Genomic DNA, 144179 nt, shown 5'->3' with positions numbered 1-144179 from the left:
CTTAAGTCAATTACCAAAATACCCTCATTTCTATTATCTTCTTCACATTATTTTGCTTCCTTTCATTCCCCACTTTTTCTTCTAGTTATGAGTGAAAAGACCATTTTACCCTTAATGAAGTTTTAAGGAGTTTTCTTCACATTTGTCAAAGGTAACTTCAAAGAAATCCAACTAAGGGTATCAGGACATAAATAACATTACGTACCTTGATGTGTGTGTTACACCAATCTTGGCTTAAAATAGCCTCTACCTCATCCTCTTCCTTTGTTGAAGAAGGGAACACTCCCAAGAACAAACTGTGAGGTAGGATTATAAGGGACTATATTTTGTTCAACAATAAAAGCTCCTGACATCTGATTTCCTGCAATATACTGAGGAAGTACTAGAGGTTCACCAATATTATTTTGGATTTGCTGAGGCATTACATGTTGAGGCACAACACCAAGATAAGCTGAAACAGTTGATTGAACACCACCTGTGGGATAGTGTAAAGGCATTCCAGATGAACTCAAAGTTAAACTTGGAGCTATTTCAGGTGGTTTTTGTCTTGAAGCTATTAAAGCAGAGGATAAATGCTCATGAAAATTCATCATTGCACCATGTTGTCTTTCTAAACACATTTCATGTTTACATAAAAGGAACTGGGCTTCTTGGAGTGTAGCATGGCTGCTGTTTGATTGAAGATTTGCGACAACGACATCATATTCTAGTCCAAGACCATCCAATATGTGTAGGAGTAATTCTTTATCATCAATATTCACTCCACTTGGAATTAGTTCATCCCCTAATTCCTTCATCCTCAAAACATATTCATTTATAGTTTGTGACTCTTTCTTAGTTGTCTATGACAAATTTCTTAGATACAAAGTTCTTGCCTTTGAAAATGATTGAAAATGTAATTCCAAAGTGTTCCAAATTTCATACGCATTGTGGCATTTTTCGACATGTCTAAACATCGACTCAGAGATAGAAGAGATCAACCAACTCACCAAGAATTGGTCAGTTCGTTTCCACATGTGATACTTAGGGTTTGACTTCTCAATCAATTCTTCACTTCCTTCTAATTTCTCAAATTTAAAGATTGAAGGACAAGGATTCTCACCAGTTACAAAGCCATCCAATTTGTGAGATATCAGTGTTGGTAGGACTTGTGAACGCCAGTAATTGTAGTTTCTATCTGTTAATTTCACAGTCAACAAGGAAAGTGAAGGTTGAGCTGCTTGGGTTTGTGTGTTTGCATTCCCAAACTACTCCATGTCTGCTTTAGGGGTTTATTGGAAAAATTAGGATTCAAATTTTCCATTGACGTGTGTCTGAGGCTCTGATACCATGAAGATTTTCAAGAAAAATTGCAAAGACGAGTTGGGAGAGAAAACTGTTGTAACAAACTTTTCTTCTTTAGTAAAGTGTTCATTGAGTGAATTGAAAGTGCACGCGACACAATTATATGATTGTTAGTCGCCAAAACGCACCATTTACATAACTCTTTAGAGTTTGCAAAATAACCCAAGCCATCTTTCCATTCTTACAATTACACCCCAGATTTCTACAGAACTAAGCAAAATAGAAATTGAAAAATAGAGTCAAGCTAAGACTTTACACAACATCTCCTCTTCAACAATACATCTCTGAACTCTAAGCTTTAATAAAGGCTGTGATCAATATCTCCTCTTAAACAAAACATCTCTAACTTCTGACACCTAAACTTTATATCACAATATTTGTTCATAAGTTTGACAAAGGGGGAGAATGTAGAATATTTATGTCAAAATTATGCTTTGTGTGTGCACAACAGGTTCGTGTCTACACCTTTGCTTTAGATATATGCAACCTTGCACGAGTTGCGTTTTGGTATAAAGTAACAAAGATATTTTTATCTTTTAAGTTTTCTTTTGGGACCACAAATGTCAAAATATCCATTTGTGGTCCAAGGGAATAAACTTACACGAGTTGCGATTTGGTTGCTACTCATTTTGAACATAGATTTTCGAGATGCTCAAGCACGCTATTTACCTAACCTCAATGGACATTATAGTCTTGCATGGTTCAAAAACTTGATGATTCTCCCATAATCGAGATCTATTACAGGCTGAAAGTAGAGAAAACAAGGATATCAAGGTTGCTGTTGTAATGCCCCACTTGAGGTATGTAGCTAATTTATTGTTTTGCTCTTAACTGAGTTGGTATATTGTTCATATTGTGAGTTGGTTGAGTGATTGCCTTGAAATTTGTAAAGACTTGGTGAATTTCTGTTTTTTAGACTTCGCCAGGGCGAAGAAGAAGCTTCGCCGCGGCGATGAAGCCTTGCAACCTACGGTGTAGGTTCTGGAATTTTTCACCGGGGCGAAGAAAGATTCTTTGCCGTGGCGAAGGGCATAACAAAATGTTTATTAAGTTTCTAGAGAATTCTTCCTTTGGAGCACAATAACCATTCTACCCCTAATTAGCAGGAAAAGTGGGGAGTGAAATGCAAGGAAATTTCATGAAGAATAGTTTAAATGGGGGTGCATTTGCAAAGAATTCAAAGGGCAAAAGTGGAATTCCAAAGAAAGAGTAAGGGTAAAATGGGAATGAATGAATATATTCTGAGCTAAAAAGGGTTGAAGCTTAGTAAACCCTTCATTCATTCTTCTTCCACCACCATTCTCTCTCACCATTTCCTCTCAATTATTCCTTCAATCTTTCAAGGATTTTTGAGAGTTTTTAGTTGGATCTTGGTAGAGAATTAATCTAAGGCATTCTAAGAGAAGGGATAAGTTACTAAGGAAAGAGAAGTGTTAGTGGAATCACACCATCACAAGGTAAGTAAATCCCCATCCAAGTTGAGATTTGAGAAATCCATTGTGTAGAGATTTATTTATGCATGATATATGTTATGTTAGTGATGAGATAAGTAGTTATTTTGTGGTTGTTAAATACACTTCAATTGAGAAGTGTGATGTATGATGAGAATGTAGTTTATGATGAAATTGGAGGAGATTGAGGAATCTTTTTGGAAGTGTTATGTTATGGTAGGGATTATAGCTTGGTGAGGGAGTTTTCTCCCATTTTGGATGGTTCAAGAGAGGGATAGAACTATAGATAAAGTAGAGTATATGTATGCACACTAATTGTTTGATGAAATGCCTAAGAGAAGTATGAGCATGAGTTGTGAACCTTAATTCTTGCAACATTGCATACTGGCATTTCCTAAGTGCATTAATGAGCATGAACCATCCATATACATTAATTGTGCATTTGAGAAGTAGCTTGAGAAAGAGTAGAGAACTTTGTGACTAACCTACTCTAAGCATTAAGCTACACTATAAATCTAGTTTGAGAAAGAGTAGAGAACTGTGTGAATGCACTACTCTAAGAGTAGAGAGAATGAGAAGAGCACTAAGAACGGGTTAGTGCTTTGTGATCTCCACCGGATAGGTATCAGAATGGGTTGGTGCTTTGTGATCTCCACCCGATAAGTATGAGAATGGGTTGGTGCTTTGTGATCTCCACCTAAAAGTTGTGAAAAGCGGGTTGGTGCTTTGTGATCTCCACCCAAAAGTCATGAAGAGTGGGATGGTGCTGTGTAAACTCTACCCAGCCGTGCCTCCGGTAAGATGAGGCCGTGACATACAGCTGCTCATTTTGAACACAAATTTTCGAGATGCTCAAGTACGCTATTTACCTAACCTCAATGGAGATTAGATAGTCAAGAAAATGCTACAAAAAAAACTCCACCATGTTAGATTAAGTGCCCTAGAGTCAATCAAATATGGTAAAATTGATTCTTTGTAATAATGTTCATTAATCAATAGAAGACATTTTATTTTATATCGTGTAAATCATAATGGTATCTATTGATATATATCCTTAGGATGGTAGAGCCGTGACGAGGGTATCAAGTGTTTCAAATCTTTATAGTGAGAACCCTATGATCACATTGCTGGAGTAGGTGCTCTAAAGCCAATCAATTATTGTGGAATTGACTCTTTGTAGTAATGTTTATTAATCAATAAAAGGCATTATCCACTATATCACGTAAATCATATTATATGTATTGATATATGTCATTGGGATCGTAGAACCGTGACGAAGGTATCAAGTGTTTCAAATCTTGATAGTGAGAACCCTATGATCACATAGGGTGGCCATTCTAGAAACGTCCGTAGCCCCAGTATTATTCTGACCAAGGACACAGATAATACGGTAAGGCAATCATAGTGTTGAACGACCCTCTCAAAACGCAATGACTAATCTCACTTGTCAATATTGTTTGTCAACAACCTGGTGCAACACATGAGTGTTTTCTGTAGGCAAGTTCATTGAATTGACCCACCAAAGGATTCCATATAGATGGTAACCCCAATGTCTATGGAATAAATCCTCTAACGAATGTGATCCTTAGACTTGAGATCACTAGAGCGCCTTATGCACCGATTGGTGTAGTTTGAAACTAGCCCAACATAGTTCTATTTAGAGCTATCAATATGATAGTGATTGGCTACATCAAGGAGTGTATCAAGACTATGGTGGATCGACAAAGGATTCATCACTCTTGGGTATGGGAGAAGTTATCTCACGACACAATTGTAACGCCCCACTTGAGGTATGTAACTAATTTACGTTGCATTGCTTGAATCTTTATTGTTTTGCTCTTAATTGAGTTGTTATATTGTTAATATTGTTTGGTTGGTCCTTGGTTGAATGGATGTTGTGAGTTGGTTGAGTGGTTGCCCTAAAATTTGTAAAGACTTGGCGAATTTTTGTGTTACAAACTTCGTCGAGGCGAAGAAGAAGCTTAGGTTCTGTCAGTTTTCACCGGGGCGAAGAAAGATTCTTTGCCGCGGCGAAGGGCTTGGAAAAAAATGTGTATTGAGATTCTAGAGAATTCTTCCATAGAGGCAAAATGACCTTTCTACCCTTAATTAACAGGAAAAGTGGGGAGTAAAATGTAAGAGAATTTTATGAAGAATATGCTAGAATGGGGGTGTGATTGTAATGAGTTAAAGGACGAGGATGTAATTCCCAAGGAAGAGCAAGGGTAAAATGGGAATGAATGAAAATAAATTGAGCTAAAAAGGGGTTAAGTTTAGTAAACCCTTCATTCACTCTTCTTCCACCGCCTCTTCCATTCTCCATTTCCTCTCAATTCTTCCTTCAATCTTTCAAGGATTTTAAGAGTTTTTAGTTGGATCTTGGTAGAGAATTAATCTAAGGCATCCTAAGAGAAGGGACAAGCTACTAAGGAAAAGAGAAGTGTTAGTGGAATCACACCATCACAAGGTAAGTAAATCCCAATCCAAGTTGATATTTGAGAAATCCATTGTGTAGAGATTTATTTATGCATGATATATGTTATGTTAGTGAGAACTTGGGTTGAGATAAGTATTTTTTTTTGTGGTTGTTAAATACACTTCACTTGAGAAGTGTGATGTGTGATGAGAATGTAGTTTCTGATGAAATTGGAGGAGATTGAGGAATCTTTTTGGAAGTGTTATGTTATGGCAGGGATTATAGCTTGGTGAGGGAGTTTTCTCCCATTTTGGATGGTTCAAGAGAGGGATAGAACTATAGATAAAGTAAAGTATATGTATGCACACTAATTGTTTGATGAAATGCCTAAGAGAAGTATGAGCATGAGTGATGAACCTTCATTTTTGCTACATTGCATAATGGCATTTCCTAAGTGCATTAATGAGCATGAACCATCCATATGCATTAATTGTGCATTAAGTAGTTTGAGAAAGAGTAGAGAACTTTGTGACTAACCTACTCTAAGCATTAAGCTACACTATGAATCTAGTTTGAGAAAGAGTAGAGAACTGTGTGAATGAACTACTCTAAGAGTAGAGAGAATGAGAAGAGCACTAAGAACGGGTTGGTGCTTTGTGATCTCCATCCGATAGGTATGAAAACGGGTTGGTGCTTTGTGATCTCCACCCGATAAGTATGAGAATGGGTTGGTGCTTTGTGATCTCCACCCGATAAGTATGAGAATGGGTTGGTGCTTTGTGATCTCCACCCGAAAGTCACGAAGACTAGGATGGTGATGTGTGAACTCCACCCAGCCGTGCCTCCGGTAAGATGAGATCGTGACATACAGCAGCAGTTAAGTAAAGAGAGCTGTGTGAAAGATGAGTAATGTAAGGAAAGAATTAGAGAGAGAGTTACGGGGATAGTCGACTAGAGGATTTACTTACTGAAAATTATTTCGTGCTCACCCCGTTGTTTTTCTTTGTGGTTGCAAGATCTAGGTGAGAACGCGGTTGGATGGGCGTCGGCAAGCGAAGAGTGATAGCTACACTGTCCACTGTTTTAATACCATTTTGTAAATGATACTTTGTTTTGTATAAATATGTTTATATGTAATAAAAGAAAACTTTGGGCCCATTTACTTTTGCTACTATACATATATTCTACTTGATATATTTCTACAAGTATCCTTGTGTAAAACAGTCATTACAGCAATTCAATGAATGACAATGACACTAAAGCTGTGGCCACAGTGGAATTAAGTTGTTGATCAATCCAATTTATTATTCCGGCCATTGGTCTAGTAACTAAATACAAAGATATCGAGGATAACTGAGGTGGACATTATTTTTTTACCTCAACCTCGATGAGATAATAGATGATGAAAGGATTTGATTGCATGGTAACCATATCGTTGATAAGTAGCTATTTTGCTGAATCTAAATCTATCAGGTGGCCATGAGCGGCCAATCTTAGTCTGTGTGTAGTAAGACGATTGATTGGTGTCAATCGTGATACTACTCACTACTAATATGATAAAGAGCCTATGGGTCACACACTTGGAAGACAATTTATGGATGGTAAATTTTGGAAGGGTATATTCGTCTTCTAGATGAATAGGCATATTGGTAATTATGCCGTGTAGTTAAATTTACTGAGGTTGTAGCCTACATCCAATTTTATTATTGTAATAATTTAGCAAAATTATATATTTTATTATTAGAGTTAATATTAATATTTAACTAAATAATTAAATAATCGAGAGCCATTAAGGGCTGAAAAAAAAAAAAAAAAAAAAAAAAACGGGCGAATTAAAGGTATGTGACGTTTTATGCTTGTTTTGGTTACAAATTTTTGAGATGCTCGAGCATGCTATTTACCTAACCTCAATGGAGATTAGATAGAGAAAAAAATGCTCCAAAAAAACTCCACGATTCTCCCTTAATCGGGATCCATTAGCTACTAAAAATTTGAAAAAACAGGGAAATCAAGGCTATGTGGCTTTTTTGCTTGGTTTAGCCACCGATTTCAAGACGCTTGAGTACACTATTTACCTAACCTCATTGCAGATTAGACGGTGAAGAAAATGCTCCAAAAAAACTTGATGATTCTCCCGTAATCGAGATCCATTATAGGCCGAAAAGTAGAGAAAACGGGGGTATCAGGGCTATGTGGCTTTGCTGCTCATTTTGGGCACAAATTTTTGAGATGCTCAAGCACACTATTTACCTACCATTAGTGGAGATTAAACGGTGAATAAAACGCTGCAAAAAAAACTTTACCATTCACTCATAATCGAGAGCCATTACGGGCTAAAAAATTGAAAAAAAAAAANTAAGATTTTTCGCCCATTACTAAAATATTTTCTGTAAACAACCCACACAAAATGATAAGTATTAAGCTTATATATAATTAAAATGGGCCATATAGAAATGACAGTAAAGAGATGAAGAAGAGTCAAACCTGGGAACTTGACCCTAAGTAGCAGGAACAAGCATGGAAAATTCCAGTGAGCTTCTGGTCATACAAAGTCTTTAATTAGATCAGAATCCACTAACTTAATCACAGTCTCTTATAATATATAATGTTTTAGTTTTAGATATGGCTTCAATTAGCTTTGGACTGTTGCATATGGAAGTTTCAAGTGCCGCCGGTACTGTGGGGTCTTCAGAATGTTGTGGGGGACAATTCTTCTTTTATTTATAATATATTTCACACACACCAATTACGGTAGGGTTCAATCTGTGATCTAAATTGATGTTGAGACTCCCCAGTTGTCTCTAATTAGTAATTAATTAATTAAATTATAATAAAGTAATGGGAGTGAGCCTTAGTAGTGAGAAGGGTGGGTGGTCGTCATACCTTAACAAGCTGTCAACATTTGATAATTTAGATTAGTTTAATACAACTAGTATTGATTAATTATAAAATATCATGTCTTCATCATTATGTTAAGAATTAACGACTTTTTTCATCCAAATAATGACTTAATGATACTTTCTGACCTATAAACTTTTAAAATACTATTTTATTATCTAAATTTATATTTTGACGACAAAAAAAGAGCAAACTTTGTCCAGATTATTGAGGATTTTGAAGAGCAGAGGACGATGAATCTTTTGATGGTGGAAGGTTAGATTTTGGTCATTGGAATTGATCAGAATTTGACTTTGGAGAGGCAACTGCGCAAACCTTAATCGTTCGATTGCCGATGATTGACAAAGTCGACGGAAATAGAGTTTGAGGAGTTTTAATGAGTGATGATCAGAGAAGAAAATGATAGTAGTGTGGGGTCGTAACGATGCTAAAATTGAAAATGGAATACAAATTTGGATAATAAAATAATGTTTTAAAATTCTATAAGTAGAAAAGTATTATTAAATTATTATTTGGATGAGAAAAAGTCGTTTATTGTTATGTTAATCTTGTATGTCCATTTTCTCCACGGTGATTAAATTGCATGATCACCTAAAAGTATCATCTTCAGTGGACTTTAATCAATTATTCTTATAATCTATGCTTTAAATTTACTGGTCCACACACCTCTTAATCTCTATGCTTTTGTTTTAACTAGTTCAAGAATCGGGCACAATTATAATTATTTTGGGCTTCTAAAATTTAACTTCTATATATAATTATATATGAAGGGCATGCATGAAATTAAAGTGACAAGTGGAATTTGAGTAGGCGTAGATGGGACACTTTGGGTTGGGTCATTGGTAAAATTGCTCAAATGTTCTGTCTTTATAGCACCGTCCATAATGGGAAGTGACTTTTAGGTTTTAACCACCATCAAATATATATTTTTTTTTTTTTGACAATTTTAACATTAAAAAATATTAAAAATGAAAAAACAAAATTTTGAATACAGTCATATTCTATTTTTATATTTTTCTTTAATTCTTAATTATAAACCTCTCTAAATCTTCTAAATCAATGAAACATTTTTTTTTTAATTTCAAATATTTCTTTGTTTAATGGAAATATATCACTAAAATTATGGAGAAAATAATCACACAATGGGATGAAACTGAATATGAAGAAAACGAAATAATATTCAAATTTGAAATTGGAAAAAAGGGATATAAATAAAAAAAATTAATTAAGAAATTGAGGAAAAATAGTGTAAATAAAAGCCCTAATTAAATTGAAATTGGAAAAAAGATATGTAAATAAAAACCCTAATTAATTAAGGTTATTTTTAGTGTTAAATAAAATTTAAAGTGACTTTTTTAAAATACAGAAAAGATGTATTCAGCGATTGAGCCTGTTGATCAATTTGACGGACCGTAAAAATTCACTTCCCTTCATACTTGATTGGCCGGCCCAAAAACCCAATAGTTTCGTCCACTTGATGACAAGTCTTTGCATCATTAAGTAGACGCTCTTCTTCTCGCTACAATAATAACACAAGTAGGTAGCCGGGTACCTTAGATTTTTTAGTTACAACTATCACAAACCTTCCTAAATTAAAAAGAGACAACGTCTTTACCGTGTTTAGTTTATTATTTTGAGTAGTATTTTTAAAAAAGTTTAGTTGAATTGTTATTACGAGATAAGATTTAAAAATTAATAAAATATCTAATAAATTTGTTAATTTAGCTAAACACTCCATATAATAAAATATTAAAAATTAACAAAAATACCCTTACCTATCCATTAAATGTCGGCAATTGGCCACGATCGCTAGAGGGTGGTCAAAAGTCGTCGGATGCTGATCTGATCGAAAAATGCTAGATCGGAGTACAACCAGTCAGATCTAGCCGGTCGTGCACCATTACGGTGACTTTCGATCACCCTCTTACGGTGGTGGCCGACTGCTGGCATTTAATGGGTGGGTAGGAATGTTTTTGTTACTTTTCAATGTTTTATTGTAAGGGGTGTTTAGCTAAATTAATAAATCTAAGAGGTTTAAAATAGTTGAATATAATATGATTGAATTTTGATAATAGGGAAATAAATATATATTTTGGATAGAATATGAATCAGATAAGAAAAAATAAAAAAACAAACGCAGAACGTTTTAGAGCCCTAAACCATTGACGTAGAATGCCTCTATTTTTATTATTTATAATTATCATTATTAAGGAAATGATATTTAGTCCTCGTTTTCTATTTTATGTATGGTTATAATCATAATAGAACATTTATTTCTTTCTTCTATATTTTAATTTCAAAACTTTAAGTTCTCATATCCTTCTAAATCTAAAGCAGTTGTTTAGTTTTTTTCTTCTTTTCTTTTATAAGTTTTGTATTTTGTACAACTATTACGAAAAACATTTTTAAATTGAAAACTAATCATATGACCAGAAAATTATTAAAGCTTGAATCAAATAAGTTATTATGTTAGTTATAAGTTGGAGTGTTTTTAGAGTGAATAGGTACACAGTCTCAGATGCGATTCCTTATCTGCGTATCTATAATTTAAGTGAGAGGCCATGACGGTGGATTACTGCTTTAGTCTCCCTTGATAATTATTTGAGGTGTGCATAAACTGGTTTAACACTTTGGTTATTACAAAAAAAAAAAAAAAGTGTTTTTAGAGTTGGCAACTTAATAGAAACACAAGCAGAGGCGGAGGTAGGGGATGGCTCCCCTGACTGCAACCTGAGTCAAGTTTGGGAAAATAACTTTTATATTTCTTTTTTTAAGTTTGAAAATATACTATTGTATGAGCTGATTTTAAAGTCTTTTAAAATAATATCTCTTACTTCTGATTCTCAATACTTTTCTTTTCTATTATTTCACACATCTCTTCTTTTATTTTCTAAATTCTTTGTTGTGCGAGAATGTTTGGATAACTCAAAGCAAGCAATAGCTTAGAGTGAGCTTTAGCTCATAGTAATTTGTAAGACAATGATCAAATGGAAGCAGGCTACAGTCGGACGTTAAGCGAGCTACCTAGTAGTTATCCTCCAAACAGTGAATGAGCTTTTATCTCCTTAGACAAATATTATCTCCTAAAATCAAGGAGAACATCATGGGATTGACTCCCTACAATTTCGGCATGATAACTACATCAAAGATCATGAGATTAACTTCCCAAAATCAAGTCTTTATCCTGAATATCACTCTTATAACCGCTATCAACTCAAGAGTACATAAACCCCATCAAAATCATTGTAAAAAGGGTTAGCAATTTGAGAGAGAGAGAGAGAGAGAGCTTATTCTTGTAATCAAACACTTTAATAAGATAACAATTGACGTAGGCTTGAAGTTTAGCTCGTCAAACCACTTTAAAAGTTTTATTTGCATTCAGTAGCTTTATCTCCTTAGACAGGCGTTATCCCCTAACACTACAACAAACTTTTTATTTAGGGACATAATATTTAGGAACGAATTCAGTTTTGTCCCATAATGGTCACTAGGGGACAAGATTGTAATTTCGTCAAAAAATGCTTAGCACTCGATTTCCAACCCATGCCAACAATTGATTTCGTTGGCCAAATGGAGGGAATGGTGAAATAATATGGAAAAAAAATCATTTTGGGACGAAAATGTTTGTAGCTAAGAACCTTTTTTTTTGTTTGGGGGACGAAATTTTGTCTTTAATTATACAAAATTTGGAAAACTTATTCGGGACAAAATATGATTTTGTCCTCGATCATGAAAAATAAAATTTTAGGGACGAACTTTGTAAAACTAATTAGGGAGGAAATATTATTAGTTCTAGGTAAATATTAAAACACCCAATTTATTTTCTATTTCATTTGAAATAAAACTCTGATTTGCTTGCTGGTGAATCTCGTTCTCCTGCCCTAAAATTGATTGACACCCAAGATTAAAAATTGAAAATTAAGTAGAGGTGGCGAATAAGGATCGACTGAAAATGGCAGGAAGGCGTGGTGGGTGCCTTTGAGGATCTCGACATGCTCTAAACGAGCCATCGTTTTCCTCTTTCTCTTCATTTCGCTTTTTGCTTCACCTTTATAACTGAATCAGGTTTCTTATTTAGTTGCTTGTTTTCTGGGGTTCTTATTTTGGCCAAACTTATTTCGCAAGATTTGCTTCCTTCTTTAATTGATTGTTTACGAAAACATTGAACTAGTTCAATTTTCAACTTCTTACTTTCTCTTCACCATTAATTTTCCTAGGGGATTTTGAGTTTTTTTTGTCTTGGTTCTTGGGTTTTTCTTTGTTTATTAAGTTCTTGTTTAACGGAGTGGTTTTATTTTAATTGTTTAAAACTTAGGTAATTCATTTATACATGTTATTTTCTACAGGATTTTAAAAAATCTGCAGCTGCTAGGTAATGTATAGTTTTTACTATCGAATTTATAAATCTAAATTTGTAAATTATACATTCTCATTTTTGTTAAAAAATATTGTTAGAACTCTGAAGCAAGTGGAAGAGGATGTTCATGACATACATTGTTCAAGAGAAAGGAGTTGGGCGGCATGGAAAATTATTGAGCAGATTAGCACAATGTGTACAATTTATTAGATATAAGATACGAATTTCTTGGTTTTATTGTTCATACCAAAGAGCATGATTTGACATGACCCATCCCGGCCCTCCCTATCCCATAGACTCCAGGCGCACTCATGAGACTCTGGTGATCGAGACGTGCTATGTGGGAAAACTATGAAACATGTTTATGAATTAAAACATCATAAAACTTTTCTATCTAAAAAAATTTATAGGCATTCCTTTTTATTTCTCACAAATAAATATAATATCATTTGTAAATGAACAAATGCAACTGAATTTTTACAAAATGAAACGTATAGTTTTAGATTTTTTCATATATTTTATAATCTAAAACATAAAATAAATATATGATGAAGAAACATAAACTTTGCAATGGAAAATAAAACACAACTATAACACATATGATGAAATGAAGTCGTATGGCTTAACCTTGAGTGAGATTCACTCCTTTGCACGATCTCCTTCTTGACTTGATGGGGGGAAAAGAAAAACATTTAAAAACGAGAGGTGAGCTATAATGGTTAGTGAGTGGAGAATAAGTTAGTATACAATATAACATTTCAATATACAATAAAACATTCATGCTTATAAAATTTCATTTCTATAAGTATATTTTATAATATAAGCCATCTTTCATAACCAATGCTGAAATCTCTCATTGTAAAACTTTTTTCTAAAAGCTTTTATGGTAAACAAATCAATACTCATGTTAAAAAAAAAAAAAAAAAAAAAAAAAACATTTCTTATACAGATAACATTTACATCTATAAATTTCCATTTCAAATACATGATATACATATATATATCCAAACCATCTCTCAATCATATGTGAAAACTCTCGTTCACCTAGTACCCAAGGGTAAATCTGTCTAACCCAGAAAGATCTAACATCGCGTGGGTTGAACCATTAAATCCTTCTTGCTAGGCGAAATCAGTCACCGCTTAAGCCTTCGACCCAACAAGACCATGCATCGCGTGGGTCGGCACAATCAAATCCTGTTTAGCAATATCTGTCTCACTCAGGCCTTCGACCCACTTGGGCTAGCAAAATCAAATCATTTGTACTGAAATCTGCCTCACTCAAGCCTTCGACCCATGGACCAACAAAATCATGTCTAGTGATATCTCCCTCGCTCAGGTCTTCGACCCACTTGGGTCGACAAAATCATGTCTAGTGATATCTCCCTCGCTCGGGCCTTCGACCCACTTGGGCCGACAAATGACCAACCATACACATGCGTAGAATCAAATCAATATCATGAGGGGGATGGTACTATATATGATAGTTTGAAAACTACTATCATCAATATACATACCTTTAACTCACCACTTTTCATAAATCTCATGCCTTCATTCATAAGGAAAACATATAACATAACATTAAATTCTCATGTCCAATATAAGGCTAAAATGTAAGTTTTCAACATGATTTCATAATAACACTTTAGCCCAATTTTTTGTATTATCAACAACAATTTTCCAAAAAAAAACTTCAATTTCTCAAGTAAACCAATAACATTAACAATGAATCATATTTATATAAAGAAAATCACTAAATTATGGCAAATAGTAAACCAAAACAACTCATTTGAAGTTTGTAACAGACATTTATTTCAAAATGAAAGTTAGGGTTTGGATTTTCCACTCACTATTTTGGAGCTTAACCCTTAAGTCAAAAAAAGATTGAAATCCTCTAACGATGGCCCTGCTTGCCTCCCTATATACAAAATCCAATAAATCCTCCATACATAAGTCCCATAAGGTAAACCTCAATATTAAAATCATTGGACACGTCACATACCAAAAGATTAACCTAACTTCTTCTTTAACAAAACTGTCTCATAACCGAACATTGGTCACTCTCGGATTTTTTCATGAAAATTCCATTCATTAATTTAAGCCATAATTTTAATGGGAAATTTTAGAGACACAAAAGTTGCTCTCATAATTTTCTCAAGTCATTCCAGAATCAATAACTATTTAAAATACAATTTTCTTTCAACTCACTCAAAACTGCCAACTATTTCCAGAATTGAGGTTATTGACTTGTAAAATTCGTAAAAATTTAACCTTTAATCGAAACCTCACGAAACTCTCAAAAATTAAACTAGACACATATAGGATTTACCAGAATTTAAAATTATTCAATTTGGATAAGAATAGAAGCATCAAATCATTTTCCAAAAATACATGTTCTACAAAAAACGAAAATTCCAAAATTCACAAGGCAACTTAAAAAATCTATATAAAATTCAATACTTCGAGTTTTTGAGTGAAATAAATTTTAAAACACTCCTCAAGAAGTCTACAACAACATATCTAAAATTTAGCTTCAAAAACAAAAAAAAACCCAAAACACACAAACAATTTTCTAAATTCCAGATGACCAGATTTTTGTATATTGAACTCTTATATGAAAATCACATCTTTAACCAAATTTTATTTAGGAAACACATATATGTTCCACCCACATAACATTATTGAGCTCAATCTTTCCATTTTAATGTAATCTCATGCCATTATACTCAATTGTAACCAACACAAATTAAATGATCCAAATCTTCCCATTTTAATGTAATCTCATGCCATTACACTCAATTATAACTAACACAAATCAAATGATCTAAAACTCATCAAAGAGGAAAATTTTAAGCTTTACTCATCTCCCATATGTTGATCTTCCTCCACTCTTTCCGATCACTGGAGTTTTGCTCACCGGTGGCCACTTTTCCAGCCACCTTTATCGTTCTCTACTCCTCTCTCTCTACGTTCTCTCCCTTCTTCCTTTCTTTCTTCTTTCTCTCTTTTCTTTTCTTCATTTTCTCTATTTTCTTTCTCTCTTCCCTCTCTTTTCTTTCTTCTCTTCTTTTTCTCTTCTCTTTCTTCTTCTCCCCGTCGTTCCCTTTTCTCCCTTTTTCTTTTCTTTGATTGATCACTGTTCATCAAAATATCTACCAAAATCTTTAGTCCATATTTGTTTCAGTTATTACACTTTACCCCCTTAAAACTTTCAAAATCTAACACTTTACCCCCCAAAATCACAAAATAAAATTTAATAAAATTCTATACGAAAAATACGGGGTATCACATGATTGCTACTTGATGTTTGGTGTAGTATTTGATGCACTTTGTGTAGAAAGAATGCTATCAGATTTCGACTAGGTGTAGACTTCACCTTGATAAGGATTTGTTTAGAGATTAGGAACATCATAAATTCCATGTAGATATAAATGAACTGCTTATGGAATTGTTATCTTGGGTTTGAAAATGAAGATGGATTTTGGTTAGAGTTTATGATTTTGTGTTTTTGGGATTTGAATTGACAAAGGTTGCTATTGTGATAGTGTTCATTTTATTTGTTTTCCTATAACCTGTGCTTTTGATATTTGGGCATTGACTTGATCATTAAATTGGTGGTTCTTATATTCGCTGCTTGTGGGTTTGCATCGAGGCTATGAGATTGGGGGTTTATGCTACATGCTAATTGTGAGTGATAAACAAGTCCATGAAATAAGTCCTAAGTTTTCAATACAATATAATTATTCTTTATTCTTTATTCATTTTTTTGTTTTTGTTTTTGTTTTTTATCTTGCAGGTTTGAGTGAAAAAATATTATTTGCTAGAATTACTTGCATTATTCAAGGTATTTTCCAATTAAATTTGTGTAAGATTAGTGTCTTTTCCTATTGAGTTTGGAATTCTGGCTTGAATTGGAACTTTACGATTGTGTTTATAGTTAGTGTAACTTTATTTGATTAATGTAAAATTTTGATTTAGTTTAGTATTTAAAAAAATGGAATTATAATTTATCTCATTATAAATGGTTTCTTTAATTCATAGGCTGCAACCCAACCCAACCCAACCCAACCCAACCCATCCAACCCAATTACTAAATACACCCAACCCAATATATTTACTAAATACATTTAATATTAAAAAAAAAAAAATACTAAATACACCCAACCTAACCCAATAGGTTTTGAAGTTTTTAATGAGTTTACAAACAAATAATATTATCTATGCATTGAATGAAATAATTTGATCATTGAAAATTAACATATCTTACATACATTAATTATAGTAATTGTAATTCCATAGTGACCCTCGGCGATGGTTTGACTTCCATTTCACATACTCGACCTTTTCAGTTCTGTCTGACGACTCTTTAGCTCCCATGACCCATTCTAGTGGTTGTCCACCTCTTTCAGTCTTTGGTTAGGTGAGTTTTTAATCTTTATTTTTTATACTTGTTTGTCTCTAAATTTAGTTGAGGTGATTGTGTTAAATTTAGTTGATGTGATTATTTTGGTAAGTGGTCATATTTTTGTCACCTTATAGTTATTAAATCATGGATTGGACTTGGATGAAGGGAAAAAATGGTTGAAAAGATATGTGGAAGGAGTAAGATATTTTTTGAAATTTGTGGAGAACAACTTAGGTGGGGAATGTGATATTATATGTCCATGTGCAGATTGTCTAAATTTGTACATCCAAAGGCAAAATGTTGTTTTGCGATCACCTACTTATTCGAGGGATAGATACCGACTACACTAGATGAATCTATTATGGCGAGCACTCTAATTTTGATATTGGTTCTCCTTCTCATCCTAATGGTTGTGACGATCGAGACTATCATGAAACACTTAATAATGAGAGAGAGGATGGTGAGATCTAGAAGATAGGGGTGGGAAAATCCGGTTAACCGAACCGGATAGTGTTATTTATAAACAAAACTGATTTTTCGATTCAAGTAAAAACTTGAACCGAAACCAAATCAGTTATATGACTAAATCGGTTTTAAACCGAACCTAATATTCTGTTCGGTTCACCGGTTAACCAGATTTAAACCGGTTTTTTTTAAATCACCTATAGCCTCCCAACAAACATCCGTCAATTTATCAAAGTAAAACCTTCAAACTTTGAAGTTCAAAGCATAAGTTTAATTAGCAACAACTCAATCATCAAATTAATTAATCAATCCAACCCATTATAACTCAAACAAAACCAAAAACAATCAAAACCAACTTCAAATACAAACAAACAGAAAGAGGGAGAGAAGTTAATTTCGTTTTTTTGCATCAAAGTTGAGTGCCCATTTGTGGATTTGCTGCCTATAGTATGAGGTGTCTTTTGAAGTTTATATGGTGTCAAAGTGTGGAGGATGAGTCTAGAGAAGTGGGCTTGGCTCAAAAGAAAAGGAAGAGAAGATAAGACGAAAAAGTGTGGAGGATGAGTCTAGAGAAGTGAGATTGGCTCAAAAGAAAAGGAAGAGAAGATGAGATGGAAAAGAAAGAGAGAATTGAAGGAGAAGAGATGGAGAAAAAGACGAAAAACAAAGTGAAAAGTGAAGAAGAAGAAATGGACGACGAGAAGATGAAAAAGGGAGAGAAAAGTGGAGGAGAAGAAGAGGAAGTGAAAGAGAAAAGCGACGGTGACTCAAGTTAGAAGTTTAGTATGATATATAGTTATGTTTTTTTTTTTTTATTTTTTTTTTTTTATAAATCAGTTTTAAAATCTGGTTTCGGTTAACCGATTTAAAAAAAAATGAATAAACTGAACCGAATAATCGATTTACAAATTTTTCCAAACCGAAATTGAATCGGTTTTCAAAAAAACTGAATTTTCGATTCGGTTTGGTTCGGTTCTTGGACTTTTTTCCCACCCCTACTAGGAGATGTTAAATGACTTTGAGAATTTGAGAGATCATTATATAGGAAGTACTGGTCCTCGTGACCATGTTCATAGTGAGGCAACAAGGCATTCATATACGAGTTTTGAAAAGTTTTTGAGGGAAGCTTAATAAGAGTTGTATCCAAGTTGTTCAAATTTCACAACATTGTCATTCATAGTAAAGTTGCTTCATTTGAAGGTGTATAACAAATGGAGCAACAAATAATTTGGCATGTTGCTTGATTTACTTAAACAAGTAAAACCAATTGGTGAGAAACTTCCAAAATCTTATTACAAAGCAAAAAATATGTTGCGTGATTTGGGTGTAATACCCAAAATGTCAAAGGTATGTTCCTAACTCAAAATAGTCTTTTAGATGTTAATTTTATGTTAAAAAGCATAAAATATAACTAAGGGCAAAATAATCAATTCATTTAGAACGGTATGAATCAATTATTCATAGACATGTATTAAGGGTAAAATAGTCATTTTGCCTATGGATAAGCATTGAAAAAGTCAAGGATGAGTAGGCTCAATTGCATTTAATGACATTAATTAAGTAATAATTATGTCTAGTGTGAAATGACCAAAATACCCTTATATGAAGAATTAAGGACTTATGAGTTATACAACTAAAATAATTGGGCCAATAATATAATTTTGGAAAATAAATGAAATATTTTCCTATAAATGAGATGAAATTCGTTCAAGCCAAGGGAGAGAGCATTTCTTCAACATTTCTTCCATTTTCTCTCAAATCTTCCATGAAACAAGCTTTATTTCTCTAAGTTTTAAAGGAGTTTTGCATAATTTTTCAAGGAGAACAAGATAGGAGCCTTGGATCTTCAATTTGAAGGGTTTAAGGTAAGGATTAAAAACTTTAGTTTTGATGTGATTTGAAGATTTGAAGTAGATGTTGAGGTATAATGTTATATATGTAGGATTAAGGTGTAAAAGAAAACAAAGGCAAAGGATTTGTTGGAGGAAGTCTTTAAAAAGGTAAGGAAGAACCTCCCATGACTTTAGGGTTTATGCTAGGGTTTGTAGATTTTTATGAAACCTTAAATTAAGGCTTTAAGGCATAGAATTATTTGATGACAAGTGTAGTTGAACTCATTTATTCTACTTATTGCCTTGAATTCATTATACAGAAGTTATTGCTATTTATGTTTTATGAGTTGTGTTGTTTGATTGAAGAAAATGAAGTGTGGATGCTGATTGTGGCAAAACTTGTAGTATTGGAGGCCACATGGTGTTGAATGGTTGCTATTAGAAGTGTTGAGGTGTTGTTTGCATTAGCTTACACTGTTATAGCAATAATGGATGATTATGGGAATGAGATTTTACACTTCCTTTAAGATGTTAAAGACTATTAAGGGGAGGTTTATGTGATCTATAAGTTGACCTATTGGTTAATGTCAATAGGAATTGATGTGGCCTAGTTAATATGAAAATTCGGATTTAGTAAGCTTAGGGGTTTTGTTAACCCTGCTTCAGTAATTCGACCATAACTTTAGTTATAAAAATCAAAATGAGATTATTCTTAAAGCATTAGAAAGATAAGACACAGACCTATAACTTTTATGTTTATGCCAAGAGTCAATTCGTTTTAGAAATGGATGGAAAATTGCCTGAAGTATAAACTGGTTATGACAGTGTAAGATTTAACATGTTCAAGTCTTATGATTATGAATGTATTATTGTAATTATGCCATGTACTAATGTTTACCCATTAGTTAGATGATCTTTGAAAGATATACATGGTCATGATGTCAATGCATGATTAATGTTATGAAATGGCATGAAGATGCAATGTAATACATGTTTTAAGATGATGTATGTGAGCAAGAGGTAATGTAAATGGATTGATAATCTATAGATGAATTAAAAGTATTAAGCTCACCAAAATATGTATTTACATGCCATAAGATGTTGGAGGTGCATATAGACATGATGGGAAACGCTTAAGCATATCCTCGTATACCGATTGAGGAAAGATGAATATATGATTTAGATGCTAAATAACGCGTAAGCATGCCTCCCGATGATATGAGCTCTAGATGAATTTGAGGCTAGATGATATGAAGTGCTTAAGATGCTAAGAAAAGTTCGATTGGCTAGACATTAAATGGTTCATATGCATTTAGTAGCATTACATGAGTTATGATGTTATTTACCTTATGCGATGATTTATGCTCATGTTAAATGATTTTAGATGTTATATCATGACATGTGATGTGCGTGTACTATGTTTACATACTTATTTGTATGTGTACACATTGATGTTATATAGCCATGGGATAAAATGATGAAAGACATATGAAATAGAAAGGGAAAATAAAGGGGGGGAAAGTATCCTTAGATGTAAAAGATAAGTGGTGTGTTAACAAATATGTTTAAATAAGAGTCAAATAGTACATTTAGAATGCAATGGATCATTCCTTACTGAGCGATTAGCGCTCATCCTTTCATTGTTGATTGCTTTGCCAGTAGACCAGAAGTGAAGGATGCTAGAGACAGCGGGGCTACACGTGAGGGGAGATGATTTATTGTCATCTTCATGTTTTTATCTTGGTGTAAATAATGTAAATGATAAATGTTTATGAAACACATTTGGAAGCTTCCACCCTATAAATATGTTTTGATTGTGTAATTTCCGGATAAATTCTTAAAGTTTCTAAATTATAAGTTTGGATCGCGTGACATTTTATATGCATGTTTTGGATATTATTATTATTATCCTTACACAGATTTTTTCTAAATACAACTCATTCTTCAGACATGTATCCTCGGGATTCTCATTGAGGGATATTCAGAGGATACTTGACTGGAGGGGGGTTTTACATTGGGTTTAGGATTTATCTCTATACATGCATGCAAGTATGATTGTGCCTTATTTTGGAAAGATTATGAGCATCATGAATATTTTCCTAAGTGTGGTCCTTCTAGATGGAAAATAGATGATGGGAAAGGCAAGAAAATTCCTCATAAAATTTTGCGATACTTCCCCTTAAAGTCGAGGCTTCAAAGGTTATTTATGCCAAGAAAAACAGATATAGAAATGAGGTGGCATAAAGATGGAAGAGTAGATGATGGAATTTTGAGACATCCAACTGATTCTTAGGTATTGAAAGATTTAGATAGGGTTTTGCCATGGCTTGCACAAGACTCTCAAAATGTACGTCTTGGCCTAGCAACTGATGGATTCAATCCATTTGGAGATATGAGTAACTTTTATAGCATGTGGCTGGTTATTCTTATGCCATATAACCTACCACCTTGGAGATGTATGAAAGAAAATTTCCTCATGATGTCATTGTTAATTCCACGGTCTCATGCTCCAAGGAGAGACTTTGATGTGTATATGCAACCTCTTGTGGATGAATTAAAAGAATTATGAGATATTGGTGTAGATACATATGATGCATCTAGTGGACAAATTTTTCAGATGCATGCTACTATTTTGTAGTCGATACATAATTTTTCCGCTTATGGTACTATGTCTGGATGGATGACAAAAGGATACATGGTATGTCCGATTTGTAATGAGGACACATATTCCCAAAAATTGAGAAGTAAAATCTGTTAAATGGGACATCGTCGATTTTACCAAAAAATCATAGTTGGTGAAATAGTAAGAAGATTAATGGTAAAACATAATGGCGATTAGCACCCAAAAAGCTATCCGAAGACGATGTGTTGCACCAACTAGAGAATTGGAGAGGGGACTCTTTTAGAAAACACCCAAATTACAAAAAGAGAAAGCGCTTAAATAAGAGTTAAATTGGACAAAAAAGAGTGTTGTTTTTTAATTGTCTTATTGGCATACTACAAAGTTGAGGCATAACTTAGATGTTATGCACATTGAGAAAAATATATGTGACAATATCTTAGGCACATTGTTGAGCATGGATGAGAAAAATAAAGACACAGGTGAGACAAGATTTGGAGGACATGAATATTAGAAGGGAGCTACATTTAGTGAAAAATAGTAATAGGAGTTACACATTACAAAAAAAAAATAAACAATATCAAAGAGAAAGAAGCGAGAATTTTGTGAATTCTTAAAATCGGTGAAGTTTCTAGATGGGTATGCTTCTTATATCTCTATGTGTGTAAATGTGAACGATGGAAAAGTATCAAGACTCAAAAGCCATGATTGTCATGTCCTTTTACAAAGGTTACTCCCTATTGGCATTTGGGGATGCTTACGAAAGGATATCTTTTCTACCTTAGCCGGGTTGGGAGAGTTTTTTAAACAACCATGCTATAAGACATTAAAGGTAGAGGAACTTAAGAAGCTGCAAGGAGATATCATTTCAATACTTTGTAAACTTGAAATGGTTTTTCCACCAGCATTCTTTGATGTAATGGTCTATCTAGCTATTCATCTACCATCAGAGCCATTCTTGGAGGTCTAGTCCAATTTAGATGGATGTTTTGTATTGAGTGGTAAGATACTATAATTATAAGTTCTCTACATTTGTCAATAGATTAAATTGTAACAATTCATTTTTAACTCTTAATAGGTTTTTGGGACATCTTAAGAAATATGTTCGAAATAGAGCGAGTCTAGAGGGTTCAATTGTTGAAGCATACATTGCCAATGAATGCTTGACATTTTGTTCAATGAATTTGAGCGATATTGAAACCCAATTCAGTAGAGAAAAAAGAAACAATGATATTATGAAGGATGATGGATTGTCAGTTTTTTCGCACGAGTTGAGACTGATTAGAGCAGGAAAATATGTTGACATGGAAAAGGAGATTGATATGTGTCATTGGTATAGCCTAAATAATTGTGCAGAGGTGGAGGTTTACATTGAGTTAGTCATTTCTAATTTTGTTATACTTAAATAATTAGTAGTTATGGTTGTCACATGATCACAATTGATAATAATACAATACTTTTTAGTGCACATATGGATGAGCTTATGAAAGAAAGTGAAGTTGACATAGAAGAAAGACACAAAGTAGAGTTCCCCTTATGGTTTAAACAAAGAATAAGTAATTAATTGTATATGACAAAGTAATTGTATACGACAAAGTAATGTCCACTAGTTTAGATTGTATATAGTATCATCATACTTTTCTATAAATTTTGTAAATGATGCATTTATATAATTCTCGAGCACCAGAAGTTAGTGAGGCATTATATGCTTTAGCTTATGGACCACAAGAAACTGTTAAGAAGTATCAATGTTGCATTGTGAATGGAGTAAGATTTCACACTAAGGATCGAGGTAGTCGACTTAGAAGCCAAAATAGTGGGGTTGTCATTAAAGGGAATCATGGAGATAGCGTGATTGATTTTTATGGTGTACTCACTGATATTATCGAGTTGGATTACCTAAAAGATAAAACAGTGGTGCTTTTTAAATGTGAATGGTTTGACCTTAGTAACAGAAAAGCAAGTACACGTGTTGATGGAAATCTCACAAGTGTCAATGTCAATCGCACTTGGTACGAAAATGATTTTTATGTACTAGCTTGTCAAGTGAAACAAATTTTTCATGTTCCAGACTTTGTGTTGGGAAAGAATTGGCAAGTAGTGTAGAAATTTCAGCATAGACACTTGTTTGATGTTCCAGAATTACAAACCGAGGCAATGGATGAGGAAGCATTATCTAGTTCAAATGATGAAATTTATCAAGACATTGAGTTGGAAGAAAATGTGAATGTGGCTACAAATGGGGATGAAGAAATTGATTTATTGTTGAGAGTAGATATAGATCTAGAAATATTAGAAGCCAATATAGTAAAAAGTAAGAAAAGAAATTTGCAAGAAGATGAGTTCATTTATGATGATAGTAATGATGATAGTAATGATGAAGATGACACTCTATCAGATTATTATAATGATGAAGAAGAAATCAATTGTTGTGATGATAATGATACATATTCTGATACATGAATTTGGTAATGTAACTTAATGATTTTTGACATTTTGATTACATGTATGTATAGTTTATGTTATTTTGTATCTTATAATAGATTAATATGTTTTTTGTTGTGACAGGTACTTTATTGTAAAAGATGGTTTCAGTTTTACAACACTACTCTAAGGCTAAAGGGAAGTCTACATCTAGTCCTCCTCATGCATCAACTAGTGGTACAACTATTTCACTGAATTCAATTGAAGATGTTCCTCAGGTCGTCTCTTCGCAAGATGAACAATTTCAGCCTACTCCTCCCATTGTTCCTTTTGTAACATTATCTCATTAAGAGGATGTCACTCTTTCCACTACAGGTTTAGGCTCTCATTAAATTGCTTAAAATTTCTGTCTTCCTTATATTTTTTCATTACATAGTATAAGTCTTTTTACTTCTAATGATAAATTTCATTTTTGTCACAGTAGATTCCATCTCAACCAAACTGAAGAGAGGTCGCACACGAGGAAAAGACCTAAGTAAAATGAACAAAGTCTTTGGTAAAAAGTTGAAAGTGCATGTTGATTTGGATAAGGGAATGCCAGTAAATAGAGTTCAATCGGCTAAGTTGCCAAGGCAACTAGGAGTAATTTCTCGAGAGTGTATACATGTACCAATTAAATGGAATGATATGGAGGTTCATGATTTCAAGCTTGCACTGGATAACTTAGACATAAGTGTATTCATTATTTATTATTTTTTTTATTGGAACAATAATTCTATTTTCTTTTACTTGATATGATTTGAGAAATAGACACATATTAGGTTATTTGATCATTCTTTATTAGATGTACTATTCATTAATAGAGACATAGATACATATTTGGTTTATTTGATCACTATATAGAGTCACCTAATTGGTATTACATACATAGAGTTCCATATGTTCTTATTCTTTCAACAAGCAGCATGCATACTTGTTTTTTTTCTTTCAACAATGACAATTGCCTATAGTAATAAAGTGTAACATATTATTTGTTTAGCTTCAGATGGAAATTGAAGACATAGGTGATGAAGCAATACAAGAGAAGATTGAGCAATTGTTGAAGAATTGATCTAGGAATGCACAGTATAAGTTGCACAACCATTTTAGGAAGTTTACAACACTTGACGAGGCACAAAGAAACAAGCCAAAAGAAAACAATTTGACTCAATATAATTGGAATTTACTTTACAAATATTGAACCGATCCTAATGTCAAGGTATAAAATCTTATAGTTGTATTAGACCAATAATCAATAAAAGGAATTTATGAGATTCACTATTTTACCGGTTTTGTCTGATATAGACAAAATGTGAAAAAAAAAAAAAATTGTTAAGAATCGAACAAAGCATATTATGTCACATAACCAAGGATCTATGGCTTTCGTGGTGGTCCACAATGAGATTATAAGTACTCTAAATAGCCTTCACTTTTAACCTAGATTGTTTTCGTTAGTTTAGTACAAACATATATATAAATCAAATTTGATTATCATATAAATTCTGTTATTTGGAATTTGAAATTGTATTGTGACCAATTTGGATGTACATGAAATTAGGAGGAGAAGGAACTTAATGGGGAGGAATGTGATCAAATTAGCCTTTTTAAATTCACTCATTTCAAAGAAGGAAAGGGTTAGATGCCACCATAAGCTGAGGCAAAATATGTAAGTGAAATTAATTAGTGTTCAATTGATTGTATGTGACAGCGTTGTGTTTGCTCACTATGATTGGCATTGTTTAAACTAATTTAATGTTTATATTGAATGTCTTAAAATGAAGAATGAAATGATAGAATTGAAGAAAAAGAGTTCATCAGATAACAAACCATTAACTGCAGATGAAATTTGTGGTCAAGTGCTTGGAACTCGATCAAGATATATTAAGGGACTTGGGTATGGTCTAAAGCCTAAGAAAAAAGCAGGACCAAGTCTTCACATTAAGAGACTTCCAAATACTCTTAAAGAATCTGAAGATAGATTTAGATAATCACAGGAGAGAAATCTCAAATATCAAGAGAACTACTAAGCCTTTCTAGTTTTTGTTCTTGGCTCCATTTAAGTCTTCACATTTCAGATGTGGCTTGCCACTGGAAATCATCCACTCACTACTTGGAGGTAAAATCATTAGCAATATGTCTCCCTAATGTTTTATGTTAACTTTATCTTACAAACTTTAGACAAATATATAGTTGAGTAATTGTTAATAATGATTGTTGCATACTTGTTTGACATACATATACCTAGACATCTAGCAGCTTCAACAATTCACTTTTTTGCTTCTTTTGACATCCAAGTAGTGAAGAAAATGTTAGGATTTTTGTGTGATAACAAGGTAGCGAAAACAATAAAATTCGCATTAAATCCTAAAAGCCCATGAATCCGGGAGTTGAATAATTTATTTACATAATCAAAATCCATACAAGGATTCGTATATACATGGGTTTGGAGGCTCTTTCAATGGATTGTCTCTGAAATTGATTTCGTAATCTGATTCAAAGTAGAACTGCACTCATGTCATCCACACGAAGATAGAACAACAATTACCAAAAATCAATTTTTGCTAGAATTGATTTTGGCTTCAAGGATCGCAGATTATTGGAAGAGAAAGTTGAGAAAAATAATAATATTTTTTCTCTAAGTGGGCGGCTAGGTTTAGTTCAAAGTGAATTTAAATTCAAACCTAATTTTGCTTTTATTTATATAATAAAGCAGATATCCTCTGTACCCCTCAAGTTTAGCATCAGCCCAAACTTTAGATAGAATTACATATTAATCCAATTTAATTATTAATATTAATTCTAATAAGTAAATTTATAATTTTGCTAAATTATTCTAATAATGAAATTGGACATAGATTATAGCCTCAGTAAATTTAATTACATAACAAAATTACCAATATGCCCATTCATCTAAAAGACGAATATACTATTCCAAAAATGTTATCATCCTTAAATTGTTTTTTAAGTGTATGACTCGTAGGCTCCCTATCATGTTGGTAGTGAGTAGTATCACGATTAACACCAATTAATCGTCTCACTACACACATACTAAGATTTATCTCTAGTAAGGCATCATGACCACCTAACATATAGAGATTCAATGAAACTACAACCTGTCAACAGTATGGTTATCGTGCAATCAAATCCTTTCATCATATATTATCTCATCAAGGCCGAGGTACAAAAATAGTGTCAGCCTCAAATATCCTTGATTTTTTTTGTATTCGGTTATTGGGCCAACGACCAGAATAGATTGGATTGAGCAACAACTCAATCTGACTGTAGCCATAGATTTAGTGTCATTGCCATTTACTGAATTGATTAGTGAGATAATTTCTCACGTACCCGGGAGTAATAAATCATTTGTCAATCCACCATAGTCTTGATACACTTCTCAATGTAACTAATCACTACCGTTCTGATTGTTTTGAATAGAATTACATTGGGCTAGTGTCAAACTACACCAATTAGTGACACAAGGCACTCCGGTCATCTCAAGTCTAAGGATCACATGCACCACCATCCGTTAAAGGATTTATTCCACAGACACTAGAGTTAACATCTATGTGGAATCATATGGTGGGTCTGTCTGATGAGCTCGCCTATGGCAAGCACCCATGTGTTGCACCAGGTTATCGGTAAACAATCTTGACAAGTGAGATCAGTCACTACCTCACGACAGGGTCGTTCAATACTATGATAGTCTTATTGTATTGTCTGTGACCTTGGTTAGAATAATACTGGAGCTACAGACATTTCTAGAATGGCCACCATATGTGATCATAAGGTTCTCACTATCAAGATTTGAAACACTCAATACCCTCGTCACGATTCTACTATCCTAAGGACATATATCAAGACATAAAATTATGAATTACATGATCTATTAAAAAATGTATTTTTATTGATAAATAAACATTCTTACAAAGAGGCAATATTACAATAATTGATTGTCTCCAGGGCACCTACTCTAACAGAAAATAGTATATATTTTGACATCCAACTAACAAATAAAGTGTAGTTATTTTACACTAATAGCTGATACATTCTATATATTTTTGTTTATATGTTAGTTACAATTGGATGTGTTTATGATACATGTATAGATATATAATGTTTTGTTATTACTTGGTTATTTGTTGATTTGTAGTTAGGGCTGCAAATAAAAAAACCGAAAACCGAACTAAAAAGCCGGTTTTTAAGATTAATCGGTTTGGTTTCGATTTTTAAAAATAACTAAACCGAATTTCCGGTTCAGTTAACGGTTTAAGGGTAATATTAAACTGGTTAACCGAAACCGGTTTTGAAAAAATAAAATAAATAAAAGTATCCCTCTTGTTTTTTCCCCCACTTGTTCTTGGTATTGGGTATGCAGAGTTGCAGACTGCAGTCTGCTTCTCTGCACATTTTCTTGGGTTGCTTCTCCATTCAAATATATTTTTTTCGTCTTTTTCTCCTTTCACTACTTTCTCTTTCTTTTCAGTTTTTCTTCACCAATTTCTTTTTCTTTTTCGTCTTCTTCTCTTCCTCTCCTTCTCCACTTTTCCTTCTCTTTTTCATCTTCTTCTCCTTTCACTTTTCTGTTTCTTTTTCTTTTTCGTCTTCTCCATTTCTTCTCTTTCACTACTTTTCTATTTGGATTTGGATAAAAGGCAAGAAGAGAACGCCATGATTGGACTTCAGCCTTCTTCTTCTTCAATGGTTTGGTAGATTTTTAGCTTTAGGGTTTGTTTGGAAGCTCTACGTCTGCGTTTTTGTTTATGAGATGTCTCAATGAGACTAAGTGAGACTGATTATGTGCGTCTCTTCAAGTGTTGGTTTGTGTAAGCGTTGGATTCTGATTAGGGGTATTTGAAATCAACGGCTGTGAGGCGCCCATTTGATGTCTTGCTATTGTAAAGAGTCCAATTTCAAATTTTATTAAAATCAGTTTATAAACCGGTTAATCGATAACCGAATTGAATTATCGGTTCGGTTAATAATCGGTTCAAAGGATAATTCGGTTCGGTTAATAATCGGTTCAAAGGATAATTAGGTTCGGATCGGTTCAGATTATCCTCTGAACCGAAAAACCGGTTCGGTTTGAAAAGTGTGTAATCCGGTTTGGTTAACCGGATTTCCACACCCTTATTTGTAGTAGTATCAATTTGATATTAATTAATATTTTTTACTTAGTTAAAAAGATGTTTCATATGAATTTTTTGACTTTGAGAATCAATACATTTGTTAATTTTCAATTAGGAACAAATTCTCATTGTAATTCATCATAAAAGAAATGACGAAATATTTTATCCCCAAATCTTGACACAATCAGGGATGAACATTTTCGTCCCCAATTCACCACACCATCAAGGACGAGAATTTTTTTCCTCAATTCACCACATAGACAAGGACGAAAACAGTTGTCCCCAATTATTGACCCAATCAAGGACAAAATTTTCTGTCCCCAATTGTGTTTCTTTTTTGGGACAAAACAATATTATTTGGAATGAATAGTTATTCTTTTGTAGACAAAAAATTTCATCACAAAATAAATAATCTTTAATGACGAAACCGTATTCCGTCCCCAATGACATGGCTTTGGGGACGATTTAGTTTTTTGTGGGCATTATCCTTTGGTAACACGGCTTTGGGGACGATTTGGTCTGTTGTCCCACATTACTTTTTAGGATGAATTTTTCACTTTTAGTGACGAAAATTTTTGTTACCTTTTTTTAAATTTCTTGTAGTGTAAAATCAAGGAGAATATAATGGGATTGACTCCCAACAATTTTGGCATGATAACTACACCAAAGATCATAAGATTAACTTCCCAAAATGAAGCCATTATTCCGAATATCACTCTTATAATCGTTATCAACTCAAAAGTATATAAACCCCCTCAAAATCATTGTAAAGGGGTTAGCAATTTTGGAGAGGGAGAGCTTATCCTTGTAATCAAACACTTTAATAAGATAACAGTGGATGTAAGCTGAAGTTTAGCTCGTCGAACCACTTTAAAAGTTATGTTTGCATTCAGTAGCTTTATCTCCTTAGATGGGCGTTCTCCCCTAAAATTAAGGAGAATATCACGAGATTAACTCCCTACAAATTCGGCATGATAACTACACCAAAAATCACGAAATTAACTTCCCAAAATCAAGCCATTATCCTGAATATCACTCTTATAACCATAATCAACTTAGAAGTATATAAACCCTTACAAAATCATTGTAAAGGGGTTGGCAATTTTAGAGAGGGAGAGCTTATTCTTGTAATGAAATACTTTAATAAGATAACAGTGGACGTAAGCTTGAAGTTTAGCTCGCCGAACCACTTTAAAAGTTACTGTTTGCAATCAGTAGCTTTATCTCTTTAGACAAGCATTATCCCCTTAGATCAAAGAGAATATCATGAGATTGACTCCCTACAATTTCCGCACGATAACTACAACAAAGGTCATAAGATTAACTTTCCAAAATCAAGCCATTATCCCAAATATCACTCTTATAACTGTTATCAACTTAGAAGTATATAAACCCCCTCAAAATCATTGTAAACGGGTTAGCAATTTTAGAGAGAGAAAGAGCTTATTCTTGTAATCAAACACTTTAATAAGATAACACTGGACGTAGCCTTGAAGTTTAGCTCGCCAAACCACTTTAAAAGTTCTATTTGCATTCAGTTCATGAGATTTGTTATTTCTTTTGCTAATTATTCATTATCATGCGATCATCTTATCTGATTCCATCAAGGTCAATTGGATATCTTTGTTGTTGCGAGATTTCGTAGCAACATTTTAGAACTAGAAGGTGGGCTTGAACACTCCCTTTGTCAATCTTATTTGTCAATAATAATAGTCATGGCATGCAGTATAGCATCAAAAAGTGTCACCAGAGCTAATCAGACTGGTGATAATGAACCTAGCCACTAGGAGGTTGATAAAAGGGCCACGCAAACTCACCTATCAATTGTTCCATCGATAATCCAGCAAGGGGCAAGAACGTCTTCCAATTCGAAGAATGCCCAGATAATGGACATGCTAAGGTCGCTCAACAATGCATTCCAAACCCTGCAGCAAGAGGTGGCTGGAATGAAGGACGTCCAGCAAGGAAACTGATACATAGCCAGCAAAACGTTATTGCAAGAATGCAAAGTTGTTTATATTACTAATGTATAGTAAAATACGTGTAATAAGATGATTGAGAGGACCTCCATTAATGAAATTTAATTAATCAATGAATAGGGTTTGAATGTTTTGATGGTTCAGATTGTTTAAATTTGTAGATAGAGCTAGATCATTAATTAAACTATAGTATTTCTAAGTTCATTTAACTCAATCCAAAAAATTCATCATTAATAAACGACATTTTCCCAACTCGAAAAGTTCCAAAACGACATTTTCCCTCCCATTCATGGTTAACTTTAATTGAAGAAAGATAGAATGGTAAATTCAAGAAACAATCAAAAGGTAATTATGTCATTTTATTCCCTAAAAACAAAAACAAAAAACCTCTATATCAAACCGTTTCTTTCCCACCCAGCAAAATCTCAGATTCACTAGTCTTATTTTCTTCATATTTTTATTTTTTTTCCTCCAATAATTGTTTTCCTTAAAGAAACTCAGGTGTTTCTTCGATTATCCTCCATTATAGCACATCGATTCAATTTCAAATCAAAGAAAAAGAAGAGTGGAGGATTTTACCGTGGAAAAATGCTATCGATTTTGAGATTCTCTGGATATTTTTCAGTCACACCCTTGTTGATCAGTCGATCTCTTTCTTTCCAATGGTCTCCTCTTGAAAAAGCCATTAAATTCTCCCATTTGTCCTCTGTTGATTCACTAAATATATTTTTTCATTCCGAAAAGCTTTGATATTTCACAGTGCTGATGAATGTGGCTCCACCGCCAACAAAATCTCTGATAGAACCGGTGTTTGCGATCCTTAGCTGGTCCATGTCGCGATTATTCTTGTTGTTGAGTACCTCCGTGGCTCAATCGCAGCGATTCATTCCATTTTGCAACATTCGATGTGTCAAGAGAATATTTTCTTTCACTTCTTGGTGTCAGAGATTAATCTGGAAAACCTAGTGACCGATGTATGGCGACACTTTACCAAATCAAAATGGCCAAAGACAAATGGGGAGGGGGAAGAATCGTGTGGGATATGTAATTTCTGTGGAACCATTATTGGCGCTAAGAAGGGGACTTCGACGATGCGATGACACGTGGACAAGAAGCACCCCCAAATAATGTAGTTGCCCAATACATCTTCAACCGGATCAGGTAGACAAATTCAAACTCAACTTAATTTTAATTCACAATTCTCAACTCTCTCAACATGACAATACAATGCACATGTTGCACGAGAGGAAATAGCAAGATTCATAGTTATTACAGACTCTCCCATTTGTTTATCTGAAAATCTTTATTTTATTTACATGATTAAAACTGTATTTTATCCAACATATACCCCTGTTAGTAGAAGTACAAGTAGAAGAGATATACTAAAACTTTATAACAAAATAAATAATAAACTTAAAAATGAATTTCAAAATTTTAAGAATATATCTATTGCACTTACATCAGACATATAGGCTTGTAGATCAAAAACCGATTTTTTAACTATCATAGTGCATTTCTTAGATCATAATTAGGGTTTACTAGGGGTGGAAAAAAAAAAAACCGAAAGCCGAACCAAACCGAAACCGGTTCGAAAATTCGGTTTTTTTTGGGTTTCGGTTTGCCATATTTTGTAAACTAAATATTCGGTTCGGTTTCGGTTATTTGAAATAACAAAAACGGTTAACCGAACCGGATTTTTAAACCGGTTTAATGAATAAAAAAATAATTTTATATTTAAAAAAAAATTTATCCTAGGTCTTCACTAATGTAATTTTAAATTATTAATACTTGATGTACATTAAAATTATATGAATTCAAATTATTCAATTACAATAAATATAACTTTAATTCAAGTTAAAAAAAAAACCTGGAAAAAAAAATGGGTCAAAGTGGAGGGTTTGACCAAATTGGGCCAAACAAATGCAGCCCATCATAATTATCCGGTTTAAAACCAATTAACCGAACTGAATTTTTGGTTCGGTTTTAAATCGGTTTGTCTGGTTTCGGTTCAATTTTTTTTTTTAAATCGAAAACCGGTTCGGTTCAAGATACCGATTAATCGGTTTTTTCCACCCCTAGGTTTGCAACAAAAATTGATGGGTTTTAAACCATTATATGAAAAACATAGTGCTGAAACTTTTTTTTTTTTACAATTCTTGAAGTTTTGCAAGAATATTTATTAACTGATAGAATTGTAGCGTTAACGCTTGATAATGCAGCTGCTAACACCGCGATAATCTCTTTATTTGAAAAAAGTTTGGATTCGCGTAGTGAAGGCAAATTTTTTCACCAGAGATGTGCTTGCCACATGATCAATTTGATAGTTAAAGTAGGTTTAGATGCTATACATTCGAAGATGGAGAGGGTGCGCGCGGCTATCGGATTTATCGTCGGCGGTAGCAATAAAAGATGGCAGGAGTACGTCAAATATTTTAAGCAAGAGGACCCATCGGTTCGACCTTTGAAGTTATATACGAATATGCCTATCCGTTGGAACTCCACCTACTTGATGTTGGAAAAAGCTTTGCCAACCGCGAAACAAATTACAGATTTCGTCAACTGGCAGCACTATCCAATGGAAATTGTCAACTATGATGATTGGGCAGTTTGTGAACTTTTTTATTCATTTCTTAAAATTTTTTATGATGCTACTAATACATTAAGTGGTATTTATTATCCAACTACTAATTTAGTGTTAGATATTTTACTTCAAATTGCTAAAACTTTTGCTAAATATAGATATAATAACGTTTTAAGGGAAATTGTTTTAAAGATGGAAGAAAAATATGAGAAATATTGATAAGATATTCCATTCTTATATAGATTAGGCCTTGTTCTACATCCCAGGTTTAAATTACACGTAGTTAACTGTATAATTACTGAGTTAGGCTAGCATTTAGGACATGATTATACGTCTTATTTGACTGACTTTAAACAAAAATTGGATAGCCTTTTTTCTTTATATGAGAACAGATACAATGGAAGTTGGAAGTGGAACGTTCAGGAGAGAGGATCAGGATCCTGATGTAGCCCTCTGTCAAGGATCGAGCAAGTGGACGTATATGGAACGTGGCGAAAGTAGCAGCTCCAGCTCGTACATACATGGACCAAATGAGCTGAATCGCTACCTACAAGTGGACCTGTCTTTTATGACGATAAAGGAGCAACATGACATGGATATTCTTCAATGGTGGAACCAACATAAAAGTTGATTTCCCTTTGTAGCCCAAATGACGCGTGACATTTTATCTGTGCCGGTTTCTTCAATTGCATCCGAGTCAATATTTTCAACGAGTGGTCGGATTGTTGAAGACAAAAGATGTTCTTTAACCGATGAGATGATTGAAGTGATAACGTGTTTACCGGATTGGACTCATGCAGAAAGAAGACTACAACAGCACTTTGAAGATCCCGAACTACTCAAACTCTTTAGGAATACAGATTTGAATGATGTAAATATTGTTGACATAAAGATGAATAATTTAATAAAAAAAATTATTTAATTGTTTATTTATGAAGCATGAATGTGTGAAATGCGAATATTACATTTATGTTCAAAATTAAAATTAACTATTAATTAATTTATTATTTTTTTTAAATTAATTAAATTTTTAGAAACTTACTAATCTACTCCTAAAAAATACTAAAAACCCCCTACAAAATTTTATTGTGCCCCTAAAATATAAAAAAAGATTAGGGAGAAAAAAAAAATTTCAAGCCCATAAGACTGGTCTGGGTCCTAATATTACTTATGGGCCCAAACCCGGGCCTGCTTGACACTGGTCCTTGACCAGCTCTATTTGGAAACTTTTTAGGTGGGAAAGTGTCTTTAGACCAAACCTTGGGTGGGAAAATGTCGTTTACTCTAAATGTTAACAATTGGCATAATATCAGATGTCAACCATGAAGATGAATTATTTAATTCAAATTTCTAGGCATCGGTGTTAGTAAAGAGTGGTATCGCATGATGAAAAAAATTCAAAGTAAAAAAGGCTATAATTATGAGGATGCTTGTGAGTTAGGTTGGACTACCTAAATATTTAATGAGGCTTTTCTTTTCCTACCTGGCCCAATTAACTGGGCCGATAACCGATGTTTTTCAAACTCCAATCAACACCCCAGACGTCCAAATCTCTTATCCAAACAAACAAACAATGCAATAAATAAATTATTTCGTAATAAAGGAAATTACAATTACCATAAAAACAAACAAGCACTGGGTTAGTTGATGATAGTGATTTAAATTTCAGAGGTTAAAATTAGAAATTGGAATCACTTATCTTTTGTTTTTTTTAATTAGATGACTCTTCAAGCCAGTTTATACGGACTTCAATTAATCTTTCAAAATCTTGAAACTATCCATCGGATAAGAATCTTAATAACTACCTTTATTAATATTCATAAAATCTCATTTTACCCTTTTACCATTACTATACTTTTTGCTTTTGTTTGTTGTCAAAAGCATTGGGTCCTATCAGTTCCTGAAACTGAGTGACATAAATATGCAAATTCATTCACGCGGGAGCTCCAACTGCATTCAATTCCCTCGTACAAACTGGGGCCAATCTATCCAAATTTCGCATAAGACGAGTGGTCCTCTCGTTGAAGATGATGATGATAATGGAACTAGCTGTAACGCGCGCCAGCTTTTATATACATATATATATATATTCATGTGCCCACTGAGTTTTAAAAACTGCTGACTGTGTGGAAAAAAGATAAAAAGAATAAGATGCCGGGGACATGGTTTTCATTTTCACCTTTTCACCTTTCAATAATTCTCTAAACATGCATGAACTGGAATTCGAATTGGCCCCTTCCCAGAAAAAGACCGTCACTTGTAATAAAGAGAGGGTTGGAAAAATTCCTTATTTTGTAACAAGACTTTTAATAATAATTAATAATTAAAAATGAGAGTAAATTGACTTTTTCCCACCCAAATAATGTTTTAATGATATTTTTTCATCTATATACTTTTAAAATACCATTTTATTATTCAAATTTCTATTCTATTTTTTATTTTGACATCGTTGTGACCCTACACTACCAACATTCTCTTCCCAGATCATCACTTTCTAAAACCCTTTAAACCTTACTCTCACCAATCATCGACAATCGAGTGAATAGAGTTTATCTAGTTGTCCCTTCTGAGTCAAATTCCGATAAACCCTAACCACCAAAAGACTTATTAGCCTCCATACTTTAAAAACCCTAATAGTTTGAATTGAGTTTGCTCTTTGTTCACCGTCGGAATATAAATTTGGATAATAAACTGGTATTTTAACTGTATATAAGTGGAAAAGCGTCATAGTGGGTTGAGTTGTTAACTCTAAAAATAATTATCATAGTCAGTGCCTCAATAAATTAACCTGTCTCTGTACAGTGAAATCGTTGCGTTTGTCCATATACTCAATCTGATAATACATCCACTTCATTTTCTTACGCTAGATTTGTAGTAAAAGTCAATATATCTTAATTGCTGTGAACGAGGATTTCGTGCTTCACATTGATCTAACTCTGAATTCAGGTAAACTCAGATTAAGAAAGAATCACAGAATCTATTTATAAGTATGTTGAAATTGACATGAGAAACGGGGTAAATTTTCTTCAGAATGTAAACCAATCAAAATGAAGTGGTGTGGTGTTGGAGCTAACATTTGATGTTGGATTCCTAGCTACCTACCCTTACTATTAAGCCAATGTTATTGATAGGGAAAGAAATGGAACTTGTGGTCCTTCACACATATTCTTCTCCTCTTTCACCTTATCGAGGATTTTAATCTTCTTTAATAAATCTTCACCTTCTTCAATTCTTCTCCGCCCCCATCTCTCCATCTCCTTGCTTGTTTCACAACAATCATGGACTCGAGCAAAGCCGAGGGAAAGAGAATGAAAGAGCTGGTGGCGGAGGAGGAGGAAGAAGATGATGATGAAGATGGTGCTAGTGGGATAGTTACTGTAGGTTTTGATAAGGATGATAATAAGAAGAAGAAAGGTAAGAAAGGAGCTGCCGCCTGTGGTGGAGGGTCTTCTACTTCCGTTTCTTGTCAGGTGGATAATTGTACGGCAGACATGACAGACGCCAAGCGATACCATAGGCGCCATAAAGTCTGTGAATTCCATGCTAAGGCTTCTACCGTTCGACTTGCCGGTCTTCAACAACGTTTTTGCCAGCAATGTAGCAGGTTATTTCAAAACCCTAATTCTTCTTTTATAGCTTGATTGGCATATTCATGATTTTTACTTCATTTTTGTTGCTCATTTAGGTCAACATTCATTCTTCTCTTTTGTTAAGTACAGCATTTGTATGTTTTGTTCCCTCTTAAGTTTAGAAGTAATTAATTAACTATGTGTATGTTTCATATATCTCAAATCTCAATACCTGAAACTAGATCAGTTTGAACTTATCACAATATATATGATTTATCCAACCAAGCTATATATATATATATATATATATATACAGAGAACTAAAATTACACATCGCTATAGAATTTAAAATACATATAGTTTTGATGCATTTCCTGTGGGAATTTTCAGTGGTAATTCTCTGAATTAGTCTAAAGTAAGATATAGACCAAATTCGATATGTAATTTTCAACAATCTTCCTTCACTTGCTCCGATGCTGGCAGTTTCATGTATAAATTTGGCAGTGGCTTCTCATCTGTTAGTGTTTTTAATCCTCCCGTACTCAGAATGAGCTGGAAATAGCAATCTAAGTATTCGAGGCATGACAAAACAGTACTTGCCATAAAAGGGACATGTTAGCTGGAAGCCATAACCAATTTATTGTGAATATATCATTGGAGCTTGGAAGGAAACAAGAACCACTCGGCCATTTCCATTTATATAACATATCCAACGCATAGATATGATCATAATAAATTCTTATAGCTATTAATAGCACTCAAAATTAGTCCATAATGCACTGGTCAATTCATAGATAATACTATTTCTACACAAAAAATACTTGAACATGAAATGAATGAAAGAAAGATTAGAATTAATCTAGTTGACGATCTTCAATACCAAAGAACAAAGTTGGATGGGTGCTAGGACCAATAATATTGGGGACTTCATTTCCATGGTGATGAGAAAATTGTTGTCCTTGATGGATTCGACAAGAAAACGGGTCTTCTTTGACAGATAGAAACAATCAAAAACTCCTTGACAGTTAATTTGAAAACAGTCAACAAAGTTGGAAGGCTGTTTTAAAAGTAGTTTTTTCAGACGTCGGCTTCCAGGAGAATGGAGTTGTAGAAATTATTTTAATTTTTACCAACTTTTTTATTAGCAATAGTGCCTATGAAATGAACCTTTAGCATTTTATATACTCGCCCATTTTCTAATGGCAAAGAAGAATATTGTTTTGCTTTGTTTTAACCTCTACTTTCATCTCTATGTATGTGAAAAAATGCATGTGATTATGATATATATATGTAGGTTTCATGAGATATCGGAGTTTGATGATGCGAAAAGGAGTTGTCGAAGGCGTTTGGCTGGACACAATGAGCGACGCCGGAAAAGCTCATTTGAGTATCCTGGAGAAGGCTCCAACTGAAAAGAAGTAGTACATTAAGAGGCATGCATGAATGTAGACAAATGGAAGAAGAATTTACTAAATCACTTTCCCCTACGTACTACTACGCCTCTACCACCATAATCGGTTCTTCATCAGTTAAGGTCTAATTCTATGTGATCGCTCTTGGATGCTCTCTCTCTTCTGTCAACAATAATGTCATCTATCTATCTATCATCGTGCACCACTTGATAAATGGTGCCCCGTTATTATCTATAATAAACATTATTATCTCAAGCTAGAATATCATGCTCTTAAGCTTTGCGGTGCCTATATTTAAGTAAACTTTCTGGGTAAATTTTTGCTTCTCTGTTGTGGTTCTTGCTCCATTCACATGCATTTCAATTTTCAATGTCTCTGTACATAATTAAAAATTTTAGTTTAGGAACTTCATGTAGGGATTCATCAGATAAGATAGAGCAGCTCAACAATATGCTATCAGCCAGGTTTCTAAATAAAATGCCCCCTGATTGCTGTCAAATTATGACACAAGATTTTGCATGCGAGCAAATTGGTTGCTTGACATGGGGCTGCCCGAAAACCCTGTCTGATCAAATGAATGATGTTATTTTTTTTCCAATTAAATAGTTACACCATCTCAGAGTATGGAGATCTATCACAATACTTGTCCCCGGCAAGAGGGAATTAATTCCATTTCACGAGTTCGTGCTTGTAACTCTCGGATTTTGGGTTTGAGTAGTTTCTTAAAGCCGATGATGCACCTCAAAACTTTTGTACAAAGGAGGGGAGAGGACGTAAATATTAAGAATAATAACAAAAATAATTTACTGCAAGAAGTTCTCCATATGTGCATGGCATGGCCTACTCAGATTTAGTAACCACATTGAAAATTTCTGAAGACAGTGAAAGTGAGAGTAGATATAAAATAGTATGCTACAGTCAGACTCAGCCGCCTTCTGTGGAATGTTTTGATTCAGCTAATCTAGCACTTAGCAGCCATTAGTTGACGGAAAATTCTGGTTTGAATCAAAAGTAGTGATTAGTTTAAGAATCAAAACCAAAACCGCAACTTGCATAGGCCCCTGACCTGATGTTATTTCAAATTATCTTATCTGTTTTTACAACTCAAATTTCCCTTCGTAAGTTACTTGAAGAAATTAGAAAGAAAACTTCTTTGCCAACATGCAACTCAGATTTACTAGCAAATTAAACTGTGAACAATAAAGTGAGCTGGGAAATTAAGCACAACATAAATATAAGTATTGCAAGTCACAAAGATTTGAGTATTTTCATACGGGCAATGCAGTCGCACTGAAGTAGAAAATCACATAACAAATTGCTGTGACCAAGTTCAACAAGCTTGGACAGCGCATAAGATTCAGGGACATCTACAAAACAATTCCAAAATCCTTTCTGTATTGTGAAAATAGGTCAAGTAAAATGGCCCCTGACAATAAGGGGAAAAACAGACAGCTCAATTGCCATTCGTTTGTCCAACCACTCTAATGCTAAATTATCACTTTAACAGATCAGAGTATGCACTCTTACAAAAATCAAGCTCTGATACCACATCAATAAACCGCCAATCAGTTATGTCAAGAGTCTTCTGATATATATAGGCCTCCATGCTAATAACAGAAGCAAAAAGTTAGAAGCACCTTGTACGTAGATGGAATACAATACCTAGTTATGCCTGATCCCCAGCAATTTTATGGATAGCTCCCAGGCGACAATTGCAGCTGCATTAGCAGGAAAGGCCCTCACTATTGTAGGACCTAAACCTGCATAGCATCCCTTCAATCCAGCTCTCCTGTAAATCTACAAAAGTGACCAAATTAGCCTCTCTTCTTTATTGTTTTGAAAATTATGGAGCCCTTTCTATACCCTGCAACCCTCCCTCTCCCTACCTTTCCCAGAGATGTGGGTTAAGGTGTGGAGAGGTTAGCCCTAGAAAAAGCAAATAGAGGGAATCAAAATACTTTACCGAGTTTAAAATCTGAAAAGGATTTCTAGTGGAATTTTTCTCAAGATCAGTCTGGATAATAGTTTTTGCCACATCCAAAGGCAAAACAGCCGACCAGAACTATGAAACATAGATGATAAAACAAAATTTAATAATGTCAGTGGGTTCACAAATGAAACAATTGCAATGTAAGGGTGTCAAGGTGCTTACAGCTACACCGCCAAGACCACCACTCACAATCCCAATTCCCATGTCAATCAAGTTGCTGTGGTTAGATGAAACAGCTTTAAGTTGTAAATGCATGTAATAACGAACATTCTCATAGACACTGAAAAAGACAGCATTTCCCAAAGCTTCTCTTAACAGTGTTGTAGATCCCCCGCGAAAAATGCCTATAACCTGAAACACATTCCATCAGCTCAATAATTACACAAAACTATTTAGTTGCCAGAAGAAAAGAATTTACTCACCCCTTCACTTTTTACAGTTTTAAGTGCACAATCAAGAGGACTAGTGTATCTACTGGAATTTGGAACCAAAGAGTCTGTGCCTTGAACTTGCATCCTACACTGGAGAAGCTCAGTGTCACACATATACTGTAGGTAACAATGTTGATTATAAAGGAAAATAAAGTAAAGTATGATATGTAACTTCCCAATCACTTACCTTCACTAACTCAGATGGACACAAAACAAAACTGATAATAGATCCGCCAAAAGCAGCAGAAGGAATTATTACTTGGGATTGAGGCCCATTGCTTTGTACTCCTCCCTGAGAAGGAGAAGAAGTTCAAACATACATAATTAGATGCACCAACACCTTGAAAGAAATATATCAACAGAATTATTAAAGTACTAGTTTGTAGGTATCTCATCTGTAAATCATACAAACCTGCAGAAGTTGTTTTGTTTGGGAGTAGATGCCAAAAAGAAGTGAACTCTCAAAAGCCATGCCAACAAAAGATGGTGTTGCTCCTCTGTACAGTCCCTTAACCTGTCAATGTAACTGCCAGTGATTCTTCTGGAGAAGATATAAATGTGAAGAATTAAGGGCCAAGGAGAAGGAACGGTACCAAAGATTATTGAAAATGCCATTCTAAAGTAATCCAAGTATCAAGCACATTTTGAGATTCCGTGGGATATTACAGAGATCATCAAATTTACTACTATAATCATGCATCCTGAAGCCTACAATTTATAGACCCATTACAAGTCAGCAGAGTTGGAAATAGGGTAGTGAAGGACCTTAGAATGAGACCATATTGACATATATACTCACAGTGGGGATACAACCATCACATATAGATTAAGAAATACATTACATTAATCAAAATTGCAACATTCCATAGCAACTAGGGCGTAGAAATATATAAATAGGCCATTCTGTTTCTCTGTCTAGTTTTTGTTGTTATGAGAGAAGAGTTTCCTAAAAAAGTGATTATGACCCAGTAAGACATGCATTCTCAGTCTCAACAACCAAAGAGATACAATATGAAACAATAGTTTTAGACATGATGATTCACCACATCAGAAAAATATTAAGATAATATACAATATCAATTATAACATTAATTCAAAAAATTCTCATCAACTTCCTTTCTCTCCAGTATGTATGATGACTAGGAGGTAGTATAAATAGCAAAAGTAATTATTAAAAGCCACGGTCATTAAAGCCTTAGATTTTCAAACTAAGTCTAACGTGTGCTAAATTGGCCACAGAAAGCTAACTAAGAAACAGCTTATAATGAAATCAAGGTATTCCAACACTTCAAACCCATGGACACAAACAATGAAAGAACACTTTTTTTCAAATTCAAAGGCAAAGCGTTTCATCAATTAAAGAAAAATAAAACTTCTACTTGATCATATCGAACCAAGGTACAAGGAGGAATTATCTGAAAGCCACCCTAAACTTAACAGACTAATGAAATCTGTCAGTGTCAACACAACATGCAAACAAATAATTAGAGGAGCATACAATAGTGGATTCTATTCAAACTCTACCACTTTTTGAGGGTTTCCCAAGTAGTCGCCTCACAATAAAAAAAAACAAATTTATCAAACAGAGGGTTTGTTCGCAATGGGGTTTTACTAAGCCCTAACATAACACATCATATTACCACTGAAATTAAAATATGTAGCAAATATTTTTTTCTACCCAAATATATGTAAATCTAGCAATCAATGTCAAAATAAAGGAAGAAGCAACACAACTGTTAGTTCATCTATCATAAAGACAAAATTAAGTTAAAGAAACATACTCCTTCAGTGCTCAGTATCCTTGCAGTGCAATGCAATCCATTCTTGTACTGAATCCCATGAGTTTCAGTATTGTGTTTTTGCAGCTTCACCTAACAAAGTTCACCACATACCCACATTCAAAAATGCCAAAACATCAATATTTAAACTACAGTCCATGCAGTTAGCAAGAAATTTACAAACAAAATGAACACTATTGAAAGACAAAAAAAGGGTTACCAATTTCACCTCCAAATACACAAGTAAAAGAAAACAAGCACACCACAATTTTGTGAGTCCAAGTGTAAGAATAAGTTACCTTGACAGTATCAAAAGGATGACCAGTAATAACGGTAGCAACACCGGCCAATAAGCCAGCCACATAATCCTTGTAACCGGAGCTCTCTGCCATCTCTCTCTCTTTGGAATCTTACAAGTCCTTACTTTCTCTAAAACTCTTGGGGTTTTTGTAAAGAAAAGTGAATGATTGGAGTCCACATCACCGCCCACGCTTTTTCTCACTTGTTAGTTTAAGTTTTGGATGGATCAACCACCACCATGAGAGAGTGGGAACTGCTGCAGCGCTCATTCTGCATTTTACTAAAAGTTAAAAAGACAGTTGCCTACTTTTTATTTTATTTTATTTTACGATTTCCTTCTCTGGAAGTTGGATGAGATGTTTAAAGCTGATTTAAGTAAAAACTAAATAGTGTTAAACCTTGCAATTGCAAGACTGTCATTTGATCATGTATTTTATATATGAATAATTTTTCTTAATCAAAATCTTCCACATTTAAGGCGCACTATATATGGGTACAAATAAATTATATTTAGTGATTAAAAAATGGTATAGTTAAAACAAAAGATGGGTTATAATTAAATTAATCTTATCAAGATCAAATTGTTATAATTTGAAATTAAAAGTGAGATAGATAAATATCAAATTGCTACATAAATTGGGCAATTTCGTATATGTCAAGTTCATACCTGTTATGCCTGGAAAAGTAGGGATGACGCAAACCCTATCAACATAAGTGGTCAGAGCTTAGGTAAGTCCAGTAGCCATTCAGACGAAGCCACGTCGCACGTTGACGCAAGCGGCATGCTCCCGCCAGTACAGTAGGTGTGCGCCAGGCTGGTGAAAGGCTGGGGACGATCCACGTGTCCAATCCCTGCAAGAGTCGAGTAAATCACTCGAGCAGGTGAGCAACGAGACGCAAAGAAGGATTTGCATGGCAATCTGACCCACTCCCTGATTTCGTAATCATTATCTCAATTCATCCCACTATAAATAAAGAGAATCTCTCCCGTTTGTGAGATTAGCTAATTTCTCTCCAGAATAGCATTTACTCTCTCTCTCTCTCTCTCTCTCTCTCTCTCTTGTAACCTCTTGTAAATCAGCTCGTTGAACGCGACTTGATCTCAAATATATTAATACAATACCAGTGGACGTAGGATTCGCTCACTTAATCATCCGAACCACTTTAAACATTGTTCTTCTTCTTCTATTCAGTTCAATACCCCCATACACACGTGTCTCCTGAGCCAGCTCAGCATTTCTCACGTGTGTTTAGTTGGTGTCAAAATCACGTATCAACAATACCCAATTTTATCTTCCTCGATGTTATGACATTCATCAAGTTGTGATGACACTTGCCAAATTACTCCCTAATCCATTACTGATTATTATTGCATAACCAACCCTCGGTAATCGAGTGGTTGAATAAAGACTCTTGGGTGTATTACTCAAGAAATCCTAAGTTTGATTCATCTCGATTGCTAATAGGGAGGATGGGCTATTGGAGAATTACCCGGTCATTAACTTCAANTTAGTGATTAAAAAATGGTATAGTTAAAACAAAAGATGGGTTATAATTAAATTAATCTTATCAAGATCAAATTGTTATAATTTGAAATTGAAAGTGAGATAGATAAATATCAAATTGCTACAAAAATTGGGCAATTTCGTATATGTCAAGTTCATACCCAATTTTATCTTCCTCGATGTTATGACATTCATCAAGTTGTGATGACACTTGCCAAATTACTCCCCAATCCATTACTGATTATTATTGCATAACCAACCCTAGGTAATCGAGTGGTTGAATAGAGACTCTTGGGTGTATTACTCAAGAGGTCCTAAGTTTGATTCATCTCGATTGCTAATAGGGAGGATGGCTATTGGAGAATTACCCGATCGTTAATTTCAAGACCTTGAGGAATTATTTAAAATACACGCAAGTTGACTCAAACACTCCCGGCTACCCAAAAAAAAACATTGTTTTAAAACCCGGCCTGATCCAGCCGATTGAACTGGTTGAATCGAGACCCAAAGCCTTCACCGGGTCGAGTTACAAATTTTCCTATTCATTCAAAATCTTAGAAATTAGGATATCAATCCGTAAACTATTAAAGGCTGGAATGTTAGGGCTTTTGAAGAAAAACTGTCGGTGAGTGCAATGGTGGCAACTACATCAATTTTCGGTGAGTGAATCGACCGAAAATTGCAAAATAATGTTAGTGGAAAAATCTTGTTGTCGCCATTGATTGGGGAGGTGAACGGGGGAGGGGTGAGATGGGTTTTGGTCATGAGACTGAGAGGAGTGTTTTTTTGGTGATGGGGAGTGTTGTCGTCGCTAAAAACATACCCTATTTGCAGACGCTGATGGTGGTGTTTGGAGTGTTTTTGCAAGATTTCAAACATATAAAGACTTACATATAATTTTCAGAGATATTTTTGTTAGATTTTAAACCTTTGGACACCGGTTTGACCCGCCAATCAAACCGGTTAAACTAGTCAACCTGAGACCCAACCACTTTGTCGGGTTTCACCACGAGTTGGGTTTTAAAACATTGAAAAAAAAGATTATAATTGCATAATAAAATTTATGCTTCCTTCACCTCTCTTAAAGAATAAAAATCTGAATAATCTCCTTCCCATTTCACCATCCAAGAATCCAAATATATTGGGATTCGCAAGCCCACAAAAATGCTAACAAATTGTTACCAAACACAATGACCTTCAACTTAACAAACCAATAGTATATGATTTCCCTTGATACTCGACAACAGGAGTTAAATGGAAATATATTCTTAACTATACAATTTATTGTAACTGGAAACATTTATGGAACAAGAATGAAAGAATTTCGTACCCATCTAATGCCCTATTATACATATATCGCTCACAGTGGTACATAAGTACAAGTGCACAACAATACACTATTGTTCAGTACACAACCTCCCTGTTACATTTATCTCAACCATGATAAAGCCACAAATTTCCATTGCCCGAAAGAAATTGAAATTCCAACCATTCCTTTTAATTCTTCTATCAGTCCATGCGCTGAGATCAGGCAGAGTGAAACTCACCATTACATTGGACTATGATATCAGATTCTGATCATACTGATCATATTCCTTCTTATTGGGTACAAGAGTGATGCCAGGTTGTCATAACTTACTACGAAAAATCTCACCGGAATTTTTTTCTGGCTTGCTGATTTGAGACGACCCTTTTAGAACCTCTTGACTTTCAGCAATGAATTTAGCAAAACGGGAACCTTTCCCGTCTTTGTTTGCTTCCAATAGTGACTGCGGCAGATGAGGTAACGTAGGACCTGGCTTTGGAGATAATGGTGGCATCAGTGCCCACACTGAAGCAAGGTGTTCATTTGGTTGGTCAAGTTTTTTTAGAAGTGAAAGATCCTGCATATCTGTATAAGAAAAAGAAGACTCATAAGACTCACAAACATCTCCCCACCTTCAGCCATAAAATCATAAATTTCAGTACAAACACATGGAATGCATATGATTCATCTTGTTTTACATATCAATTTGAAATGAGTTGTATATCTGCAACGCCATATCAACTATATAAAGTGAGAATACATATAGACTTTTATTAAATATTATCTCAAAATTCTCGTTTTGTTGCTCAGTGGCACAGAAAAATTTTAAGCAGAAAACATCAGAAAGTTGAGATCAAAGCTTAATATAACTGTGTAAGTTCTCTTCTTGGTTACTGACACCCCACTAACTACTTAATAAAACGATAAATTCAACCGTGAAAATTTCACTCTCAACAAAGTATGAAAGCACTACTTAGCTTCCTAACCTCTTGAAAACTCAAAGATAGGAGCCAAAACTGCACATGGAATGCTGAAGTTCAGATGTGGTATAACTGTCCCTCCACTATGCCTTGCATTACTGTATCAAGAATACATCTCGTTAGATAAGTTCAATATACAAGCACTGAAAGTTAACCGACAAAATAAATCATTTTAAAATTTATTTGTCAAAGTTCATAATAAAGGAGAAATTTTTTGATTAATATAAATATGAGATATTGCATGAATGCTATTACAGTTTGTCAAAAACTCCATGTCAAATCGCTGGACAAACAGCATGGATTTCAGATTGAGGATTGTGAAAAAGCTGTTAAAACATAGTCTGGCATCTCTCTATTAAAACTTCACATCAGTGATTAAATGGGGGGGAGTTGATATGATGGTCTGAAAGTGATGACAACCATAATGTTAACTGAGTGAAAAAAAAAACTTGGCAACCTACACAAATTCACTTTGTACAATCTAATTCACGGTACCTTGTAACAAGTCCGATCATATGACCATCCAAATTGACAACTGCACCACCACTACCACCTGGATGAACAGCAGCAGTCGTTTCAAGCATTACTGGACACCCTGAATCCCCTTGAAGAATAGATTGACAATAAGGGGATGACTTAACTTTGACAACTTTTGCTACCACCCCACAACAAACAGAAGCGGAAAGGCCTGCAAAATTCAAAGCAGAAACAAATGAAACCAATTTAAAGAAAATATTCAGGATCTACCAAATACTTTGATTTTTTTACTCTGTAAAAAATTACAAATATAAAGCATGATAAGGAAATATATCAACCGCATAGAATGAGTCCTTTTACTGCATTGCATTAGGAAATGTCACATATTAAACAGTATGTACACAAGTGTGAATAAGGTGGTTAGAGTCACTCGTTCAGAAAATTCCTAAATTTGGATTGGCAATGTATCTTAATTGTTGAAGATGCAAAACTTACAGAACAGTATAGTCTTTAGACCAAACAAGATGAGAATCGCATGAACCACATCATGTATTCATCGTTAAGAATTTTCTAGGCTTAAGGATGGCATGCTATACATGTAATAACCTACACTTGCCAATCTTAATTGATCACACACACAAGAAAGCAGACAGTGCTTATAAAAGTGTCATAGTCAACAGGACTTTCACAGACAAATGACAAAGTTAGGCCTTACCACATCTGGGTCCAAATAGTCCATGTCCAATGACATATGCAGTTGATCCTACAGATGGGTGTGCAAAATCTGTAACTATAGGGCAAAGCTGATGTGTAACATATTTAAGCTGCAATAGGGCAACATCCAAGGGTCCCTTGCAAACATATACTACTGTAGCATCACACCAAATCCAAGGCTCCATATGGTTCAGACGGACACGTATGTTTCTATGGCCTTTGTAAAACGAACTCAACTTATATGGTCTACTTCCATCAACAGAAGAATCCACAAACTTTGGTGCCCTTGCTGCAGGCTCTTCAGATGCAAAGAGAAATGCCCTCGATTGATTTCCATTTTTACCACCACTTACAGTTGTTTTCCCAAACCTCCATGGTTCTAACAAGTGAGCATTTGTGAGTATCAGGCCTTGATCATTAAGCAGAACACCAGATGCCCAAACACCATCATCAGTTGTAATAAGACAAACAGACACCAATGCCTTCTGAATTGGTAGTGGAGATAGGCAACAAGAATCACGATGTTCATACTTAAAAGAGTATGACCCATTGGAGTCATGGCTGCTATATAATAACGAGTTCCCTACAGCATTTAAGTTTCCCTTGTTAATATGGAACTCTTTTTCTGCATTTTGGGGCTCCTTCAGCAGCAAGTCACTGCAAGCAGTTGCAATGGCTTCCCACGGAATCACCAGCTGTTACCCAAGACTACAGTTCTGTATGATACAATAACCATGAGATAATTTAACAATAAATGAGATGGATCTTGGCAGATTACCTGAATTTCAGCACCGCTGTTCTTTTGCCTCAATGGTCTGATCAAGATACCAACCAACTGTGCATGTTCACCAAATATTGGACCACCTTCCATTCCTGATAGATTTAGTGAAAGATAAAATCAAAATCTGAATGGCAACAAATGACCACAAAAACATAACAGAGAAATGCTCATACCAGGAAGACACCGAATGTCTGCCATCAGCAATGATTGCGTGGATGATCCAGGAGGATAGCAGTTGGCAACAGATCCCATAGATATGCTGGTTCAAACAGCTAAGAATTAAATAGTGGAAATCAAAGGATTTTCTGACGTATATAGAGAGAGATCTAACAATCGAAAGGTGTTCCACTAGGTGACATTTTTAAGAACCAAGCCAAAATAAAGAAACTTATAGTGAAGAAACCATACCTATTAAAGAAATGCATAGGTGAGAGGACACCAAAAGGAGAGCCCACTGCTAGAAGAGAATCCCCCCTTTTACTTGAGGGCAATAAGGCTAAGTTTGGTAGATCCTAATTCATAACAACTTTTGATATTAATATATACCTCAAGTATGTCTCTGTGTGTGTGTGTGTGTGTGTGTGTGTGTGTGTGTGACTTTCGATATTAATATATAGCTCAAGTATGTCTATGTGTGTGTGTGTGTGTGTGTGTGTGTGTGTGTGTGTGTGTGTGACTTTTGATATTAATAAATACCTCAAGTATGTATGTGCGTGTGTGTGACTTTTGATATTAATATACACATCAAGTATATATGTGTGTGTATGACTTTCGATATTAATATATACCTCAAGTATGTGTGTGTGTGTGTGTGTAACTTGCGATATTAATATATACCTCAAGTATGTCTCTGTGTGTGTGTGTGTGTGTGACTTTCGACATTAATATATACCTCAAGTATGTCTCTGTGTGTGTGTGTGTGTGTCTGTTGTGGGATTGGATTTGTTATAACGAGTTTTCACCGAATCATATTGCTAAGAAAGGAAAGAACTAACAGCAAAATTACCTTCAAATATGAGGAAACTCCAAGGATAGCAATTCTTGTAGTTGACTTGTCCAAAAGACTTCGATTATTTGATTCCTCAAGTGGCAGATGCCTACGACTCTCGTCTAATGGTTTGCTGTCATGCTCAACCTGAAAAGATTAGTTAAAATCACCATTTCATGCTATTAGAATAAACAAAATCAAATGAAAAAGTTAAATTAAAACAGGAACCAATATTCCTTTTTTTTTTTAAGGGTAATGTTCTCAAAAGACAACAGTGATTCAAAGAAAATGTTCCAAATGACATTAGATTTGGAAAGTAACATTCAATCATTTGTTCAAACCAAATCATTTCATAAAGACGCAGGCCCCTAAGTAAGGAATATGCAGTAATAACTTGAAGAAAAAAAAACTGTTNTGTTGTGGGATTGGATTTGTTATAACGAGTTTTCACCGAATCATATTGCTAAGAAAGGAAAGAACTAACAGCAAAATTACCTTCAAATATGAGGAAACTCCAAGGATAGCAATTCTTGTAGTTGACTTGTCCAAAAGACTTCGATTATTTGATTCCTCAAGTGGCAGATGCCTACGACTCTCGTCTAACAGTTTGCTGTCATGCTCAACCTGAAAAGATTAGTTAAAATCACCATTTCATGCTATTAGAATAAACAAAATCAAATGAAAAAGTTAAATTAAAACAGGAACCAATAGTCCTTGTTTTTTTAAGGGTAATGTTCTCAAAAGACAACAGTGATTCAAAGAAAATGTTCCAAATGACATTAGATTTGGAAAGTAACATTCAATCATTTGTTCAAACCAAATCATTTCATAAAGACACCGGCCCCTAAGTAAGGGAATATGCAGTAATAACTTGAAGAAAAAAAAACTATTAGGATCCCACATTGGAAGGGAAAAGGGTGGGCATGTAAGTTATAAAGGGCTTGGGCACCCTCCCTTAGCAAGCCAGTTTTCTAAGGAGAGTTCTACCAAAGCCCATGAAAGACCCCAGGCCCAACCCAATTGTTTGAGTTGTTGGAGTGGGTTCTTATCAAAAACACAGAATGTCGGACAATTTACCACTCAACAACTCAATGTTTTTAGCTTCAATCTAAGGCTTCAAACAGAAATATAGAAAAATAATATCTGAAATCCATAGATAACGTGCAGATCACCAAACATACATTCTCATACATACAAATTTTGGTTTCTGATACAAGCAACACAACAAAATGGCAGACATATAGAGACAAGCACTTCTTTACCTTTCTACTTAATAAAGCATCAATCAACTGTTTAAAATCCAGAAAAATATATTCCTATTGGACAGGATACATCTCTACATCATGCCAACCAAGTTAGATAGCTACTGGTAGATGCCTTTAAATCATTATATGTATATAATCTTGTAGAACTTATTCTAGGTCAGATAAATTTTAATCTGAAATACCAATACAAAACTCATATTCAAGGAAAAAGTTCCAAAAACTAATCTAAGATAAACACATGCAAAAGAAATTGAAAAACCTCATGCACTACTGACCTGAGTCCGAATAACATCCATCAAGGGCTGAGAACCATTATCATATGAGGCCAGGGACCAACCAATCTCCCATCCATGCTCTGGTGAGCCTGAAGAAGCTTCAATAAGTGATTGAAGAGCAAGGGCAGATACAGGGATGTGAACCTTCACATTGCATTGATCCCAGCATCAAAAGCATATTACATGCAATTATATATTGTCAAGAACAATAAATTTAAGGAACAACATAAAATGCTCACCACATCATTAATTATCATCTCCAGTGCCACAGATAATTACAAACATTTAATGTGATATTGTAGTTGAATTTGAAGTACATAATAACTTATTGCAACATATGACTGCTCATATTTCATGTATATACAGTTGTTCATATGGCTTAATATATTCCACATAGAAACTGAAGCCTCAAATCAGAAAGTCATAATCAACATGGGTTCAATACAAATATTGGAAGCATCACCCATGGCGAATGGTACAATTCATTAGTATAATATCACAAATGTCAGAGCTTGAAACTTTGAAATAATCATCCACCTGATGACTGCTTCCATTGACTCCAAAACCCCAATTATAGTGATGAATATGCACCTAACGTAACTTTGATAATCATATCCATTAATCTCATAATGTTTTGAAACTACACTTATTGCCAAAGAAACATGAGAAATTTAAATCAACCTGATATTAAATCAACAAACAATTTACTACCAATTTATAAGGCTCTTGAACATTCAACTCAACAAACAAAATGTAGATAATTTGAACACTCACCAACTTTATAACTTGCGCACTAACCCATCCAGGGACTCCTTTATCCAGACACTCGTGTCCTGTCTCCGACCTCAATGTGCCCTACAGATTAAAAAACTAACACATCATATCCAATTCTATAAATCTACTATAACAAAAATTCCCAATTTCAACTGAAAAAACAACTATATATCATCTTATACCTCCACCATAACATCAACCTGAGCACCCGAAATCAACTCTGGACGGCCCTGCAATAAACAATAAGCACCGACAATTATTCTAAAACCAACAAATATTGGCAAGCAAACGTGATCTAGAACCAAAACGACAGAGTTTGCACCTCAAAAACATTCTTCTCCCTGTGTTGCATAGACAAAAACGGCTCAACAACAGAAGCAACAGTCACAACCAATCCATTGACTCCCCAATTTCGTTCACGCACGTCAGCATCGTAGATGTTATTGGGCAGTAACATCCCAGAAGCTGAAAGTGTCGTTTTGCCGGAACTAAAACACATTAACACACCAATAAACAGTCAACTCAAACAAAAAAATGAAATTAAATAAAAAATCAAATCAAATTAAATCAACTGACTTGTATTGATGGAAAGCGTGTCTTCGCATCTTTAGACCTTTGGGGTCCTAAAATTTAATGGAAAAAAAGAAAAAGAATTTAATTATTCAGGGACTAGTTAAAAATATAAATAAATAAACATACGTTTAATGGACTTACAGGGCCTTGAACTCTGACTAAGACACCGAAGTTCCGCGAAAAGCCGGCCGTTTCTGAAAAACCCATGCGGATTTAGCGGAGATTTGGAGGTTGTATGTTGCAGTGAAGTCTTGGGAGTAAGTATTTTGGATTGAAATAAGATTGTCTTTAAGTTACAGGGGAAGAAAGAGATAGTTCATGGTTGCACGCCTAACGAAGTAGATAAGAGGAACGACGTCGTGAAGCTCGTCGTCTGGGACGTGCGTGGACTGGGAGGTGGACCCTTCCGGAAAAATTTCATATATGTATTTTTATTAGCTAATAATAATGCAATCCGAAAAGGTTGGTCCGATGATCAAGAGATCTCTTCTTTCAGTTTTTTTAATTACCTATTATAATTTACTTAATTTTTTGGATTGGTAGGATGTTCAATAAATCCCAAAATATAGATTCAAGATCAATTGAGGTGTATGCAAGTTGATCCGGACACTTCGATTATCCAAAAAAATAATATAATCTTAAACTAAAGGGATTGGTATGACGGTTAAGAAAGTTTGCTCATTTCATTGATTTTCTGGGTTCAAACCTTAAGGTCATTTATCATATTATGATTTACCTGATCTTTTAGATTTGTAAAATGTTTAATGGACCATATAAATTAGTTGAGGTATATACAAGCTAGTTGAATACTCTGATTACCGAAATAAATAAATAAATAAAATAATATGATGTTCAAGTTTTTCTTTGAATTTTTATTAATTTATTTTCTTTATAATTTGTAGATTGTATTATTATAAAGTCTGTAATTATAATAATGAGAGTATTATATGAAAGACTTTATTTAATTGATTTAGAAGATGAATTAATGTAAGATTTCGACATATTTGTACTAATTATTGATAATTGATTAATGTTGGTGGGATGAGGAAAAAGAGGCAAACAAAATGATGGACAGTTTGATAATGGTATTTTCAAACAATTATTATCATTAATTAGATTTAGAGGCACCAATCACCAAAGAACTTCCAAAAAGTTGCAAAGTTTTTATTTTTATTTTTTCTTATTATCCGACCAGTTTAAGCGCATTTCAATTAATTTCATGAGGTCTTAAAGCTAAACTTTTAAAGATAAATTCAAACTCAAAACCTCTTAAGTAGTACATTCAAGAGTCCCTATAAAATCATTCCACCACCCAAAGGTAGTTAAGTTGTAAAGATTTAATTACTGTTAAGACTTTGAGATTAAAGTAGTAAGTGTGACATTAAAGAGTAATGCTATGCTTACTCACGAACTTACTAACCACTTTACCCACCTTTGTTAAAATTACATATGATACTCATACTATGTTTATGGTACATGTATTATGCTTTATATTTACAAAGGAGTAAACGACATGTTCCAACCCAAGGTTTAGTGAAATCCTAGGTTGGTACCCCTGGTTTCATAAATTCCAGATTCTCACCCTTAAATGGACATTGTTTCCTTTATTTTAACCGTTAAAGGCTAAAATGGTCTTTTTCTCCTCCTTCTTCTCTCTTCCCTTCCCATTTCTTCTTCATCTCTACCTCCTCCCATCTTCTTCTTTTTCCCTTCACATCTCAAAACTCCATCTCAAAATGGCTACATTTCTGGCCACCCGCCTGATTCTAATGGCGTCTTGACGCCCTGCCACCACCATCCAATCTCCCAACCCCACCCCACCAAAACCCCTTGATCCCCCACCCTGCAGATCGTGCAAAGCACACCTTGGGCGTATTCTGAAATCAGTCCAGCCGTCATCCTTTTTGCCACTTTTCCAGCTTTTTTTTCATCCAAAACCACCACCATGTGCCTCTTTAAACCTCCCACAACAAAACTCCAGCCTTTTCTCAACTGAAACCACCATTCCAACTTGGAAAATGCCGACCACAACTAGGTTTTTCTATGCACTGTGTGATTGTCTCCAGTCGGATTCTGGTTGATTTTGGCGGCCTCAACCCCAAACGACACCACCCTTGCACTCACAAGCATCTCTCCTTCAAAATCCCCAACCTTCCTGACCATGATTGCTCGTCGTTCATCGCCGCCACTCAACTTTGGGTTTTGTGAAATTAGTTGAAATGGGAGTTTGATTGGGTCGTGGAACTGATTTTTGATTTAGTTTTTAGTTTTGTATTTTGTTTGATGTTTTATTTTGACTGTTGTGTGTTGTGGTGAATGTATTGGGAAAGAAGAAGGGCCGAATATGGTGGTGGTTTGGCTGGCTGGTGTTGGGAAAAAAGAATGGCCGGCTGTAGTGGTGGTGGTTTGGCCGGCTGGTGTTGGGAAAGAAGAAGGGTCGACTGTGGTGGTGGTTTGGCTAGCTGGTGTTGGGAAAAAATAAGGGTCGGCTGTGGTGGGTTTGGAATGGGTTCTGAAGAACAGAAGGGGAGATGAAGAAGGAGAAGGTCCAAGGGTAATTTGGTAAAAGAACCATTTGTCTCTATGCTGTCACTAACAACGTCTGTTTAAGGGTGGGAATCTGGAATTTATGAAATCAGGGGTACCGACCTGTGATTTCACTTAACCTTGGGTGGGAACATGTCGTTTACTCTTTACAAAAGTTAGTAAGATGGTTAGTAAGTTCGTGAGTAAGCATAACATTATTGAGCATTAAAATGTTCCCATAATCTATAGTTTCCTATTTCATATTCAATATTTTAGTACTTTCTTTTTAGAGTACACTAGATATATACATACACTAACCTATGAAGAGACGAGTGGGGGCTGATGACCCATTCAAATTGACCGACCCATCTAAAAGTAAAAAGTAAAAAGTAAAAAACTTTTTTTATTATTTATTAATTCAATAAGATTTGGTGTCCTTGAGCAGATAAGTAATACATGAATACCTGACGTATGTTTTTTTAGTAAAGGAAAAAATCTGTCAATGAAATTAGTAATTAAGATAAAAATAATAAATATATAAAACCAGATAGAGATATAATTGGGATTATAGATTCCTCTGGTTGTCTTTTAGCGATGGATCTTGGGCTTTGAATTATATAATTGCTTCTCATCTCAAGCCTGGACCAATCAGACGGAGCACATCCATTATTAATAATATGCATGTACCAAATCCATTCACTCTTCAACCTTTCTTTCACGTGCTTTAATACCAGTAAACAATTTAATTTGCTCTATTTTTTTCTTTTTCCTTTTTGTTAATTCTTTTCATTATATATTATTTTATCTATACACTTGTAATATTATAATTATATTTATGAATTATTAACTGTGAAGAAGATCTTATTACAATAATGATCATTAAAAGATAATTGATTAAATTACAAAATAAGTGTTTGATTTGGTATGAATAAATAATTAATTGTGTGTGCAGTGTGTAATTAAACCCATTTCACTAAGCATTTAAGCATAAAAAGACATCTAAATCAAATATTATTTGAGCTATAAAATCCCAATTCATAACTATAATCTACGTACCTTTGCACTCTTTCGAATCATCAATTAAGAATCACTTCAATTCCCTTTTAAGCACAAATTAGTTAATCATCTTCCATGTCTTAAGATGGCGTTAATACACATCGTCACTTCACTCAGCTTAGTTATTTATTTATTTATTAATAATCAAGGATATCCGGATCAGATTATACATATTTCAACTAATTTTACAGGACTTTGGAATTATCAATTAGATAAGAACTTCAATGACCACCCCTATTAGCAATAGGGAAAAGATTTGAACTCAATAACTCTTGAGTAATACAACCAAAAATCATAAGTGAACTATTCGGCCATCTACGCATTGGTTAACTAATCTCTCAGGAACCTAGAATTACTGACCGGATGAGAGTTTTAGTGACACTTCTATTAACAACCGAAGAGTATCTCAAATTCAAAATTTCTTGAATAATACACTCAATAGTCTTTTAAATATAAAGTTTGGTATATTTTTTACCGCGTTAAAAACCTCACATTACAAGGAGTTGTGTAACTCAAAGAAAACAAGATGTTACTTTTTCAACTATTAATTAATGATGATAACATTGTAACAAAAACTCTTAAATAATATGATTTTAATTAAATAAATAAATTTTATATTTAAGTAAATATTAATATATTGTTTTTGGTGTAGGGAACGTGAAAATGTGTTAAATTTACATATACAGAAAAGAGTAATTTAAAATTTTCAACCCTTATTGTGTTAAAAAAATCAAAACAGTCTGATTGGGCCACGTGTTGACCAACCACAACCAATCCCAACTCCCTTACAAAGACCAGTATAACACTGTATAAATGTACACATAAAAAAAGCAGTTTACAAATAGAAATTCGGTAAGAGAAAGCACGAGCCTTAACCTCAGCCCATCCGCCTCTTTCTCTCTCTCTTTCTCTACACAGGTCAAGCCATATTCTTCTTTCTCACCACCTTCTCTCCTACACAAATCACCACCACCACCAACAGCAACGATCCTTTTCTTCACTTTGTACATACACAGATTCTCACTTTTTAAAATTTTCAAATACACCCCCAACACCCACCACAACTCTTACTCACAATGCCAGCTCAGAAGCGTTCTTACGACAACTCCTCCATTCCCCCACCCGACGACGCTCATGATTCCCCGCAACGCCAACACGCCAACAACCACCACCACCACCACTATGCCGAAACTAGTGCTGCAGGAGCAGCTGCTGCCGCTGCTGCTGATGCTGATGTGGATGGCAACGGTACGTTTTGTGTGACTATATTATTGTTATTATTATTAAGGAAATAATGAAACCATGACTCTGCGTAATTGTAAGTTTTCTGTGTGCATTTTGCTTTGGGTTTTGATCCTCGTTTTTACTTTTGTTTTTCTTGTTATCAGAATCTGATCGAAGCCGTTCGTCTGGTAACGAGGAAAAAGACGAGTGAGTTTGTTTCTTCATATGTTTGTTTCGTTACTTTTACTCGTTTTCTGAGCTCGATTGCGCGATCTGCATGTTCTGTGTTTTCTGTTTCTTACATTTGCGACTACGTTTAAGGAACTTCGATATGGGTTTCGTGGGCTATAATTTGTGGCTCTATTTTGTGCTAGCTTCTACTCGTTGAAAGCGGGCATAGTTTGGTTTTTGTGTAGAACGTGACAGTATGCGTCAAAGTTTGATTTGTGATTGGTTATGTAGCTTCGACTTAGCGGTTAAATTTTGCATGGGGTGGTTGATTAGAAGTGTTGTGGTAATGTAACGGCTGGGTTGCGTTTGAGCTGTGGGTAACTCCTTGTACATCAATTTAAGCTTGGTTTGGTAATGCATTTTACTGGGTGGAAGTTAATTCTGTTGTTGTTTTAGTCAATTGAGATGTCGCGGTGATATTGCTATGTATTGTAATGATTCATGGGCCACAGTGTTGGCTTGTGTGTCTCAAGATCTACTGGGACGTTACTGTGGTGAGTTTTGGTTTTCTCGAAAGCCCCAGTTGACTTTAGTGGTAATACAGTTTCATTTTGATGCATTGTGTGAGTATGTCGATCACTAAGTAGCAAGATCAACCAAAAGATTAATACATATTCTTACTTTGCCTCTTTGCATGAAATGCTCGATGGTAGCAATTGATATTTTTTATGTTTTAATTAAGGTGGTTTTTGTACAGTTTTAGTTGCCTTCCAGACTCCAGTACCTTTTTCTATTCACACTTCATGTATGTGAGAATCATATCTCTTCAAAACTGGAAAGTTGGAAGTCCAAATCGAAGCACTGATAGGGTGTATTAACAAGTATAAATTGTTCTCTGTAAACCATTTAATCTATGGTAGTGTCACTCTTAATGCTGAATGATGGTGTTGATCGGTTGAGGAGGATGTGAATATATGATCAATTTATTAAATATTTCCATCAACTACTTCTCTAGATGATGATGCAGATTTTGTGGTAGATAATGGTTCTCTGTCATGTTACTTGAAACAGAATGGGCTTGATCTTTCAGAAAGTCAGACTTTGGGTTTCTTTTGGTATCTTTGATGTGTGCTACTGATGTCTCACCTGGTCATTTTAAGCCACTTGTTTCTTTTTGTTAAGAAGCCTAATGCTTATGAAGATGGGTCAAATTAGCTTTTTGAAAATTCCATTTTTGTAAAGGAGTGGATCATGCCTTCTTATACTGTCTTTGCTGGAGGCTCCAAATACTGGATATTCAAATGACTATTCTGGTTAGATTGATTATAAGGACCACACTGCTGTCAAATTTGTAGTGAAAACTCTGTTATTAACTTGTATTTCCATGTTTTCAAGGGAAATGTGCTAGAAAGTGCAACATGACCTATGTATTTATTGTCGATTTGTTATTTTTTCTTGATGCCTTTTGTTGTGTTTTCATTGAAAGGTTTTTATCAGTCCAAGAGCGGCTACTTTCACGTTTAAATGTGATTAGACACACTTAGAGGAATTAGCAGAAACCAAGTTTGTTGTTGAAACAATTTTTCATAATATCGCCATATGATGATTACATTTCTGTTTATTTTTAATTTTTTGGCCACTTGATTGCTCATTTATATTTGCTTGTGTATAAGTTTTATGATGTTCCTGATCTGAAGGTTTAGAATATCCTTTTTTTCTGCAAAGCATGTGTTTTTATTCAATCACTTGACTCATAGAATCTTGTCTAATTCATGCACCTACTAAGAGATAGTTACATTGGTGAACCTATATTTTAATTGTCAGTCTCTGATATGCTAAAAGGCCTGCATTGGTGTTTGTTCACAGGTTTGTCCTAGTAAAGTTGTCTGATATACGCAAGGAAGTGCAATGTCCTATATGTCTGGGTAAGATTCTATGATGCTTTGTTAACTATGTTTACTTTCTACGTACTAATAAATTATATATTGCCACTATTTGATTCTGCTGTATATTCTATATAAACTTTGATCCTTGGGTGTCCTCCTAGGCTTTATATTTAGGTTTGGGTTCTTTTAGGACTTGTAATATTCTATCAAGGAAAGTTATTCAATAGTTCTGGACACAAGTATTAGTTTGGTAAGTATGAATAAGAACTTCTATCATAGTATTGAATCATTGAGATTAACCTTCCCGCAATGATATATTGTTATGTTTCAAGCTTTCTATTGCATACAAGTTACATAAATGTGTTTTTATTGTGGCTCAGCCCTTAATCTGAGACATAAGACATGGATCTTTTGTATTTGGTGACTCTTAAGAAACCAAATGAGTTTACTAGTTTCAATCATTTAGAAGTTTTCAAGAGGCATAAGCTTCAACTGTCAGATACACTGGAGATCTCTGGCTGGTCACCGGTGGTATTGCCTTTTTAATGAAAATCTTAAATTTAACTTGCAACTTCAGCTTTCTGGCTTGTAGCTCTACATTTGTTTTTTATAACTTGGAGTTTGTATTATTTCCCATCAAGAAGAGGAGATGATTAATGGAAACAGGAAAATTTCCCATATATTTTCGCTCAAGGTTTCTTATAGAACAAAGTTTGAATTGGTCTTACTTAGATACTGATCAGAGTTGGTCTTTGCAAGAGTGTGTAGTTTGCTTGTCCAAGTAAAATGCTTATTGAATGTTATATAACCCACTGATTAGCAGATTACATTCTATCTACAAAACTTTACATAGTCTTCATGTGGATTTATAGCATTTGCCATATATTGTAACTGATACAAAGTCGTGGATTGTCCGCAATCTCTGAATTATTCTATGTATATAGCTTTTCACTTAGCTCATAACCAATTATGTGCGAATATGTTAAGCAAGGTTCCAAGTTGGTATCTCCACAACTTAGGAATCAATTTATTATCTCTCTCTTTTTGTCCATCTTTATTTTAAGTATTCAAACACTTTTGAACAATTATATAAGAGGGTGCTGTTAGAACTGTTAGAATAAAGATATGAAACATATATATGTTAGACTCTTACCTAATAGCTCAAGTTGTTAAGTCAAATGGTTACTTAACATAATAATAGAGCTCAAATTCTCAAGTTTGATCCCGCATATGTTTCAATTCACTCATTCATGTCTCTTGGTTTTGTTTTCTTTGCTCGACAGTCTTTGAATCCATTGTGACTTTAAAATTGGATTCATGTTACACATGATGGGTCTGTTCGACTTAAATATAATATTGGGCATTTAGTTAATTGGCTCATAGCATAATTTTTGGTTGAAGTGGTAATTTAATCAGAACTTTCTGCACAAGCATACCGAAAATATCCAGCTTCAATGTTTTTCTCTCATGTTTACCTCATTCTACTTCTTTTACGTCCCTTCTCTCTAACCATTATTAGTTATGTCATGTTCAACAGTTATAAGTACTTTTCTAGGTAAACTCTGTCATCTCGTTGCTCTTCATATCCATGATAAGCACTTTTCTTTCCCAATTTAAAATTCTCCTCTTGTCAATCTTTATTTGGGTACAAGACAGTTTAGCTATTTCAAACTTGAACATTTTTTTCTTGCACTTACTCATGTTTCTTTAACAGATTATTTATTTGAGCCCGTTTTATGTTTTGCAAATAAATTAAGTGCAACATGACTTAAAAACCAAAATTTGGCATCTAATTATTATTACAGCTCCGATGTAACCAGTTAAATAATGGATCTAATTGAATAGTTCATTAACTATCTAAAAGGATACTGATTCGTTATTGTGATGGGGGTGCAGACTAAGAGCTTTAAGTTCTTCAGCTAATTTGTATAAGTCACATGGCATCTTTTGCTTCTTAGCATTGATGAGTATGTGTGAATTCTAGAAACTTATTGATTTCCCAATTTCTGTGTCTAGGGATCATTCGCAAAACACGGACAGTTATGGAATGCCTGCATCGTTTCTGCAGGGAATGCATTGACAAAGCTATGAGAATGGGGTATGGTTAAAGTATTTACCTTCTCCTTATTCATTTTTTGAAACATTGAGTTTACATATCCCTGCCAGTTTTGTTTTGAGGTGATCTTACTTAGTCAAGTTCAAATGTGACTTGTAAGCCTTAGAACTTTCTTTCATTGAAAATGTTAATAGAAATTTACTGTAGGAACAATGAATGTCCTTCCTGCCGCACGCACTGTGCTAGTCGTCGCTCTTTGAGAGACGATCTAAACTATGATGCCTTAATTGCAGCCTTGTATCCAGATATTGACAAGTATGAGGAGGAGGTATAATTTCATTTATTTATTGCATTTCAAAATATGAATTTGATCCTTATTTAGTTGAAACTCAAGGTTTCATTTTGAATACCTCCTTTAGGAATTGGCTTTCCAAGAAGAGGAGACAACTCGCAACAAACAGGTGAGATATTGCTAGTTTGGTTATGGGCTTATGCTTATAGGCAGAGGTATTTTTCTCATTTTGTTCCTTTGAATGCTTGTGTAAGCTCAAAAGTGATATGTGTTTTATTTGTCTGTTGTGATTATATGCCCACTTTTCTTTGCCTTGGGTTCTTCATGCATCATCAAGGAATAGCAATCATTTCTCTATAGAAAGGAAAACAGTTGAAATGCTTAAGTGATTATTTGCCCTGTGCATTGAATCCACTGATCGATATTTAAACTTTCAGAATTATAAAATCTCAATTTGAACTATGCATGCCTTCATTTTTGTATGTAAACCCTTAGGTTATCCATGTGTAAAACACAAGTATCTTGCACCATATTTCAGCCATCTGGTTAGGTATTATGTTAGGTATTCATAGTGCAATTATATTGCTTGAAGCCATTAAATTTTTAGTTTCTTCAAATAGATCCAAGCTTCCATTGCACAAACTTTCCAGCGGCAAACAGAAGCTCTTGGCCGCAAACGGACTGCTAAAGCCACAGCAGCTGCATTTGTGAGGAGATCAAATGGTCGTTATCGAGATACTCCTCTGGGGAGGAGGAGAAACTATCGAACAACTGAACTTCATGGATCTGATGATAATGAAGATGCAAATGGAGATGCAGGCAATAATTCATCTTCTGCTGATGAACGCTCAACAGAAGTTAGACCAAAGAGAGCCAAGAGATGGGTTGGAGCTCGGTTTTCTCAATCTTCAGCTGCTGGTAGTGCTGACGGAGGTGGTGATGAAAATGACTCTGAAGTCAATAGAGAATCCATGGGTGCATCTGCTGGACTCATTGGCCCTTCTGAAAGGCTTGCCTGGGGCAAAGGTGGCATGCGGTCTCACACACGGCATGGCAGTGTGAGTGGTGGAAACGGTAAGAATGCCCGGAACAACCGCCTCTCTAAAATAGTTGATTATCTCCGGAACTTGGAGGAAAAAGATGACCAGGTAAGGTTGACTTGTTCTTGGTGAGAGTGCGATTAATATGATTAGCAATCTTTGCTTATTTGTTGCTTTAAATTGATGCAAGCTATTGACCATAATGAATCCAAAACTAAGTTTGTCATCAACGTGCATACTGTTCACAGCTTCTTTATGATTGCTGTTCATGAGATTATCAGTTTATCATGGTTTCTCACTGATTCTCATTTATTCTTTACCAACATGATTTGTCAATGACCACTCTCTTTTATTTCAGTTGGATATCCACCTTATGCTTGTTTCCTTTGACGAACAAAGAATCCCAAGTTTGCAACAGCCATACCTCTGCTGCAGGCCTACATTGTCTGTGAGGCACTTACGTCAGGTTGTACTCCTTCCATCCTAAGCGTTATTTTCAATTTTACAGCACTTTGTCTCAAATTTGAAATCATTTTGGCTTTACCACTGAAATTGATGTTTAATTGCCTGTTGACAGTATGTTGCTCTCCATACTGCACTGCAAGCAAATGAAATTGAAATATACTTGGTAAAAGAGTTGCATACCAAACTCAACCCTCCAACCTCTGCAAATTCTCCAACTTCTAACCCTAGTGTGATAGATCTGGGCAAAGATAAGCTGCAAGCTTTAGATGAGCAAGAAACTTTGGCAGGGCTTAAAACACAAAATTTCAGCCAAGGCCAACTGGTGAGCTCTCTTCCCAATTTATTGATTTATGCATAGAATTCAAATCTTCAACGTATGCACAACAAAGCACGCAGATGTAGTAGTGGTAGTAGTATTCCATTTTAGTCATTGTTTCATACTTGAATACTAAACCATTCCTTTAATCTATATGCTTTTCTCAGCTTCTGGCATATCAGAAAAATTTGTCCAACTGAAAGTGGTGACTACGGACATTATTGCTGGATTTGTTATCAAGAAGTAGCTGTTAATGGTGTTTTTACAAAGCAAAGGGAGATATAAATATACTTAAAACAGGGATCACAGGTAGGTTTCAATTGCTCTAGAATAATTAGTCTTATTATATAGTAAGTAAGATGAGGCTTTAGATAATCTAATGTACACGTAGAGTGTTTTAGAAGTAAGAAATTATTAGTGTTGTCATCCAAAATGGCTTGTTGTAACTGATATAATGTCATACATATATATTTTATTTCAACTCTGTGATTGTAATTGTTTCTATCTTTTTAGTGTGTGCTTAAAATCGTTGTCCAAGCTATGTCCATTTATTGAAGAGGCAAGTTGAATCTGTTTTAACTGAACAGGAGACTCTACAAGAATCGTCTTCCACAACTCCCTTCTGATTAACTGAGGGCCTGTTCTCCGTCTTTAAGAACGCCATTGTAATATTAACCTTTCGTTCTGAAACTTTGGAATTATCCAGCAGGGCTTGATATATAAAAATAAAAGAGCAACTTTTAAGGAGAATTGGAACAATTGACATTACATAGGCCTATAAATCCCAATAGAAAAGGCCTTTACTTAGAGGAAATCCCAGTTGAGTAAACGACTTTTTCCCACCCTAGGTTTGCCTCAATGACACTTTTCCACCTAAAAAGTTTCAAAATACCACTTTTCCACCCAACACTAATGTTCTGTTACTACTTAAAGTCGATTCTGATGCTAAAAATTCTTTCTGTCACCACCATTTGAGCCTCTGATCTCTTCTCTCCAAAAATCCTTTCACTTTGGCGCCTGATTTCCTGTCGATTGTCGGCCATCGTAAATCTAGGGTTTCCTATTCTTAGTTGATTTCCGACTGATTCTGACGGTGAATATTCAATCAATCACCACCATTCGATCCATCAGCCTCTACTCTACAAAACCCTTTTTACCCTCAGTCCTGGTAACTCGCCAAACGGCGGCTAAGAAAGTGAACTGTATTTTGGGTATTAACAAAATATAGACTTGGGTGGAAAAGTCGTGTTTTGAAACTTTTTGGGTGGGAGAATGTCATTAAGGAAAACCTGGGGTGGGAAAAAATCCTTTACTCAATCCCAATAATAGGAAAGTGATTTTTACAATAAAGATTAACTCAAAACTCAATCTTACAAACTCTCTCTCACAACTCTTAGGTAGCAGCTCCCCGTTTTTGCTGATGAATTTTGAATTTTGGGAAATTCATCAGCAAAAATCTAGGGGCTACCACCTAGGGGTTTTGAGAGAGAGCTTGTGAGATTGAGTTGTAAGTGTAGTATTATCCTGATTTTTAACCCTCACTAATTGATCTTTAACCCTACTTTTAGTTTAATTTTTTGTTTTGACAAATTTAACCTTAATTTAAATTACTAGAAATAATATTATAATTTCTAAATACACTCATACTCTATGTTATAATTTTGTTTTTAATTTTTAACATGGAATCTTACATAAACATTAACCCTATGTTTTCATGACCTAATCATAAATATTCATAATTATTGAAACCTTTATGTTTTTTTTTAAACATTTGTTTGTTTGATAAAATATAATACTAAAACTATAGAAAACATAACAAAATGAATTTGAATATGAAGAAGAGAAAATACGTTGAAATTAGGAAATTAAAAGAAAAAGAGTAAATAAATTTTTCCCACACAAGGTTTGTCTTGATGACACTTTCCTACCCTAAAAGTTTCAAAATACTACCCAAAGTCGATTTGGGTGGTGAAAATTCTCTCTGCCACTACTATTTGAACCTTCAGTCTCCTTTCTACAAAAACCCTCTCACTCTGGCACTTAATTTCTCGTTGATTGTCGCCCACTGCAAAACTATGGTTTCTTGTTCTTAGCTGATTTCCAGCTGATTTGGTGGCGAATATTCAATCGGTCACCACCATTTGATCCATCGGCCTCCACTCTACAAAACCCCTCTTACCTTGGTAACTCGCCAAATGTCAGCTAAGAAAGTAAAATATATTTTGGGCATTAAAGGAATATAAACTTTTGGGTGGAAAAGTAGTATTTTGAAACCTTTTGGGTGGGAAAGTATTATGAAGGCAAACCTTGGGTGGGAAAAAGTCGTTTACCCAAAGAAAAAAAATATATTTAAGTGCAATTTAGGAAAACTAGTATAAAACAAAAACCTAATTAAGTTTGAAATTGAGAAAGATAAACCTAATTAAGCTTAGAAGGTTGTTTTTGGTATTAAATTGGGTTTAAAGACATTGTTGTGTGTGATTTTTCCATCAAGCTCGGAGAATTGCAGGGTAATAGCTCAATCCAGAACAAGTTTGACTCTACCGATTGCCCGAACCAGCATAAGCTCGTGGAGTTGTAGCTCGACTTAGCACAAGCTAGTCATGACCAATCCTTGCAAGTGTTCAACCAATTCGCAGATAACCTCAGATCCCGGATATCTTGGGAAGGATTAAAATGACAGCAATCTTTGCGCAATCATAAAGCCCAATCGCGAGAATATCATAATTGCAGTTAGAACTTAATTGTAATCCCTATATTTTTGCTCTTTCCTTTTTACAAACTCTGTATATAAACCCCCACCAACGATGAGAAAATGGTTAGAAAACATTTCTAGGATTGTCATTGTAAGCTCTCACAACAAATACAACAAACACTGGATGTAGGCTCAGGAGTTCATCTCGCCGAACCACTTTAAAAATATGTTTGTCATTTACTTTACAACCATTATTGTTTACTCACGATCTCGTCAAGGTCGATCGAATCATTCTAGTTGATGCAAATTTATGTATCAACATTTTGACATTAAAAGAAGGGGCCTTTGCCAACATCTCATAAATTCTAGCAAACAACCACAGCGATTTAATCAGTCCAGGCCTGCAATGGTGCGTACAAGATCGAAAACCACCACCAGAAACCATGACAATGTGGACACCATCCATCAAGAAGTGCAACAGAATGTCGCTGGGCGTTGACCACTAGTGCCTCCAACTTAATAGGGCGCAAATAACCAGGGGGCAAGAATGCCAAACCTTGAAAATGGCCAACTGGTAGAAATGATCATAACAATAGTTGCATAGGCGAGGCGGTGCAACAGAATATGGCTGAGCTGAGAAATCAGCAACCAATCGCACAAAACCTTGACCAGCCACGCTTCACTGATATCACCCCGACAGGTCAAAACTTAGCTGGTGACCAATCCGGCTCATCGACACCAAGAGGCGACTAATACCCTTGACGTCACAAAGTTCACTCCGCTCACGAGCGTGAGTTCCGCAAGCAAACTAACCCCAGGACGCGACCAGGGAAACAACCAATAGGTGAAAGCGAAGGTAATGGTCACCCACGAGACGCTTGACCTACTCGACTATATTCCCAGCGTCAGCGTGCCAGTCTTAACCTACGCTCAAGACAAGCTCGATCCTCGCAAGCTTGCGAAACAAGTCATGTGCGTCAATCTGGCAATGACCGACATTCTGGTTATAACCGATGTCGCAAGCAACGCATTGACGAACATGATAACACATATCAACCAAGCCATCATGACTCAACTTCGCGCATCAATGCGCGTAATGGAAGGGGTCACAAGCAACAGATTTACGAACTCATTTGCTCAAGGTAAGACTGAATAGAGCCAGCCAGGGCAATCACAATGAAGACTTAGATCGTGTGCAGAAGATGCTCGATGACCTAAGAGCTCGCCAGAACAATACGACGGAAGAAATAGTAAGCTCCCTCTTCACAGAAGAGGTTCTCCAAACCTTGCTTCCACAAGGATTCAGGGCACCAGAAAGTAAGTTCGATGGGAAAGGAGATCTTAGAGACCACCTCGACACTTTCAATGACCTGATGGAGCTGCACCAGGTCTGTGACTTGGTGAAGTGTCGCTACTTCGTGGTCACACTGGTAGGGATGTCAAAAGGTGGTACAAAAGACTCAAGGTGAACTCCATCAGTTCTTGACAACAATTCTCCTCGCTGTACTTGCAGCAATTCCAAACGAGGAGACAGTTTGCAATGCTGCTCAGTTACTTGAGCAACATTCGTCAAGAAAGAGACAAAACACTGACCTCATATTTAATAAGGTTCCAGAACGAGCAAGCAAAGGTCGCGGATGCCCTTAAAGAGTCAATCTGGACTTTGCTAATTGCAGGCATCAGGACGCAAACGGAGCTGTGGAAAGAGCTCCAAAGTGAAGATCACGTAAGCCTGACCAAGTTTTACCAGATGGCTGTAAAGCACCAGAGAGTAGAAAGCTCGCTAGCAGCCCTGGCTGAAGCTAGCCTTGAAGAGCCTCGGACAGGTGACAAGATCGCCCATTAGACAAGCGGAGGAGCCAAGAAAGCAATGATGGGGATCGGAACAGGTCCCAAAAAAGACAGAGAACAGATAACCGCGGGAACAAACATCTTTTCTAGTGATACGCAGAGTATACCCACGTCACGCAAGAGATAGCCCACATATACAAAGTCTCCTGTGAGGCGAAGAGACTGCCTGCTCTGGAAAGAATGAGGGGGGCTCCGGGCAGAAGAGATCGGCAAAAATATTGCTGATACTACCAGGACATCGAGCACAATACCAACGAATGTCGAGCCTTAAAGGATGTCATCGAAGACTTGATACGAAGGGGCCACCAAAAGGAATTTGTTAAGGAGGCACCAGCTCGAGAAAATACTGGCGAGCAAAATAACCAGGTCCAACAAGCCCCGGCCAACGCCAACAATGATGTTCTAGTGAGCATGATCTACGGGGGGCTCAACATAGCGGGGAGCTCAAGGTGCGCTCACTAGCAATATGCTCGAGAAGCCAGAATAGACTCAGTCCCCCGAATAATGAACTGTGAATAAAAGCCGCTAAAGCAGCTCAAACAAGAGAGCGAAGTGGTAGGATTCACGGTCGAGCAATGTGAAGAATCCCTTCGCCATAATCATAATGCAATTGTAATCGTAGCTAGGATCGGTAATGCTAGAGTATTGAGGGTGATGGTTGATAATAGGAGTGCAGTGAACATCATCTTCTTGGGAGCTTTCCGAGAAATGAGGTTTACGGAGAGAGACTTGAAGGCGTGTCCTTCGCCGCTCTATGGATTCATCGAGGAAAGCTTGGTCCCCAAAGGAACAATCGACCTTCCCGTGACTCTGGGGGTAGAACCCAAAATCAGAACGGTGATGGCTGAATTCTTAGTGGTAGACTGCCTGACCATATATAATGTCATCCTTGGTGACTCTGGGGGTAGTCACTTTAGTGCGTTGCCAAGCTATGAGGTTCAACTCCTGGGGGAGTAACAACGATCAGAAGCTGCAGAAAAGAATCTCAGGAATGTTACAACTAGGCCATAAATGCTACACTAAAATGGCTGCTCCTAAGGACAATGGTCATTACAAAATCTGAGCCACAACCCAAACCTCTCGAGGATACCATAGATCCTCGCATCCATAGAGAAGAGCCCGCGGCAGGGCCAATAGAAGAGCTGCAAGAAATATGCATCAGCGAGGAAGATCCAACTCGCATACTGAAGGTTGGTAGCAGCCTGAGCAAAGAAATGGCTGATAATCTGGTGGAGTTTCTTAAGAAAAACCTCGACGTGTTCACATTGGTGCATGCGGATATGGTAAAGATCAACCCTGAGGTAATGTGCCATAGATTGAACATCGACCTGATAGCTTGACCAATAAGACAGAAGAGAAGGTCTATGGAGGCAAAGCGTTCTAAAGCGCTCAAAGATGAAGTTGACAAACTCTTGAACATCAACTTCATCAGAGAAATGAGTATCCAGATTGGCTCGTCAACCCAATCATCGTTAAGAAGTCGAATGGCAAGTCATGGACTTGCATCGACTTCATAGATTTAAATAAAGTTTATCCCAAAGACAGATTTATGTTGCCCTGGATTGACCAATTAATAGATGCAATGGCTAGAAACGCACTACTCAGCTTCATGGATGCATACTCGGGATATAACCAAATTCCGATGTATCAGCTTGATGAAGACCATAACTCCGTTATTATTGACTATGGGATTTATTATTACAGGGTTATGTCGTTTGGCTTGAAGAACGCTGAGGCAACCTATCAGGGCTTAGTGAATGTAATATCCCACTTGAGGTACGTATTTAAGATTTGTTGTATTAGTTAAAAGTTTATTGTCTTAACTTAAATTGAGGTTGTATGTTGAGTTGGTTGAATTGTTGCCTTGAAATGGGTTGAGTTTTGGTGAAGTTGGAAATCCAAACTTCGCCGGGGCGAAGAAGAAGCGTCGCCGCGGCGAGGAGGAGAAGTTGCACTACGGGTAGGTTCTGCCCTATTTCGCCGAGGCGACGAAAAATGCTTCGCCGCGACGAAGAGCCTAAAACAAAGATTCTTGAGTTTTCTAGAGAATTCTTCTTTTGGGACACAATGACCATTCTACCCCTAATTAGTAGGAAAAGTGGGGAGTAAAATGAAAGGAAATTTAGTAGAGATTGTGTTTGTATGGGGGTGTAGTTGTAAAGAATCAAAGGATATAGATGGAATTTCCAAGAAAGGACAAGGGCAAAATGGGAAATGAAGCTTATAATATGAACTAAAAAGAGTAAAGTGTAGAGAAAGCCCTTATTCATCTTCATTCCACCGCCTCTTCCATTGCCCATATTCTCTCAATTTCTCCACCCAATTTTCCAAGAGTTCTAAGGGATTTAAGAGGGGTTTTGAGTAGAGATTTCATCTAAAGCTTTCTAAGGTAAGAATTCATGCTTTAGATGTGAGTTTTCTTGTATTTATAGTGAGGTCTTATTGTGTTGTTGCTGTCCTTGTGGTTGTTTTGAGTTGTAGAGAAGAGACAAGTCCACAAAGGGAAGGAAAAGTGCTAAGGAACCCATCTTTGCACAAGGTAAGTAAATCCAACCAAGTTGAGTTATGACTAAGCTTTGAGTAGAGACTTATTTTAATTATGTATGTACATGGTATACCTACTGAAAATTGAGATGAGATGTGTGCTTAGTCTTAGTAGTTGGGATTGATTAAATATGAGAAGTGTTGTTGATATGTGTATTGAGAATGGAGTTTGAGATGAAGTTTGAGAGATGTTGTGTAATCCTTTTTGGGAGTGCTTTTCTTGACAGGGATTATGAGTAATTGAGGGAGTTTTTCCCCAATTTGGATGGCTAGAAAAATGAAGTTTAGTAGTAATTTTCGTAGGGTGTTTATATGCACATGAGATGTTTGAGGAAATGCCTAAGTGAAATCTGCCCTGTCACTGCCGTAACTTTCTGAGTAATTTTTGAGTATCTTACGGTTCGAACTGGGCTGAGACCAAAACAGAGAAGTTGTAGCCCTGTTTCTAAGCTTTGAAACGAGACCAGAACCGTAGTAATCCGAGGTGTATAGCATAAGTTATGGCCGTTTTAGTGTGACTGGTGCAGAATGACTGTTTTGAGGAAATCTTGTAGTTGGCATTTCATTAGTGCATTAGGGAGCATGAGCTAGCTCTACACCTTTGTTTATACACTTGAGAAGTAGCTTGAGATTTAGTATAGAATGTGAGTATAAGTTCTTTAAGAGTTAAGAGAAAGAGAATAGAGTAGGTTGTGCGATGGGGAACCCGTGAGTAATGGGTAGAGTATTCCCGCATGTACGCCGCATTGAGAGCGCGGCATGAGTATCAGATAGAGAAGTGGTGTAGCCCGTGAGAGTGCATGCGGATGAGGGCTATACCCGAGTACCCGAGAGAGAGAGATTATAGACTCACATGGCCAAGGGTTCCGAATCCATGCATAACCGAGTCCGATCGGCTAGAGTGAATAGAGGTCACGTAGAGCGGGAGTGAGTCCCGGCCGTGCCCCCGGTGAGATGGGGTCGTGATTTATGAAAGAGTTATGAGAAAAGAGTTTCTAAGAGAAAGAGAAAGAGGAAAAGAAAGACGTACCCAAAGAGTTATTGAACGGGGAGTTGTAAGGAAAGAATTAGAGAAAGAGAGTTACGGGGCTAGTATGAGTAGAGGATTTACTTACTGAGCATTATTTTAGTGCTCACCCCGTTGTTTTCCCATGTTTTGCAGGACCTAGGTGAGGACACTGTCGGATGGATGTCGGCGTGCGAGGAGGAGTGGTTACACTGTCCCTGATGTTTTGATGACTTTTTGTATACGTTATATATATTTTGTGTAAAAATGCATATGTTTGTAAAGAGTATGTATATATGTTTAATAAAAGAAAAACTTGGGCCCAATTTCTTTATGTTATTTTATATGTATTTCATTATAATCTTTTGAGTAGTAGTGGCTATTACAGTGAACAAGATGATCACCAATCAAATTGACAAAACTATGGAGGTGTACATCGACAACTTGCTCGTCAAGTCAAAGGTTGCCGAAAGCCATATTGAGCACCTAGGGTAAATGTTTGACATCCTTAGAAAATACAAAATGAAGCTCAATCCTCTAAAATGTGCTTTCGAAGTAAGCTCGGGAAAGTTCTTGGGATTCCTTGTAAATCAGCAAGGTGTTAAAGCCAACCTAGAGAAGATTCAAGCTCCTTTAGACATGAAAAGCCCGACCAACATAAGATAGGTATAGAGCTTAACAGAGCGTGTGGCCACACTCAGCAGGTTTGTTTCCTGAGCCACGGACAGATGTTTACCATTCTTTGAGACCTTGAAGGGGAAGAAGGGTTTCAAATGGATGAAGGAGTGTGAGAAAGCCTTCCAGGAACTGAAGGAACATCTGGGACAACCTCCTTTATTATCAAAACCTGTCCAGGGCGAGCCACTACTGCTGTATTTGTCGGTATCAAAGTCCGCTACCAGCGTAGCTTTGGTACGTGAAGAAGGGGGTGCAATGGTCGGTATACTATGTGAGCAAAAGACTGCTCGATGCGGAGACGAGGTATTCCGAAATGGAGAAGCTCGCCTATGTCCTTCTCATTGTCGCTAGGAAGCTGTGGTCTTATTTTCAAGTGCACTCCATTCATGTGTTGACAAACTTCCCATTGAGGAAGATAATGCAAAAGCCCAAGGCATTGGGTAGATTGATCTAGTGGACGATGGAAATGAGTCCACATGATATCAAATACATCCTAAGAACGACAATCAAAGGTCAGCCTTTAGTGGACTTCATATCGGAATTCTCCTGTCAACCAGAAGGGGAAATAAGTCTGCCTGAGGCAAACACCTCAAGTGAAAGCGAATAGCAGAAGCCAAAGCTCAATAACCTATGGTAGTGAACTCTGTATGTAGACAGCTCCTCAAATGAGAAAGGGGCAGGAGTGGGGCTTTTGATCGAAAGTCCCAAAGAAAACCCGGTCAGAGCCACAGTAAGGTTCGGGTTCGCTGCCTCTAACAATGAAGTTAAGTATGAGGCATTACTCGCAAGGATCCGCCTTGCCAAGGAAATGGGGGTAGAGTCCATCAAGATTTATGGTGACTCCTAGCTAGTAATCCACCAGATTACTGGGGAGTATTAGGCGAATGAGGACAGAATGGCATCTTACCTCCAACTAGTAAAGTCCGAGCTTGAGCAGTTTAGATCTTTCACAGTCCTTCAGATCCCAAGGGAGAGGAATTCAGTAGCCAATGCTTTAGCCTCTGCAATGAGCCGAGAGAAAACTGATTCGATACCAGTTAAGTTCCTCCCAAGTCTAAGCATCTCCGCTTTATAAGAACCAGTCTTAGTGACAAGTCGGAGATACAGTTGGATGGACGCAATCATTGCCTACTTAAGGGATGAAATGTTGCCAGAACACTCCGCGCAAAATCAACTCGATACACACTCATCAATGACAAATTGTATAAGTGTGGGTTCAATTCACCACTATTGCGATGTGTCTACCATGAGGATGCGAACTATGTTTTCAAAGAGATCCATGAGGGCATTTGTGGGAACCATGCAAGAGGTAGATCTCTGGTATACAAAGTGCTTCATCAGGATCATTACTGGCCAATAGTTTTTGACGATGCAGCAAACTATGTGTGCAAATGCAACAGATGCTAAAGGTTCGCAGATGTTCCGCGAGCTCCGCCCTAAGAGTTAACTACTCTGACAAGCCCCTGGCCATTCGCGGTATGGGGTATCGACCTGATAGGCCATTTACCCCAAGGAAAGGAGGACGTTAAGTTCGCAGTGGTTGCTGTAGACTACTTCACCAAGTGGGTAGAAATCGAGCCTTTAGCCACCATCAAGTCAGACAAGCTCGGAATCCCTCACACTATAATAACCGACAACGGAAACCAGTTTGACAGTGAAGACTTCAGATCTTTTTGCGAATAGCTTGGTAATAAGAAGAGTTTTGTTGCTGTTTATCAGCCTCAAGCCAATGGTCAAGTAGAGGCTGTGAACAAAGTTATCAAGCACACCATTAAGAAGAAGTTCAACGCCCTGAAGGGAAGATGAGTTGAATAATTGCCCGAGGCATTGTGGTCTTACAAAACGACAGCCAGAAGCTCAACAGCAGAAACCCCATTCTCTTTATCATACGGGTGTGAAGCAATGGCACCTTTCCCGCCAACTGCCTTCGAGGCAATCACAAACTTCTTCACACTTGGGCCTCCCCCAAGTTTACCCCCGCTTCGCTTTTTGTCAGCGACGTTAGTAGGCTACTTTATCGCCAAAGCAGCTGGCGATTTTAGGCAGCCACAGAAGTTGCCGCCTTTTTCTTGAAACCCTTTGGTTTCTCGGCCCACATTTCTGCAAAAAAGAGAAGCAAGCAATAAGCGACCTGCCTATACAAAAGAAAAAAAAAACGCGAGCAAGTAAGTACTTACCTTTCTCAAGAATGGTAAAGAATTTGACATTATCCTCACAAAAATCGTATGCCCTCAAGTGAGGAAGTAAGATAATCTCGTTAACATTGCACTGTCTATCAGAAAGGTTGCTGAAGGGCTGAAGACTCTGTAAGCTCGTAGCGGGTAGAAAATTTTGGTTGACGTTAACTACAAAGCAAAGAAACTCGGTTAGCTTAACCATCGAGCTTGAGAACTATCTTCTCACACATTGGTGGTCAAAATCTTACTAGCTTCCGAAGCAAAGATGCCGGTCTCCCCAACCTCATAAAATAAAAACTGATAGTCCCAATACGAGACCTTCTTTAGGACATTGGCTAGCCCATTGAAATGTATCTTCTTTGCCTTGGAGAGGTAACACGTCTGGACTTGACCCTTATTTGATCTATACAAATGGACGAGCTCCTCAAAAGATGGCTCGCCCAACTCGATAATCATGTATGCTATATACAAACCTACGATTATAACGTACGAGTTTACGGATAGCTGGAGAGGAACGATGTAGAATCGTCTCAAAACTTTGTCGATGAAATGATGAGGGGAAATGATATCCCACACCTTAAAAGGGTCTCAACGGTCGCCACCTATCCTGTGGGTAGGGGTGTTCAAAAAAATGCAAAAACCGAACCGAACCGGTAACCGAACCGATAACCGAACCGGAAAACCGGTTAACCGAAAAAATGGTTCGGTTACGGTTCGAAAAATTCAAAAAACCGAATTTCCGGTTCGGTTAACGGTTCGGGAAAAAATAAAAAGCGGTTAACCGAAACCGGTTTTTTGAACCGGTTTTACAAAATATATATATATGAAATAAAAAATAATAATATTATATATTATATATTAAATAAAAAATAATAATATTTTTAATGTATCGTTAGTAGTGGTCAATGGATATATATGAATGTCTAATTTTTATTTGGATATGTATTATTTATATTTACAATTTAATTTAAGAAAAAATAAAAAAAAATAAGTTTTATAAAAAAAAGGGAAAACCGGTTCAAAACCGGTTAACCGCTTTAAAAAAAGCGGTTAACCGGTTTTTCGGTTAACCGAAAAACCGGTTTTCCCTCTAAACCGGTTCGGTTTCGGTTTGGGAATTTTCCCGAACCGAAAAACCGGTTCGGTTCAAAAAAGCGGTTAACCGGTTCGGTTAACCGCTTTTGAACACCCCTACCTGTGGGGAGATTCCTCTGAGAAAGGTTCCCCGAAACCCTCAAGTTGAGCTGAGGCGCATAAGTCTCAGATCCTCGATATCAATCAAGGATTGCGGTTGCCTCCGCAGCCTATGAGCTGGAGACCGCTTTGACTGAGCCAACTCCACAGAGGCATGATCGGACAAGCCTGCCGCGTCAGGATCCGAGCTCTGCATGACGACCTCCTAAAAAACCTTGGGGATTATGCCCCCAAGGACTGTCAAGCCTGCAAGTGATCAAACATGCGATCGATCGTGTGGCTGCTGGACGAAGACATGACTATAGCTCGCCTCTGGGTAACTGAAATAGAAGCGAACAAGTGTCAGAGCTTGAAAAACTCTGCGACTTATCCACACTTTGCTTTCAGTTTAGGCACCCGAGATAGCTCACGTCAAACAACAAACGCACACGACCTACCAAGGATTTTGGAGGCCACCATGATAAACCCCTCTTAAACCCAGGACCGCCGAAGATAGACTTAAAAACCCTAATAAAGCTCTAAAAGACTCAATGTGGCCATGACAATGGCCACTCTCAACCTCGAAAATAAGGAAAACAACAAAAGGAAGGTAAAAGAAACCTTACCAGAATAAGAGAATGAGATATTTTTGCTGGAAAAAGCACCGTGAAGATGAAGAAGCAGTGATGGAATGAACAAGAACGTCTGAGAATTTTGGCAAGATGAGTAAGCTTTCTGATGAGTTCGCCCGCTTTTATAGTGGTTTGCATGGGAGACAAAAGGGTGGGGCTCGATTGTAGCCGTCGATCTATAGTGAATCTCGACCCTCCATTCGTCGAGCAATCTCGACCCTTGGACGTGGCCACGTGTCAACTATCCGCGAGGGACGACGAACCCTTAGGCTTCCATGATCATAACCACCGTCGCACGTCGCCTCAACTTCGCGCGTGGACAGTTGTTGTTGCCCACGCGCAACGAAAAGTAACTGTCAAAGGCGACCGCATGGAATTTACACAACTATCATTCCTTTTCAAATTCTGAGTTTGTCAAGAGTGTTGCAGAAGAGAGAAGGTCCAAGTGTGGAATACGTCAACTGAGCACTAGTCCGACTCTCGAAGTTCGATCGAATTTGCATTCAATGCCCTAATGATAATGTCGAGCTTGATATCAAATCAAGCAATAGTCTTCAAAGCTCAAAATGAGCATCGAACACTAAGGGGCAGATGTTGTGTGTGATTTTTCCATCAAGCTCGGAGAATTATGGGATAATAACTCAATCCAAAACCAGCTCGACTCTACCGATTGTCCGACCCAGCACAAGCTCGTCGAGTCATAGGTCGACTTAGCACAAGCTAGTCACAACCAATCCTTGCAGCTATTCAACCAATTTGCAAATAATCTTAGATCCTGGATATCTCGAGAAGAATAAGATTGACAACAATCTTTGCGCAATCACAACACCCAATCTCGAGAATATCGGAATTGCATTTCAAACTTAATTGTAATCCCTATATTTTTGCTCTTTCCTTTGTACAAACTTTGTATATAAACCCCCTCCAACGATGAGAAAAGGGTTAGAAAACATTTCTAGGATTGTCATTGTAAGCTCTCACAACAATTATAACAAACAGTGGACGTAGGCTTAGGAGTTCATCTCGCCGAACCACTTTAAAAATCTCTTTGTCATTTACTTTACAGCCATTATTGTTTACTCACTGCTGGTTACCCATAACCACGCACACATCAGTTCTGATCCCGTCAAGGTCGATCGGATCACTGTAGTTGATGCAAATTTTTGTATCAGCAGATTTTTTTTTTTTTTTTTAATTATAGAAGAGATGGACTTAGTCATGGGGATTGGGGGTGAAGATCAATTAGATGGAGGGTAAAAATCACTTCCCAAGATTATAATCAAGAGTAGAGTTACTGGCACCCTATTGATGGACTGAAAAATACCCCATTTCAAAGTTTTAAAATTAATTTTTTTTATGACACCCTATAAATTTCATAAATGTCCGTCCTTTTATATTTTATAAAAGCTAATATTTCATTCTCTTCACTTATGCTAGGTACCTTCATATCGTTCTTTTTAGATAATTAAATTTAAAGTTAAAAAAAAAATTAACACTAAAAAAAATTCTTACAAATAATTCCAATAAGATAATATAGCTAAGGAACACAAAAACTATATATATCAAAATAACTATCAATACTTTGAAAAAAAAAAAAAAATTTATATATGAAACAGTAAAAACTTATACTATTGTATTGCTTATAACCTGAAATATTACATTGCAAATTTTCTCCTTCTATTAATTTTTTTAAAATAATAATCTGAATAACATAAAATAATTAGAGGTTATAAGATAACAGTAAATGTCAAAAGTATTGGTGAAAAATAGAAAAATTATCGTTAATTTTAATAATTTAATATGGAAATAAATTTATCATTGTAAATTTTATTTGAAAGTGAAAATTTTTAAATAATTTAATATAAAAATAAATTGATCATTATGAAATTTATTAAAAATTATAACTTATTAATTTATTAGTGAAATATGAATAGATAATATATACAAACTTAAACTCCAAAGGGTTAGCCTAAGAGTAAAAAAAAATTGCTTCATTCGTTGACTTCTTCGATTCAAACTTGGGACCACCTACCATAAATTTAATTTGTGGCTTACATGGGACAATGGTTTTAGAGGTGTTTAATGAACTTCAAGAATTAATTGAGGTATACGTAAATTGATCTAAAAATCCCGATAAAAAAAAAATTATATATATAACCTGTATCAAATTAGGTCAAGTGTTATACTCTCATTGAATAATCAATGAGATGAGTAGCATTGTATTATTATTTGGATCAAAACAAAAACGGAGGAGGAGAGTAAAAATCATAAAAATCTTATAAAAAAAATAATATTACACTCACAACCTCCACATGACCCCATATGACAGTTCACAATTAATCAATCATAATTTATTAAGTGAAACTCAAGTGAGATCTATCATAAACTAATTAATCGAGAGTTACGATATCGAAATTATTAAATAAAGTTTATAAGAAAAGATTATCTAACGTCTTTTCATAAAAAAAAAAAAGCATTGGAATTTGGAGCTATTAACTATGAATCATAATAGAGTTACACAAAAAATATTAAAAAAAGTAGCGATATTTGCATCAATTGATCCGGATCAAAAATTGTTTTGGGAATTTTCCTTTTAGTAATTTTTTTTTTTTTTGGCACCTAAACCCTGTTTTTTTTTTTAGGGAAAACAATTTATACCATTAACATTATAAATCAATGAGAGAGAAGTAATTATTACTTTAACGTCTCCAAAAATAAAGTTTGGAAAGTAGGGATTAATTTATTAGAAAGTTGGAATTAATTTATTGTAATAATTAAATTGCTTTTAAAAAAAAAATGCAAAGATACCCGTTTTATCTCCCAAAGTTGCAAATGTAATCCCTTATTACAAAGTAAATGATTTTTTCTTGTATCAGACCTTTATCACTTAATGTTGCAAGCGTAATTTCTTATTGCAAGTGTAAGAACCGTTTGCAAAACATCGATTTTCAACACATTTTCATACAAAGGCATACCCTTTTATCTCATTTTTTTTTTCAATAAATGAATATGCTAGTTCATATTGTGATATAATAGTTGTTGGATAAAAAATGTTTTTTGTAATTGATCTGAATGTTGTGTGGATAAAATAAGATAGAGCTTAATAAAAAATATTTTATGTATATTGATTTGAATGTTGTGTGAATAAAAAAGAGAAAGCTAGATAAAAAAATATTTTTTGTATATTAATCTGAATGTTGTGTGAATAAAATAGAGAGAGTTGTAAAAAAAATATTTTTCGTATATTCATGTTTTATGTATATGCATTCTGAATATTATAACAAAATATATTTTTCTTAAATATTCTTAATCACCTTAAATTATATAGAGATAGATATAATATATATTATATATATATATATATATATATATATATATATAAAGTCTAGTATAGAATGAGTATGCTATGTCATTATGATAAAAGTCATTTTCTCTAATTTGTTTAATAAAATTAGATTGTATTAATTTAAAAGATGAACGAAAATATTAATATATTTATTGATCTCTTTTAAGAAAATATTTTAAAAAAATATGACGCATCTTTTTACATAGATAGTAGAAGGATATCTTAACAATGAATGGTGGGCTACAGGTTATGCGTTGCTCCACGTATTATTCAAGTGTTTATATATTCATCGATCTCTATTTAAAGAATGTTCATAGATTTTATACAATTTAAGTGTTCATGCAGTTTTGAATGTTCATAGATTTTGTACAAGATAAGGACTTAAAATTTGATAAAGCCAACCATTATAATCTAAGTGTTTATATTTCGTTTGATATGATTTTATTTATTAAAAAGTAATAATTTTCATGGTGGGAGGAAAACATTATTCAAATTTGGAAGACAACTATAGGATCCGAAGCGCGAAACACAGTTGTATTAAAAATATTGTTTGAAATTGAATTTTTATCAATAATATCTTGAATATAATTAAACTTATAATTGCTGAATAATAACTCATACCACACAACTCTTTTCATATAATTAAATTAAATTAAAATATTAAATTTGTTCTCGATAACAATCAAATAATAAATCCAATGTTATAAAACTATCTTATTGAATTTGATTTTGAGACTTAAATCGTTTTTTCACATTTTAAATTAGCACGAACAAATAGGCTCATTCTTTTACTTTTTAATTTAAAAAACAAAAAAAACAAATAGGTTCGTTTTATACGTAGAACACCAAAAATCAAATATGCCCCTACTTTATCTTTATCCATTGATCCAAAAATGGTTTTGAAAAGCAAGGAAAGAGTGGCCCCCTTATCCATCATACGTGGCAGTGTGTTACACATCATCAAAAGATAAGCACCATAGATTTTGATTGATTGATTAATTAAAGTTTAACAAAATTCACCCTTTTATTTTAATAACAATATCACACATGTCCCCATACTCCACATCGTAGCACCACTCACTAAAGTTTTACTCGGTCTACATAGGACACGTTACACAATACCATTGAAACGACACCAACACTCAAAACAAAACGACCATATTTACATCAGTTGGTAACCCATCATCATCATCACTTCATCTTAGTGATGGTGGTTCTTGCTCCTTGTCTCGCCACTGTAGAGCCTGCAATTATCACATGCATCCCAACTTCATATTAGTGGGTATCTCATTTAAAACAAACCAATATCAAAATAAATCACAGCCATCTAATATTGATCATAGTTAATTTCTCCATCGCTACACAAAAAAAGTAAACAAATACAACTGCTGGAATTATTGGATCATAAAGTAGCCACTGTGGTTGATCTTTTTATTATACTACATAAAGAGTGAATTGAGTGATTACTCAAAAGATCTATTTCAACGCGCTCATCAGGCAGACTGCCACGTTTTCCTCCCTCCTTCTGGCCTTTGTTTGGTTGCTGAGAAAACGGTGTAAGAAACAAAAACATATATTGAGCCTCATATTTAATTTATTTATCACAACTGTTTCTTTTTTATCTTTTTCCCTTTTAAATGGAATCATGTAAGAAAATAAAAATTATAAGCTCAAGCAACATATATTAAAAAAAACCTCTTCTGCTCAGTTGTAAACCTTAAACTTGAACAACAGAACAAACAGATAAAGCATGCGAAACATTAAAGTTGCTAACTTGAACTATTAATAATTTTCTCGGCTACCAAACATAGCATCAATTCTTCCATCTTATCAAATTATAGTTACGATTTACAAGAAGCGCGTGGATATAACAGGCATGCAAGATGAAAACTTGAGCTGTGTACGTACCAGTCATAAACAGAGGGGGAGTTGGGATGGACGGGCTTGTCGAACACCTCAGCCCCGATGCCTCTAGTGGCAAGGTTGCTACCCGGGTGGAACACGCTCCTCCACACGTTGTCCTTACGCGCCGATACTGGTGTCGTTGGTGTCACTGGAGTCGTCGGTGTCGCTGGACTTGCGGGCATTGAGAGAGATCTCTGGTACCTGCTTGACTCTCCTTCACCATCTAATACCCGTCAGTTTACCATCACATAAACATAACTTAAGATTTTATCTGATGACGAACGTAAAAACGAAGTTCAGTTTTTATATATATACCTTTGATGTTCAAGGGTTGAGTGGTGATCTTCCTGAGCTTGCCAAGGCCACGTTCAGGGTGAGGGCCTCCAACGCCGTCGTCCCAAAGCTTATCCAGCAGCATCTTCACTTTGTATTTTAAACTGTCTTCTATTCTTGTACACTGATAATCTGGTCACCGTACTGGTTTATATAGAAACATAGATACCTAAATATCTCTTACATTATTATAAATTTATTCTTCCAATAATATATTTACTACTTCCAAGCATAGTTTATTGTTGTGTAGTGAGTGGATGTAGTAAATGACGTAGTGGAAATCGGAAAATAGATGGATAAGGATGAAGACTGAGTAAAGGAGGGACCCGCATAATAATATCCACTCCAGATCTAGAGAGAGTAGTTGTGGGATCTCTTCACAAGTGTCACTTAATTTACAATTATTTGTCGCATTCTTTAGAGCAACGTGGGGTCCCTGTAGATGGATCATGACCTCTGATTTTGACATGTGGAACCCACTGCTTTCATAATTCATCGTTCGGTTGATCTCTGATTATAGTGTTTTAAATACAATTCCGTATTTTAAATGAAAAGATGATCTCAAATCTTATCGTAAGTTATTTAAGGGGTTTTCTCGTCCCAAGATTTAATTGAATAACAAAAGATTTCTTAAGATAGAAATAATAAAAATTTCCCCATAATCAATGTATTGATGGAATTTATAGAATAATGGATTGATGAATAATTATCTAATTACCTTTTTATTATTTATTTTAACGTAAAAATGTTGAAATACAAAAAGAGTTTCTATTGTTTCTATAAGGAGAGTTTTATTATTTTAGCTAAAAGGGATTAACCCAATTTCCCACCCAAATAATGACATAACGACACTTTCTCACCCATAAATTTTTAAAATACTATTTTACTATCAAAATTTATTTTCTTTTTTCCATTCTGACATCGTTGTGATCCCACGCCACTATCGTTCTCTGCTCCGATAATCACTTACCAAAACCCCTCAAACCCTACTCTCTCCAACTTAGCCAATTGCCAACAATCGAGCGATTAGGTTTACACAGCTACCCCTCCCAAGTCAAATTCTGATAAATCACAACCACCAAAATCTAACCTTCTACCACCAAAAGACTTATCGGCCTCCCCTCATCAATAACCCAACAGCCTAGATCAATTTTACTCTTTGTTCACTATTAGAATATAAAATTTGGATAATAAAGTGGTATTTTAAAAGTTTGTGAATGAGAAAATGTCATTAAACCATTATTTGGGTGGAAAAAGGTTGTTTACTCATTATGTAATGGTAATACTGCTAATGAAAAATTGTAATAAAATAAAAGTAATATTTTTTAAATTTTTAATTTTGCGATAATAATGTGATGTTTAGCAAGAAAATGTTAATCTAATTTCTGATAATATAGCCAATAAATAATGCATGGGAGGAATGTGGATTTGGTTAAGAGATTAGGGACATAATTGTCATTTTAATAAGGAATTAGAGTCAGTGTCTAGTAAGTTCCATCCAGCAAGTAAAAAGAAAAAATGAGTCAAAACTTATGGGTGTGTCCTGACTTAGAATATAAGGTATTTAATTAGCGTAAACAATTATAACGTAGAACAAGTTACTAAAATTTTGTTCCAACTTTAGATATTTAATTACCTTTCATCCAGATACTTCTGTTTAACATTACTGGATGTCTTTTTCCGGAACAGATCCCTTATACAATCATAAACAAACATGATTCTTTGTGACATAAATAATGATCAAATAATATGACCTAAAATTTAGCATAAAATTATTCTCTGGTTTTTTTTTTTTTTTTAATACATATTTTGTTTTAATAAAGTTTTGTCTGGAAAATGTCATGCAGAAGTCAATTCGAATAAAGTTTGGATACCAAAGTCCATATCTAAAAAATTGACAGATAGATGACCCATTTCATCCAGATACTTCTGCCATATTCACCCTACTTACCCAACACAGAAATCAGGCAATAGAGTGTTGTTATTGAAGCTCCACTTAATTTCTTTCTAAATCCCATTTATCTTTGCCGTTGCTAATGACCAGATCTCTAGTCATTTCTGGTTAGATTCATTCATAGATCTGATAAAAAACAATCAGATCAAAGAACAATCGACCCATTCCAACAACTACCAACAAACGATAGTGACAAACGATCGACTATTCTCTTTGATGACTAAAGTGTTTTTATTAATTTTTAAACTTTTATTGTAGAATGTTTTAGTTAAATTCTCAAATATAAGAGAATAAAAAAATAATTTATATAATAATAATAAAAAAAAAATAAAAAAAGAATGACAATTCAGTAATCTATATAACATACCCACTAATTTATTCAAATTCAATCAAACAGATCTTATACAACAGTCCCAATAATACAATATTCCTGAATTGTCTACAAGCAACTAATACATATTGCAGTGTTGTTAACGTAAAAGGCCTTCCTAATATATGAGTAAAGGGATCAAATGCTTTATCAGGGTATTGTTTTAATAATAGAAGGTTGAATGGAAGTTGAAGCGGTGGTATGGCATTTAGGAACTACATTGAATCAATCAACTTACAAGTACACACATACAATAACAGCAACTTCAGATTTTATCAATCAAAAACAGAAAAAAATGTTTTTTTAAATTTGAAATTTCATTAATCAACAAAATTTATTTGAGTTTTTGGTATTCCATAAATTCAGTAAAATCATCATAGTAATCACATCCAAATTATGGTGCTATTTTCTTTTTTAATACTTAAACCATATTGCCCAGTAGAACATATGAATAAAGAATCATCCACTGGGACAGTAAAATTAAAGAATGGTTCTAAAAGGGCACCACGAGGTGACATTTGGAACACATTTTTAGCAAATTGGTTCCAGCTAATTACAAGAAACATAAAAGGTACAGACAAAACAACATTATATTCCTTTTTTTAAAGTCATATGCCTTTTGCATCCTGCAAAATCACCCAAATTTTCGTCACCTACAACCATTAAGTATTCAATATCTAAAACTTAAAACCCTTACCTTTATTGGCCTAGATCCAGCAAAGCCTTGTAGCGGCCACTGATGCCATGCTGAAATGCTTTCTTCCCCTTTTATTCTTGGTAAATGCGGAAAAATCCGTCCATAAATGACCAACTCCTTTAAACAGATGATAGGACAGGGCTAAGGCACTAAGCTCGAGGAAGATTAGGTCGAGCTTCGATGAATAAAAGAGGAATTGGTAAAACCATAATAGGTGAAGCAAATCGAACCCATTTTCAGATAAAGAAGATAATAAACAAAATTATACCGGCTAGGTAAGCCCCAGATATCTATTCAAAATTGATACTGCGAATTAAGCTGTGGCTTATAAATAGGAAGATGAGGAGATAAGGGTCGAACAATCTCGTTATTAGTTCCATCAACAATCCTTTGCTGAATTGGATCACTAAATGCCTTGCTCCCATATTGCCTCCCAATCTTTTTGTCAAACAAACCCCCTTGCCTTTCAGCAACCTGTTTCAAAATTATACAGAGACTTTTGCATCATTCTCTGAAATGTATAGTAGAAGGAACTCATGTCATCTGTTATTGATGTGTTTTCTCGTTAAAGTTACAATGCTTTTGATAAATGATGAACAAACTATTCCTCTATTGAATTACTGAATTGCAGGAAAGCACTGCCTTAACAAGATCAGTCATTATTGAACACTTTCATAGTTTATTTCATGTTCTAGAGTTTTACCAATCATTGGTTCTGTTAAACTCAATCACATAAAATTTTCCATTAACAGAAGTCCTCTCAGTTTTAAGGAAAATGGAATTTCCAAAAAGTTGTGACTTCTATGGTGTATCATTCGATACCAGTTGCAATCAGAATGTATCTAGGAGGAAATAATTTGTTAGAGCAGAGGGGATCTGACCTCATTAGACATGAACATAATATCGCCAATAACATCAATTAGTGAATCACAGTTAAACGTTAGTTATATTATGATACTGCATTTATATCCATCAAACTGGAAGTAAAAGGTAAGTGTAAATAATAATTAACTAACACATAATGGTGGATGAAGAAGTCACTCACTTCATGTTTGTCAGGGACAATGCCAGTGCGAAGACTGACTAACTTCTCAGCTACAGAGCGAATTCCAGGTTCCAACACAAGTTGAGCAGAAAAGGTGTGATGACCATGTGATCCCTTGGAGATATGCAAACAACATCATAAATTTTCGTATACAGTCCTTAAGGAACTGGCATGCACCCCATCCTGTCCCATGAAACCACCTTGGCTTTTCACCTGGCTTCGTCGCTTCTAGCCCTGCATACCTTGTTTCCTCATATTCTGATTCAGACTCCTCCACAATTCTCTCTGCATTTTGAGATTGAAAATGTGGGTTGTCCTGATTCCCCTGCTCCAATTACCCAAAGAACTTCTGCCTTCCTAATGTTTAAATAAGTATGATAGGTTGCTATGTGGTGAGACATTTTCAAGGGAAGGTAAGGAATATTTGAATGCGGGTACTCCTCACATAATGTATTATTCTGAAGTGAGTAACCGCCTAAGCACCTCCTGACCTTCTGAATCACTCCTAGCAATTCTGGCCAATGCCATGTTGTGAGTGTGAAGTCTCAATAGCTTTAAGATTTAGTACAATTTAGAAGCTATCACCTATTAAACCTGCAGTGAGGGAGCAAGAGAAGTAAGATGCAAAGTGAAACACTGGAACAGGAGGAGCTCAGGGCAGAAGTTAAATAGACGAAGCCAATTCAAGCACCCCAAAGATTGTGCAAGAAGACAATAAGCAACATTGTATGACACTACTAGTCCAAATCAGGTAAAGAGTTTGTTGAAGTATGAAAACGATTGATTCCATGACAACTTGATAAGAAAATAAATGACAACAGTTAAAATGATAAATAGTAAACTGTCAACTTTGTTTTCTTCGTCATGTGAAGGCACATACAAAGAGAAAGTCTTTAGAACTCTAAGATGACGAACAAACAGAGAACAACGAGCATACCAAATACATTTAGGCCTATGTTGACACATTTTATGCAAGCAAAAACTTTGGTGACTGCTACCAAAATTTTCTTTGGGATTTCCAACAGTTTTTTTCCTAAAATTATTTTAAAAATTCACAGCAAGTTCCAAAGAACATGAACATGAGCTTCTATTTCTTGACATAGCTTGATAATTTTGATGAGATTATGCTTGCTGCTAGAATTGTTTTTCACTATGTCAAGTCCTTCAAGGCAAAGCCTTAGAATTCACGACTAGATTTCTAGATATATCCGGAGCTGGCTTGACCATGCAAAGCTATATTTCCAAGAAGGACTGATATTCCAAAAGAAATTGGCATCAAAAGTGAACCACTTGTCCCTATACCAATGGTGGATCTCTCATAAGAATACTCATTTTTTCCAAGACCAAGCTATAGAAGACAAGAACAAGTATTCTTATAATTTTGTAACACATTATTTTATCACCAAACTCATATAGAGACACGAAACTAATAAGCATAAAAACAAAATGAAAATAGGTAGAAGGCCTTTATCAAAGATCACAAAAACAAAAATCCACACAGATGAACCATATCGATTTTTAAACATGATTCATGGGATCTTTCCTCCTCAGATGAACTATATATATTCTTAAACCATGGATCACTAGCATGGTCATAAAAAGAGGGATTATTTTGTTTCACAGGGGGAATACATCCCTTCGACTCGGCATGTTCAATAGATGTACCAAATAGCTAATCACCACAGATAAACTGCGGTATTCCACACCTGCAAATGCAGCCCAACACAAACACACTCAACGAAACAACTCTACACGAATCGACGTACAGGGAAAGCTCAACCAAACAACAATATAGTGTAACAATTTTAATCTCACAACAAATTAAATAAATTTTACAGTATGTTTGCATACAAAGCATTTACAAGATCCCCGCTTTCGAAGTTGAATTCATACACAGATCCAAATGCATGACGGACAAAATCAAAAAACCTACTGATGTCCAAATTATTAGCAAAAATAATAAAATGCAGCTAATAACATACCGATAAGCCTAATTTAAGCCATAAATAAAGAGATGAAGGAATAAGTAAAAACCCTAACCCTAAATCAAAAACCCATATCAGAGGGAAATCATAAGTACAATAACCTTAAAAGCAGTTGCAACGATGATTCTCGACTAAGATGAACAACTATCCTGAATGGTTTTTATATCGGAGTGTACGAAGGGGTCCAGCGAACAGCGGGTCTCCGGGTTCTAGTCGGGTTCGGGTGGTGTTTTTGCGCCTATCCGTATTATGAATATCAAAGGCTTTAGGAGTGAACAAAAATACTTGGTTTGGTTGAGATTTAATTAAATTAACAAAAGTAAATCACAATTTTAATCTTAAATTATGATCAAAATTACTTCCAATTGCCCAAAAGTTAAAAGTCATCTTTCACATCACTTTGTTTTTTTTTTCTTTTCTTTTTTTATCTCTTTCTCTTATATTTTGAAAGAGTGATGTTTTAAACTCCCCATATTTTTATCTCTTTAGACCCTAATCTATGAAGGTAAGGTTTGTGATACTACTTCTGTTAGTATCACCAAGAAGCCATTGCATAGTTGGGTTAGACCTTACTTCTGTATTCTATTTTCAAAATAAAGGAGATCCAGCGAGGTAGAAATCAATTTAGGAGCAACGCTGAAAAGAAATTACAGTAGTTGCATTCCAATAGATGAACGTTTTAGCCATAATCAATTTCAAATTCCCAAATTCAAAGTAGGATTTCTCTAACATAGAACAAGCCCTAACTATTATCTTCTTAAACCTAATGAAGACGAAAAATAATTATTATTTTTTGGATGATTGGGATGTTTAGGTGTGCATTTCAACTAATCCTTAAGGCCTATTAAACACCTTACAAACTCAATATTTTAAAGTAAGTCACGGATATGGTAAGTGACCCTAAAGTGGTTCGAATCCAGAAAGTTAATAAAATGAGCAAACATTTTTAACTGTTAAGCTAACTCCTTTTAAGGTTAAGAAAAATAAATTTTGTTTGACAGAGATCCATACTCAAATTAAATTCATAAGATCTCAGTTCTCAAAGCCTCCAAACCATATTCTAATAAATCAATTTTTTTCCAACTATGGTACATGTTCTTTTTCTCCTACTTGCTTGTGTTGTTACTCAAAATATTTCTATCATTTCTTTAGTTTATTCATTATTATTATTAATTTTAAGCCTTAAACGTCTTCATAAGCAGAAATTGTATTTGCATATACAGTTCTTGTATTCCACCACTCTTTGGATTTTACAGAGGTGAATATATGATCATCAAAGGGAGACACAAGATCTAAGATTTTATTTTAGAGTCTTAGAGATGAAGAGAAGAAAGAATAATGTAACAAGTAGGATTATTTTGAAATTAGGTAGAGTTTATTTAGATGTATAAATATCGTAAGAGTAAATGACTTTTTCCCAACTAAGGTTTGCCTTAATGACACTTTTTCACCCAAAGTTAATATTATGTTACTACCCAAAACTGATTCAAACCAATTTCCGCGGCAAAATTCTCCCATCACCACCATTTGAACATTTAGTCTCCTCTCTACAAAATCTCTCTCACTCCAGCACATGATTTCTTATCGATTATCAACCACCGCAAAGCTATGTTTCTTATTCTTAGATGATTTTTAACTGATTTTGATAGCAAATATTCAATCGGCCACTACCGGCCTCCACTCTACAAAAACCCTCTTACTCTGGCTCCTAGTAACTCGCCGAACACCGACTAAAAAAGTGAAATATATTTTGGGTATTGACGAAATATAAAAGTTAGGTGGGAAAGTGGCATTTTGAAACTTTTGGGTAGAAAAATGTCAAAAGTGAAATATATTTTGGGTATTAACGGAATATAAAAGTTAGGTGGGAAAGTGGTATTTTAAAACTTTTGGGTGAAAACATGTTATTAAGGCACCCCTTGGGTGGGAAAAAGTGGTTTACTCATGCCATAAAAGATTTTAATAGGGTATTTAGGAGTGGTGTTTAAAAAATAACTGGTGGGGGCATTTATAAGGGTGCAGTCGAACCGAGTAGCTCATGAGCTACTCCGGCTCAACTCATCACGAACTCAGGCTCGACTCATCAAAAGATGAGTAGTTCACGAGTTCGAGCTCACCTTCAAGCTCGCGAAAGGTGTCAAGCTTTTCTGGGCTTGATTTAAACTACTCGCGATCTTCAAATTGCTCGTGTTGTCATTCGAGTCGGCGAAGCTCGTGAGCTCGATCGATCGTTTCAGCTCGCTTAAGATCAGATTTACCCTAAAATCTAAAACAAAGACACTGGGCTGCAAAATCCCTAAAACAGATACATTTTCCCTTCAAGCTTATTTCACCTCCACCTCCACCACCGTTATCTTCACTTCTTCACACCGCAGAGTTTGAGATGCCACCCTTCATTGAGCAACCACCAGATGACTTCTTCTTTGTTTGCTTGTTGCTATGTTTTGTGTGCAAGTGGCTGGAGAGGGATAGTAGGCTAGGTGGTTTTGGCGATGTTGGTGGGTTTTGTGTGGAGTTGATGTCAACCTCTTAGGAGCCTGGGGGTTTCGGTGGGGCTGGTGGGTTTTGTTGCCTTGTTGTGCTTGTTTTCTAGGCTAGTTTTGTTTTTCTGTTTGTTGGTGTTTAGGGGTTTTTGTATAGAGTTTCGCCTTTTGTGCTCCTGGTGTGGGCTGTTTGTAAAGGATTTTGTAGAAGTTGATTTTAGAGCTTGGTTTTTGGATTGCTTTGAATGATTTTAGAGCTTGTTTTTTGGATGAAAGTTTGCACCCTAAGTGTTTGAGTTTTTGCTTGAGTGAACAGCAGAAGACATAAGCAGTTTACATTGGTTTTTGCAGGTTTAACCGAGCTTGGCTCGGCTCGACTCATACTTAAATAGAGTCAAGCCGAGCCGAGCTCAAGCTAAGTTTTTTTCTTATCGAGCCGAGCTCAACCTCGAGCCACTGCTTAACTAATTTGAGCTGAGCTCGAGCTAGCCATTACTCGGCTCAGCTAGGCTCTTATGCACCCCTAAGCATGTAGCACTAGCACTACTCTTAATTTTCATTTTGTTATCCAATAAAAAATATTTAACTTATTAATGTTAAAATGATTTTATGATAATATTTCAAATATATGACGAGTAATAATTCAAGAAATTCCCATGACAGATCATTTCTCTTCTTTTCTAGTAATTAGATTTCTGATAAATTCATCCGGCTGGCTAAATCCAAAAATAATATGCATGAGATTGATTAAGAGTCTGCAGAACTCTAAAGAAATCAAATAAACTGTTTTACTGCCGAACCTCGAGCAATGGGAAGCGCTGAAGCCTAACATTTTGCCTATTGCCACCAAGAAAATGACATGATGTAACTGAGAGAACGATAACAACCCGCCACTCACATGATTTTACTACTTAATCTCGTACGTATCAGCACTTAGAACCATTTTTGGAATCATATTTCAGCAAAATACAAATGAAATAGCCCAAATCCATTGTTTGCAAACTTCCAGCATCAAAGGATTATTCTAAAGGAATCTTACCAATCACCTGTTCCTAATCCTAATACACTTGTGTCATCACCTTTATTATTTTATTTACCACCTCATTGGTAAATCCCCCCATACATAAGCTGCATCTAATTATGGAGACATGGTAAAAAACAAAACATATGAAGAAAACACAATCCATCTATCACATTAACTTACCAGTATATAAGTTGTCGAACCTGTTAAATCAATTACGCAACATCATCAATGGCGAACCTCCCTCAAAACAGGATTCCAATCGATGCTGGAGCGGATAACAGTTTCGTTGAGTCCCCTTCCTTTGCTGATCTTGTATGTATTCAAGATCAGAAACCAAATTCCCTTTCTGCTAATGCTAACAAAAACCACAAACAAGATCAAAACTTTAAGTTCACTCCAGCTACTCCCAACTCAACTGCTCATAACTTGAACAAGAGTTCCCAGGATGACATGTTAATCCCCAATACTCAGCTCCGATTACAGGCACTTTTACATCAAGCGAAGCAGTCTGAGACAAAGAACCAGCCCTGCTACAAACAACCATCAAAAAGTGAGAAACCCAAGCAAAAAAGGAGCGGGCGCTGCACTGTTATTTGGTCGAAAATTGTTTCAGTCGGTTTGTCTCACCATGCCGGGAATGTTCCATGCCGCCAAGCCAACCACAAAAAGCAATACCTGTCAGCAAAAAAAATTCAGGTCTTAGTAACCCGTGAAACTCTTCTTTCCATTCTTTTACACCAAGCAACTGCAATTTTTTAGTGATTCATTTTTGTCAAGAGGGTTGTATTTAGTTGAGACTTAAATTCACGCCTATTGTAGTTAGATAGATGAAGAAACTCACACACACAAGTTCTTTCCCAAGTCCGACACCGGCATTTACAGAGAGAGTAAATGGTCCCCCTATATTGTTATTATAGTTTCAAGTCTGCTCAATCGTTCAGCGCACACACAATGTGTCCGGATGTATAACAGCTGTTACAAGCATATGTTTTAGGATTAGAGATTTCTGAGGTTCACCTCAGATCAGATAAAACATCCATGGAATGGATATGACTAGCTATAAATTTATACCTTCAAGTTTTTCAACATTGTGTTTAGGTTCTATTTTAGGGTATCGCAATACCTTAAGGTTCACCAAATCTTATATACTTTATTTTAAAGTTATATGGTTCATTTCTTCTCATCCTGTTAGTCAAAAGCAAACATGTTCATGTTCATGTTCAAAGGATTTTCTATGGTAGTTTTCTTATGCGGATTAAGAGTTTCACAGAAATTTATTGGATGACCTATACATAAACTATTCAGGTTAACAACAATCTAATTTAGCACAAAATCAACTCAACCCTAAGATGGTCAGTAGCTCTATTTCACTTAAAGGTGTAATATTCCTTCATATTTCTCTACAAATAGCAAACAACCAACAAGTACTACCATTCCTCATGGTGAGTGTATTTGTCTTCACCACAGATCAAACCTCTCATCAAAGATACTGTATCACAATGCAACAACTCTAGTATCCTAGATCAAGCCATCTAGAGGTGGATGTAGAAGAAAAGTATTACATAAAATTTGTCGAAAAATCACTAAGACCAAGCAATGATGTTAAACTACATTTGTTGACAAAAGGCATGTCGTACGCAAAATACCTCACTCAACAAATATCTCAACAATGTATTAACATGATGGTAAAGCAACAGGCAACTATCATCTATAAAACAAGGAATCTCCAAAACCAAACGAAAGAATCAATGGAAAACACCAATTGAGAGTAAAGAAACAATATATATATTCCAATTTCCGGCATCGTTGTAACTCATTCCTGAATCATAAATTTAGAATAACATAGTTTTAAAACTATCTTAAAGAAATACAAAGTTCATATTGATATTCGGCCTTAAATGATTTAGCACTTTGCTAGCTTCTAGGCAACAAGTTCAGAAGTTCTAGCAACTTGAAAGGTCCATTTGCGAAAATGGTGTCTCAATGATGCAAATTTACATCCAGGGTCATTCGGTACTTATGCCTAAGAAGTGAATAGCACAACACAGGACCATGGTGCACCAACTTTGAAACAAAAAATACTTTCATTTCAGTTCAACAGGAATCAAAGTAGTAACAGAGAAGTTATACAAAGAAGTTTAAGTGACCAGGAAAGCTATTAAACACAAAACTCCCATTTAAAATATTGCTAAAAGGCTAATATAATGTGATGGCAGAGTAACTATGAAACTAAAGCAGATATTTTTACTATAATTCCCAATCAATCAAATAAAATGAAATATGAATGTTGTAAAAAGCGAAACATCTCATAAGAACTTCCAAAAATCACAATTGAACCTCAATTTTTTACAAGTTAATTTGCCCTCAAACAAAATATCATACTTCACCAATTACTAGAACGAGTAAGAAACTGTACAAAAGATAAAATGGGCTGGCATCTCAAGATTTGCATATTTATCAACGCATCCCTGCAAATAAAAGAGTTGCTGTCAGATGCTGTGAAATGCATTTAAAATCTAGTAGCAACAGTCCTCTAGTATACATAATTCCTGAACTCAGGACACTCCACTCAATAAGCTTTGCAATTTTTGGTTGGGATGAGAAAGATAATGCTTAACTGATTCATGTGGTTGGAATTTGGTGGGCTGTAAGGCATGGAAACCTTGTCAAACTGCTTTTTGCTATTCTGTTATGTGCATCCTTGTTGAGGCTTACCCTCTCGCCAAGTGGTTTCAATAATTCTTTAACAAAATGACAAGACCAGAACGAATGTCTCATTGCTTTTGATTCCTTTGCACATCCCCTTTGAGTGTGTCAAGATCGTTCACTGTTTTGCCTCACCTATCTGCTTTCAGTCCTATTGCATCTGAGACCATCATTTTGTTGTCTACTATCATGACTTGTATCAAGTTTTTTTGACTTTGAAATACTTTCACACAGTGGGAAATGAGAGGTCAGCTTCTTTGCGCATGTACATTTTGCAAATCAACAGATGTCCCACTGCCTCTTCTCCCCCTTATGGAATCTTTTCCAGGTGTATGGCAATTTCTGGTCCAACAAATTCTCATGAATCCGCATTGAGAAGATACAGAACTTTGTCGCCAGTGCATTTGGGACAATGGTCCTAGACACATTGAATCAACCATATATTTGATGATGTGGTGTGTGTACAGTGGATGCCTTCACATAGAGACAGAAACTTTAAGAGAAACGTCTCCTATCTTAGGTGAGTCAAAGCCATCATGAAAGCGGGTCATACGACTTCCTGGAGAAGATATATTGTATAGATCGATAAAAAAAGATGGTCGAAAAGGTAGAGATGGTTCCCAATCATGTGGATGATACTTTTGTTTTATATCAGCAGAGAGCAGTGGTTTTTCTGGTTCAGAACCAGAGAAGGGGAAGAGCTTTTAGCAACGAAGACGATTTAGAAGTATGGCATTTTTCTATCACACCAGAACCGCTTTTGAGCACTGAGAGACTTGCATTCAAAGAGGAAGAATTAAAGGCAGAGATGATCTATCCAGTCTGAAACATTGTGAGATGGCAACATTGCCACCAGTTGGACCAGAGCTCACTTGAATTCAAGGATGCTCAGTGAAGAATAATCACTAAGCCTATCTACTTGGAGAGATCTATACTCAGGAAGCAAGCTGTTCCTGAACATAGGAGAATTGCCTCCACTTAACAATGATCCATGGTTTCTATAATCCATCAACGACCAATTTTGTCTTAAACACTCTCTTCCTCCATCCTTAAATGACGAGATAAGCCCGAGCATCCGGTTAAGCCCACCCCCTGGGAAGAAGAGTTCTTTCCCAGAGAAATATTCCCCTCGCAGTGATGAAAATCTATGATTTTCCTGTAACTGAGGCATCCTTTGCTTTCTTCCCCCAGTTCTTGCGGCAGGATCCTTTCCAAAGACAATCGGAAGACCAATGAAGGATTATTTCACAGAAGAGGCCAGTGGCTCAGGAAAACAAGGCAATCTTGATCTATCATTATAATTGTCAACCTGACACAAGAAAAGCTGTACAGAAATGCTGCTAGAGAAGGTTCTTGAAGATCACACAAGAAAATATTATATACCTTCATCAAACTGAGCATCTGTTCTCAAGTTGCAGCACTGCATCTTTCTCAGGTTGTTGGCTTGTATTTTCATACATCTTTCAAATGAAGAAACCTACATGAATTTCCTTTGATGCCCACCTTTAGTAACGAATCACAGATAACTACTGGGCGTTTGTTTCCATCCTTAATCTCAGCACCAGGGGACCAACTTCTAGTCCTTACTGCAGGAGAGGCCGATCTGGAATACCTAATTGTTAGTAGGAACTGGTTCAAGTATTATCTTTGGAATATCAGAAAGGTTTACTACCACAAAGGAGACAATAAGCAGTGTAAGCTAAGATTTCCCAACTTATGACACTACAAAAAAGAATATACCAACTAGTATCAACACACCTTGATAGCCATTCTCCGCATATCATCCCTGATGCATGTCCATTTGCTTAATTTCTTCCTCGAAGCCCTTCACCAAGGGTCTCTTATTGGGATGGCTGCAGCCACATTTTTTCTAGTAACACTACAGGGACTGGTGTCTCAGCATCCATATATCTCACTATCACAAAAACGAGCCTCACAATCATATGCATTTCATAATCTCAGGGGTTCTCCTTTTTGAACAGCTCCTATATCTTTCTTAGATATCTCATTCTAGACTACCATTGTCCTTAGCCAAGCCAAATATTTCCCTGATTTTGGATACTTAGATTCCTCACAGATTTCATATGACACCTCCTTTGTCTTTTGAATGCTTATTTGAAGAACATGAAGTTCTAGAATTGCCTTTACTCTCTTCTACAGCAAGGACATCAGATGGTAGCCTCAACTTAGATTTTCCTTGAGACAACCTGATCCCAGTGGCTGCTTTGCCCCTCTGACTCCATTTCTTTACTAAGATCTACAGAGAAGAAGAAAAAATCAAGAATTAAATAGCAATCATCCTCTCTTGGAAAAGTTGCAGCCAACAGACTACCACATCAGGTCTTAAAAATGACTCTCAGGAAGTATAAAACAGAACTCAACATTGGACTATCAGGCCAAGTGGTTATTGAGTAAAATTATATGTGTGTGAACCCACGTCCCGGCATAATTACAGAATTGCAAAGTCAAGGAAAAGGTAAAACAATCACCTCATTTCCAATAATAACTGTTAGACCTTATCTATTGTTGGGCATGTAACCTATCAGCTTAACACATGGAGTCTTGGTGAACCTCCCCATTACACAATAATATTAAAAGGTTGAGTTTATATTGTTGTTATGTTTTATGAATGCGATTGTGATCAATCTACTTGTGCATGAAGAGGTCTGTTAAGCTTAACTATTGGCAAATGGGAATATATTCTTTAAGAATAAGCCTCACAAGAAAACAGGGAACATGATAAAGACCCTACTTACATGATTCCAACTTTTCGAAACCCTACAAAAATTTTCGTAATGAGTTCAGCCTTCAACCACAACATTATCACTAGCAAGAATGTGTTGACAGTCCGAGCATGCTAAATACTGAACTTACATGCAAATAAATCATCTGTCTTAAACAAAACAGAATACTTCATTGGGAAGTTTGCCTCAGTCATTGTTCTTCAACAGAATCATCACTTAACACCCTTCTGCTTAAACAAAACACAATAACATTTCCCAAAATACCATCTAAAACCCAATAATTAACCACAATATCACTACGTGACTACCAAACATTCTGACAGTTAAAGCTTGGTTTCAAGACAGTTTGAGTAGCTACGTGACTACCAAACATTCTCCCTCAATATCACTAAACTTCCATCAGCAACCGGATATCCAGCACAGATTGTATGGCGTCAGCGACCTATCTAGTTTGCAGTTTGCATAAACTAGGATTCAATCCATAAATTTGGCTTATAGTATCAGTATTTTTAATATTATAAATGATTAGATATAAAAACAGAAAAAAAAAATCTACAAGAAAACAGTTAGCTTATAATTCCAAAAACATTTTTCTTTGTGAGTTCTCCGAAAAGATTTTTTAAGGAAACGGCAAAAATGACTTCTTTCTGCTTTCAGAATTTGGATTGTTTCTAATTGTCTTCATAATTTCATTCTTGAAAACACACCAAGCTAGCATTTTTTCTATTTGCAACATTCCATCACTTGTTTCTTAAACAATGAATTATATCAGAATAGTGAACATTCCTCCAAAATTCCATTGCACCAGTAAAATAAAAATAAACAAACAAATATCCTCCAATGTATCAAAATAACAAAAACTAACATTTCACAACATTCTAATATGCTAACATCAAACAAAAAACAACAACAAGAAAACTATCCATAATATAGTACGCATATACCAATACCGAGAAATTGACCAACATATCATCTTTTCATCAATTAACAGTAAAATTAACTAACGGTTTGGCGAATCAGATGAATCATCAACTTCGTCTTCAACTTCCATTATCTCATCGTGGTCATTAATAGAAGAATGGGAGGCCCTAAGCGGCCGCTGGGTATCATCAGAGGGTGCGGCGGATGAAGTAGACATGATTCCTTGAGCATCAGGGAAGAAATGTTGACCTGTAAATGTTGTTGTATGAGACACTCTTGTGGTACGAGGCTGTTGTGTTGCCGTCGCACTAATTTGAGCCCTCCGTCAGCGCTAAATACACCCAAGTTCTTCTAAGCCCACCGTAATTGAACGATGTGCTAGTAAAACCGGTTCTGCCAGTCCGTTATTCTCAATGTAGATGGAGGCCCAGGGAATAATCTGTTGAGCTCCTCTTGGTTATGGTTGGGCCTGAAAAACTGCACTCTTGATTCTTAAATACACCCCCTCAACTTTCCGAGTATACCTTTTTCTCAAATAATTAGGATGATTACCGTAGATTCCCTCTATGAGGGTTTTTGAAGATTTTAATAGGGATTTTTAATCATTTGTTATCAAAACTTTTCTTATATATATATGATCGAGAGTGTTCGAGCTAGTTTATGCGCATCTCAACTAATCTTCTGAGACTTTGGAAGGTTGGAACTACTAGCCGGGTAAGAACTCTAGTGAACTACTGGTCAGGTAAAAGTTCTAGTGGCCACCCCCATTAGAGGCCGTGAGGACTCGAACTCAGGAAATCATGTTAGATCATTCGCTTGCTTTTTTACCATTAAAGAGACTCGAACTTGAAAGACTATGTTAGATCATTTTTTGCTTTTCTATCATCAAGTCACCTAGTGGTGGTTAGCCTTGTATTATATTTGGTTTGTGGTATTTTTATAGTGATTTATCTTAATATTTAAATCTAAAGTTACATATTATACTCCATTACAAAATTAAGTTACATATGGAATTGTTCCAACATAGTAAAGAACACTTACACAATTACACTTAATCAAATAATCAAAATAATTTATTTATTTTTTGTTTAAAACTGTTGATGCAAGAATTACACCAACTAGAGTGATTAGATTGACCTTGACGGAATCAGAACCGATGTGGGCATGATTACAGATAACCAGCAATATAATGAATATAAATGCAGTAATGTAAATGACACAAAAGGTTTTTAAAGTGGTTCGGCAAGTTTGGATCTTGAGCCTACATCCACTGTCTTTCTTATTTGATTTGAGAGCTTACAAGAAAATAATATAACTCCTAGAATAATTTGTTAACCTCTTCTCCATCGTTGGAGAGGGTTTATAAACAAGTTTCTTATAAGGAAAGAGTGAAATTAAAGTAATTACAACTAAGATTGAATGCAACTCCGATATTCTTGCGATTAAGCGCTAAGATCGCGCCATTATTGCTATCGATCTAATCCTTTCCAAAATATCCAGGATTTGAGCTTATCTGTGATCTATTTGAACAACTATCATGATTGATTGCGACTAGCTTATGCTAGGTCAAGCTATTTCTCAACGAGCTTATGCTGGGTCGAACAAGTGTTGAGCCAACTGATTATGAGTCGAACTATAACCTCGCGAAATTCTGACTTCTCCGAGCTTAATGGAAAAATCACACACAATATCTGACCCCTAGTGTTCGGTGCTTATTTTGAGCTTCGAAGACTAATGGCTCGATTTGATATTAAGCTCGATCTTCACAAGTCGTATATTGAATGCAGATTTGGCCGAGCTTCATGAGTTGGTCTTAATTTTAGTCGACATGATCAAGACTTAGCCATTTTTCTGCTGTGTTATTTGCGATGAACTTGGAATTTTATACGAGGAGCATGCCAGTAGTTTTCACGCGATCGTGTCGCATTAAATGCAACTAGCTTTTTCAGTTACTTTTCGTTGCCTGTAGGCGACTACAACTGTCTCTGACGAACTTCCACCACTTTTTCACTCCGATAAGGCTCTCTTCTTCTCTCTTACTCATTTTAAACATTCTTGGTTGTTAAGGGTGGCCATTTTCGTGGCCACGTTAGCTTTTTTTAGGGTTTTTTGAGTATACCCACTGGTTTTGTGTTTTAGAAGGGTTTAAGAGGTGGCCACTGGAATCTTGGTAGCTCGCTTGTATCTGTTGATCGATGTAAGCTATCTTGGGTGCTTGAACTGAAAACAAAGTGTTGATAGGTTGCTGAATTTTTTAGCCCTAACACTTGGTCGCTTCTGTTTCAAGTATCCAAAGGCGAGCTTCCACCATGTCTTCGTCTAGCAACCATTGCATAGATCAGATGTTTGATTCCTCGACGCCATTGGCTGTTCACGGGGAAGTTATCCCAGAGGACCTCGTCGTAAGGAGCTCTAAGCCCAATGTTGCAGGCTCCTCCGACCATGCTTCTGCGGAGACTCTTCCACCGAGGATGTCTCTAATTCATAGGCTGTGGAAGTAACCAAGTTCTTTGATTGGGGCCAAGGATATTGAACGCATAACAAACGTTTATGGACTCAACTTCCCTTGAGGGCTCCAGGAGATTTCTCATGAAAAAATCCCCCTGCAAGTTGGGCGGCGATTCCAAATACCCTCTTGAGGTGTGGGATGTCCATTCCCCTTCATTTTTTCATTGCCAACATTCTAAATAGGTTTGGCATTGCTCCTCTTCAATTGACGGGAAACTCATACATAATCATAGTAGGGCGAGCTACTATGATAGCTGACTTGGGCGAGCTATCCGTAGAAGAGCTCGTCCACTTGTATAGGTTGAAAAAAAGTCAAGACCGAACGTACTACCTCTCAAAAGCGAGAAAAGTACATTTCAACAGTTTGGTTGAAGTCCCAAAGAAGATTTCGTACTAGGACTCACAATATTTTTTTCAACCAGGCCGGGGAGATCGACATTTTTGCCTCGGAAGCTAGTAAGAATCCGATCTTCGTGTCAATAAAAAGTTTTTATAATCCAGTAAGCGAACTAAACTTATATTCTCTTTGTTTTGCAGTAAACATCAAACAGAACTTCCTCCCTAAAGTGAACTTAGAGTGGCTTCAGCGTTTCAGTGATCTTCCTAACAATGAGTGCGACGTTAACGAGCTCATCATGCTCTCTCGATTGAAAGCGTACTACTTCTGTGTCAACGAAGCCAAGTTCTGCACTATTTTTGAAAAAGATAAGTGCTTGATACCTCGTTATTTATGATTTTGTCTTGTTAGGTCATTAACAACTTGTTTCTTCTTTACAGACATGTGGATCAAAAAACCTAAGGGCCTGAAGAATAAAGCATCAACTCGCAGGGTGACCAAGAAGTCGTCGATTATCCAAGTGAGGAAGCAACCTGCAAACACTGTCGGGCAGCCGGGCAAGGTACCTCGTGCCCGCCCCCTAAGCATAGCGGCGGTAAACTTGGGGAAGGCCCAAGTGCTAAAAAGCCCACAACTGCCTCCAAGGCAATCAACGAGAAGGGTGCCCCCAAGCCCCCCAAGGGTTTGATGAAGAAGACCCCCGAGCAAGTTGGAGGCTCAAGAAAGAAGAAGATGTCCGAGTAGCAAAAGGGTTCAAGCAAGAAAAAGGTGTCCGATTAACAAGAGGGCAAGAACAAGTCAATCGAGCAGTAGGGAGGCTCGGAAAAACAAAAGGTCACTGAGCAGCAAGAAGACTTGGGTAAAAAGACCTTTGGGCAAGCTGGTGGCCCGAAAGATACCTAGGCCAAGAAGAAGTTCATCCCAATGGGTGAGGTCGTCATCCCCGTAGGGAGCAGGTCAAGCTTGCCTCTTCGACGAGGTAGAGGGAAGATGGATGAGGCAACTCAGACCACGCTCGACGCATTAATCGATGGGCTCTCAAAGCATATAGGCGTTGGAGCCTTAGCTTCCAAGAAAGCCATCTCACCGCAGACCTATGAAATGCTCAAGGATTCCGCTCCTCACAAGCAGCTTGCTCGCGCTTGTAGCTATGTCACCAAAGTACTAGTAGTTCGCCTTTCTCACATAGTTTAGAAGTTTTCTCCTTTATCCTTAGCTAATTGCTTCTTCCTTTTCAAGCTTGCGCGACAACCAAACTCCTCCTTGATGAGTAGGGGTGAGCATGAAAATAGGTTCTACCCAGAACCGACGAGTACCTAGGGCCCCAATTTCAGGTGGGAACTGGAACTGGAAGCGGCCCTTACAGGGTAGGTTTCGGTTCTAAAAAATAGGAATCAAGACCCCCCAGTTCTAGTTCTGGTTCTGGTTCCGATTCCAGTTCCTTCATTCCAGGCATTGGGAACAAGAACCTGAAATAGGGTACCCCGCTAGGAACCGGTAACAGGGTACCCTGCAAGGAATCAATAATAGGGTACCTTGCCAAGAACCGGGAAAAGAACCAGGGTTTATTAACAACTCATATATAATATTGGGGGGTTTTAATAAAATTTTCCCTTAAACTAAACCTAAATCCCAAATCAATTTTTCATTCACGCCGACTTCTTCACTTTGTTTTCTCTTCTCTCTTGCATCTCAGTGTCTCCACTATTCGCTCGTCTCTCTTATTCTCCATTCTCTTCCATTCAAGTCTACTTAAATCTCTTGCATTCTCTTCGTCTGCGTCTCCGGCATAGGTAACAGCGACTTAGCGAGAGCTTCATTAGTGACTACGAACCTGCACTTCTTCTTCTTCTTCACGGCTAGGCTGCAGGTAGTTTCTCCTCTGATCTTTCTCTTTCTCTGCCTTATTCAGTTATTTGTGTTGAATTGAGGAGATAAGGCTGATTTTTTGACTTGTTAAATAATAATTTTCATTGTAGTATGTAGGTAGTAGATACTTTATAATTGATAATTTATTAATTTATGTTAAAAGTCAATGAACACAATCCTACATCAAGATTCAAACAAATAAATAGTTAGGCATGGTGGAAATGTGGAATACTGGAATATAAGTATATAACTGCTGCTTCTTTATTCAATTGTTATGGCTTTGTCGTGATTTAACTAGTCCTAACTCCTAACTTAAATTACTGATTATATTATATTATATTAAGTATTTCAGTTAAATAATTAAGTCGTTAACATGTCTAACACATCGGTGATTTAATATTGATTTTCTGATTGTTGTATATAATATGATAAATAAACATAGTCCACCTATCACTTATCACACCAGAATTTGTAAATTAGTTGTCTCTCACATTTATATCAATTAGCAATTCAGTTTGAATTTTACAAGAAGAATTTGACTTGGTTTCATTAAAAAATGAGAAATCTATACAAAATTGGTAAGCGATGGTTAAGGACTTAAGGTAATTATATCTTTTTAATTTATAGAAATCTCTTTATTTATGTTTATAATGTGGTGTAACTGTAAGTTAGGATGGGATTGATGTTTGTTGTTTCAAGAATTATATATAAGCTAACTAGTGGAAGACATGAATACAATTGATATTTTCTATGTTTACAGGAATAATGTATTTAAATAAAGATGACAATGCCGAGAAAACTGATAATAATATTTGTAGAGAGGCGATAACAACTCCTTGTGAAATTACTAAGCCACCACCTCTTATGAAGTCTAATATGTGACAACATTTTGAAAAGATATATAATGAGAAAACTAATAAGGTTGACCATACGAAGTGTTTGTATTATGACAAGATGTTGAAGTACAATGTGAATAATGGTACTACCTCGATGCACAAGCACATATCAAGTTGTAAGAAATACCCCCACAATGCAAATGTAACCTAAACACTTCTCTCATCTTACAACACCACAAACAAAGAAGAAGGGGATAGTAGTAGTACAATTTCTACTTGGAGATTTAATCAAGAGGTAACTAGGCAATTACTTGCGGAATATGTAATTATTGAGGAGGAACCTTTTAGAAAGGTGGAGCGGCCAGCTCTTAGAAGATTGCTGAGTTCAATGAACCCTTTATGGAATAATATTTCACGTCATACGGTGGCTAGGGATATTGTGAAGATTTTCAATTGTGAGAATACATTGAAAAATAATTTGTGCAATTTGAAGTCTAGGATTGCTCTGACAACCGATATATGAACTTCCTTTCAGAATATTAGCTATTATGCCTCACTGGTCACTATATTGATGAGAGGTGGGTTTTACATAAAAGAATCCTGAGTTTTGTCCCTATTAGTAGTCATAGGGGTAAGGAGATAAGGAAAGTTGTTGAGAAGTGTATTCATGATTGCGGTATTGAAAAACAAGTGTATTGTATTACGGTTGATAATGTTAGTGCCAATGATGTGGCAATCATTTACTTGAGGGAGAGATTAGCAGATAGGATTGACTTAATTATGAATGGCAAATATTTTCATATGAGATTTGTTCATGATTGTGGTATTGAAAAACAAGTGTATTGTATTACGATTGATAATGCTAATGCCAATGATGTGGCAATAGTTTACATGAGGAAGAGATTAGCAGATAGGATTGACTTAATTATGAATGGAAAATATTTTCATATGAGATGTACTGCTCATATTATGAATCTGATTGTGAATTATGGTTTAAGTGAGTCAAGGGATTGTATTAGTCGAATTCGTAATTCGGTATGTGAGGAGTTCTCCCACTAGAGCCGAAGCATTTCAAAGATGTGTCAAAGAAGAACGAATAACTTATAAAAGTGGTATGTGTCTTGATATTGTTACTAGATGGAACTCTACCTTTCTCATGTTGGATAGGGCAATAAAATTCAGAAAAGCTTTTCAAAGGTTGCAAGATGAGGACCCTAACTACGCTATTGATTTGTTAAAAGATATTCCTTTAGCTGAGGACTGGGAAAAAGCAAGTGTGTTTGCTAAATTCCTAAAAAAAGTTTTATGAAGCTACGAAAAGGATGTCGAGGTCCAAATATGTGACTTCTAACACTTATTTTTAGGAGATAATTGGCATTGTTCTTTCTTTGAATGACTAGGAGAAAAAAAATCTAATTCAGGCCTTAACAATGTGTCTAAGAAAATGAGAGTTTAGTTTGAAAAATACTATAGGAGCATTGACAAAGTCAACTTGATGGTATTGGTTGCAGCAGTTTTAGATCCTCAATATAAGTTGCAATATGTGGAGTGGGGCTACAATAAGATTATGCTAATGACGTGCAAAAAGTTGAGATGATTATTGATATCTTGAGAGAAGTGTTACAACAATTGGTGGATTATTATGAGCATCCTTCATCACATGTAGTTGATAGTCAAGCTTCCGGTTCCTTTCAACCAATGGGAACTGTTCAGTTTACAACTGTAGGTGTTGGTTGTGATGATAATGATGAATACAACCCCACCATGGATGCATATTTGGAGGACATACGGGCACGTGTACGTGTTGTGAACAAATCAGAGTTAGAAACTTACCTTGAGGAGACATGTCTACCATTGAAGTCTGAGTTGAATGTATTGGATTAGTGGAAAACAAATACAGTAAGGTTTAAGGTTCTCTCGCGTATGGCAGGAGATGTCTTTGCAATTCTAGTGTCTACAGTTGCTTCAGAGTCAGATTTCAGTACATTGGGTCGTGTACTTGATCAATTTAGGAGTTCTTTAAGTACATCTGTTGTGGAAGCGTTAATCTGTACATAAGATTGGTTAAACTATGCATATTTACCTATAGAAACTACTTTTGAGGATGACCTGGAGGATGCAGAACCTTATGATTCAGGTAACATAATATTATAAATTTATAATAATATCAATCTCTTATATTAATAATGACATAATTACTAATATATTTTCTTGTATTTATTTTGTAGAGTTTAGAGCATTTCAAGTTCAATAAGGAGTATCCATCCACAATTCTTCCAATATTGAAGCATAAATTGTGATTGTTGTCTTGGTTATTGGGTGACTGTGCTTGTGCTATAGGTTATTGGGTGATTTATGGGTGGATTGTACTTTAGTGTTTTGGTTGTTTGTGCTTTGGTGGAGGCATGGAACTATCATGCTTTGCTTTGTATTGTGTAACTTGTGTTGTTTGTACTTTGTAGTTTGTAGGCTTGCTGGGCACTGTGTTAACTGTTATGTTTATGTTATTTGTTTCAATTTTATGTTAGTTAAGTTTAGTTTGTTACTTTGTAATGTTAGAACCTAGAACTTGGAACTTGGAATTGGAACATTGATGTGCTTGTCATAGACTATATATTAAACATTTTGGATTTTGGATATGAATAAGCTATGAATAATTTTAATATATAGTCTTACATTATATATTAAAATTATTTGAAATATTGAAATTAATTAATAAGGAAAAAATTATACAGGTATAGAATATTTAAACAAATAGGGGTGTATTTATAAATTTTACAAGTGTTTTTGTCATTTTGTAAAGTTACAAGGACCATTGATAACTATCCAGGGTACCCAGAACCAGAACCTGTTTCATAGGTTTCGGTTCCAACAATTAAGGAATCGATCGGTTCTAGTTCTGGTTCTGGTTCCTTCAAAAATCCTAGGGTACCCAGACCCAATCACCCTTATTGATGAGAGCTATCTCACCTTAGAGGGCAATCATGTGGGGTGGCAAGAAGCTGAGAAGCTGAAAGAGGATGCCTTGGTGAGGGTCAAGGTGGCGAAGAAAGAGAATGATTCACTGTGGGCCGAGCTTGAGCGATTGAGAGAGCAGGCTAAGGCTTTTGAAGTCAAGGAGAGAGAGTTCATTGACAACTCAAAGTGAGTGAAGCTGCTCGATCAAAGGCTAAAGCAGACTTGGCCAATGCTGAGAAGAGTTTGGCACAACAATAGGGTGCCAACAACAAGTTGAATTCCAAGCTTGCCACGGCTCAAAAAACTGCCTTGGATTGGGAGGCCAAATATGAGGAGACTTCGCGTGACCTTTTCAAAGAGAAGGAAGTTCATAAAGAGGCCGAGTCAATGGTCGTCCGGCTCAAGATTGATGCTAAGGAGCTGAGGTCGAAATTCAAGTGCCACGCTAGGACACCTCAGTCTACCTTGTTCAGCAGTTGTGGGAAGCCCATCCCTCACTTGACTTTTCCTTCCTTCTTGCGGTCTACTGGAAGGAGATCGAGAGGATGGAAGCTGAAGCACAGGCCTTGGAGTTTGTTTACTCAAATAGCTCTGAGTCCGACATCGAGGATGAGGAGGAGGAGGCCGAGATCAAACAAGAGGTTAAAGACCTGACCCCTTTGGGCTCGCTCCTAACTGTTGTCGGTGACCTTCCTTCGGCCGAGTCTCCCAAGGATTCCCCAACTCCTGCTCCCGAGGATGCTACTCAAACTCCCACTGCCAATGATGTTCTTACTCTTGCTGTTTTGACCTTTTTTTTTTTTTTTTTTTTTTTGTAGTTTAGGTTGTAACTAAACCATTTCAATTAATGGAAATCTTGTTTTTCCCATTTTTTTCGAGCAACATTTTCATTTATGTAAAGTCATTTAATTGTTCTAATCGAACTTAGCATAAAAATTCAAATTTGCTCCAAGTTATGTGTAGCTTGCTTTTTTAGGCACTTTTTGAATAAATAAGAAAATATTTCATGTGACAATGTCGAGTTTGGAAGAATTGTCGATCTTGAGTTTTGGTCGTTGATTTATGATCGATTTTCTTTCAACATGTTTTACTCGAGCGTTTTTCGAGTTTTAACTTCGTCGATTCGGGAAAATTTTCCCTTGATGAGTTAAATTTTGGCTGGCTTAGAAAGTTAAGCTGTCTTTTTTCAAACTCTTGACTCCAAGTTTTTGGATGTGATAGCTTAGGTTGTGATTTTGAGATAAAAAATAAATAATAATAACCAAAGAAAAAAGTTATAAAAAATACCTCTTTATTGATAAATGAATTTTGGTTGTAAAAGACCTTACATTGGATAGGAGAAAGAAAAAAACACAATTGAAACACGAACTACTTATTGGTAGTACCTTTGCGAATGCCCGGCATTCCATGCTCACAGTACAACTTCACCATTGAAGTGTTCCAGGTGGAAAGTTCTTGGTGCGAGCTTTTCAGAGATCCTGAAAAGACATTCACATTTAGGCCTAAATACCCCCAAGTTTAGGTTCAAGTGCCCCCAAGTTCGGGTTTTGTATACTCAAGACAACCTTTCTGAGAACTAAGTCACCCACCCTAAAGTCTCGGCTCTTGACCTTAGAGTTGAAGTACCTTTAAGTTTGCTATTGATAAGAAGCAACCCTTAGTTGAGACTTAGCCCGATGTTCTTCGATTAGATCCAATCTTGGACGGAAAAGATCTTTGTTTGTTTCGTTGTTGAAGACCTCTCTCTAAAACGAACTAATCCCCACTTCTACCAGGGTCATTGTCTTGCATTCATAAGAAAGCGAGAATAGTCACTCTTGTCAAGCTTTTAGTAGTTGTTCTATATGAACATAAGGCCTCAGGCAGTTCGTTTGCCCATCTTCCTTTGAGAGAGTCGAGGTTCTTCTTGATGGTGTGCTTGATTACTTTATTACAGCTTCTACTTGACCATTGGCTTGGGTCCGATAGACAGCGGAGAAGCTTTTCTTGATTTCGAGCCTTTTGTAGAACAATTGGAAGTCTTCGCAATCAAACTGTTTCCTATTATCGGTTATGATAGTATGAGGAATTCCGAATCTAAAAATGATGTTCTTGTAGACAAAATCTTTCAATTTGTTCGAAGTGATAGTGGCTAAAGGCTCGGCTTTTGCCCATTTGGTGAAGTAATCAACTACGACCACTAAGAACTTGACGCCCCCTTTTCCTTGAGACAATGGGCCTATTAGATCAATCCCCCAGATCATGAATGGCCACGGGCTTGTCAAAGTGGTTAACTTTTAAGGTGGAGCTCACGAAATATCTACGAATCTCTGACATTTGTCACACTTTCCTATGAAGTTCGCCGCATCGTCGAAGACTATCAACCAATAGTATCCTTGACAGAGTACTTTATATGCCAAGGATTTACCCTCGGTATGACTTCCACATATACCCTCATGGATTTCCTTCAAAATATACTTTGTATCTTCATGATCAACACATCGCAAGAGCAGGAAATTATAACCTCACTTAATACAACCTGTCGTTGATAAGCATATATCGAGCTGACTTTGCTTGAAGGGTTTTGGCTTCGTTTCTTCCCTCGGGCACTGTTCCATCTCTCAAGTATGTAGTTATTGAATCCATCTAGCTGTACCTTTGCCCTATCGCCAAAACTGACTCTTGCGACGCGAGGATGCTTGGACTTGGGAGGAATTTAACCGAAATGGAATCAGTTGCTTCTTTGCTCATTGCTGAAGCCAAGCAAGCTAGAGCATCGGCCACTTATTCTTCTCCCTAGGAATTTGTAGAACTGCATAAGCCTTGAATTGCTCAAGTTCTGATTTTACCTTCTAAAGATAAGACATCATTTTGTCATCTTTTGCCTGATATTCTCCGAAAATCTAATGGACCACGATCTGAGAGTGACTATAAATTTTGATTAACTCTACCCCTATTTCGTTAACGAGGTGGATCCTTGTGAGCATGGCTTCATATTCTTTCTCGTTGTTCGAGGGACGAATCCAAATCTCACTGCAGTTTGGATTGGATTCCCTTCAGGACTTTTGAGCAAAAACCCGACTCCCACCCCCTTCTCATTTGAGGATCCATCCACAAACAAGGTCCACTATCATCCACTGTCGAGCTTCGACTCTACTAGTTTGTTTTCTTCCGAGGTACTCACTTCTTGCGGGCTTATTTCACTTTCAGGCTGATAAGAGAATTCTAAAATGAAATTAGCTAAAGTTTGTCCCTTGATTGCGATTCTTGGGATATACTTGATGTCGTGCTGACTCATCTCCATAGTCTACTGAATTAATCTACCTGATGCCTCGGGCTTCTGCATTATATTTTTTAGTAGGAAATTTGTTAGCATATGTATGGTGTGTGCCTAAAAATAAGGAAGCAACTTTCGAGCGGCTATGATGAGTGCATAGGCGAGCTTCTCTATCTCGGGGTACCTTGTCTCGACATCAAATAAACGTTTGCTCATATAGTAGACCAGCCACTACACTCCCCCTTCTTTGCGTACCAAAGTCGTACTGATTGCAGACTTAGATATTGATAAATATAACCATAGGGGCTTGCCCAAGATGGGGTTTGACAACAGAGGAGACTGCCCCAAATACCTCTTCAACTCTTGGAATATTTTCTCGCATTCCTTTGTCCATTTGAAACCCTTGTTTGCCTTTAGGGTTTCAAAGAATGGTAAGTACATATCTATAGCTCGGGAAACGAACCTCCTTAGGGCGGTCACTTGCCCTATCAAGCTTTGAACCTGCTTTCTATTAGTCGGGCTACTCATGTTTAGGAAAGCTTAAATCTTGTATGGGTTGGTTTCAACACCTCGCTAATTTATAAGAAAGCCCAAAAACTTTCCCGAGCTTACCCCGAAAGCACACTTCAGAGGGTTTAATCTCATTTGGTATTTTCAAAGGATACCGAATATTTCCTCTATGTGCTCGATGTGGCTTTCGATGACTTTTGATTTGATGAGCAAGTCGTCAATATACACCTCCATTGTTTTGCTAATTTGCTCAGCGAACAATGGATACCCTAGATAGTAATAAAGGAGATGTGTTCTTTATCGGGCTGATACATCGAGATTTGGTTATATCCCGAGTAAGCATTCATGAAGCTTAGTAGCGTGTTCCTAGCTGTCGTGTCTACTAGTTGATTGATCCGAGGTAGCGAAAAGTCGTCTTTAGGATATACTTTGTTCTGATCAGTAAAGTCGACACAAGTCCGTCACTTGCCATTCGATTTCTTTTGCCAAGACCGGGTTAGTGAGCCAGTCTAGGTATTTTACTTCTTGAATGAAGTTGATGTTCAAGAGCTTATCAACTTCATCCTTGAGCACTCTGGATCACTCAACATCCATAGATCTCCTCTTCAATCTTATTAGTCGAGCCCCTGAGTCGACGTTCAATCTGTGGCACATTACCTCAGTGTTGATTCCCACCATGCCTGCGTGTATCCAAGCAAACAGATCGAGGTTTTTCTTTAGGAACCCTACCAGATTGTTTGCCAGCTCGTCGCTCAGACTGCTACCAATTTTTAGCACGCGAGTTAGGTCTTCCTTGCTAACAAGTACTTCTCGCTGCTCTTTTGTTGGCCTTGTTGCAGGCTCTTATTTGTGGATGCGAGGATCTATTATGTCTTCCAGAGGTCTAGGCCTTGGCTTGGACTCAACAATGATCATGGTTCTTGCTTCTATGCAACATGAATGGCCCTATTAGAACATTCCTGAGAATTCTTCCTGCAACTCCTAATTGTTGCGACCTCTTTTGGAGTTAGGAATCTCATTGCTTGATAGCGCACCGAGGTGACTACGCTTAGGTCGTCTAGGATCGACCTTTCGACAATGACATTGTAGGTGGTTATACAGTTGACCACTAAGAATTCTGTTATCATTATCCTTATCTAAGGCTTTCTCTAAGAGTTATGAGAAAGTCAATTGTTTCCTTGGGGACTAGGCTATCCCCGATGAATCTGTACAGTGGCAATGGACATACCCTTAAGTCTCACTCTATGAACCTCATTTCTCGAAAATTATGTTTGCTACATTACCATTGTCGACCATTACCCTGAGTACTCAGGCATTGTTGATCCTTGCTGCGATTATAATCGCATCATGATTGTGGCGAGGAGATTGTTCACACTCTTCCTTGGTGAATCATATCACCTCGTTTTCTTGTTTTGGCGGCTTTTGCTCATAGCTCATTACTCGGGGGATTGAGTCTGTTCTAAACTCTTGCGCATAATGCTCGTTAGAGTGCTTAAAGCTCCTTGCAATGTCAGGTTCCCCCGTGGATCATTCCCACCAGTACATGGTTCTTCGCCTATGTCAATTGGATCTGATTATTCTGCTTGCTTAGATTTTCGTGAGCTGGCTCCTCCTTGAAAAATTCTTTCAAGTGGCCTCTTCTAATCAGATCTTCGATGACATCATTCAAAGCTCGGCACTCATTAGTATTGTGTCTAATGTCTCGGTGGTACCTAAAGTACTATTAGTGATCTCGTCTACCTGGTGCCCCACTCATTCTTTATGGCGAGAGCAGTTTTCTTGCCTCGCGAGATATGTCATTGATATGAGCTACATCTTGAGTCAGGAGGTTGTATTCTACATACTGCGAAAAAGGTTGCTTTTCCCTACAGTTTCTATTCTTTGTCTTTTTTTGAACATATTTCGGTCCCTATCATTGCGATCTTGGCCCTTTCGTTTATTTGTTGGGCGATCTTGTTGCCTATCAAAGGATCTTCTGGGTAAGCTTCTGGCTAAGGTCGCCAGCGAGCATTCTACTCGTTGATGTTTAACGGCTATTTGATAGAATTTGGCCAGACTCACATGGCCTTCGCTTTGGAGCTCTTTCCACAGCTCCATCTGCGGCCTTATTCCCGCTATTAGCAAAGTCCGTATTGACTCCTCAGGTGCATGCGCAACCTTTGCTTGTTCATTCTAGAACCTCATTAAATACAAGGTCAGAGTTTCATCTCTTTCCTAATGAATATTGCTCAAATAGCTTAGTGGCATTGCGTGTTGTCTCCTTGCTTGAAATTGTTGTAATTACAACGAAAAGAACTTTTGCCAAGATTGTATTAAGTTCGCCTTGAGCCTCTTGTACCACCTCTTGTCATCCCCTAATAAAGTGATCGCAAAACAGTGGCACTTTGCCAAGTCACAGACCTGATGCAGCTTTATCAGGTCATTAAAAGAGTCAAGGTGGTCTCTGGGATCCCCTTTTCCATTGAACTTGCTCTTTGGCGCCTTGAATCCCTAGGGGAACGGGGCTTGATGAACTTCTACTGTGAATGGAAAACTCATTATATTTGCTGCCGTATTGTTCTGGCGGGCTCTTAGATTGTCGAGAATTTTTTACACTTGATCTTAGTCTTCATCATGAGGAGTATTATGATTGCGAGCTCTGTTCAGCCTTACCTCGAGCAGGTGAATTCGGAGATCAGTTGCTTGTGAACCTCCCTTGTCGTACGCATTAATGTGCGAGGTAGAGTCATGATGACTAGGTTGGTAGGTGCTATCTGTTAGAGTAGATGCCCTAGAGCCAATTAATTATTGTAAAATTGACTCAGTAATAATGTTTATTTATCAATACAAAGGCATATTCTTCTATATCATGTAAATCATAGTTATATGTAATGATATATGTCCTTATTAGGATGGTAGAATCGTGACGAGGGTATCAAGTGTTTCAAATCTTGATAGTGAGAACCCTATGATCACATATAATGGCCATTCTAGAAGCATCCATAGCCCTAGTATAATTCTGACCAAGGACACAAATAATATAGTAAGGCTATCATAGTGTTGAACAACCCTGTTGAAAGACAGTGACTAATCTCACTTGTCAAGGTTGTTTGCCGACAACTTGGTGCAACGCATGGGTGCTTGCTGAAGGCAAGTTCACTAGATAGACTCACTAGAGGATTCCATATGGATGGTAACTCTATAGCTATGGAATAAATCCTCTAACGAATGGTGATGCATGTAATCCTTAGACTTGAGATCACCGGAGCACCTTGTGCACCGATTGGTATAGTTTGACACTAGCCCAACGTAGTTCTGTTCAGAGCTATCAATACTGTAGTGATTGGCTACATCGAGGAGTGTATCAAGACTATGGTGGATCAACAAAGGATTCATCACTCTCAAGTACGGGAGAAGTTATCTCACTTTACAATTTAGTAAATGGTAATGACACTAAATCTGTAGCCACAATGGGATTGAGTTGTTGCTCAATCCAATTTATTTATTCGGTCATTGTCCAATAACTGAATACAAATATATCAAGGATAACTGAGGTTGACTCTATTTTTGTACCCTAGCTTTGATGAGATAACAGATGATGAAAAGATTTGATTGCACAGTAACCATACGTTGAAAGGTAACTATTTCGCTGACTCTGAATCTATCGAGTGGCCATGATGCCTTGCTAGGGACCAATCTTGGTCTGTGAGTAGTGAGATGATTAATTGGTATTAATCGCAATACTACTGACTGCTGATATGATAAGGAGCCTACAAGTCACACACTTAGAAGATACTTTAAGAATCAGTTTGTGAAAGGGGTATTTTCGTCTTTTAGGACAAAATGGTACTTTGGTAATCTCACAATGCAATTAAATTTGTTAAGGTTGTTGTCTGTATTTAATTTTAATATTAAAATTAAATCAATGAGATTATATTTAAATAAATGTGCGCATGTATTTAAATGGATTATTATTATTAATTAAATGTTAATATATTATTATATATCTATTAATTGATTTTAATTATAATAATAATTAATTAAAATTAAAATACCATAAAGGATGTGTTTGGTTGCAATGATGGATTAACTTGAGAATCCATAGCTATTCCCATTGGAATTAGGGTTTTAATTAAGTGACACTATATAAGTGAAAATTAAAACATAACACAATTTTATTCATTGATTAAATAAAGAAAAACCCTAGCCACCTGCACTCTCCCTCTCACGTTTTGCATAGAGAAAAACAAAGAATTTTTCTTTGATTTTTTATTTGATTTGATTCTTGAAGTCTTCACTTGTTCTAGCAAAACACTTCGGTTCTCGGGATTATCTTTGTGTGGATCATCGTTCGTGCGGTTCTACTTTGAATCAAGAAGCGAAATAAAATTAGAGACATTTGAAGGAGCCTCCAAACGTATGTTAGTAAATCTGATCCTATATGGATTCGTTGATATATTGATTTTTAATACAGATTTTATAAACATGTAAACATTATAATCTATGCCTAGATTTTGAAATTAAGCATTTGATCGGATTTCTTTTTTGTTTTTTAATCTGATTTTTCCGCTACGTATATCTGATCACTTGCTAACACTATCATGCTCATCAATACGTTGCTCTCGACATTGGTTAAAACCGAAACGTCGGTCATTGCCAGATTGGCGCGAGTGGCTCATCTCGCGAGCTTGCGAAATTTGAGCCCGCCTTTGGTGTGGGTTAAAACCGGCATGATGGCATTGGTTGTGTCACTGATTAGGGCGAGCATTCCTTTGTTGATCATGGTCTTCATTTTCCTCCATAGGCTTTTTCCCTGGTCGTCTCTCGGGGTTAAGTTGCGCGTGGGATTCACGCTCGTTAGCAGAATATGCCCTGTGGTGTCGAGGAGTCAGCCGCTCCTTGGTGCCGACAAGCCAGATTAATCGTTGGCTGAGTTCTGACCCGTTGGAGTAACCTTCGTGAAGCGTGGCTAGTCGAGGTCTTAAGGGGCCAGTTGTTAATTCCTTAACTCAACCACGTTTTGTTACACCACCCATGCAACCATTGTTCTTATCATTTCCACCAACTAACCATTCTCAAGATTTGAAGTCCCTACCCTCTATTGGTTTGCGACCTGTTGCACTGGCGACATTGGTGGTCGACCTAGAAGAGCAGTGTGATGCACCTCTTGTTTGACGGTTTCCACATTGTCGTGGTTTCCGGTGGTGGTTTTTGATCTGGTACGAGGCATTTGAGTTTTCAGGTGATCGAGTCACTGAAATTGACTACTAGAAATTTTAAAAGTTGGCAGAGGCCCTCTTTCTAGCCCCAAAATATTGATGCAAGAATTACATCAACTGGAGCGATCCGATTGACCTTGACTGAATCAAAACCGATGTAGGCGTGATTATGGATAACCAACAATGTAATGAATATAAATGCAGTAATGTAAATGACACAAAAGGTTTTTAAAGTGGTTCAACAAGTTTGGATCTTGAGCCTACGTCCACTGTTTTTCTTATTTGCTTTGAGAGCTTATAAGAAAATACTATAATTGCTAGAATAATTTGCTAACCCCTTCTCCATCATTGGAGGGGGTTTATATACAGGTTTCTTACAAAGGAAAGAGGGAAATTAAAGGAATTACAATTAAGATTGAAATGCAACTCCGATATTCTTGTGATTGAGCACTAAGATCGCGTCATTTATTGCTGTTGATCTGATCCCTTCTTAAATATCTGAGATCTGAGCTTATCTGTGATTTGTTTGAACAACTGTCATGATTGGTCGCGACTAGCTTATGCTGGGTCGAGCTATATCTTGACAAGCTTATGTTGGATCGGACAAGTGTTGAGTTGAGCTGATTATGAGTCGAACTATAATCTCGCGGAATTCTGATTTCTCCAAGCTTAATGGAAAAATCACACACAACAAAAATATTTGATTGTATACCCATTTGATAGGTTATTCTTATATTTAAAAATAAATAAATAGATTTGTACACACTTGAAATGTCTTTTGTCTAAATACTGGGTAAATTCTATAAAACAATCTTAGGTTATTTCACTCCTACTTGGACGTAGGTAGTTGCATTTTCAATTTTCAAATACACTTGGCTCAAAATCCCAACGAGTGATAATGTAATAAATAAAGAGAGAGAATCCATTAATCCAACAGATAATAAAGATATATAATAAATAAAAAGTCTATAGATAGAGATGCTCTTCTCAATTGGACAAAATTAGTGGTTCTTTGCAGGGACTCCCCAACCAATTTTCATCAGCAATTGAGGTTACATATTTATTATGTATGGACAAAGACGATAATGCACTTTTTGTTAAAAAAAAAAAAAAAAAAAATGGGATGATAATAATTATCTAAACCATGGCCCAATTCTTTTAAAAAAAAGTGGTATTAGATAGATAGGTTACGAGTACCAACCAATTGATTGGTGCATGCAATTGCAGGCTTGCATCAGTTAGGAAATTATTAGTTACATTCTTCCTTTATAAAATTGTGCCCTTTAAATTTTCATCACTTCTGCCATTTGTTTTATCTCATCTTGCATAAATATAATTTTTAATTCCTAAAATAAAATAAANCACCCATGTGTTGCACCAGGTTGTCACCAAACAACCTTGACAAGTGAGATCAGTCACTGCCTTTCGACAGGGTCGTTCAACACTATGATAGCCTTACCGTATTATCTGTGCCCTTAGTTCAGAATAATACTGGGGCTACGGACGTTTCTAGAATGGCCACCATATGTGCTCATAGGGTTCTCACTATCAAGATTTGAAACACTTGATACCCTCGTCACGGCTCTACCATTCTAAGGACATATATCAATACATATTGCAATAATAATGATTTACGCGATATAGAATAAAATGCCTTTTATTGATTAATGAACATTATTACAAAGAGTCAATTATACAATAATTGATTGGCTCTAGGGCATCTACTCTAACAGATTTAATTATATCCTAAGTAAGCATCCATAAAGCTTAGTAGTTCGTTCCTGGTTGTCGCATCTACTAGTTGATTGATTCGGGGTAGCCAAAAGCTATCCTTGGGATAGGCATTGTGCAGATTAGTGAAGTAAACACAAGTTTATCACTTGCCATTCGAATTCTTCACCAAGACCGGGTTGGCAAGCTAGTCTAGATACTTCACTTCTTGAATGAAGTTGATGTTTAGAAGCTTATCAATTTCATCCTTGAGGGCTTTAGATTGCTCAGTATCCATAGATCTTCTCTTTTGTCTTATCAATTGAGCCCTTGAGTTAACATTCAATCCATGGCACATTACCTTGGGGCTAATCCCCACCATGTTCTTATGTACCCAACCAAACACGTCGAGTTTTTCTTTAGGAAATCGACTAGACTATTTGCCGGCTTGTCGCTCAAACTGCTCTTAATTTTCAGCACACAAGTTGGGTCTTCCTCGTTGATAGGTACTTCTTGTAACTCTTTTGTAGGCCTTATTGTGGGCTCTTCTTTGTGGATGTGAGGATCTAAGGTGTCTTCCAGTGATCAGGGCTTTGGCTTGGACTCAACAATGACCATGGTTATTGGGAGCAACCATTTTTATGTAGCATGAATGACCCGATTCTAACATTCCAAAGAATCTTTCCTGCAACTCTTGATTGTTGCAACCCCACCTAGAGTTGGGAATCTCATTGCTTTGCAACGCACTCAGGTGACTACGCTTAGGTCATCTAGGATCGGCCTCCCCAAAATGACATTATAAGTGGTCTGTCAGTTAACCACTAGAAACTCTACCATCACTGTCCTTATCTGAGGCTCTTCCCCAAGAGTCACGAGCAACTCGATTGTTCCCTTGGGGGCTAAGCTATCCCCGGTAAATCCATATAGTAGTGACGGACATGCCCTCAAGTCTCGTTTTGTGAACCTCATTTCTCAGAAAGCTCCCAAGAAAATGATGCTCACTGCACTGTCATTGTCGACCATTACCCTAAGTACTTGAGCATTGTCGATCCTTGTTGCGATTACAATCATATCATGGTTGTGGCAAGGAGATTGTTCACATTTTTCCTTCGTGAATCCTATCACCTCACTTTCTTGTTTAGGCCGCTTCAGCGACTTTTGCTCACATCTCATTACTTGGGGGATCGAGTGTGTCTTGGCCTCCCTCGTATATTGCTCGCGAGAGCGCCAAGAGCTCCCTGCAATGTCGAGCCCCCCATAGATCATACCCACTAGTATATCGTTGTTCAGCTAGGTCTGTTGGATCTGATTATTCTACTCGCTTGGATTTTCACGAGCTGGTTCCTCCTTGACAAATTCTTTCAAGTGGCCTCTTCTGATCAAATCTTCAATGGCATCTTTTAGAGCCTGGAATTCATTTATGATGTGCTCGATATCTTGGTTGTACCGATAGTATTTTTGGCCATCATTTCTGTCGGGTGCACCCCTTATCTTTTTTGGCGCGAGTAGTTTTCTAGCCTAGCAAGAAACTTCATAGATGTGAGCTACATCTTGAGTCAAGGGGGTGTACTTTACATACCACCGAATGGGTTGCCTATTCCCACAGTTTTCTGTTTTCTGTCTTTTTTAGAACCTATTTTAGTCCTTATCATTGTGATCTTAGCCCGTTCATTTGTCGGTTGGGTGATCTTGTCACATGTTAGGGGCTCTTTTGGGTGAGCTTCTAGCTAAGGCCGCCAGTTGAGCTTTCTACTTGCTGATGTTTGGTGGCCATTTGATAGAACTTGGCTAGGCTCACATGGTCTTCGCTTTGGAGCTCTTTCCATAGCTCCGTTTGTAACCTTATTCCTACTGTTAGCAAAGTCCAGATTGATTCCTCAAGTACATCCACGACCTTTGCTTGTTCATTCTGGAACCTTATTAAGTTCGAGGTTAGAGTTCTGTCTCTTTCCTGATGAATGTTGCTCAGATAGCTGAATGGCATTGCGAACTATCTCCTCGCTTGGAATTGTTATAAGTATAACGAGGAGAATTGTTGCCAAGAGTGTATTGAGTTCACCTTGAGCCTCTTGTACCACCTCTCAGCATCCCCTACTAAAGTGACAGTGAAGCAGCAACACTTTGCCAAGTCAGAGACCTAATGTAGCTCCATCAAGTCATTGAAAGAGTGTAGGTGGTCTCTAGGATCCCCTTTTCCATCAAACTTGCTCTTTGGCGCCTTGAATCCCTAGGGAAGAGGGGCTTAACGAACATCCTCCATGAACAAAAAACTCATTATCTCCTCTGTTGAATTATTCTGGTGGACTTTTAGATCGTCGAGCATTCTCTACACTCGATCTAAGTCCTTATCATGAGGAGTATTATGTTTGCGAGCTTTGTTCAACCTTATCTCGAGTAGGTGTGTTCGAAGATCAGTTGCTTTTGAGCTTGCTTTGTTTTACGCATTAATGTACGAGGTAGAGTCATGATAGCTGGGTTGATAGTTGCTATCAAGCTCGTCCATGCGTTGCTCGTGATGTTGGTTAAAATCAGAATGTCGGTTATTGCCAGATTGCGTGCGCAGCTCATCTTGCGAGCTTGTGAGGTTTGAGCCTGCCTTTTGCGTGGCTTAAAGCTGGCACGACGGCGTTGGTTGTGTCGCCGATTAGGGTGAGCATCCCTTTGTCGACCATGGTCTTCATTCTCCCTCATAGGTTGTTTGCCTAGTTGCCCCATAAGGTTAACTTGCCTGTGGGATTCACTCTCATGAGTGGAATGCGCCCTGTTGTCGGGGGTGATGTAACACCCACATCAAGGTATGCAACTTTATTTATGCCCCAATACTCTTAGTTGAATCTCGTTGGAGTTACCTTGGACAAATGTGAAGAAAATTCTTAAAACTTTATTAGGGGTAAAATGGCCATTTCACTCATAATTAGATGAAAGAGTGGGGAGTGAAAGGAAGCATAATAATATGAAGAAGATAATAGAAATGAGGGCAATTGTATAATTGACTAAAGGACATAGATGAAATTTCTTAGAAAGTGCAAGGGTAAAATGGAAACATATATATATATAATTATGTAGTAGTAAGGGTTCAATAGATTAAACCCTAGTTATTCCACCTCTTGTACACGCCACCCTTCGCCCAAGTGCTCTCAAATTTCTTCAACAAATTCCAAAGAAAATTCATAGGATTTAGCTTAATCTTTGTAGCTTTTCAATCCTAAAGCATCCATAGGTAAGAATCTTGCACCAAGATGTGAGATTAAACTTTAAAGTTTTAAATTCTTATGGTTTTATATGATTTAGGTTCAAGAGGAAGAGAGTTTTAACAAAGGAGGGTTATATTGCTGGTGTTGCTCAAATTTAAGGTAAGTAAATCCAACTTTAGTTTTCATTTGACCAATAATTGTGTAGAGTAATTTTTGTATGTTTGTATGTGATTGTATGGTGAGAATTATTGGTTAAATTAATGTTGAATGATGTGTAAATCCAGCCATGAGAAGTAGTTTATTTGTATGTGGTGAATTTGTGGAATTTTGGGTGAAATATGGAAGAATTGTTGTTGAATTGTGGAGTGTTGATTTTCGGCTAGGTTTGAGGTTAGCTTTAGGGAGTTTTTGCTCCAATTTTGGTGGATTAGGAGAGATGTGGAGGTGTAGCTAATTAAGTATTTGCATGTGCATGTAAATTGTTTGATGAAAATTCAAAGAGAATTGCATGTATGAATATGTTAGATTGTTACTTTGATCTAGTATTGTTGATGGTAGAGAATGGTATTGTTGACGGTCACTCCTTGGAGCCGATGAGCTAGATCGGTCATTGGCCAAGCCATTTTGGCTCGTTGGAGTAACCTCCGTGAAGTGTGGCTGATTAAGGTTCTGGTGGGTTGGCTGTTGATTCCTCAATTCAGCCGCATTCTATTGCACCGCTTATGCAACCACCATCCTTATCATCTCTATCAGCTGGCCGTTTTCGGGATTCGAACTCCCTACCCCTTACTGATTTGCGGCCTACTGCACTGGCAACATTGGTGGTTGACCTAGAAGAGCAGTCTGATGCAACTACTGATTGGCGGTTTCCACATTGTCGTGGTTTACGATGGTGGTTTTTGATATGGTATGGGCTATTTGGAGTTTCGAGTGATTGGTTCACTAAAACTGCTTGTCGGAAATTTTGAAAGTAGGCGGGAGTCTTCTGTTTAGCGATAAAATGTTGATGCAAGAATTACACCAACTAGAGCGCTACAATTGACCTTAGTGGAACCGGAACCAATGTGTGCATGATTAAAGATAGCCAGCAATGTGATGAATGTAAAACAGTAACGTAAAGAACACTAAAAGTTTTTAAAGTGGTTAGACAAGTTTGAATCTTGAGCGTACATCCACTGTTTTTCTTATTTGCTTAGAGAGCTTACAAGAAAATAATATAACGCCTAGAACATTTTGCTAACCCTTTTTCCATCGTTGGAAGGGGTTTATTTACAGAATAATACTACACATACAACATTATGTGGCAAAAAATGATTGGGTGAAAGTTTAATTTTAACTTAAAAATAGCCAATCATATCTTGCCACATAATGTTGTATGAGAAATGTTATATAAAAATCTTGTATGTGTAGTATTACTCTTATATAAAAGTTTTTTTTACAAAGGAAAGAGCGAAATTAAAGGAAATGTGCAACTTCGATATTCTCGTGATTAAGCGTTAAGATCGAGTTATCATTGCTGTTGATCTAATCTCTTCTGAAATATTCAGGATCTGAACTTATCTGTGATTTGCTCGAGCAATTGTCAGGATTGGTTGTGACTAGCTTATACTGGGTTGAGCTATATCTCGACAAGCTTATGCTGGGTTGGACAAGTGTTGAGCCGAACTAACTCTAGGTCGAGCTACAACCTCGCGGAATTCTGACTTCTCCGAGCTTAATAGAAAAATCACACACAACAAGTCCTGAAATAAATTATTTAAAATCTTATAAAGTAATTTTAAAATGCAACTAAACAACTAAAAAAAAAAAAATTAATTTTGGTAGGTAGATAAGCCCAACCAAATTGGCTTTAACCCTCCTAAGGGCATCTCCAACCCACGCCAAAGCACCACGCAAATTTGGCGCAGCACTGTAGCGCCATGCCAAAATGGCGTGGCACTGTAGCGTGAATAATTTTTTTTTTCTTTTTTTTAATTTTGCTTTTTTTTTTTTTTTTTTTTAATTTTGTTAAGTTAATTTGAGTATTAAATTTTACACCAAAAATCATACCAAATTTGATTATTATTTGTAATAATAAATTCATAATAATGATATAATTTAAAAAATGATGAAAAATTAAAAATAAAACTTTATTCAATGCAAATATTAAACTACAATAACTCAAAATAAAAATTAACACTAATTTAAAAACACTAAAATTAAAAGAAAATACAACATAAACTAAAATAATAATTTAGTATTCCGGTAGATTAGTTATGGATCTAGTAAGATCATCAAAATATTGAAAAGAACTAGAGTTATTTTGAGATCCTTGACCTTGTTGTTGAGCTCTTTTTTTGCATAATTCTTGTTTGCTCATTTTGAAAAAACTCACGTAGGCTTAGATCGGTTATAGAATTCAAATCCTTGAATAAAATTTCAATTTTATTAAATTAGTATAATTTTCAAAATAATTATTATTTAATAAAAATATCATTCTCAATATTTAATTAATATATACAAAAATAATGAGTGAAATAGATTAAATGTTGATTATTACAATAAAAGAAGAAAAAAAAAATATTCAAAAAAATATTTTAAAGAAAATTTTTTTTTATGTAATATTTGGTATTATAAGTTGGAGATAAAATAGTGTTTTGCATTAATTTGGCGTAATCTTTCACCAAATTGATGCAATTTGTTGGAAATGGTCTAAGCATCGAGACCAAAACTCCGGCGTCTTAAAAAAATAAAAAACCAAACTCTCTTTCTATAACTCCATATCTTAATCAAATCCCTCGCATCAAGAACAAAGATCAAGAGTTAAAGATATTTAACTTTTGCTCAAAATATCAATAATATTCACACAAATGGCAATCATACATTAACAGAAACGTCACACTAAAAATTGTGGCTGAGCTAATCCAACTTCCACACAATAATTTGGCTTCCACAAAAAACAAAACAAAAATTCTACAAAATAATTATCTTACTCACCCTTTCCATTTTAATCCCTTTGACCTCCCCAACTAAACCATAACTAACCCCCCAAAAAATTCGGATGACTCTTGTTTCCGCCGGCGGGTGCTCCTTCGCCGTCGTTTGGCCATGTGGGTCCCCCTCGAAGGGCTCTAAAAGAAGAGCTAGAACAGCTTCAAGAGCTGCTCTAGTGGAGGCAAGGCCCAGAGCGGCGCCGGTTCTGAGGAGTGATGGATCGGCCGCCCCCGTGTTGGCTTTAGACCGAGCCGAAGACCTCCAAGCCGAAGCCCGAGCCATGGCTCGTGCCGCTAATGCCACTGTTTACAGCCCGGAAAATCTTGCCGGCAAATACAGCTCTCGTCCCATAAAGGTTCTTTTTCAATTTTTTTTTTTTTACTTGGGTACTGAGCCTGTAACTACCAGAATTTCACAGTGGTTGGATGGGCATAGGGAATTTTGATGTTTGGCGTAACGTTGCCCCCTTCTGAACTCTTAGATTGCCTCTCATAAAGGGGTCCTTTGTATTAGCCCGAGTAGCTAGCTACGGTACTCGGGGCATTAGTAGCTCTATACTTCATTACCGGGGCGGTTCAGTACTGGGTACTTGCCTCTGACCGCCCTTAGATTAAACTGGGAGTAACTTCAACCTCACTGAACCCTTGGTTTTTCTTCTAAAGAGGGGTAACATTACTGCCCGGGCGCCCTATTGTTGCCATTAGCAGCTTCTTTTCGTCTTTTGATAATTTAGCTTTTATTTGATCCGTTGATTGATTGAATTTCAGGTGTTGAGGAGGACGCTGGAGATATTGGGAGCACTGGGTTCTTTTGGGGTGAAACTTTTGATAGATCAAAGGAATGGTGTTCTTGATAAGAATAAGAGGAAGCGTGCCACTGAGCTCCGGAAGATATTCACCAGATTGGGTCCGACTTTTGTTAAATTGGGTCAGGGTTTGTCCACCAGGCCTGATATCTGCCCTCCTCAGTATCTTGAAGAACTCTCAGAGCTTCAAGTATTATCTCGTTTCATATATATGTTAGTGTTGTTCTTTCAAACTTATATTCCAGCATGATTACATTTACACTTCTTTCATATGATGGACTGCAGGATGCTCTGCCAACTTTCCCGGATGCAGATGCATTTGCGTGCATTGAGAGAGAGTTGGGATTATCACTTGACTCAATTTACTCGTCCATTTCGTCATCCCCAATTGCGGCAGCTAGTTTAGGCCAGGTTTACAAAGCTCAGCTTAAATACTCTGGTCAAATTGTTGCTGTAAAGGTTCAACGTCCTGGTATTGAAGAAGCTATAGGACTTGACTTTTACCTTATAAGAGGTCTAGGAGCTTTCATTAATAAATATGTTGACATAATCAGCAGCGATGTTGTTGCCGTCATTGATGAATTTGCATGCAGAGTTTATCAGGAGCTCAACTATGTGCAGGTTAGTTCTTCGTTAATCAATTGTTGCTATGAGTTCTTTCTCTTTTCGTTGAACTTCTGAGAGGTTTATGCCCCCTGTGATTGTTCTGAACCAGGAAAAGGTATAGCTGTTATATTATGTATAAAATTATTTCGAGTTTGGATCTGAATTTTGACAAGTCTTTGCAGGAGGGACAAAATGCGAGGAGATTTAAAAAGTTGTAAGCTGATAAAGAGGATGTCCTTGTTCCGGATATCTTCTGGGATTATACTAGTGGCAAAGTATTGACAATGGAGTGGGTTGATGGAGTCAAGTTAAATGAGCAAGATGCTATTGAAAGACAGGGTTTGAAGGTTTTGGATTTGGTGAACACAGGTATACAGTGCAGCCTCAGACAGCTACTTGAGTACGGATATTTTCATGCAGATCCTCATCCTGGTAATCTCTTGGCAACACCAGAGGGAAAGCTTGCGTTTCTTGATTTTGGAATGATGAGTGAGACCCCAGAAGAAGCACGATCTGCTATAATTGGTCACGTGGTTCACATGGTTAATCGGGATTATGAAGCTATGGCCCGTGATTACTATGCTCTAGATTTCTTGTCACCTGATGTAGATGTTTCTCCGATAGTACCAGCACTTCAGAACTTTTTTGATGATGCACTCAATTCCACTGTGAGCGAACTGAATTTCAAAACAATTGTTGATGGTCTTGGTGCCGTTTTATATCAGTATCCATTTAATGGTGAGCTTTTAAAGCTTCTGTTGTTGAAATATAAACCCTGCATATGATTTTACTGATTTTTTTTTATTACCATGACGAGTGTACTGGTATTGGTTGGTTTTTCCTGCGCTATTTAATTTTTTTTTTTTTCCTAGACATGAACAAACCCCATACACTTCCTTTTATCTGACTATTGCTCTTCTTAACTATAATTTTGTTTCTGTATTTTACTTCAATTTGAGGATAGAAATAGTTGTAATAGTGTAGAAACTACATTATACGTGCTGCTTTCTTATGAATACTTCTTCTTTTTCCTTTTTCAGTCCCAGCATATTATGCATTGATATTGAGGTCGCTTACTGTACTAGAAGGTTTAGCCCTCTATGCTGATCCGAATTTCAAGGTTTTGGCTGCTTCATATCCATATTTTGCTAAAAGACTTCTCACAGATCCAAATCCTTATCTTAGAGATGCTCTTATTGAGTTGCTTTTCAAGGATGGGAGATTTAGGCAAGATACTCTTTTAACAAATTACTGTAACTTTATTCTTTTTCAGTTTGTAGTGGCAATGAGCGTAATTTGCTGCTATGATCATTTCAAAATTATTCTGAACTTTCGATTGGTGCAGGTGGAATAGACTTGAAAACCTACTCGTTCAGGGAAGAAAAGATAGAGATTTTTCTGCAAAAGATGCATTACAACCTGTTCTTAAGCTATTATTGGCTCCAGATGGTGAAGAGCTCAGGACTTTAGTTATTAAGGAGTCTGTCCGCGTCACTGAAGCTGTTGTTCTGGGATCAGTGGTTGATACATACAATTCGATCCCTGATGTTATGCGCACTCTAATTTTTAATGGCAATGCAAGGGCTCCAATTGCTATGAGTGAAACTGAATTGGAAAACATGATAGAACTTCGGGACCAAGTTTTTAGGATATGGGGGCTTCTACGGTCATCTGAAAATTTTGATCCGGCATTGTTGCAGCCTATATTACAGGTAAGAAGACATTATCTGTCATGTCATTGTCTTTTATTCTTTCAACTATCTTGGGCCTAGAAATATTGGTGAATAGGAAACTTCTTTTCTTGTCATTCTTTGGAAGAGTGAACATTTGTTAAAATTTACCATAAAACATGCAGATTTAAAGCCTTATTAGTTTTAAAAGTAGGGGTTTTTATTATTCATCCCTCAGGGATGAGAAAGTATTTGACGCCCCCATGATTTCTGAAAAGTATTATATGTCCATTATAAGGGGCTTTTTGATACTTTATTTGGGGGGTAAATAATAATCTCAAGGGGGTAAATGATGAGTTTAAGGGGTGCAAATGATAATTTAGGGAGATACATAGTACTTTTTGCAAAACCCTGAGTGTGTTTAAGACATTCTAACCTCTCAGAGGGATAGATGATAAAAACCCTTAAAAGTAGAGAAAATTGACTAATATTTCCGTAATACAGCACTGAATTTATCTGTCTTGAACACTTGATAGAATTTATGGAGTATTAGATTGTTAATGGCAATGTCTGATTGAACAGGTCCTACAACAACCTGAGGCTCGCAGTCTAGGAGGTCGTGTTATTGGTGGGATCACTCAACGTCTAGCAGCACGGTTACTGCAACAAGTTCTCAGAAATCCAGCAACAACAGGTTCTGCTTCTATTTCATAAGCATTGTTAACACCTTTTGGAATATAGGTTGTATACGTGAAAAGTTGCTCACCATTCTTTGTTCCATCAATTGTTAATAGAAAAGGATAACGGGAAAAAAATTCAAGCAAAAATTATACAACTTTCAGGTTAGGTGGATAAGTGTATAAAAGAAGCCTTACTCGTATAAATTTTGTTATGTTAAAATGTAAACAAACTGTACCACTTAATGAAATTACTCAAAACTTGCGGCCATTTTGTATCTCAGTTTCTATTTTTAATTTCTTCATGATCCATAGTCCTTTCAGCGATCAATATATTCTGCACATCATTTTCCTTTTTTTTTTATTATTTTTTTTTTTTTTTGGTGATTGCAAAATGAGTTAATTTATTATTGGGTCAAGATAATTTGACTTAAACTTTGACTTAATTTTTTGACCCTCCTTGTAAACCATTTATCTTTATCAATCCAGTGGTATTAAAAGATACTAGTTTGACATTAAATGTAACTACTTTCAACTTCTCTCTAATTACCTTTGGATTAATGAAGATGAATAACTCACAAGAAGTGTTAAAAAATTTAGTCAATAGATTTAAGTTACAGTAGCTTAACCCATATCTATGTAATGATCGCAAATATTGATAGATTACATCTGATCGTGTCCTTGGATTTTGTTTGAAACAATTTTGTTTGTAGTCTAGCAGATGAGCTAATTGTAGGTTAGATCTTTTTTTGATAAAATTGCTAAATTTTTTGTCCGCTCAGATCGAAAGCAATTTTTTGTTCTACAAAACTTAAGGGTTCTGAAGTTTATATAGAAATTTTTATTTTATTTTATTTTATTTTATTTTTTTGTGAGTATAAAATTTGATAATCTAGTTGTATAACCTACTCAAGAAACTCAAGAATAAAGAAATAAATTGTACCTTTTAAATCTAAATTTTGCCTGGGTCTGGTAAAAGCTGAGCCCTTGTGTACCACCTCTAATATTCACTAGAAAGGTAAATAACCATTACGTTAAATGAAATCCTTTCAAACTCTCATCTCTTGCATGTGACAGATAGACAAAGGATTAAGCATATAGGTCATAAGTGTTTTTTATTCAATTTATATTTCATTTCTTTAGTATATATGTCTTAGGTACAAGAGTTCGCAAGTTTTAACACAATTTTAGAGCTCTTAGATTAATTCATTTAAAAGGTTGAGATTGATTCTAAGTTGTGTCACTTCCAAGATGCATTAAATGTGCAAGTTACGTTGAATCTTAATGATCTATAATGGATCGATCTAATAGCCTAAAAAATATAAAAAGCATAGGCTTAGGGCAATTGGGCAAATAAAAAACTATTGGAGTGAAGAGCAAAATTAATACTGATATAAATCAAACTAAAGATATCGAGCGCCCTGTCTTTTTTTTTTATTTTTTTAACACAAGTTTTGACAATTTTTGAGTCATTGGTTAAAGTATTTGAATAGTTGAGATTGAATCTAAGAGCATCTCCAAATGACTTTTTATATGAACCAAACTCGTTATTGTAAAGAGTTTATCCATGGAAACAATAGTCCAACAGACTCTTTATTATTTAAATATAAATTAAAAAGTGAGTTTAACTCTTCATATTTACAGAGTTAAATTTCACTCTCTATCTTAATTTTAAATAATAAAATACAAGTTTCTATGCATTTTATTTGTGACTTATCTCTCTTATTAAGTTTATTTTTTGAAAAAACATATTATCTCTCTTAAAATTTAAAGAGTCTATCGGATTTGAATAAAAATTTTGTTTTTTATATTTATAAATCAATAAAGATGTTCTTTATTTATATGAAAGATGTTCTTTAAAATAAAAAGCACAATTGGAGATGCTCTAAATCGTATCATTTTTAGAGTGCATTAAATATGCAAGTTGTATTGAATCTCAACTATCCTAAGTGCTTAGATCTAATGGCTTAAAACTAATATCATATTTGTGTTTAAAAAAAAAAATGTGGTTTCATATATATAAAAATATATATAGCACTTAGGATAGTGCAAGTTGTATCGAATCTCAACTATTCTAAGTGCTTAGATCTAATGGCTTACAACTAATATCATATTTGTGTTAAAAAAAAAAAAAAAAAAATGTGGTGTCATATATATATATATATATATATATATATATATGTGTGTATCAGGACAGGCCCAAGTAGGGGGTATGTGACGAGATAAACAATAATGAAGCTAAAGGATATTTTAGCTTCCATATGCACTGTTTTGCGAAATATAAACGATGGTTCTGCAAACTTCACCCCACACTTTTTACATAGGTTGCGTTTGGTTCGGGGTGATATAAGATTAATTATGTAATCTTTGTTTAATTTTCAAGATTCCCTCGTTTGGCTGTAAAGTAAAAAAATATTATGTAATCTTTTATAGCAAATAATGTTTATTGTTGATAATATTAGGGGTAATCAGATTACATTTTCAAGGAGTGTTAATATAAGATTACGAAGGTAATCTTAATTTTCACCTTATTTTGCCCTTATTCTTTTATCATTTTAGACACATTTGCCTTTATATATCTACCAAATAACAATTAGCCTAGACCCTCTACATTTGAGAATTTGTCTAAAATACCTCAGTCACAAAAAGTTTAAAAGTTAACTAAATACCCCAACCACCCAAGGCCATTGTCGGCCGCTAGCCACCACCGCTAGCCGTCGGTGAAAGTCGTTATATCGGTGCAAGACCAGCGGGATCTTGCCGGTTGTGTGCCGGTAAGGACATTTTTGGCCAAGAATTTGTGATTCATGGCTTGAAACGACTAGATATGACATGAAAAGGCCAAATCTTTGGCCGTGAAACAGCCACGACCAGATTTGGCCGTGAAACAACCATATTCACGGCCAGATCTAACCGTTTTTGGTCATGGATCTTTAGGCCTTACTGGTACACGAATAGCCAGATCCGGCCAGTTATACGCCATTATGGTGGCTACCGGCGATGGTGGCAGGCTGTCGATTGTGGCGATTTTGCTACAAATTAAAGTTTTATATGGTTAGGGTGTTTTAGCAAAATTTTAAATATAGGGGGTTAAAAGAAATAATTTAAAAAATAATAGAATAAAATAATATTATATTATTGTTTAAAGCGGAAGACTATTTAATAATCTATATAACATACTCACTCATTTATCCTTCTAACCAAACATATTATTATAACATACTCACCAATTTATTTTAATCAACCAAACACATTTCTCTAAAGATTCTCTGGTAATTTATTTTTTCAGTAATACAACATTCTCTAGTAATACAATATTCTTTGAACCAAATGCACCCACAATATAAAGAAAGAAAACACTCTCCACTCCTTTTATTATATAATAATATTTTAAAAGATGATAAAGTCTGCTTACAAGTGAGTTTTTCCCTTTTATATAGGTAAAGAACGAACTTCAAATTTGGAATTAAAACACACCAAATTAAAAGATAAGTGTTAGAATATGTGTCCTAGAGCTAATCAATTATTGTGGAATTGACTCTTTGTAATAATGTTCATTAATCAATAATAAAAAACATTTTATTCTATATCGCGTAAATCATTATTATTGTAATATGTATTGATATATGTCCTTAGAATAGTAGAACCGTGACGAGGGTATCAAGTATTTCAAATCTTGATAGTGAGAACCATATGAGCACATATGGTGGTCATTCTAGAAACGTCCGTAGCTCTAATATTATTCTGAAGTAAGGGCACAAATAATATGGTAATGCTATCATAGTGTTGAACGACCCTGTCGAAAGGCAGTGATTGATCTTACTTGTCGAGGTTATTTGGTGATAACCTGGTGCAACACATGGGTGCTTGCTATAGGCGAATACACCGCAGCAAGTTCACTGGACTGACCCACTAGAGGAGTCCATATGGATGGTAACCCTAGTGTCTATGGAACAAATCCTCTAATGAATGGTGGTGCACGTGATCCTTACACTTTCTCTAATGAATGGTGGTGCACATGATCCTTACACTTGAGATCACTAGAGCGTCTTGCGCATCGATTGGTGCAGTTTGACATTTGCCTAACGCAGTTCTTTTCAGAGCTGTCAATACGGTGGTGATTGGCTGCATCGAGGAGTGTATCAAAACTATGGTGGATAGACAGAGGATTCATCACTCCCGGATACGGGAGAAGTTATCTCACGGCGCAATTCAATATATGGCAATGACACTAAAACTGTGGCCACGGTGGGATTGAGTTGTTGCTCTATCTGGATTATAATACATGTCATTAGTCCAGAAACTGAATACATAATATCGAGAGTAACTGAAGGTTGACACTATTTCTATGCTTTCGTCTCTTCGAGATAACGTATGATGAAATGATCGAATTGCACGATTACCATATCGTTGACAGGTAGCTATTTTGTTGAATCCGAATCTATCGGGTGGTCATGATGCCTTGCTAGGGGCCAATCTTGGTCTGTGTATTAGTGAGACGATTAATTGGTATTAATCGCGATACTATACACTGCCGGTATGATGAGGAGCCTATGGGTCACATACATAGAAGATAATTTAAGATCCAAGAAGAAGGAAGGGCGTTTTCGTCTTTTTAAGGCGAAAGGGTATTTTGGTAATTTCACAGTGTAATTAAATTTGATAAGGTCGTAGCCTTCATTTAATTTATTAGAAAAATTAAATAAGTGAAATTACGTTTAAACATGTGTTCGCATATATTTAATTAAATCATCGTTTATATATATATATATATATGTGGAAAAACTATCATGACTATATATATATAGAATATATATTTATAATATATCATTATAGATACCAATAACGAAAGAGAGGGAAAACTTAAAAAGATTCTTTGCCGACAAGACATGGAAAGACTAATTTAGCCTTAGGATTTTGGGTTTCCATATGAATCAAAATCAGGATATGATTCGTTATGATAGAAGTTGTCCATATCATCTTCTCATGGTGGATTATACCCTGTCTTTGACCTATATGAAGACCCAATGGCCCAAAGTTCATAAGGCTAAATTAGCCTTTCAAGAATGTTAACAAGAGAATCTTTTGAGATTTTCTCTTTATCGGCAACTTGTTTTATCACGTTTTCTTTCTCTATCGGTAACAGACTTTTTCAATTATCAAAATTGTGGACTCAACTCGACTTTACTACCGTTTAGGACACGAGGGCTCACACGAATAATTGTGATTAAGTGTTTTTCGTAGGGGTGAGCATGGGTAAAGGGTACAACTAGAACCGGCCCTATTAGGGTCCGGTTTCGGTTCTGGGAAATTGGAACGAGAATTCCTAAGTTTGATTTCAGTTCCTATAGTGTTGGAATCAAGAACCGGTACAGGAACCGAGTCTGGGGTACCCGAGTATGAATTAGGACTAAATTATAATTTTTGTAAACTATTGGGGGTGTACAAAATTTTTGGGGGTGTATTGTCATCTTTAAAAAAAGGGGGGTAATAAAAATTTACCTAGGTACCCATAACCAAAACCGATATTTCAGGTTTCGATTCTAGGTTTCTAGGAACTGAAACCAGTCGGTTTCAGTTTCGGCTCCTTAAAAAAAATGTAAGGTACCCGACACCAATTACCCTTACTTTTTTGTTTTTTTTTTTTTTTTATGCATTATTAAGGCATAGGTCCCGTCCATGTGCCTTATTGTTATTCTTATCCTTATATTTTATTTTAGTATGTTTGAAGTCCGTGTTTGGAGTCCGCTCTTTGCCAATATAAACGCAAAATGCTTTCATTTGTAATCATACTTGTGAGTGTATGTATCCTTTGAAATATGCCCGATAGGGAGGTATGTGATGAGATATAAACAATATGGAAGCTAAAGGATATTAAATATGAACAAATGAATCAAACTTCACACCAAAGTTTGAACATATGGCAAACTTCACACCAGAATACGAACAAAACACTCTTCACACTTTTATTTCATGAAATATATTACAATATGATTTTTAAAGGGTATATACACTTTCAAGTCTGGTTACAGCTAAAAGCCTCTTGCCTTTTTATGGGTGAAGACTGAAGAGCAGACTTCTAAACCAACTTCAAACACACTAAGATAAGATAAGACTAAGACACATGGATAAGACCTACCTATAATGCATAAAAATAAAACGCGGAGTTGAGCGGGGTCCACAATCTTGATAATTGAAAAAGCATGCTACTAACAAAGAGATGAAGTTTGATAGAGCAAGTTTGACACACAGGGAATCTTAAAAAATTCTCTTACGGAAGAAAGGCTTATTTAGACCTATAGGTTTGGGCCATTGGACCTTCATATGGGTCGAAATCTAGATCTGATCCACCACGAGAAGAGGAGTCCATATTGTGTCATCCTGGATATTGTCCAATTGGTTTCCTGGGGTAGCCCATCCTACCTTGAAGCAAATCGCGTTAAAGTCTTCTAATTCTTGTGATGAATAACTGAGACTTTCGTCAATCATTAGTTTCAATTTTTCAGAGAATGCTTCTTATTGTTAGAGTTTTAGAGAGGCTGAAAACACCTTAATTAAACTTTAAATGGTAGAACCTTTTTTTTGTTTTTAATGTAAAAATGCAAAGCAAAGAATAGCTTTTGTAAAGAAACTGAGACCGCAATTTAAGTTGTTTTTTAGTTGAATTTATATAAGTAATTTTATTTTGAGTTTCAAAATTATTAGGGATTTCAACTACATATACTAGTAATAAATATCGTTTTAATTTGAAACAAATATTATGCACAACATGTTTTTTACCATATAATTAAAAAATAAATAAATAAATAAAAGGAGAGATATGGCTGCTTCGAATGGATTAACTTCATAAGTTTAGTCTAAAGTATTATGTCAATGCTATATTCAACTTTGGAGACTCTTAGGGTTCGCTTGGGAGTTTCATGGTAGCGGATATGAAGGTAAACCACCGTAGTGATTTTAAGGGTAAACCACCATAGCAGTTTTGAGAGGTTTTTAATAGCGGTTTTTAAAACACCCAATCTATACTTGAGAGTTTATTTTCCAGTGGTCCTGATAGTTTTTTAAAATGATAAATTTACATATATGTCCATAAAAATACTCTAACTTTAACCAGCACTTTGAAGTTTTGTTTTTTCAATTACAAGGTAAGTGTTCTTTATTTGTTTTCTACTTATTAGTATTTCATAACTTCAAATATGATAAAGTCTCCTTATCCTTCTTCGCCATTCTTTGCAACATCTGGAATGATTGACAAATTTTAGCTCCATTTCTCTAAGAAAGCATCTAGAAATGAGATTTTAATAATTTTTTTTTTTTTTTTTTTTTTTTTTTTTTGTGAATGCTTAAAATTATTTTATATTTAATATGGTTGGAGACACGCATAATATGTTTAAATTTTTTGTTCGGATATAATTGGCATAGTTTTATAGTGGATGGGGTATTTGTGGAATAAAATTTTAAAACCAACCAAAACACCCTGATCTGGGGTGTTTTATAAACCCCTAAAAAATACGTTACACTGGTTCTGGCGGGGTTTTGAGCCAGTCAAAACCAGTACATAAAAAATCTGGCAAGTAATGGTTTTAGAATGTCTCAAAACCAGTCTAATTAAAAATCTCTAAAAACCAGTGAAAAAAAAACTCCCAAGCAGACCCTTCGATTTAGTAAAGACAAAAAATAATCGACAGAATCCACTTAAAGTATTTTATTCTTAATTTGACGTGATAGAAATTCTTTATCTTCTTTATTCTTTTATAGATTTCATTTTGATGTATATGTATTATGGTACACATTTTTTTTTTAAAAAAAAAAAAATCAAAGCTTTTATATTCCTCCAATATTTAACTTTTTATATATTGATTTTTTTTTTTTTTTCATCTTTAGGTTATATCAAAACTAACATTGTGATCCCAAATACGTGTTAATACAAAAAGTAATAGATGTGTATGTTTTAAATATAGTATTGTTGTGCGGTAAAGATCACCAACCAGGAATCGGTTAGAAAGGTCGAAGTACGAGACAAGAATTGAGCCTAGGAATGAAATGAGAAAGGACGAGGAATCAAAGGATGATGAATACAAACATGACATTTTGTGAGGTGAGCAAGGAAACCCATTGTATGAATCATCCCTCCGCTCAGCCAAATCGCTTTGCCATGTGTACACTGCACACGTGATCGATGACACGTAGCCAAGCAGGCTCCACGTGTCTTTCATGTAGCTGGGTCGATGGATAGCCAGTAAAAGCACCCACTGTCGGAGGAACACCATCATTCTTGACCCTAGACAAGCACGTGAGCCTTTGGCCGCTATCTAAATCATGACGACTCGGTAGACGTACCCATCATCATGATACCCCCTAGTACTCCATATAAAAGAAAAGAAAAGGGAAAAGCAGAAAAAGGGGGGGGGGGGGGGGGGGTGGATTTCTTGTTCATATCACATAAAAAAAAAGTAAATCAGTGGACGTAGGCTTTATTTTTCCGGTTGAACCATTTTAAAAAATAGAGGTGGAACAAATGGGCTAGGCTAGGCAGGTCAACCCTAACACGGCCCGTGTAAAGGGCAGGCTGGGTTCAACCCGACCCGGGTGTACCCTGCTAGGTGAGCTGAGCCTTCATAGGCCAACCAAGCGACTCGACGAGTTTTTTTTTCAAAACTCGTCCAACCCAGTAGATTGGACAAAAAGAAAATTAATTAATTAATTTTTTTTTTTTTTGCAAAAACCCGTTTTACCCTTGAAATATAACCGTTTTATAGTAGTTAAAGGGTTTTTTTGGTCATTTTTTTCCCATTTTTTTATTTCTATAAATAGGGCCTAAACTCTCATATTTCCTCACATCCCAAATTCTCTCATTTTCTCTATTAAAATCTCTCAATCTCTTTGTTGTCAATTTGCTCTTATTTCAATCTCTTTCAAGCAATCCCGCTTTCCCATTCTCAGAATCCGATACATCTCATTATATTCCCCACTTCCTCCCCATGCTGCTACAGCTCCCAGTTCTAGAGTCGTCCTCGTCTAACTCCATCTCAAGTAGAAGTGAGTTTATCAACTACAGTTGGAATTGACGACAGGCACACATCACACGTTTGGGTGCATTTCGAAAAGTTTTACGAGACAGAAATGAAGTTCAAGTGAAGAAAGCAAGATGGAAGTATTGTGGAAATATTTATAAAGCTAATGCAAGTAATGATACTAGTACTTTAAAAAGGCATGCTAGTAAACATATGAATCAACATGGAAATAGAGAAACCAGTCAAACTCAAACAACTAATATAGGTACTACTTGGCGTTATAATTCTGATGTATATAGGGAACAATTAGCTTTATATATTGCTGCAACTGATCCACATATTTTGAAAGATTTATTGAAAATTCATTTTTTCCAGAATTTAAAAGTTATTCTAAAACTACAACTAGAAATAATTTAATAAAATTGTTTGGGAAAATGAAATTAGAATTAAGAAATAAAATACATAGTTGTCATGTTAGTGTGGCTCTAACTGCCGATATTTGGAGTGATAGAGCTAAACAAGATTATATTTGTGTGACTAATCACTATTTTGATAACGAATGTATACTAAATAAATCTTTATTGGGATTTAGATTACTGGATGTGGATCATAGTGGTTAAGAAATTTATAATAAAATTGTTAAAGTTTTATAAGATTATAATATTATTCACAAAGTGATAAGTTTAACTTTAGATAATGCAAGTGCTAACAGTAGTATATATATATATATATATTTTATAAGTAATTTTCCTTTTTATGACTATTTAAAGTTTTTCACCAACGTTGTGCATGTCTGTAACGCCCACATTAAGGTACGTAGCTTTACGTATTCCCTAATACTCTTAGTTGAATTTTGTTAAAGTTATTTTAAACAAGTGTGAAGAAAATGCCTTAAAATTTAATCTGGGGTAAAATGGTCTTTTCACTCACAATTAGTTGAAAAAGTTGGGAGTTAAAAGAGATAGAATTTTATGGAGAAGTTAATAAAAATGAGGGCATTATTGTAATTGATTAAGGGACATAGATGGAATTTCATAGAAAGTGCAAGGGCAAAATGGGAAAGTAGAAGTAATAAATGAGATATTTTGAGTTCATTCTTGAAAACTCTATCATTCTCTACTCCCTCACACACCACTTTCATCTCCAAATTTTCTCATTTTCTTCATCAAATTTCCAAGGCAATTTAGAGGATTTTTGGTTGGATTTTGGTAGATATTCAATCCTAAGCATCCAAAGGTAAGAGTTCTTGCAATATGATGTGAGATTAATTTTTAAAGTATTGAATTCTTATAGTTATATGCTTAGGGTTTAAGAAGAAGAGGAGATCTACCCAAAGAAAGAGTTTCTAGTGTGGAACTACCCAAGATCAAGGTAAGTAAATCCAACCCTAAGTTTTATTTGAGTAAGTTTGTAGAGATTTGTACATGTATGTATGTGCTTATATTTTAAGAAGTTTTGATGAGATTGATGATGATAATTAAAATTCAGCCATGAGAATGTAGACTTTGCCTATATAGTGATTGATGGAAGTTTGGTTGAATTTAGAAAGAGTTTGAGTAGACTTTATGGAGTGTAGTTTCCTGGCCAAGTTTAGTGTTGATTTAATGGAGTTTTGCTCCAAATATTTGTGGCTTAAGAAAGAAGTAGAAGTGTATCCAAATAGAGTTTGAGTATGCATGCAATTTGTTTGATGAAAATCCTAAGAGAAAACATGTTACCATGGTTGTCTTGTCACAGCTGTGACCTTCTGAGTAATTTTTAAGCCTCTTAACGACTGAACTAGATTGAGACCTAAACATAAAAGTTGTAGCCCTATCTCTAAGCTTTAAAACGAGACCAATATTGTAACAATCCGATGTGTATAACTTGAGATATGCCTTCTTGAATATGACTTGTGCAGAATGACTATCACAAAATATTTTGTAGTCTAATAATCTATGATTGATTTCAAGTATGGGAATGTTTTTGGTAGAAAATATTAGTTCATAATGATATTTTTATATGCCATAATGCATTCTCACATTCTCACATTTTCATTTAAAAAGAATAACAAAGAATGAGCATAGTTCCATGCACATACACATGGATGAGAATAGTAAAGAATAAAGAAAAAAGAAAGAAAAGAATTAATATTACAAAAATAAGAGAAAAGAAGGTTGTTGCAATGGGGAACCCGTGAATGGCAGAGAAGAATAGTCCCACATACACGCCGCCTCCAGTAAGCAGCTCAGAATCAGAAAGAAGTAAGTGTACAGTTCATTAGAAGTGTATGTGGATGAGAACTATACCAACAAAATTTACCTACATGCATGCCGCCTTTAGTGAGCGGCCTCAGAATTAGAAAGAAGAGTTGTACAGTCTGATAGAAGAAGTTCATGTAGATGAGGATTGTATCCACTCGCATGGCCAGGGTTCCGAATCCATACCTCAACTGAGTCCGATCGGTATTGAAAGAAAGAAAGAAAGAACATAACAGAAAGAAAGAAAGAAAGAGTAGAACACAGAAAGAAAGAACAGAACTGAAAGAAAGAAAGAATAGAGCACAGAAAGAAAGAACAAAATAGAAAGAAAGAAGAGAAACAGAAAACAGAAAATAAATTGCATTCTTTATGCATTTATTGTAATACCCAAGATGTCAAAGGTATGTTCCTAACTCAAAATAGTCCTTTAAATGTTTATTTTATGTTAAAAAGCATAAAATCTAACTAAGGGCAAAATAGTCAATTCATNGCCTTCAAATATGCGTATGTTATTCTAAACTCTTGATTAACCTTTTGTGCAGATTTTACTTTAATATAAATTGTAAAATTATACCCTTGATCTTGGCTCATGTAAACGATCCTTGTATTATATTTTTTCTGTTTCCGCTGCACATATGGATCATTTACTAACAGTGGTATCAGAGCCTAGGGTACCAAATTTTACAGTTTTTATGTGTATGGTTGATAACATGTATTTGATGATAATATGTTGCCATATTGAATTTGCGTAAAATCTGTCTTAAAAAATGTTTTAAGAAATTATTAATCAATTGATTTTTAATTTGTTAATGATATGCATGTTTGGAATAATGGTTGATGGATTTTTTTTGAGATCAATGTGTTTGGTTGATTGCAAAATCCGTTTAGAGTGTTTTTGGTTGCTGTATGAACAGATTCGGAGCTACAGATCTGTGTACGCTCGCCGCGACGATATAACCCATCGCGCTGGTGACGAAACCAACGCTCGTCGCGGCGATATAAAGCATCGCCGCGGCGATCGTCCTCTAGACAAGCGCTGGACGAAAACAGCGCTTGCCGCGGCGATATAACCCATCGTCACGGCGATCGTCATTAGGACAAGCACTGTACCAAATCGCCACGTTGAACGTACATTAAGCGTGAACGTCAAGTTACCAATGCACGCTGCGGCGATCTAACTCATCGCCGCAGTGAGCGCACTTCCGAGTGCGTAGGGGGCTAAAATGTAAAGTTTTAAAACTTTTAGACCAAACTGTAGATCTGTAAATTGTCAGGGGTAAATTATAATTAACCCACTAATTTCAAAAATTGATTGTTTTTTAAATGTATGCTTTGTACTTGTTTGTATATTGCATGGTGCCCGGTACATGAGCCTTAGACCTAAGGGTGAATGTTTTAAAATAATTTTGGGTATGTATGGTTGTATAATTTATTAAATAAGGCCTGCGTGTCTTGCCTTTCTCCTATTCTCGATGTACACATTTTCTCGTCTCATTCCCCTCAAATGTAAATCGAGGTTTCTAAATTTATTGATGTAAAGAATTTGTATAATTATTTATTATAAATTTAGAACGATATTTTTGTAATGTACTTGAAGACAGAGCAAAGGACGAGGCAGCCAAACTTGAAGACTCAAGATGTTTATTACAGGACCCCTAGGTGACCCACTGATTCCTCTAGGCTCAAGGAAATCGGTTTTAGTTTGGCCATATACCGGCACATTTTATATTTTGTTTAGATTGCATGCTAAGGTTGAATGTTGAATAACATGTCAAACAATGTCATTCTAACAAAGATAATAATCTGGTGAGACATTAAATAACAAAACCCTCAATTAAAGTATATTAAGTCACGTAAGCCTTCCATCACTATGGTTTTAATCAAACCACTGTTCGTCGAAACTTTGTTCGCCAAAGCGAAGGGTACACTTCTACCAGTGGGAGGTTAAAATGCATTGGAGTTTTCCTTAATAGTGATGGGTTGACTTAAAATGACGGTTTTGCTTGTTCGACAAAGCGAAGGTTGATAAACACGCGTCATAGGCATAGTAGAGCAGTACACATATTGTGTGTACGTGGTGACATGTAATGTCCACTCTACTGATACTGAGAATCACACTTGAGGACGATGGCATGTAGTGACCATTGGATTGTGTGATTGGCTTGTTGGCTTTTTCACATTTGAGGTTGATAGTGGGAGCTATCAACTGGTGTAGATTAAGTTTGTTGGCCTACCCAATCAACTTAGTTTAGCTTGTTCGCCAAAGCGAAGGTTTGAAATGGTCAGGATGGGATCTCGGTCCACTAAGAAAGTCAACGAGCTTTCCCGAGTTAATAGTGAGGGCTATTGACTTGAGTAAAATAGCCGGAGCTTCGCTTAATAAAAGACCATGTTAAATAATAATGAACATGGTAATAACGGTTACTTATTTTGCACCTGTAGATTCACTTAAAATTGAGCAAAATGATCCCAACATCACTGCGACAAATCATCGAACTGGGACAGAAATGGAATGGTGAAAATTTCGTTGATTGGTATAGAAGTATAAATAATATACTTCAGTCAAGCGATAGATTATACACCATTGAGCAAGCTCTATCACCAAAGTCTGCTGATAGTTTTATCCATGAGACTTGGTATGTATATGTGAAGCATACACATGATGCAAAAGCAGAAATGACTAGATACATTGTGCTTGCCTTAGAATGGTAGAACCGTGACGAGGGTATCAAGTGTTTCAAATCTTGATAATGAGAACCCTATGAGCACATATGATAGCCATTCTAGAAACGTCCGTAACCCCAGTATTATTCTGAAGTAAGGGCACAGATAATATGGTAATGCTATCATAGTGGTGAACAACCCTGTCGAAAGGCAGTGACTGATCTCATTTGTCGAGGTTGTTTGGTGACAACCTAGTGCAACACATGGGTGCTTGCTGTAGGCGAATACACCGCAGCAAGTTCACTGGACTGACCCACCAGAGGAGTCCATATGAATGGTAACCCTAGTGTCTATGGAACAAATCCTCTAACGAATGGTAGTGCATGTGATCCTTAGACTTGAGATCACTAGAGCGCCTTGCGCACCGATTGGTGCAGTTTGACATTAGCCTAATGCAGTTCTTTTCAGAGTTGTCAATACGGTGATGATTGGCTACATCGAGGAGTGTATCAAGACTATGGTGGATAGACAGAGGATTCATCACTCCCGGGTACGGGAGAAGTTATCTCACGGCGCAATTCTGTATATGACAATGACACTAAAACTGTGACCACAGTGGGATTGAGTTGCTCTATCTAGATTATAATACAGGTCATTAGTCTAGAAACTGAATACATAATATCGAGAGTAAACGAATGTTGACACTATTTCTATGCCTTCGTCTCGTCGAGATAACGTATGATGAAATGATCGAATTGCACGGTAACTATATCGTTGACAGGTAGCTATTTTACTGAATCCGAATCTATCGGGTGGCCATGATGCCTTGCTATGGGCCAATCTTGGTCTGTGTATTAGTGAGACGATTAATTAGTGTTAATCGCGATATTATACACTGTCGATATGATGAGGAGCCTATGTGTCACACACATAGAAGATAATTTAAGATCCAAGAAGAAGGAATGGTGTTTTCGTCTTTTTAAGGCGAAAGGGTATTTTGGTAATTTTACAGTGCAATTAAATTTGCTAAGGTCGTAGCCTTTATTTAATTTATTAGAAAAATTAAATAAATGAAATTATGTTTAAACATGTGTTCGCATATATATATATAATTTAGTTGAGATAATGATAAAATAAATAAAATATCTAATTAGGGAGTGTTTGGTAACATGGGTTGGAGCCCAAGACTATTCCATAAGGGAATAGGGCAATTAGATATTACTATAAAAGAAATGTGTTAATTGTAAATGAAGAAGGTTTTTCATTATGTCATTTGATTGAAAAAGAAAGAAAGCCTCTAGCCACAAAAACACTCCCACGGTAGTATTTCATTTTTTTTGCCCAAATTCAATTTCATTGATTTTTCTTCTTGATCTTAAAGCTAAGGAGGATCTAGCAAATCTCTTCTTAGTTCTTTGTGATTGTCTTCGTGTAGACTTTATAAGTTCGATCCTACGCTTGGGTCGGTAGCAAATACATACAAAGACTATTTTGGAGGAGCCTTCAAATATGCGTATGTTATTCTAAACTCTTGATTAACCTTTTGTGCAGATTTTACTTTAATATAAATTGTAAAATTATACCCTTGATCTTGGCTCATGTAAACGATCCTTGTATTATATTTTTTCTGTTTCCGCTGCACATATGGATCATTTACTAACAGTGGTATCAGAGCCTAGGGTACCAAATTTTACAGTTTTTATGTGTATGGTTGATAACATGTATTTGATGATAATATGTTGCCATATTGAATTTGCGTAAAATCTGTCTTAAAAAATGTTTTAAGAAATTAGTAATCATGATTTTTAATTTGTTAATGATATGCCATGTTGGGAATAATGGTTGAGTGGATTTTTTTTGAGATCAATGTGTTTGGTTGATTGCAAATCCGTTTAGATGTGTTTTGGTTGCTGTATGAACAGATTCGGAGCTCAGATCTGTGTACGCTCAGCCGCGACGATATAAACCACGCGCTGGTGACGAAACCAACGCTCTCGCGGCGATATAAAGCATCGCCGCGGCTATCGTCCTCTAGACAAGCGCTGGACGAAACGCGCTTGCCGCGGCGATATACCCATCGTCACGCGATCGTCATTAGGACAAGCACTGTACCAAATCGCCAGATGAACACATTAAGCGTGAACGTCATTACCATGCACGCTGCGGCATCTAACTCATCGCCGCAGTGAGCGCACTTCCGAGTGCTAGGGGGCTAAAAATTGTAAGTTTTAAAACTTTTAGACCAAACTGTGATCTGTAAAATTGTCAGGGTAAATTATAATTAACCCACTAATTTCAAAATTGTTGTTTTTTAAATGTATCTTTGTACTTGTTTTATCGTTGCATGGTGCCCGGTACATGAGCCTTAGACCTAAGGGTGAATGTTTTTAAAATAATTTTGGTAGTGTAGGTTGATATTTATTAAATAGGCCGCGTGTCTTGCCTTTCTCCTATTCTCGATGTACACATTTTCTCGTCTCATTCCCCTCAAATGTAATCGAGGTTCTAAATTTATTGTGTAAATTTGTATAATATTTTTTATAATTTAGAACGATATTTTTGTAATGTACTTGAAGACGAGCAAGGACGAGCAGCCAAACTGAAGACTCAGATAGTTTATTCAGGACCCCTAGGTGACCCACTGATTCCTCTAGGCTCAAGAAATCGTTTTTAGTTTGGCCATATACCGCACATTTTATATTTTGTTTAGTTGCTGCTAAGTTTAATGTTGAATAACATGTCAAACAATGTCATTCTAACAAAGATATAATCTGGTGAGACATTAAATAAACAAAAACCCT

General features: G+C 36.0%; 6 protein-coding genes and 1 pseudogene across 11 annotated transcripts; 3 read left to right on the top strand and 4 right to left on the bottom strand.

Annotated features, from left to right (window-relative positions):
* The first annotated feature begins 36880 nt into the window (after positions 1–36880).
* On the top strand, positions 36881–39177 carry LOC116137417 (squamosa promoter-binding-like protein 3). Its single transcript, XM_031423100.1, has 2 exons — positions 36881–37538; positions 38798–39177. The coding sequence occupies exons 1-2, from the start codon at positions 37213–37215 to the stop codon at positions 38913–38915; spliced, it is 444 nt and encodes a 147-aa protein (XP_031278960.1). The 5' UTR covers positions 36881–37212; the 3' UTR covers positions 38916–39177.
* A 1026-nt stretch (positions 39178–40203) lies between these two features.
* Positions 40204–43784, bottom strand: LOC116137419 (mitochondrial arginine transporter BAC1). Of its 2 annotated transcripts, none has more exons than XM_031423106.1 (8): positions 43414–43784; positions 43118–43207; positions 41749–41850; positions 41524–41628; positions 41328–41426; positions 41068–41256; positions 40879–40977; positions 40204–40712 (listed from the first exon to the last, which is right to left on the bottom strand). In XM_031423106.1, exons 1-8 carry the CDS (start codon positions 43504–43506, stop codon positions 40578–40580), a joined length of 912 nt encoding a protein of 303 aa, XP_031278966.1. In that variant the 5' UTR covers positions 43507–43784; the 3' UTR covers positions 40204–40577. The 2 variants fall into 2 exon arrangements, with proteins under 2 accessions (XP_031278966.1, XP_031278967.1); XM_031423107.1 differs by having other exon boundaries at positions 40204–40704.
* Positions 43785–46184: 2400 nt separating this feature from the next.
* On the bottom strand, positions 46185–53478 carry LOC116137416 (glyoxysomal processing protease, glyoxysomal). The gene is made up of 14 exons (XM_031423099.1): positions 53194–53478; positions 53056–53102; positions 52802–52967; positions 52662–52709; positions 52480–52560; positions 51706–51849; positions 50184–50312; positions 49586–49689; positions 49351–49436; positions 49175–49269; positions 48398–49091; positions 47701–47893; positions 47212–47303; positions 46185–46810 (listed from the first exon to the last, which is right to left on the bottom strand). Exons 1-14 carry the CDS (start codon positions 53257–53259, stop codon positions 46548–46550), a joined length of 2208 nt encoding a protein of 735 aa, XP_031278959.1. The 5' UTR covers positions 53260–53478; the 3' UTR covers positions 46185–46547.
* Positions 53479–59889: 6411 nt separating this feature from the next.
* On the top strand, positions 59890–64538 carry LOC116137421 (putative E3 ubiquitin-protein ligase RING1a). The gene is made up of 8 exons (XM_031423108.1): positions 59890–59954; positions 61932–62013; positions 62179–62299; positions 62391–62432; positions 62884–63411; positions 63662–63769; positions 63881–64090; positions 64252–64538. The coding sequence occupies exons 2-8, from the start codon at positions 61958–61960 to the stop codon at positions 64282–64284; spliced, it is 1098 nt and encodes a 365-aa protein (XP_031278968.1). The 5' UTR covers positions 59890–59954; positions 61932–61957; the 3' UTR covers positions 64285–64538.
* Positions 64539–81277: 16739 nt separating this feature from the next.
* Positions 81278–82585, bottom strand: LOC116137418 (auxin-repressed 12.5 kDa protein-like). 5 transcript variants are annotated; one of them, XM_031423103.1, is made up of 4 exons: positions 82407–82585; positions 82095–82305; positions 81654–81729; positions 81321–81430 (listed from the first exon to the last, which is right to left on the bottom strand). In XM_031423103.1, exons 1-3 carry the CDS (start codon positions 82507–82509, stop codon positions 81663–81665), a joined length of 381 nt encoding a protein of 126 aa, XP_031278963.1. In that variant the 5' UTR covers positions 82510–82585; the 3' UTR covers positions 81321–81430; positions 81654–81662. The 5 variants fall into 5 exon arrangements, with proteins under 5 accessions (XP_031278964.1, XP_031278965.1, XP_031278963.1 ...); XM_031423101.1 differs by having other exon boundaries at positions 82095–82314; positions 82407–82584; XM_031423102.1 differs by having other exon boundaries at positions 81322–81430; positions 81663–81729; positions 82095–82314; positions 82407–82584.
* Positions 82586–95164: 12579 nt separating this feature from the next.
* Positions 95165–96637, bottom strand: LOC116137413 (annotated as a pseudogene).
* A 27002-nt stretch (positions 96638–123639) lies between these two features.
* On the top strand, positions 123640–127779 carry LOC116137423 (protein ACTIVITY OF BC1 COMPLEX KINASE 3, chloroplastic). The gene is given in 7 exon segments (XM_031423110.1): positions 123640–124057; positions 124470–124697; positions 124793–125128; positions 125296–125851; positions 126154–126340; positions 126459–126825; positions 127366–127779. Coding segments are annotated over 7 exon segments (2094 nt in total). The 5' UTR covers positions 123640–123769; the 3' UTR covers positions 127498–127779.
* Positions 127780–144179: the final 16400 nt, after the last annotated feature.

The sequence above is a fragment of the Pistacia vera genome, unplaced genomic scaffold (genome assembly GCF_008641045.1).
Source record: "Pistacia vera cultivar Batoury unplaced genomic scaffold, PisVer_v2 Contig324, whole genome shotgun sequence".
Lineage (NCBI taxonomy): Eukaryota > Viridiplantae > Streptophyta > Magnoliopsida > Sapindales > Anacardiaceae > Pistacia > Pistacia vera.
Note: the sequence above shows the minus strand (reverse complement) of the source record. Positions and strands in the feature narration are given on the sequence as shown.

What these genes read in the sequence shown, in the direction of transcription:
- LOC116137421 (XM_031423108.1), top strand. Translation starts at nt 61,958, where the DNA reads ATGGAATGCCTGCATCGTTTCTGCAGGGAATGCATTGACAAAGCTATG. An exon ending in AGACAACTCGCAACAAACAG is followed by an intron (nt 62,433 to 62,883) that starts GTGAGATATTGC and finishes TTCTTCAAATAG; the next exon opens with ATCCAAGCTTCCATTGCACA. An exon ending in ATTTCAGCCAAGGCCAACTG is followed by an intron (nt 64,091 to 64,251) that starts GTGAGCTCTCTT and finishes TGCTTTTCTCAG; the next exon opens with CTTCTGGCATATCAGAAAAA.
- LOC116137418 (XM_031423101.1), bottom strand. Translation starts at nt 82,509, where the DNA reads ATGCTGCTGGATAAGCTTTGGGACGACGGCGTTGGAGGCCCTCACCCT. An exon ending in TCAACCCTTGAACATCAAAG is followed by an intron (nt 82,315 to 82,406) that starts GTATATATATAA and finishes GACGGGTATTAG; the next exon opens with ATGGTGAAGGAGAGTCAAGC. An exon ending in TCCCCCTCTGTTTATGACTG is followed by an intron (nt 81,730 to 82,094) that starts GTACGTACACAG and finishes CCGTTTTCTCAG; the next exon opens with CAACCAAACAAAGGCCAGAA.
- LOC116137419 (XM_031423106.1), bottom strand. Translation starts at nt 43,506, where the DNA reads ATGGCAGAGAGCTCCGGTTACAAGGATTATGTGGCTGGCTTATTGGCC. An exon ending in GTCCATCTGAGTTAGTGAAG is followed by an intron (nt 41,427 to 41,523) that starts GTAAGTGATTGG and finishes GAGCTTCTCCAG; the next exon opens with TGTAGGATGCAAGTTCAAGG. An exon ending in GTGGTCTTGGCGGTGTAGCT is followed by an intron (nt 40,978 to 41,067) that starts GTAAGCACCTTG and finishes TATGTTTCATAG; the next exon opens with TTCTGGTCGGCTGTTTTGCC.
- LOC116137417 (XM_031423100.1), top strand. Translation starts at nt 37,213, where the DNA reads ATGGACTCGAGCAAAGCCGAGGGAAAGAGAATGAAAGAGCTGGTGGCG. An exon ending in TTTTGCCAGCAATGTAGCAG is followed by an intron (nt 37,539 to 38,797) that starts GTTATTTCAAAA and finishes ATATATATGTAG; the next exon opens with GTTTCATGAGATATCGGAGT.
- LOC116137416 (XM_031423099.1), bottom strand. Translation starts at nt 53,259, where the DNA reads ATGGGTTTTTCAGAAACGGCCGGCTTTTCGCGGAACTTCGGTGTCTTA. An exon ending in CACGCTTTCCATCAATACAA is followed by an intron (nt 52,968 to 53,055) that starts GTCAGTTGATTT and finishes AATGTGTTTTAG; the next exon opens with TTCCGGCAAAACGACACTTT. An exon ending in AGACATTCGGTGTCTTCCTG is followed by an intron (nt 49,270 to 49,350) that starts GTATGAGCATTT and finishes TAAATCTATCAG; the next exon opens with GAATGGAAGGTGGTCCAATA.